Source organism: Saimiri boliviensis, chromosome 16 (genome assembly GCF_048565385.1).
Source record: "Saimiri boliviensis isolate mSaiBol1 chromosome 16, mSaiBol1.pri, whole genome shotgun sequence".
In the NCBI taxonomy this organism is placed as follows: domain Eukaryota; kingdom Metazoa; phylum Chordata; class Mammalia; order Primates; family Cebidae; genus Saimiri; species Saimiri boliviensis.
The window spans coordinates 68,593,115-68,727,921 of NC_133464.1; the positions used below are offsets into that span (position 1 = coordinate 68,593,115).

General features: G+C 41.5%; 2 protein-coding genes and 3 pseudogenes across 3 annotated transcripts; 2 read left to right on the forward strand and 3 right to left on the reverse strand.

The window, feature by feature from the left end:
* The first annotated feature begins 4,393 nt into the window (after positions 1-4,393).
* On the forward strand, positions 4,394-78,269 carry LOC101029698 (phosphatidylinositol 3,4,5-trisphosphate 3-phosphatase TPTE2-like). The gene is made up of 24 exons (XM_074387807.1): positions 4,394-9,287; positions 10,892-10,945; positions 12,295-12,348; positions 13,281-13,334; positions 16,916-16,969; positions 19,033-19,086; positions 19,974-20,030; positions 30,509-30,568; positions 32,318-32,368; positions 34,351-34,512; positions 41,163-41,282; positions 42,894-42,993; positions 43,140-43,203; positions 44,270-44,334; positions 53,132-53,192; positions 54,348-54,429; positions 54,524-54,612; positions 63,542-63,603; positions 65,699-65,779; positions 69,350-69,455; positions 70,137-70,228; positions 74,213-74,305; positions 76,044-76,114; positions 78,167-78,269. The coding sequence occupies exons 1-24, from the start codon at positions 9,142-9,144 to the stop codon at positions 78,267-78,269; spliced, it is 1,935 nt and encodes a 644-aa protein (XP_074243908.1). The 5' UTR covers positions 4,394-9,141.
* Positions 27,403-28,196, reverse strand: LOC104652391 (L-lactate dehydrogenase A chain pseudogene; annotated as a pseudogene).
* On the forward strand, positions 41,585-41,682 carry LOC120365873 (U2 spliceosomal RNA; annotated as a pseudogene).
* A 5,212-nt stretch (positions 78,270-83,481) lies between the features above and the next one.
* Positions 83,482-88,855, reverse strand: LOC101053022 (M-phase-specific PLK1-interacting protein pseudogene; annotated as a pseudogene).
* A 355-nt stretch (positions 88,856-89,210) lies between these two features.
* On the reverse strand, positions 89,211-112,414 carry SLC25A15 (solute carrier family 25 member 15). Of its 2 annotated transcripts, XM_039473291.2 has the most exons (7): positions 112,157-112,414; positions 108,928-109,052; positions 102,548-102,806; positions 96,126-96,263; positions 93,840-94,009; positions 92,718-92,876; positions 89,211-92,116 (listed from the first exon to the last, which is right to left on the reverse strand). In XM_039473291.2, the coding sequence occupies exons 2-7, from the start codon at positions 108,980-108,982 to the stop codon at positions 91,992-91,994; spliced, it is 906 nt and encodes a 301-aa protein (XP_039329225.1). In that variant the 5' UTR covers positions 108,983-109,052; positions 112,157-112,414; the 3' UTR covers positions 89,211-91,991. The 2 variants fall into 2 exon arrangements, with proteins under 2 accessions (XP_039329225.1, XP_074243909.1); XM_074387808.1 differs by lacking the exon at positions 96,126-96,263.
* Between the last annotated feature and the right edge of the window lie 22,393 nt (positions 112,415-134,807).

The window sequence follows — 134,807 nt, forward strand, 5'->3', positions numbered from 1 at the left end:
ATTCTATACACTTTATGAGATGCCAGCTTAACAATACCCTTAATATGGCCCAAGGATTCTACAAAAGGAAATGCTGGTATGTTTGTCAAAAGTGTTTCCTGTACAGTTTATCTATTCATCACTTGCAGATTTGAAGTTTACTAGTCATGGGTGATATCTATAAGTTCATTTGAAGAATAATTTTCAGTGGAAATAAAATGTTTAAAAGTGGGATGTAGGAAGATGATGCAAAGATGGAATCTCCAAACATTTCCGTTTTCATCAGGAGGACTTAATAGGTCTAACAGCTACTTTTAGATGTCTTAGAAATGTGAGAGGGGTGATTTAGTTAACAAAAAGTAGATTATGAGATTAAAAATGTCTATTCACTCTAAAATCTCAGCATTCACTGTCTTATTGTCAAGATTATTCATCAGACTCTTCAGAGACAACCTAAATTCAAGCTCTTAGAATATTACATCTTTTTTTTTTCTTTTTTTTTTTTTTTTTGAGACAGAGTTTGGCTCTTGTCACCCAGGCTGGAGTGCATGGCACGATCTCGGCTCACCGCAACCTCCGCCTCCTGGGTTCAAGCAATTCTCCTGCCTCAGCCTCCCGAGTAGCTGGGATTACAGGCACACGCCACCATGCCCAGCTAATTTTTTGTATTTTTAGTAGAGACGGGGTTTCACCATGTTGACCAGGATGGTCTTGATCTCTTGACCTCGTGATCCACCCACCTCGGCCTCCCAAAGTGCTGGGATTATAGGCGTGAGCCACCGCGCCCAGCCAATATTACATCTTTTATATAAGATGACAGAAAATAATTTCACGGCGTTTGAAAAGATAGAATACCACTTTCGGATCAAGTAACTCCCCTATTAAATATTATACTGTTTTATGATTAACATCTCTATTGTGGTTGAGAGATAATGCCAGATTTATTCATTGACAAGTTAATATTATTCAGTTTATAATTAATATCCAATTTGGGGGAGAGACTTTTCAGTCTATGTTAAAACTATCTGTAATGTTCAGAATCCTGTTGCACATAAAACTTTCATGCACTAGTTTTAGCATCCATTGATTTTTATATGAATCAGTTATAACTATGATGCTTACAAAATGGTGATTTTTTAAAAACTAGTTCTTGTCTGTTTAATAAGTATCATTCTATTATAAGGAAGAGCTATTCCTACCCCATTTATTTATTATTACCATTAACTTATAAATTCTTATTTTATTTCAGTGAATTACAATCTATTTTTATCATTATTTATTTTGATGTTTAAATGGCCCCATATTTGGCCAGTGGGACTCCCTAAATCTAGCTCCTGTGTCCACTTGACTTGACATGTCCCCGTCACATTTTGAGCATTTCCCCAGTCCTGGAATCAGCCATTTACCCAAAGGCCTTGATTCCTTTTAGAAACTGTTTGTACATTTGGTATGCTCATTGCTATTGGCTCATTGCCACATGTAGGCCTTTTTAGTATATAGATGAGAGTATAGATATACATATTAACACATATAGGTAGATACATATAGGCAACAATTTTAGTATGTTTACTATACAGTACATACATTTATATGTGTTCTGGTAAACTCCTTATTGTTGTTTTGCCTATATGTGTTTCTCTTTAAATTTACTTTAAATGATATTAAGTTGTAACTCATTTTGCTGGTTTTTGGCTCAGTAACATAAGATTCTTCTTCTTGTATATACCTTTAGTTGTTGCTTTTAACTTGCATGAAAAATTCAATAGCATGCCTCCCTAGTGAGGAACACATATGTTGCTTCCTACCATTTGACTTCATAAAGAGTGCTGTACAATGATTATCCTTATGCCAGACCGCTATATAGACCTATTCGAGTATTTCTGTAGGAATATGAAGCAGGATTTGATGGGCCATGGGATTGCATATTTTGAATTTGACTGAACACTGCCTATTGCACTCTCAATGGTTGCACCAGTCTGCATCTCTTCAACAGTGGATGGTGGTTCCCACACATACACATTCACAGCAACACTTGACATAATCAAACTTGTTAATTTGTTTCACTAGTCTAATAAATGGTAACATATTGCATTATGTTTTACTTTGAATTTATGTGATAAGTTGTGAGTTTGAGCCTCAGTTTATGTGCTTACAACATTTGGGATTTCTTCTGAAATGGTCCATTCATGAACTTAGCCCATTTTTCCACTAGTGTTCTTATCTTTGCCTTGTTAAGTTACATGTGTTCTTTTTGAATATTTTATATTTTGGGATAAGTTAATTAAATTTCTTTAAAAATTATGTTTATTTTTCAATATGATTATTTTACATTTGTAAACAATTTGGCAATAATTCAGTCTTTTTAGTAACATAAAAAACATGATGCTATAGTTTGGATGTTTGTACCCCCAAACCTCATGTTAAAATTTGATCCCTAATGTTGGAGGTGGGGCCTAATGGAAGGTGTTTGAGAGATGAATAGATTAATGCCCTCCCTGGGAGTGAGGTCATTGTTTTTCCTTGTTTATATAATCATCATCAATTACATATATCTACGTGGGTTTATCTCTGAGCTCAATTATTTACTCCATTGATACTTATGCCATCACTACACCTTTTTTTTATTACCACCGTAGAGCAAGATTAAATACATTATTCATGGAACCTTTATATGTTGACATAGATTTTGTAGTAAGTATATCAATATTCTAAAAAAATTTTGAAAAATACCTATGTGAATCCTGTGGTGTTTGGGAGAGGGGTGGGCTTTAAATACTAGGTTGATTTTTTTGTTACTTAATTGAGCATTCTATTTCTGTATAAGTATCTTTTCTTGCACTAATGTTAGTGTTTTATATTTGTCTAGGAATTTTTCCATTTCATCTAAGTTTTCATATTTATTAGCATATAATTGAATATAATCTCATGAAAAATTTTAGTTGTATTGTAGTTATGCTCCTTTCTTGTATATTTTATTTGAATATTCACTCTTTTTGTTCTTGATTATTATTGCCACAGGTCTATTGTAGTAATCTTTTAAAAGAGACATAGTTTTGTTTTGTTAATCTTCTCGATGTTTTTTTCTTCTCCAGTTCAGTGATTTATGCTTACCTCCTATGTTTTGCTTCCTCATTACTTCATAGAGTTTGCCCTCTGCTCCCTTTCCAACCTCTTTACTTGAATGTGTACTCTTTGCTTTTAACCATCTTAACTTCTTATTAATGTTTATATGTCTATACATTTTCTTCTAAATACTGCTTCACTGTGTTCTACAAACTTTGTCATGTTATTATCAGTTTTTTTTTTTTTTCTTTATTTTTGAGACAGAGTTTCGCTCTTGTTACCCAGGCTGGAGTGCAATGGCGCGATCTCGGCTCACCGCAACCTCCGCATCCTGGGTTCAGGCAATTCTCCTGCCTCAGCCTCCTGAGTAGCTGGGATTACAGGCACGTGCCACCATGCCCAGCTAATTTTTTGTATTTTTAGTAGAGACGGGGTCTCACTATGTTGACCGGGATGGTCTCGATCTCTTGACCTCGTGATCCACCTGCCTCGGCCTCCCAAAGTGCTGGGATTACAGGCTTGAGCCACCGCGCCCGGCGTTATTATCAGTTTTTAGTGTTTAAAATTTTTTATGATTTCCTTTTTAACGTAAGAGTTATTTAGTAATGTTCAATTTAGTTTCAAATGTGGGGGTTTTTAAAAAGCTAATCATATTACAGTATATTCAGAGAACACAAATATGATATTGATCCTGTGGACTCTATCCTGTGGAAGCTTTTTTTATGGCCAAACATGGGGTCTGTTTTCATCAGGTTCCCTGTTTGGTCCTCAAACAAAATGTATTTCTTTAGTATAGAGAACTATGATGTCAGTCTGTCCTTGTTCCCTCATAGGTTCTTTGATCTTTCTAGAAGCGGGTAGAATTTTCTGTTTATCTCCATTAGTTCCTTACAGTTGATTTATTTCTTCTTGAATTCTGGGAAATTTATCATCATAAATTTTCACTTTTTCTTTTGCGTTATTAGTTTTCATTTTTTCTTAGATCTCCATAATCTGAATGTTAAGATATCTGTTTTTATCCTCCATAACATTTGTCTTTTCTTTAGTATGTTCTATTTATTCTTCTCTACTATTTTCTGGGTTTCTCAATCTAATCTTCCAACTCTAAATTAATTAGCTTTTCACATGTAACCAAACTAATATTTATCCCTCAACGATTTATATATATATATATATATATATTTTTTTTTTTTCTTTTTTTTGAGGCGAAGTTTCGCTCTTGTTACCCAGGCTGGAGTGCAATGGCGCTATCTCAGCTCACCGCAACCTCCACCTCCTGGGTTCAAGCAATTCTCCTGCCTCAGCCTCCCGAGTAGCTGGGATTACAGGCACGTGCCACCATGCCCAGCTAATTTTTTGTATTTTTAGTAGAGACGGGGTTTCACCATGTTGACCAGGATGGTCTCGATCTCTTGAGCTTGTGATCCGCCCGCCTCGGCCTCCCAAAGTGCTGGGATTACAGGCGTGAGCCACCGCGCCCGGCCTAACAATTTATATTTTTGACAGCTATACTTTTACAGTTAATGTTTTCTCTTGTTTTTTCTTTTTATTCTTCTTTTGTATCCTTATATCCTTAAGAATATTTGTCATTCTTACTTTAAAATCTTGGTCAGTGTGTTCCAGTAGTTTTGCTGCAGTTGGTATGCTATTGTTCAGCTTGTTGTATTTCTTTTTCAGTCGTTGTATTCGTCAGGTGTCTAATCATGTTGGCTTGTGAAGTTACATTTTTTGTGGCTGTTGGCTACTCTGGTCATTTGTATTGGGGAAGGACTGAAGGACAATCTCAGTTTGCTGCTATTCTTGCAACATAATTATTAATAGCACCTACTTTTCACTTTCAGAAGTGTCCTGGTTTGGGAAAGGAATTAAATAGTCAATCTCATTGAAATCTAGGACTTAAGCTGTATAGTTCTCGGTAAGTTTAAAATTAAGGGAAGTGATGTGCCCCAGAGTAGAGAGTCTCAGGAACCATGAAATACTTACCAGGCTTGCCGTGGTGGCTCACGCCTGTAATCTCAGCACTTTGGGAGGCTGAGGCAGGTGGATCACAAGGTCAGGAGATCGGGACCAGCCTGACAAACTTGTGAAACTCTGTCTCAAAAAAAAGACATTGATTTAGTAAACTGATAAAAAATTAAAAAAAAAAAAAAAAAAAAAAAGAAATACTGACCCGGCAACTCCTCTGGGTTGCAAAAAGGAAAGAGTTTAGACAAAGTAAATTTAACAGAGTTTAATAGTGTAAGACTGAATTGTGAGTTAGGAAGCTTTTAGAACTAGAATAAGTTCTAAGAACTGCAAGCTGGCAGTGTGACCAGACAGCATTATGGACAGAAAATGGAAGTGAGGTGCAGAAACAGTATGATTGGTTACAGCTGGTTACATTTAGATGTTCTTGTCTTGTTTGAATCAATTGGCCACTTGCTGTTGACTGAAGCTCAGCTGCTGTAATTGACTGAGACACAGCTGTCTGTTACAATTTTTTATTTTTTTCAGATCAAATTGGATAAAAGAGAAACAAGTCAGTAAAGGGATGCTTCTTCCTATTAGTATATTTGTCACTCCAGGTTAGTAGTAGCCAATCTCTTAGGAACCTGTCAGGTTTCTCATTTATGAGACTCTACTACTGCTAGAGTGAGCCAAAGGGAAAGAAAATCCTATTTGGAGCAACGGAGAGGTAACAGGTGACAGGGAGGAGTAAAGCACTCAGCAAAAGGAACAGAGTTCATGAAACCTCAGTGTGTTCCTCACCCTCTAGAGCTCTACTACCATGCGAGGCTAGTGCCCCAAACCAAACCCAAACCCACAATCATTTTGTAGGGAGTTCCTGACGCAGGCCTACAGCTACATGATTGTATCTTCTGGGGAGGAAAGACAGCCGTGATGGGTGAAAGTAAGGAAGTGACAGAGGGACTTAGAAATCAAGAATTTAGGTTGGGGTAAGAGGCATGTTTCCTTGCAGACTGCAGTTAAATTTTAAATCAATGTCACTGGCTCACATCTGTAATCCCAGCACTCTGGGAGCCTGAGACAGGTGGATCACTTGAGGCCAGGAATTTGAGACCAGCCTGGCCAACATGGAAAAACCCTGTCTCTACTAAAAATACAAAAATTAACCAGGTGTGGTGGTGTATCCCTGTCATCCCAAATAGTCAGGTGGCTGAAGCGTGAGAATTGCTTGAGCCTGGGAGGCAGAGGTTGCAGCCAGCTGAGATCATGCCAGTGCACTCCAGCCTAGGTGACAGCGAGATGAGGGAGAGAGAGAAAGAAAGAGAGGAGAGAAGAGAAGAGGAGAAGAGAGGAAAGGAGAGGAGAGAAGAGAAAGGAGAGAGGGAAGGATGGAAGGGAGATAGAGAGGGAAGAAAGACCACCAAAAAAGTCATCATATGATTAGAATTACAGTAACTTCACTCTGAATGCATTACTATTTTCATAGGTCTGCAATGTCCATTACTGCCATATACAGCTGCATTTTTTAAAAAAGATATACCTAGTTCGAATTAGTGATATAAACATGAATATTTAAATATCAACCAGATCATATATTATAGAGTAATTGTAGCTGTTTGATCCAAAAAGTAAGTTGAGAATTACATATGTGTCCAAATATCTACTTGTGTATTCCTTTAGCCCATATGAAAATGAATTGACATCAATAACGTATGATGAAACCACCACCGAAATGTGAGTTATAAAATATAGGAACACAAGGCCAGGTGTAGTCGCTCACACTTGTAATCTCAGGACTTTGGGAGGCCGAGGCGGGCAGATCATTAGGTCAAAAGATAGAGACCATCCTGGCCAACATGGTGAAACCCCATCTCTACTAAAAATACAAAAATTAGCTGGGCATGGTGGCACAGCCTGTATTCCCAGCTACTCAGGAGGCTGAGGCAGGAGAATTGAACCGGGGAGGCAGAGGTTGCAGTGAGCCGAGATCACACCACTGCACTCCAGCCTGGTGACAGAACAAGACCCCAACTCAAAAAAAAAAATAGATATACAAATATATAAAGAAACATATATGCAGATATACGTCTTCTGTTTATGTAGATACACACACACACACACACACACACACACACACGGGGAGTGAGAGAGAGAGAGAGAGAGAGAGAGAGAGAGAGAGACAATAACAGAGAAAGAGAGAGATGGAGATAATTATGTGCTTTACTGTCAGGATTGTCCAGGGCTATACAGAATATCTTTGACACTGTTTCTAAATCTCTTCACTATAGGCTCTGCAGGTCTCTTATCCAACTTTTTTATTAAATTGGATAAAAAGGAACCTGTCAAAAGAGGGAAACTTCCTGTTACAATCTTGTTACCCTTAGTAGCAGACAAATACTTAGGGAAGTCAGATTTCCTGTGTATGAGACATAGTAGAGTGGGCCAAGGGAGGAGAGAATCCTATGTGAAGGAGGAAGTAGTGGCCAGGAAGCAGCAGAGCCCTTAGGAGGAAAGAAAATAGCTAATGGCCCTGGAAGGGTTCCTCACCCTCCAGAGCTCCACCACCATGTGAGGCTAACACTCCAAACCCACACCCATCATCACATTGAATGGAGCAGTTTCTTGACCCTGTGTGAGAGCAGAGATGACATCAATAATGGTGAAAAGAAGGCTTTGAGGAAGGGATTTTTAGTATCAGAAAATGAGCAGAGATGAAGGGTATTTGTACATAGAAACTGCAGCTGAATTGAAATAAAGTAAACCACCAAATGCTTATTTTGTGTTTTGTTCAGTTGTTAACAACAAAACATCACTTGTGAGTAATTCAAACTAGAAAGTGAAGTCTAGGAAGTCATAGTGATGTTGGACTATATGTATATGTCTTTAAATTTTGTAGCACTGCCGTGTCTAAATTCAAACCAGTACCCTGGAATGGAGATACCAGTGAACTGTGAGACAGAAATAACCCAATATAGATATAAGGGTATATGAACATAGGTGGAAACAATTATATACCGTTTATATGTACATATTAAATCAAGGCATGCACCCACAGGTACTGCAGAGAGACATAAAGGCTGAGGTTAGGGAAGTTCACATTCAAGAGCATTAATGGCAATACAAAGGGCTTTGACACTTGTTTCTAAGTGACCTCACTATAGGATAGGAAGGTGCCTTTCTGTCTTTTTTAATGAATTTAGATAAAAGACAGCCACATCATAAGAGGAATGATTTTTCCTGCTAATCTGTTCGATACTCTGAGTAACAACTAAAACCAATTTTCAGGGCCAGGCAGGGTTACTCACGCTTGTAATCCCAGGACTGGGAAGCTGAGGTGGGTGGATCAAAAGGTCAGGAGTTCAAGACCAGCCTGGCCAAGATGGTGAAACCCCATCTCTACTAAAAATATAAAAATTAGCCAGGTGTGGTGGTGGGCACCTATAATTCCAGCTACTCAGGAGGCTGAGGCAGGCGAATCACTTGAACCCAGGAGGCAGAGGTTGCTGTGAGCAGAGATCGCGCCACTGCACTCCAGCCTGGGTGACAGAGCAAGATTTCATCTCAAAAAAAAAAAAAAAAAATTCAGACTGCCTATATGTGAGACTTACTACATTGGCTAAGAGAGCAGAGAATCCTATTTGGAAATGGAAGGAATAACAGGGGACAGAGAGTAATGAAAACTTAAGGGGAAAAGAAAAAGAGTAACAGCCCTGGAAATGTTTCCCACCCTTCAGAACTCTGCCACAATGGAGGGTGATGTTCCAAACTCCAAATACCCTGTGATATTTGGAGTGCCCTTGATATCAGACTGTGCCCTTGACTCAGACCTGCAGTTACTTTATCCTGCTTGAGGAACAGAAGAGACGGTCAGGTAAGGAGGTGTTAGAGGGCCTTCGAAGCACGACACTGAGTAGAATATGAGGACTGACTACGTACAAACTGGAGCTGAGGTTGAAATAACTACCACAACAAAGGCTATCACTGGGGCTAAGGGCATAATACAGAGGTTTTACTTAAATCAGGAAGCATTCATATTATCCCCAGCCTAAGATGTTGGTTGCTACCATATAAATTCTCAGGTTTAACAAAAAAAAGTTACATTCTAGATTAAAATAGTTGTATACACATGAATAGTCAGAAATAAACTGGTTTATGTGTAGAGTAATGGAAGCAATGAAAGCTAGTTTTTCCAAAAAAGTAAATTTAGAATTATGTCTTCTAACTGTTCTTTTATCGTCCTCTAGTCCACACACAAATGAATTGAGAGGAGCAACCCAGGAGGCACCTATCAACGAAAGGTGAGTTATAAATAGATAAAGACACACATATGCATAAGTGTGCATAGAACTTTACACACACACAGGCACAGAAATAAATACATCCATCCATGCATCCATCCATACAGACTTCTTTCAATACACCTACACAAACAAGCCCATACACGCAATGGAAACATGAAACAAGGAGACAGATGGACATTTGTGGAATTGACTCTCAGGAGCCTGCATGGCCATACAGAGTGTTTTGTAACAGGATTTCCAATTCTTCTCATTGTAGCATTTGTAGATAACGTTGCATCTCTTTTTGGTGAAGTTATATTCGGAGAAGCAAGTCATAGGAGAACTGCTTCTTCCTGTTTGTGTATTTGTCACTCTTAGTTCTTTTATATCAATTTTAAAAGAAATTCACCCGCTAAAGGCTGTCATGTATTGGTCAGCTTCAGCGGTAGAGAATTTTAGTTAAATCTTGATTCAGCGAGTCATGACTAGGTCTAAAATGTATGCTACAATCCTATAAAGTATGATGTGCAGAGAAAATGGCATGGCAGATTCCAAATAACCAAATACACACATGGCTTGTATAAGGGTCAAGCTGTTTACAGGTTAAAAAGTAATTGGAACTATTTAGAACTGAAAACGTTCAGTCTACGAAGTTGCATATTGTCTTACTATGTATGTTTTAAATTCTTCGACCCTGCCCTCTGTGTGAATTGAAAGAGGATTTTCTGGTAGACTGGCCAATGTAACATGTGATATAAAGGAATAAAATGATGCATATATATGCATATATGAACACACACATACATGCGTCATACACAGCAAGATTGAGATCCGGCTATCGACTGCCATGAACATACATAGGAACTAATAGCTCCCTTGAAACTATGTCAAGAGTCCTCTCAGGATCAGCTTCTGTACAAAATAGTCTTTTGTCTTTTGGATGGAGGTAGAAAAAAGGGGAAGAACTTGTAGAGGGAGGCTTGCTATGTTAGTGTTTGCCACCTGTTGTTTCTGTGGGAATGAGACTGTTCTAGGAGTGTGGACCAAAAAAGAAGCAAATCCTGCTTGGAGCCAGAGGACTTAGCAGTGGGCAATGAACAGAGAAGCTAGCAGCAGAAAAAAGAACAGAGCTAATAGCTTTGAAAGTATTTCTCAGCCTCCAGAGCCCTGCCGCTGCGAGGCTGACTCCTGGGCCTGTGCCCATCATGACATTGGATAGAGCCCTTGCTTGAGGCCGGCAGCCACTGGGCCCTGACTTTTGGGCAGGAAAGACAACTAAATGGGTGATTGAGAATGAGGAATTCAGATGGGATTATACGAAGGGCACTTAGAAACTAAAGTTGAACTGGAATTAACTGTACTTGAAAAAGGGCGTGACACATTGAGGTGATGATACATCACTTAATCTGAACACATTACTATGTACAAAACCTAAGATATTCACTGTTGACATGTCCTCATTTCTAATTGAAAAAAATGCCATATCCGGTGAATTTAGCGATATACATACATGTGAATATTTAAAGTGTAACGAGGGAATAACTCATAGAGTAACTAGCTATTTGATGCAAAACGTTTCGAATTACACATAGTATCTGACTCTGACCATATTTGTTCTTTAGTCCCCATCCGAAGGAGCTGGCAGGAGTCATCGTTGATAGTGCCACTGAAGACATGTAAGTTATAAAAGATGTACACACAAAAACACACACAAAACAATGACAGAGAAAGAGATTGAGATTAATGGAATTGACTCTGAAGAGGGTCCATGGCAGTACAGACTGTCTTTGACACAGTTTCTTTATCTTCTCACTGTAGCATGTATAGGTAAATGTCCACATTTTTATAGTTGTTTTGGAAAAAAGAGAAACAGAGTAAACAGGGAGGCTTCCATCTGTTACTGTCGTGTCACCGTGAGTAGCAGGTAAGTGCCTTGGAAACTCAGATTTTCTGTGTAGGAGACATACAGGAGTGCGGCATAGTATTCCACGGTGTATATGTGCCACATTTTCTTTATCCAGTCTATTTTTGATGCGCATTTGGGTTGGTTCCAAGTCTTTGCTATTGTGAACAGTGCTGCAGTAAACATACATGTGCATGTGTCTTTATAGTTGAATGTTTTACAATCTTTTGGGTATATACACAGTAATGGGATTGCTGGGTCAAATGGTATTTCTATTTCTAGATCCTTGAGGAATTGCCACACTGTCTTCCACACTGGTTGAACTAATTTACACTCTCACCCTCCCACCAACAGTGTAGAAACTATCATTACAGTGAACTGGCAACCAACAGAATGGGAAAAAATTTTTGTAATCTACCCATCTGACAAAGGGCTTAATAACCAGAATATACAAAGAACTGAAACAAATTTACAAGAAGAAAACAAATAACCCCATCAAAAACTAGACAAAGGACATGAACAGACACTATTCAAAGGAAGACTTTTTTTTTTTTTTTTTTTTTTTTTTTTGAGACGGAGTTTCGCTCTTGTTACCCAGGCTGGTCTTGTTACCCAGGCTGGAGTGCAATGGCGCGATCTCGGCTCACCGCAACCTCTGCCTCCTGGGTTCAGGCAATTCTCCTGCCTCAGCTTCCTGAGTAGCTGGGATTACAGGCACGCGCCACCATGCCCAGCTAATTTTTTGTATTTTTAGTAGAGACAGGCTTTCACCATGTTGACCAGGATGGTCTCAATCTCTTGACCTCGTGATCCACCCGCCTTGGCCTCCCAAAGTGCTGGGATTACAGGCTTGAGCCACCGCACCTGGCCAAAAGAAGACATTTATGCAGCCAACAAACCTATGAAAGAAAGCTCAGCATCACTGGTCATTAGAGAAATGCAAATCAAAAGCACGTTGAGATACCATCTCACACCAGTTAGAATGGTGATCATTAAAAAATTAGGAGATATGTGAACACTTAAAGTATAACCATGGAATAACTCATAGAGTAACTTAGCTTTTTGATGTAAAACATTTAGAATTACACATCGTGTCTGACTCTGAGCATGTTTGTCCTTTAGTCCCCATTCGGATGAGCTGGCAGAAGACATCATCGATAGAGCCGCTGAAGACAGGTGAGTTATAAAAGATGTACACACAAACACGCACACAAACAAAACAGTGACAGAGAGATTGAGATTCGTGGGACTTAACTCTGAGGAGTGTCCATGGCCATACAGAGTGTCTTTGACACAGTTTCTTTATCTTCTCACTGTGGCAGGTACAGGCAAACTACCACATTTTTACAGTTGTTAAAAAAAAAAAAAAAGGAGGGAGAGAAACAGGCTATAGAGAGAGGCCTCCCTGTGTTACTATCTTGTCACCCTTAGTTAGGAGTAGGCAAATGCCTGGAAACTCAAGAGATTTTCTGTGTATGAGATATACCAGAGTGGGCAGAGGGAGGAGAGAATCCTATTTGAAATGAGGGGGCGGTATGAGTCGTCATAGTACTGCGAAGCCCTCAGCAGAAAGGAGCAGAGCTAAGAGCCTTGGAGGTGTTCCCCACTCTCCACAGCTCTGCCACCATCAGGCTGGTGCTGCAGACCTCAAATCCCCGTCATACTGGATTGTACCCCTGTGTGAGACCTCTAGTAACCTGACCCTTTTGGAGGGGCAAGAGGGACCACCATGCTGGCTGTAATTAAGGAGCTAATGGAAGGTCTTTGAAGCAGGACATTCATTGGAATAAGAGAGCTGACTACAAACTGGAGTTGACTTTGAAATAACTGCCACCACAAAGGGTGTCACACATTGGGACTGGGGTCTAATAAAGAGGTTCAGTTAAATCGGGAAGCATTACTATTTTCCGTAGCTTGAGTTGTTGGTATCCATCATGTATATCCTCATTTCTAATTAAAACAAATTGACATTTCAGATCCAAATAGTGCTATATACATGAATAGTCAGAAATTATCTGGTTTATATGTAGAGTAATGAAAGGTAGTTTTGCCAGAAAAGTAAATTTAGAGTTGTGTCTCCTGTTTGACTATCCTTTTATTGTCCCTAGTTCACACACAAATGAATTGGCAGGAGCAAGTCAGGAGGCACCTATCAATGAAAGGTGAGTTATAATTAGAAGAATAAAGGCACACATTTGCATAAGAGTTGCTTCTTCCTGTTAGTTTATTTGTTACCTTTAGTTGACAGTAAGCAGTTTCTTCAGGGACTCAGATTTTCTGAGTTCAAGAGCCTAACAGAGTGGCCCTACCAGGGAGAGAATCCTGTTTGCAACATGGGGATAGCGGCTGACAAGGAGCAGAGAAGCCCTTGGCAGAAAAGAACAGAGCTAATGGAACGTGGACTTGTCCCTCACCCTCCAGAGCTCTGTCCACATGTGAGGCTGGAGCCCAGAGCCAACGCCCAGCCCACCACCTCATTGGATGCAGCCTTTCCTTAAGCCACAGCCACTCGCCTGTGTCTCATGGACAGGACAGACTAGCATGATGGGAGAAAGGAAGGAGGCGATGGGGGCATCCAGGAAGTGGTCCTCAGATGGGATTGGCGAGCTGACCGCCTGCACAGTGGAGCTGAATTTAAAAGACATTCACCCTCAAAAGGCTGCCAAGCATTGGTCAGCTGCAGTGGTAGGGAATTCAGTTAAATCTTGAGTCATTGAGGCTCAGATAAGTGTAAAATGTGTGCTACAGTTATGTAAAGTATGGTGTAAATTATGTAAAGAACTGTAAGGATCAAGCAGTTCACAGATTGAAAAGTAATTGGAACTATTTTTAACTGAAAATGTTAAGGCTGGGACGTTACGTGTTGTCTTACTATGTATGTTTTAAGTTCTTTGGCACTGCCCTGTGTGTGAATTGAAAGGGTACCTTCTGGTTGACTGGACAGTGCAACATATGAACTAAAGGAATACAACTATACATGTGTACATGCATATATGAACACATACATACATGCATTCATACATACAGCATGCAGAGAGATTGAGACTCAGGCTGTTCACTGTCACGAGCATCCATGGGAACAAGGAGTTCCCTTGAAACTATTTTAAGAGTCTTCTCAGGATGAGCTTTGTGAAGAATATTCTTTTGTTTTTTTGGAATAAGGTAGGGAAATGTGGAAGAACTCATCGAGGGAGGCTTTAGTGATTATCACCTTCTTTTGTGTGGGAATGAGACTCTACTAGTCGTGTGAATCAAGAGAGAAGTGAATCCTGCTTGGAACCAGAAGGGATAGCAGTGGACAAAGGGCACACAGAACCCCCAGCAAAAGAAAAGAAAAACCAGCACAAATTACAGATAATATAGCCCTGGAAGTATTCCCTCACCCTCCAGAACCCTGGCACTATGTGAGGCTGACTGCTTGAGCTCATACCCATCATCACATGGGATGGAGCCCTTGCTTGAGGCCTGTGTCTACTTAACCCCAACTCTTGGGCAGGAAAGACTGCTAGGATTGGTGAAATAGGAGGAGGTGGTTGGAGGTGACTGAGAATGAGGAATTCAGATGGGATTATAAGAAGAGGGACTTACAAATGAAAGTTGAACTGGAATTAAATGTCCTTGATAAAGTCTGTTACAAATTTTGGTGAAGTTACAGTCACTTAATCTGGATGTGCTGTTATGTTCACAGCCTAAGATATTCACTCTTGGCAAATCAAACCTCATATCTAAAGTAAAAAATTCCCATGCCGGGTCAATTTAGTGATTTACACATGAACTTTTACTTTATTTTAGTTTAGTTTTATTCCAAAGTATTGAAAGGGTACCTTCTGGTTGACTGGTCAATGCAGCATGTGAACTAAAGGAACACAATTATCCAAGTAAAGATGTGTATATGAATACACACATACATGCATTCATATACACGATGTGTAGCGAGATTGAGATTTGGGCTATTTACTGTCACGAGCATCCGTGGGAACAGTGACTCCCTTGAAACTATTTTTAGCGTCCTCTCAGGGTCAGCTTTGTGAAAAATACTCTCTGTTTTTAGAAAGAGGTAAGAAATTTGGACAGACTCATAGAGGGAGGCTTTTTATGTTGGTGTTGACTACCTTTCTTTTCTGTGGGAATCAGACTGTACTAGTACTAGCAGTGTGGATCAAGGGAGAGGCGAATCCTGCTTGTAGCCAGATGGAGACAGCAGCAGTAGACAAAGGGCACAGAACCCCCAGAAAAAAAAAAAAGAGGAGAGAGATAATAGCCCTGGAAGTATTCCCTCACTCTCCAGAACTCTGGCACTATGTGAGGCTGACCGCCTGAGCCCGTACCCATCATCACATGGGATGGAGCCCTTGCTTGAGGCCTGTGGCTACTTGACCCTAACTCTTGGGAAGGAAAGACTAACTAGGATTGCTGAAAAGTGAGGAGGTGTTTTGAGGTGATTGAGAATGAGGAATTTAGATGGGATTATAAGAAGGGGGACTTTACAAATGAAAGTTGAACTGGAATTCAGTGCCCTCGCAAAAGGCTGCTACACATTTTGGTGAAGATACAGTCACTTGATCTGGATGCATTGCTATGCTCACTGCCTAAACTATTTACTGTTGGCGTATGAAGCCTCATTTCTAATTTTAAAAATGCCATACCAGGTCAATGTGATGATATATGTACATGTGACTATTTAAAGTGTAACCAGGGATAACTCATAGCATAGCTGTAACTGTTTGATGCAAAATATTTAGAAATACACATTGTGTCTGATTCTGAACATGTTTTTCATTTAGTCCCTATCCAAATGAGCTGACATCCGTCATCATTGATAGAGCCACCGAAGACATGTGAGTTATAAAAGATGTACACACAAACAAAACAATGACAGAGAGGGAGATTGAGATTAGTGGGACTTACTCTGAGGAGTGTCCATGGCAATACAGAGTGTTTTTGTCACAGTTTTTTTGTCTTATCACTGTAGCAGGTATAGGTAAACGTCCTCATTTTTGTAGTTGTTTTGGAAAAAAGAGAACCAAAATATAGAGGGAGGGCTCCATCTGTTACTCTCGTGTCACTCTTAGTTAGTAACAGGCAAATGGCTTGGAAATTTAGATTTTCTGTGTATTAGACATTCCGGAGTGGGCCAAGAGAAGACAGAATCCTGTTTGGAGTGAGGAGGAGGTAGGAGTAGTAATAGATGGATACTGTGAAGCCCTCAGCAGAAAGGAGCAGAGCTAAGAGCCTTGGGGGTGGAACTCTGCCACTATGGAGGCTGGTGCTCCAAACCTCAAATCGCCAACATGTTGGATTGTGCCTTATGTCATACCTCTAGTTATCTTACTCTTTTTGTGGGCAGGAAGGACCACTATGGTGGGTGAACATAAGGAGCTAATGGAGGGTCTTTGAAGCAGAACATTCAATGGAATAAGAAGGCTGACTACCTACAAACTGGAGTTGACTTTGAAATAACTGCCACCACAAAGGCTGTCACACATTGGGACTGGGGTCTAATAAAGAGGTTTAGTTAAATCAGGAAGCATTACTATTTTTTCCAGCTTAAGATGTTGGTTGCCATCATATAAATCCTTGTTTCTAAATAATTTTAAAAGGCATTTTAGGTTTCAGTAGTGCTATACACATGAATAGTCATAAATTAAGCGGTTTCTTTCTAGAGTAATGAAAGGTAATTTTTCCAAAATGTAAATTCAGAATTATGTCTTCTATCTGGCTATATTATTTTATCATTTGCTAGTCCACAGACAAATGAATTTACAGGAGCAAACCAGGAGGCACCTGTGAGTGAAAGGTGAGTTATAAATAGTTAAATAATGACACCTGTATGCATAAGTGTGCATAGAAAACTATACACACAGTCGCATAAGCAAATATATCCATCTATCCATTCATACACACTGCTCTTCAACATGCATACACAGATTCATGCACACAGTGGAATCACAGAACAAGGAGACAGATAGACATTTGTGGATTTTACCTTCTAGAGCCTGCATGGCCTTACAGATTTTTTTTTTAATTAAGAAGGTTTTCAATTCTTCTTATTGTAGCATTTGTAGGTAACTTTGCATCCTTCTTTAATGGAGTTGTATAAAGAGGAGCAGGTAATAGGAGAATTGCTTCTTCTTGTCAGTGTGTTTGTCACCCTTAGTTCCTAGTAAGCAGTTTTTTATGGGACTCAGATTTCCTGAGTTTGAAACCCTACCAGATTGGCCCAGGGCAGGAGAGAATCCTATTTGCAACATGGAGGAGATAGTGGCCAAAAAAGAGAAGGGAAACCCTGGGCAGAAAAGAATGGAGCTAAGGGAACATGGACTTGTCCCTCACCCTTCAGAGCTCTGTCCACCTGTGCGGTTGGTGCCCAGATCCAACCCCAAACCCACCATCTCACTGGATGCCGCCCTGCCTTAGGCCCACGGCTACTTGCCTTTGTCTCATGGACAGGACAGACTAGCATGATGGGAGGAAGGAAGGTGATGGGGGCATCCAGGAAGTGGTCTTCAGATGGGATTAGCGGGCTGCCCACCTGCACAGTGGAGCTGAATTTAAAAGACATTCAACCTCAAAAGGCTGCCACACATTGGTCAGCTGCAGTGGTAAAAAATTGTAGTTGAGTCAGTGAGTCTTGGATAGGTGTGAAATGTGTGCTACAATAATATAAATTATCATATGTAGAGAAAAATGGCATGGCAGATTCCAGTTAACCAAATACGCACATGAACTCTGTAAGGATCAAGCAGTTTACATGTTGAAATGTAATTGGAACTATTTTGAACTAAAACATTAATCTAGGGAGTTACTTCTTGTCTTACTATATGTGTTTTAAATTCCTCAGCACTGCCCTGTGTGTCAATTTAAAGAGTGTCTTCTGGTCAGCTGGCCAATGCAACATGTGATATGAAGGAATACAATTATACAATACATGTATGGGTGTATATATGAACACACACACACATATATGCATTCATCCATACAGTGTCTGCAGAGTGATTGAGATTTGGGCTATTTATTGTCACAGGCATCCATGGAAACAGGGAGTCCCCTTGAAACTATTTCTAGAGTCCTCTCTGGATGAGATTCTCTATGGAATATTCTTTTGTCTTTTGGATGGAGATAGGAAAATGGCAAAGAACTCATAGAGGGAGGCTTTTTATGTGAGTGTTGGTCACCTTTCATTTCTGTGGGAATGAGACTGTATCAGTAGTATGGACCAAGGGAGAAACGAATCCTTCTTGGAATGAGGAGGAGATAACAGTGGACAATTAGCAGAGACACCCCTGGCAAAAAAAAAAAAAAAAAAGAAAAAGAAAAAAAGAAACCCATACAGAGCTAATAACCCTGTAAGTATTTTTCACCCTCCAGAACTCTGCCACTATGTGAGGCTAACTCTCTGAGCCAATATCCATCATCATATTGCGTGGAGGCCTTGCTTGAGGCCTGGAGCTACTTGGCTGTAAGTCTTGGGCAGGAAAGACAACTAGGATTGGTGAAAAGTGAGAGGTGACTGGAGGTGATTGAAAATGAGGAATTTAGTTGGGATTATAAGAAAGAGGACTTACAAACTAAAGTTGAACTATAATTAAATGCCCTCTAAAAAGGCTGTTAAACATTGAGGTGAGGATACAGTCACTTAATCTGGATGCACTGCTAAGTTCATAGCCTGAGATACTTACTGTTGGCATACAAAACCTCATTTCTAATTTAAAATGCCATATCAGGTTCAATTAGTGATATACAGCCATGTAAATGTTTAAAGTGTAACCAGGGAGTAACTCATAGAGTAATTGTAGCTATTTGACACAAAACATTTAGAATTCCTCATGGTGTCTGGCGCTGACCATATTTGTTTTTTAGGCCGGATCCACACGACCTGGAAGGAGCCACCACGGATACAGTCACTGATGAAATGTGAGTTATAAAAGATACACACACAAACGCGCACTCAAACAAAACAATGACAGAGACAGAGATTGAGATTTGTGGGATCTACCCTCAGGAGTGTCCATGGCAATATAGAGTATCTTAGATACAGTTTCTTAATCTTCTCACTGTAGAAGGTTTAGGAAGACTTACACATTTTTACAGTTGTTTTTGGACTAAAGAGGAACAGACTATAGAGACAGCTTCTGCCTGTTACTCTGTTGTAACCCTTAGTTAGTAGCAGGCATATCAGATTTGTCCAAGGGAGGAGAGAATCCTATTTGGAGAAAGAGGAGGTAGAAGCAGTCAGGGTACTGTGAAGCCCTTAGCAGAAAGGATCAGAGCAAAGAGCCGTGGAGGTGTTCTCCAGTCTCCAGAACTCTGCTGTCATGAAGGCTGGTGCACCAAACCACAAGTCACTGTCATATTCGATTTTGCCCCCCCTGTCAGACCTCTACTTACTTGACCCTTTTTGTGGGGCAAGAGAGACTACCATGGTAGGTGAAAGTAAGGGCCTTTGAAGCAGGACATTCAATGGAATAAGAGGGCTGACTACCTACAAACTGGAGTTGACTTTGAAATAACTGCCACCATCAAGACTGTCACACATTGGGACTGAGGTCATAATAAAGAGGTTTGGTTAAATCTGGAAGTATTACTATTTTTTCCAGTCTAAGATGTTGACTGCCATCATATAAATCCTCATTTCTGATAAAAAAAAAGAAGCCATTCCAGCTTCCAATAGTTGTATGCATGTAAATATTCAGAAATTAATCAGTTTCTGTCTAGAGTAATAAAAGCTAATTTTTTTTTTAAAAAAAAGTAAATTTAAAATTGTGTCCCCTGGCTGACTGTATTCTCTTATCATCCTCTAGTCCACACACAAGTAAATGGACAGTAGCAACCCAGGAGCATCCAGTTACCAGGAAAAGGTGAGTTACAAATGGATAAAGACACATGTATGCCTAAGTGTGCATAGAACTATATATGCACACAGACAGGCACATAAACAAATGTATCCATCCATCTGTCTTCTCCATCCATCCATCCATACTTCTCTCAACACACGTACACAAACAAACCCATCACACAATGGAACCATAAAGCAAGGAGACAGATGGACATTTGTGGAATTTACCCTCAGGAGCCTGCATGGCCATACAGAGTGTTTTTGAACAGGGTTTCCAATTCTTTTCGTTGTAGCATTTGTAGGTAACTTTGCATCCTTTTTTGATGGAGTTGCTTTGGTCAGGTCATAGGAGAGCTGCTTCTTCCTGTTGGTATATTTGTCACCCTTAGTTCCTAGTAAAAATGACAAAATATACATTTTTCCTGGCAAAATTTATATAAATTCAACTTCAGTTTGTAAATACCCACCTTGCTTGTCCTTGTAATTTTCTACCTTCTCACGTTCAAATACCACCAATAACTCTTCACCAATCATGGATGTCTTTCCTGCCCCTCAGATAGGGTTGAGTAACTACACACCTAAGGCAGGGGCTCTATCCCATCTGATGGTGGGTTTGCCTTTGGGGCAGTAGTTTTTTTTTTAACAGACAGAGTTTTTTTAAGGGACTCAGGTTTCCTGAGTTTGAGACCCTACCAGAGAGTTCCAAGGGAGGAGAGAATCCTATTTGCAATGTGAAGGAGATAGGGCCCACAAGGAGCAGTGAAGCCCTGGGCAGAAAAGAACAGAGCTAATGGAACATGGACTTGTCCCACAGCCTTGAGAGCTCTGTCCACATATAAGTTGGTGCCCAGACTCAACCCAAACCCACCACCTCATTGGATGCTGCTCTTTCTTAGGTGTGCAGGTGCTTTTCACTGTTTCTCATGGGCGGGAAAGACCAACATGATCAGTGAAAGGAAGGAGGTCATGGAGGGTTTTCCCAGTCATGTGAAAACCTCTCCTGGAAATAAATCATAAAGGTATAAGTAATATGGAAAACCTGATATGCTCAAGAAAATTTGCAAAATAAATGAGATTTTACAGAAGTTATAAAAGGATTGTGTTTAATCAGTGGCTGATTAAGGAAACATCAAGGTGAGAATTCTGGTCGTTGCTTGTTAAGTAGTAGTATGTGAGTTTTATATGTAGAATTGATTTTTTAAGCCAGCAAATAAATTTTTTTTTTTTAAATTTATTGTATAGGACATTGGATACATGGGTAAATTAAAATGTATTTCTAATATGTACATGGGTTTAATTTTTATATATGTAGTTTATTCTCTGATTAGTTAGCCATTGATAAATGAGTCTTTGTTAATTGTTGGACTTTACTTGCTGGACTATATGGTAGGATTTACATATCCTGACTTGTATGTATATGTATTTAATATTTATGGAAAACATACTCTTTTTGGTGCAAAAAAAGTGTATTTGCTAATAGTGTCAAAGAAGAGAAATTCATTATATGTCTATGTACCTTTTTATTCCATCAGCACTGTTTTCAGTGAAATGATAACAGTAACTCATGAAGGGACCTTCAACAAAATGTGAGGTTTAAGTAAATAAAAAGCTAGATGTAAAATACATATGTAATACACACATAGGCAGACACATACAAAAGCATACATACATTCAGATTTGGTAAGTGCATGTCTTCTGTATTGTTATGGAGCACCCATAATGATATAGAGTCTTAGACACTGTTTTCTAAAGTCTTATTACTGTAGTATCTACAGTTACCTTTCTGTCTTTCTTCGATCTAGTTGGATAAAAGAGGAACAGTTCTTAAGAGGAATGCTTCTTGTTCCTATTCCATTGGTCACTCTTATTTAGCAGCACCCAAAAACGTTAGGAAAATATAAGAATGTATGTATTGTATGACACCCTACTAGAGTGAGTCAAGAGAGGTGACAGTCCTATTTGTAGCAAGGAGGAGGTAACAGTGGGCAGGGAGCTAAGGAGCTCTCAGCAGAAAAGAACAAAGCTAATAGACCCCTGGTCTCTCCCTCTGTTACCACATGAGGTTACTGCCCCAAAGGCAAACCCATCATCAGATGGGATGTAGCCCCTGCCTTAGGTGTGTAGTTACTTAACCCTATCTGAGGGGCAGGAAAGACATCCATGATTGGTGAAGAGTTATTGGTGGTATTTGAATGTGAGAAGGCAGAAAATTACAAGGGCAAGCAAGGTGGGTGGGTATTTATAAACTGAAGTTGAATTTATATAAATTTTGCCAGAAATGGTAACTTGGAGATTAGGTTTAGAAGTAAAGAAATGTATATAAACTTGATTCATTAAGTTTTTTTTTTTACAGGCCAAAAAATTCATTATAAAAACCTCATTTTTAGAGAAAAATTAAATACCAGGTTTCAAATAAATAACTAATGTCAATTTTTTAGGGTAACTAGATTATAAATTGTAGAGTAATTATTGCTAATTTGTCTCAGAAAATTAAGTCTAGGATGACATGTGGAGTCTTGCTATGCTCATTTTTAATCCCATAGCTATTACACTATTGAATTAAAAAGAGTAATCTGTGGTAGGGTCATCGATGATGGGTGAGATTTCAACATATGTAGAGAAAGAAGAGAGGGATATATTAAGTTTGGTAAAATTCACTCACAAATGAAATCATAAAGAACTGCACTTAAATTTTGATTCATTAGGCTGTTTGTTAAGGCCCAAGAGTGTCTTTACATAATATAAGGTTTTCTTCTAGGAAAAATGATATATTAATATTAGATTCCAAACAATTGACATATACATTTTCAGAGTTCAACCAGTTTATAAATGTAGAGCAGTTGTACATAACTTCAACCAGAAAAGTATGTCTCTGAAGTCACTTGATCTGACATGTACATTTTTAATCCTTGGCATTGGCCTGGATAAAATGACCTCAGTAGTCTTTCACTACTTTGATATATCTTTGATATAACTCACCTTTCTACGGTGGTGTCATTGAAAACTAGGGACGTTATTAATTTGTGTCAGTTCTAAAGGATATATCTACCCCCCCACACATATATAACTCACACACACACACACACACGTCTGTGTATATATATATATATATATATATATATACACACACACACAGATATATCCTTTAGCTATATATATTTAGTATATATAATATATAGATATGTATGTGTATATATACACATATTTATATACATATATATGCATATCTATGTATGTATAGATATTCTTTAGCACTGACCCAAAATAATAACATCAGTAGTCATATATATATCCTTTAACATATATATGAGCATGTGTATATAAACACATATGTGTATATCCTTTAGCACATATATGTGTATATATACACATACAGTTTATATACATATGTGTATACACAGGTATATCTTATTTTATTATGCTTTACTTTATTGCCCTTCAGATATTACTTTTTTATAAACTGAAGGTTTGTAGCAACCCTGCATTGAGCAAGTCTCCCGGTTTTATTTTTCTAACAGCATGTGCTGACTTTGTGTCTCTGTGTCCCATTTTGGTAATTCTTGCAATATTTCAGACTTTTTTATTGTTATCCTATCTGTGATGGTGATCTGTGATCAGTGATCTTTGATGTTACTGTTGTAATTGTTTTGGGGCAACACGAACCATGCCCATCTTAAGACAACAAACTTAATCAGTGCCATGTCTGTTCTGACTGCTGCACTGACTAGCCATTCTCCCACCTCCCTCCCTCTCCTTGGGCCTCCCTATTCCCTGAGGCACAGCAGTACTGAAAGCAGGCCATTTAATAAGCCTATGATGGTCTCTAAGTGTCCTAGTGAAAGGAAGAGTCACCTGTCTCTCATTTTAAACCAAAAGCTAGAAATGATTGTGAGGAAGGCTAGACTTCTTACACCAGTCAGTCAAGTTGTGAATGTAAAACAAAAACAAAACACAACAAGCCAAAAAACTTATTGAAGAAAATTAAGACTGCTACTCCAGTGAACATACAAATGATGAGAAAGCCAAACCGTCTGATTGCTAATATGGAGAATGTTTTAGTGGTCTGGATAGAAGATCAAATCAGCCACAGGATTCCCTTAAGCCAAAGCCTAATCCAGGACAAGGCCCTCACTCTGTTCAATTCAGTGATGGCTGAGACAGGTCAGGGAGCTGCAGAAGGAAAGCTTGAAGCTAACAGGTTGGTTCATGAGGTTTAAGGAAAGAAGCCATCTCCATAACATGAAAGTAGAAGGTGAAACAGCAAGTGCTGATGCAGAAGCAGCAGCAGGTTACCCAGAAGATCTAGCTGAGATAACTGATGAAGCTGGCCACACCAAACAACAGATTTTCAATGTAGACAAGATAACCTTCTACTGGAAGGAGATGCCATCTAGGACTTTTATATTTAGAGAGGAGAAGTCAATGCATGGTTTCAAAGCTTCAAAGCACAGGCCGATTTTCTTGTTAGGGTCTAACGAAGCTGGTGACTTTAAGTTGAAGCCAATGGTCATGGACTATTCTGCAAATCCTAGGATCCTTACGAATTATGCTCAGTTAAGCAAGATGGGTGACTAGAGATGCCTGGTGCTCATCTCCCCTTCAAGAATGAACCTAGGCAACCAATACACATCTAAGATTTGTTTAGAGTATCAAACGGATAGTCCTGGAGTGCAGCAAAGGAGTGGAGACACACCTGTGGTTACTGGAAGTCCCCACAGCATGGAAGCACTCAGCCTCTGCAGCCCCTTCTCCTCCACCTGGATTGAATTGGCCCAGAGACAGGAGGGACTTCTTATTGCAGGGTAAAGGTAAGCAGAAGATCCCCACCAGCCCCATTGCCATCACAAACACAAAGTCTTGACAACAGGAGAATCTCACAGTCTTTGCAAACCCTGAGGCTGATTTGGAGTACTGCCAAGAATTTATACAGCTGCATGTCCTGGACTAGCAGTACAAGGTGAAGACATTCTACATGTAGGTATCTAAGCTGCAGCACAGCTTAGAGACCAGAGTCATTTCTTGAGTGTGCCCTCCTCTGGGGGCCAGTAGCCACAGCACCTCTCCAGCACTGGAGCTTTATCTTCAGTACACCAAGCCGACATGTGTGGGTTAAAGCCACAAACCCGGCTGTGTGGAGCTTGGTCCCAGGATTGGCTGTAGCTCAAGTCCTGCAGAGCAGGAAAATCAACCCCACCAACACACTTCGAAACAGTAATAGTCTGCAGTCCCACCCTTGAGCCAGCCAAACCACTACATACCGTCTCCCAAATGAGAGAGGCCCCTAAGCCTCTGAGCAGCTGATACACCCCCAGGTCAACAGAGTGACTGTGAATCCATGTTCAGGACCTGAGAGACAGACTTGCACGCCCCATCCACCACAGACATGCTCCTGGCCTGCCCAGCAGCCCTCTGCCTTTAATAAGTGCTTGAGAAACAGTCCCACAGGTTGCCCCCAGCAGGCATACCACTGAGTGGGCCTCACACCTGTGTCTCAGACCTGAGAAACAAGCAGCTGTGTGTGCCCAAGCCTCAGGGCCAAGAAACAACCCTGGGAGCTTACTCTGGCCAGCATACCCTCAGGCCAACTAAGCAGTCACATACCTATGTCCCAGCTTGAGGAACAGCCCTGTAGGCTGAAAGATTGCATGAGCTTGAGAAACAGTCCTGTACCCATTCCCAACAGAGGCACCTCCAGACAAGCTAATCAGCCATGAATACCCATGTTCTGGACTTGAGGAGACCCATGGGCTACTCCCAAAAGGCCTGCCCCTAGGCCAGCCAAGCAGCATTGTGCCCAGATCCTGGGTCATAGAAGCAGTCCCCTGGGTTTCCTTTAGCAGGCACCAGCTGAGCAGCAGTGTGCCTACATCCTGAACTAGAAGAGCCCTATGGACTACCCCCAGCAGACACACACCCAGGGTGGCTGAGAAGTCATTTGACTGTATCCCAGGCCTGAGAAACACCCCCTCTTGGCCAGCCCTGGCAAAGATACCTGCAGTCCAGCTTAGCAACCATGTAGCTATATATTTGGCCCATGAGTTTCCCCTACCAGACTGGCTCCAGGCCAGTTGAGCAGCTTTGTACCCACATACCAGGCATGGGAAACAGCCCGTCAGGCCACTCCTGGAGTGCATATTTCCAAGCCAGGCAAACAGCCATATGTCTGCATCCTGGGCCTGAGAAACTACCTTCAGGCCACATCTGGCAGGCATGGCCTGGTCGAGCAATGTATTCCCATGCTTCTAGCCAGAGTAACAGTACCATGGCCAGCCCCATGAAGCTGACCAAGTTTTCTGACCCACTCTATGCCTGCACACATCCCTACCGTGAGAAACAGCCCAGTGAGCCCACCTGGCAAAGCTGTACCACCATCACCACCAACTTCCTTGTCTTAGGCCACTGAAAAACTTGCAAATGTTACTAGTGTGGACCACAGCTGAATAAACTACATGGAGACTACACTTACTACATCCATGTAGAACCAAAGTCAATATACCCCAATGAACTGACACGCAAGACCCATTCATACAAATAAATTCATACAAGTAAACCTACTCCATAAAATTGGAAAAGGTGACTTTTTCACCAGATGCATAGAAATCAACATAGAAACACATCAATCATGAAAATGCAAGAAAACATGTCACCCTCAAATGGAAATAGCAATTTTTTTTCACTCTTCAAGGTTTATTGGGGGTTTTAGTTGGTGGCATTGTTTATTGGATAGTTGGTTGCATTGTTTATATGTAGATCTTTTTACATTATATGGTAATGTGCACTACTATATATAATTCACAAAACAAGATCCTTTGGAACAATTATGCAGAGGACATGCAATACTGGATTTGTACACTAGATCCCAGGATGTAACTGAGTGGGAAAAAATGTTGGACTAGGCATGTTCAGTGAAGGAGCCAGGAAGTTATATAACACACAGTAAACATCCATCTGGCTCAAGGGGCAACTGCAGCATCTGCAGCATTCGCAATGGTGCCTCAGAGGTAACCAGTTTAGGACTACACAAGATTAGTACCATCCAGCATCAGGATGTAGCTGTAGGATTTCACAAACCATTCCTATTTTTAACTTCAGGAATTGATGTTTTTCCCAGTCCATCGTAAAATATGACTGCTTTAATCACAGACCAGATAAAAAGGACAACATGCACAACCTCCAGCTAAAATCCTGTTGTAGCCTCGACAGCAAAATGGTATGACATCAGAAGACTTTACAATTGCAGTTCTTTTTGGATCTCCCAAAGTGTATTTGCAGTCTTCTTCAAACAGGCCTCTTCCTGTTTGAGTCACCTTCACAAGGTCTCAGATTCCATTCTGTCCCAAAATGCAAAGAACACTAAGGAAGACATCATTCTTTATTCTATATAGACCCTTAATCATGGTGGAAATTGGGTGCATCTGCCTAAGATTCTTCATTATACTCTCTGCCAAATTGCCACAGAGAGTCTAGTGGCCCCAGATGTGTAGCCTTTGAGTTTGATCACCTTGTAAGCACTCTGAACCACCTGCTTGTGAACTGCTTTCCACTGTTCCTTACCTGTATCAGTCCCTAAATCTGGATGTAGAGTCTTCAGGAGACACCAGCAACATTCACTGCACCCATATAGGCACACTGGAATCTCCATGTTCCCCAAGGACCCACCCATGACAGCTTAGTGGGTGAACTCTGGGCTGAATCTAGATTGCAACCACTTCCAATAACATGGTTTTTGGGAAAGACACTTATATTCCAAGCCACACAGGTCAAGGTATTCACTGGATTTGAAACAATAAGCAACTTGTAGTTTTGGCTGTATTTTACAATGTCAGGAATGATGAAATTAAAGATGTTCACATTACACTAGACCAAATTAAGATGGCTTTCTCCCTCTTGTTGATGTGTCCCAGCCGTGATAATGACCAGCTTAGAGTTTGCAGTTACATTATAGTCCTTCCCAGAGACAATCTTTGGTGTTCTAAGGAAAAGGCTGCCATGTTGGAGATCCATCATCTCTCCCTTCAATTTGTCTTCCATGACATCAACAAGAGCAAGTTTGTCTGCCAAGTCCTTCATTAAGATACTGATGGCACGGGCCATTCAACAGCACTAACCTCAACAACTGTAATCTTATTCTTGGGGTCTGTCTTTCCCTTAGAAGTTAATGAATCAGCTGATGTTTGAGACTTGCCATTTTGGACTGGGAACCAAAAAGAATCAGGAATGCATGTCGGGCAGGCATCCGGAGTGCAATCTGAAAGTAATAGTTATCCAGTAATAGACCCCAATCTTAAACATATAAAATACCAGAAAAAGAATTCAAAAGAATAATCTTAAGGAAACTCAGTGAGGTATAAGGTTAATACAGATAAACAAGTAAGTGAAATCAGAAAAACATTATTTGAATGAGAAATTCAGTAAAGATACAGATATCACAAAAAGAGCCAGACAGAAGTCCTAAGAGCTAAACAGTTAATGGATGAAATGAAAAATATAATCATTGGCTTTACAGACAAAAACAAGCAGAAGAAATGATGTCTGGACTTCAAGACAAGTCTTTGAAATAACAAGCAGACAAAAAAGAGTGAAAAAAGCCTACAGGATTTATGGGATATCATTAATTTAACAAATATTATGGGCATTCCAGAAGGACAATTGAAGAAAAAATGTGAGGAAAATATATTTAATAAAATGATAGCATAAAACTTTGTAACTCTGGAGAGAGAGCTAGACATCTAGTTCCAGGAAGATCAAAGAACCCAAAATATATTCAACCCAAACAGTGTAGTCAAATTGTGAAAAAGACAAAGATTTTGTAAAATAGTAAGAGAAAACATCAAGACACTTATAATGGAATCCTTGTTAGACTAACAGCTGATTTCCCAGCAGAAGCCTTAAGCTGGAAGAAAATGGGATGATATATTAAAAGTTCTGAAAGAAAAAAAAAGTTTCCACCAAGAATATTATACCCAGCACAGCTATCCTTTACAAATGAAGAAGACATAAAATCTGTCACAGATAAACAAAAACAAAGATAATTCATCACCCCTAGTCCAGCCTTACAAGAAATGCCCAAGGGAGTCTTACATCTGGAAGTAAAAAGATGATACCATCATAAAAACATGTAAAATTTTAAAAGTCACTCTTGAAGTCAGTACATAAAGGAGAAAGAGAAAGGGATGAAACCTTGTCACTGCAGAAAACTACCCAACTACAACTTCAAAAGTAAAGAGAGAGGAAGAAAAGAAAAAAATGTATGCAAAACAACCAGAAAATAGTAAAATGTTGGAAGTAACTCCTCACCTACCAATAATAACTTTGAATGTTAATAGATTAAATACCCCATGAAAGATATAGACTTGCTGAGTGGATTAAAAAATAAGATCCAACTATATTTTATCTAAAACAAACTCACCTTACTTGTAAAGAAACACATAGACTGATAGTGAAGGGATGGAAAAAGATATCCATGCAAACAGAAGCCCAAAGTGAAAAGAAATAGCTATACTTATATCAGACAAAACAGACTTCAAGTTAAAAACCATAAAAAGTGACAAACAAGATTATTATGCAATAATAAAGGGTACAATTTAGTGAGAAATATAATTGTAATATGTATATAATTGTAAATTTGTATGCACTCAACACCAGAACACCCAGATATATAAAGTAAATATTACTAGAATTTGCCTCAGGCACCCCAACCATTGGCAACCACCATTTTGATCAGTCAGCAGCCATCAACATGGAAGCAGAGCCCCCCACCAGCAAAAAGATTATGACTCACTAAAGGCTCAGATGATCATTAGCATTTTTAAAACCAATAAAGTAGTTTTTTTTTTTTTTTTTGAGACAGAGTTTCGCTCTTGTTACCCAGGCTGGAGTGCAATGGCGCGATCTCAGCTCACCACAACCTCCGCCTCCTGGGTTCAGGCAATTCTCCTGCCTCAGCCTCCTTAGTAGAAGGCACACACCATCATGCCCAGCTAATTTTTTGTATTTTTAGTAGAGACGGGGTTTCACCATGTTGACCAGGATGGTCTCGATCTCTTGAACTCCTGATCCACCCGCCTCGGCCTCCTAAAGGGCTGGGATTACAGGCTTGAGCCATAAAGTAGTTTTAAATTAAGGTGTGTATGTAATTTTTAAAGATATAATGCCATTACACACTTAACAGACTACAGTGTAGTATAAATATAACTTTCATATGTATAAGGAAACCAAAACATTTGTATGAGTCACTTAATGCAGTTTTTACTTTATTGCAGCGGTCTGGAATGAAACCTACAAAGTCTTTAAGATATGTCTATACACATATTATTTATATATTCTCTATCTGTATATATATTATAGTTTTCTTTCTTAAATGTTAGGTCTTCCAGTGAGCTAAGTTATGTTTACTGTATCCTTAGATTCAGATTCTTGTTATTCAAATAAATTTTTCATCACTGTTTTGTGTAGCAAATATCTAATAATATATTTTTGCTTTTTTTTTTTTGGCTAAAGTATGTCAGAACGACTTTCCAGGTTTGAAGATGAAGAAGGTGCTGATGTTGCTGCATATGAGTAAGTCACTTTGAAGTCTGAAAGGAGGGAGCCATTGATGGATCTCTTATCTTTAGTTAAACAGGACTTAGGCTGGGTGCAGTGGCTCACGCCTGTAATCCCAGCACTTTGGGAGGCTGGGGTGGGCAGATCACAAAGTCAGGAGATCAAGACTATCCTGGCCAACATGGTGAAACCTCATCTTTACTAAAAATAAAAAAAAAATTAGCCAGGTATGGTGGTGTGCGGCTGTAGTCCCAGCTACTCAGGAGGCTGAGGCAGGGGAATCTGGATCCCTTTCTTATACCTTTTTCAAAAATTAACTCCAGATGGATTAAAGATGTAAACATAAGAACCAACATCATAAAAACCCTAGAAGAAAACCTAGGCAGCACCATTCAGGATATAGGCATGGGCAAGGACTTCACAACTGAAACACCAAAAGCAATGGCAACGAAAGCCAAAACAGACAAATGGGATCTAATTGAACTAAAGAGCTTCTGCACAGTAAAAGAAACTATCATCAGAGTAAACAGGCAACCAACAGAATGGGAAAAATTTTTTGCAGTCTATCCATTTGACAAAGGGCTAATATCCAGAATCTACAAAGAACTTAAACAAATTTACAAGAAAAAATCAACCCCATCAAAAAGCAGGCAAAGGATATGGACAGACACTTCTCAAAAGAAGACATGCAGCCAAGAAGCATATGAAAAAAAGCTCATCATCACTGGTCATTAGAGAAATGCAAATCAAAACCACAGTGAGATACCATCTCATGCCAGTTAGAATGGCAGTCATCATAAAGTCAGGAAACAACAGATGCTGGAGAGGAAGTGGAGAAATAGGAACACTTTTACACTGTTGGTGGGGGTGTAAATTAATTCAACCATTGTGGAAGACAGTGTGGCAATTCCTCAAGGACCTAGAAATAGAAATACCATTTGACCCAGCAATTCCATTACTGGGTATATACCCAAAGGATTATAAATCATTCTGCTATAAAGACACATGCACATGTATGTTTATTGCAGCCCTGTTCACAATAGCAAAGACTTGGAACCAACACAAATGCCCATCAATGATAGACTGGATCAAGAAAATGTGGCACATATACACCACAGAATACTATGCAGCCATAAAATAGGATGAGTTCATGTCCTTTGCAGGGACATGGATGAAGCTGGAAACCATCATTCTCAGCAAACTAACATAATAACAGAAAACCAAACACCACATGTTCTCACTCATAAGTGGGAGTTGAACGATGAGAACACATGGACACAGGGAGGGGAACATCACACACCAGGGCACGTCAGCAGATGCAGGGCAAGGAGAGGGATAGCATTAAGAGAAGTACCTAATGTAGATGACAGGTTGATGTGTGCAGCAAACCACCATGGTGCAGGTATACCTACAAGATTTGTTAACCTGCATGTTGTACACATGAACTCCAGAGCTGAAAGTATAATAATAATTTAAAAAGCATTTTGTTACATAACTTTTGAATAATTTTCTTTTAAAATTGTATTTATAAAGGCCTTTGTGCTGGGCGCTGTGGCTCACACCTGTAATCCCAGCTCTTAGGGAGGCAGAGGTGGAAGAATAGCTTGAGCCCAGGAGTTTGAGACCTGCCTGGGCAATATAGCAAGACGCCGTTCTCCACAAAAAGGAAAAAAACAAAACGACAAAAGGACTTTGTTTTTTGGTTAAATTTGTAATATATGTTAGAAGAGATCTGATTGTTTTTATTTTTACTTCTTTTTGCAGCAGCAAGATTAAGAAAATAGCACGCTCGGTTGTATCATCCTTTGCATTTGGGTATGTGAGACATAAAAAAACACCTTGCATTAAATATATCTGAGATTTAATACATAAAAAATACCATGTATTAAATATATTTGAGCTAGATGCAGTGGCTCACGCCTATCGTCCCAGCACTCTGAGGGGCCAAGGCAGGTGGATCACCTGAGGTCAGGAGTTCAAGACCAGCCCTGAAACCCCAACTCTACTAAAAATATAAAAATTAGCCAAATATGATGGTGGTGTCTGTAATCCCAGCTACTCAGGAGGCTGAGGCAGAAGAATTGCTTGAACCTGGGAAATGGAGATTGCAGTGAGCTGAGAGCACACCATTGCACTGCAGCCTGGGTGGCAGAGCAAAACTCCATCTCCTATATATATATATATGTGTGTGTGTGTGTGTGTGTGTGTGTGTGTGTGAATACACACATATATATGTATATACATTTTCTGTATATATACACATGTATATACATATTACATATATATACATATGCACACATATATGTGTATATATTACATTAGATTACATTAGATAAAGCACATAGCTACTTAGCAGTCAGTAGATATGGAAATGCTTTTTGGTTTTTTTATTTCTGTCACTTACTGAAATATTAAGTCTCTGAAACCAAAAAGCATTTCCATGTTCACCAATTGCTAAGTAGCCATGTGCCCTATCTAATGTAATCTAGTTTATCATGGAATTTTGGTTTAAGCTAGACATTAAGACTTGCAAAGAAATGGCTTTTGCCTAAGATTAATATTAACATATTAATACTGTTTTTCTTCCATCTGCAAAGGTAATGTTAGTGAAAATCCAATGTTAAAATTCTATAAGTAAAGTGTTTTATTAAGTACCTTATATATCTAGAATTATTCTTTAATTCTCAAACAATTTACTTAGACTCTTCTCTACATAAGAGTAAGATTTCATACTATGATACAGATTTATGCAATAGAACTGTTTCCTTTTGAATTAATAATATTGTAATATTTTTCAAAAGTACCTTGAAGACTAATTAATCTTCATAGATTAGGCAAATAGTATAATCAATTTGTGGGGAATGTATTTAGAATATGTAACAGCAAATGTCAGGAAGTACTTTAGGGTTCAATACTATAAATATTTATGGAATTGAATTCTTTCTTGTGTATCCATCACTGTGCTAGAAGCACCCATAAATATGTGATTATATGCTTGTTGAAAATGTCACTGACAAAAAAATCTTGGTCTTTTAAGAGTTTGTTACTCATGCTTTCATTTGGTTTTTATTAATAAATTCTTAAGCATTATCCAAATTAATGAGATTTTTTTTTTTTTTTTTTTTTTTTTTGAGAGAGAGTTTCGCTCTTGTTACCCAGGCTGGAGTGCAATGGCGTGGTCTCGGCTCACCACAACCTCCACCTCCCGGGTTCAAGCAATTCTCCTGCCTCAGCCTCCTGAGTAGCTGGGACTACAGGCATGCGCCACCATGCCCAGCTAATTTTTGTATTTTTAGTAGAGACGGGGTTTCACCATGTTGACCAGGATGGTCTCGATCTCTTGACCTCGTGATCCACCCGTCTCGGCCTCCCAAAGTGTTGGGATTACAGGCTTGAGCCACTGCGCCCGGCCGAGATTTTGTTTTTTTTGAGAAATTCATATAAACTTCTTATAAAATTCTCAAATTGTAAGAAGAATTTATAAACAGACAGGTAATTTTAGTTCAGTTTTATTTTTCTCTTTTGAAGTATTAGTCTGATGTGTCTGCTGTAAAAGAGCATGATAACATCTTGTGAAGTAGTTTGGTGGGAATTTTATTAAGAACTGCTTCTATTGGGTGAAAACTGATTTTTCCTGAGGTTTTAAGGCATTATAGTTTTTTCTGGCACTGGGCAGTTTAATACTAAATAATATCATTTTGGTACCCAATCATTGGCCTAAATATAGTATAACTATCAGGACAAAAGCCCCTTTATCTTTACTTTTATTTACTTCCTTGCTTATGCATTTATTATAGAATATTTGGAGTTTGCCTGCTCTTATTGAATGTTGGTCTCATCTTTGCCGACCTAATTTTTGCTGAAAAGAAAGTTTATATCCCTTTGGAGTATCGTTGTATTTCTCTATCTATTGCCTTATTTTTTCTCATGGATATTCTTCTTCGAGTATTTGTAGATGGGTAAGTTTGATTATTTGTATACTGCATAAAGTTATTTTGTACTTTTTAAAGAAACACTTTGGGAGGCTGAGGCGGGAGGATCAAAAGGTCAGGAGCTTGAGACCATCTTGGACAACACGGTGAAACCTCGTCTCTACTAAAAATCCAAAAATTACCTGGGTATGGTGGCAGGTGCCTGTAATCCCAGCTATTTGGGAGGCTGAGGCAGGAGAATTGTTTGAACCTGGGAGGTGGAGTTTGCTGTGAGCTGAGATCGTGCCATTGCTCTCCAGCTGGGTGACAGGCCAAGACTCCATCCCTTCTCCCCCCCAAAAAAGGCATTTTAAAATAATTTACAGGAGCACCCACCACAAACCGACTTAAGAGCCTTTGGGCCTTATGAGAACATTGGCAATAGTTTGGCAATACCCACCATGGCTCTGTGTTTGAGGTGGTCTTCGATTGATGCTCCTCTGCCTTTGGAGAGGGGTGGAAAGAATGGAAGGGACTGTATCTTGTGGTTTGAGTGACAGCTCGGCTAGCACAATAAAACTCCAGGTAGACTTTTAAAGTTTTTGATATAGGCCCTGATTCCCAGACAGCACCTTTGGACCCACCCATAGCCTGGAAGAACTTGCCATCCTGAAGGGAATGACAGAGGCCTGGCTGGTTTTTACCGCATGATTGCAGAGCCCCAGGGCCTTAAGCACATTTATGCAATAGCTAGGGTGTGGTTCCAGCAGGTCTTGGGCAATACCCAGTGCTGTGCTGGCTTCAGGTCTGACCCAGTGTAGTCATTATAGTGCTGGTCACAGGGGTGCTTGTGTCACTCAACCCCAAGCTTTAGGTGGCTCAGAACAGAGAGAGACTCTGTGTGGGAGAAACTAAGGGAAGAGAACAGGAGGCTCTTTTTGGTAATCCAGAGAATTATCCTGGATCTTGTCCAAGACCATTAAGGCAGTACCACTATGGGTCTGCAAGAACCACCGAGTTTAGGAGGCTTGGGGTGCCTCCTAAAGCAGATACAGCTTAGATCACAATATCCAAGTTCTTTCCAATATCCGGAAAGCCTTCTCAATAAAGATGGTTACAAACAAGCCCTGGGAAGCGTGCCTACAGGATCTAGAATATAACCTTGAATGGGCAAATCTAAGCGATATTGGCCTTAAAGAGGAGGTAGAGAGAGAGGGGTGTAGAAAGTTTATTCAAAGGGTTAGTAACAGAACTTCCCAAACCTACAGAAAGATACCAATATCCAAGTACAAGAAAGTTATAAAACATCAAGCCGATTTAACTCAAAGAAGACTACCTCAAGGCATTGAATAATCACATTCCCAAAAATCAAGGATAAAGAAATGATTTTAAAAGCAGCAAGACAAAAGAAACCAATAATATACAGTGGAGGTACAATACGTCTGGCAGCAGACTTTTTAGTAGAAAGGTTTCAGGCCAGGAAGAGTGGCATGACATATTGAAAGTCCTGAAGGAAAAAAAACATTTACTCTAGGACAATATATCCAGTGAAAATATCCTTCAAAGTGAAGAATAAATAAAGACTTTTCCACACAAACAAAAGCTGAGGGATTTCATCAACACCAGACCTATCCTTGAAGAAATGCTAAAGGGAGTTCTTCAGTCAGAAAGACAAGGACATTAATGAGCAATAAGTAACCATCTGAAGGTATAAAAGTCACTGGTAATAGTAAATACACAGAAAAATGCAGAATGTTATAACACTGTAGCTATGATGTATAAACTACTCTTATTCTAAATAGACTGAACTAGGAGCCAATCAAATATATCAACTACAACAACTTTTCAAGACATAGTATAAGATATAAATAGAAATAACAAAAAGTTAAAAAGTAGATAGACAAAGTTAATTTGTTGAGTTTTTATTAATTTTCTTTTTGCTTGTTTGTTTATGCAAACAGTGTTATAATAAGCTTAAAATAATGGGTTATAAGATAGTATTTGCAAACTTCATAGTAACCTCAAACCAAAAAACGCACAATGGGTACACAAAAAATAAAAAACAAAAAACTCATATCACCAGAGAAAATTACTTTCACTAATGGAAGACAGGAAGGAAAGAAGGAAGAGAGGACCACAAAACAACCAGAAAACAAATAACAAAATGGCCGGAGTAAGTTATAATAATAACACAGAATGTCAGTGGACTAAACTTTTTAATTAAGTGCCAGAGTGGCTAGATGGATGAAAAAACAATCCCCGACAGGCGCGGTGGCTCATGCATGTAATCTCAGCACTTTGGAAGACCGAGGCAGGCAGATCACGAGGTCAAGATATAGAGACCATCCTGGCCAACATGGTGAAACCTTGTCTCTACTAAAAATACAAAAATTAGCTGGGTGTGGTGGTTCGCACCTGTAGTCCCAGCTACTCAGAAGGCTGAAGCAGGAGAATCGCTTGAACCCAGGAGGCAGAGATTGCAGTGAGCCAAGATTGCACCACTGCACTCCAGCCTGGTAACAGAACACAACTCCATCTCAAAACAAACAAACAAAAACAAGACCCATGATCTGTTGCCTACAAGAAATACTCTATTCTCATAAAGATACACATAGACTGAAAATAAAGGGATGCAAAGATGTAGTTCATTCCAGGAGAAACCAAAAAAGAGCAGGAGTAGCTATCCTTATATCAGATAAAATAGATTTCAAGACAAAAACGGTAAGCAGAGACAAAGAATGTCACTATTTAATGATAAAGGGATCAGTTCAGCAAGAGGCTATCACAATTTTAAGTGTATATGTACCCAGCATATATACTTATACCCAACATATACACTGAGACCCAATGGCTTCCCTGCTGAATCCTACCAAACATTTAAAGAAGAATGAACACCAATCCTGCTTAAGCTGTTCCAGAAAGCAGAAGAGGAGGGAATACTTCCAAACTAAATCCACAAGGTCAGTATTACCCTGATACCAAAAGCAGACAAAGATGCATCAGAAAAGGAAGACAGGCCAGGTGCAGTGGCTCACACTTGTAATCCCAACAGTTTGGCAGGCCAAGGCAGGTGGATTACCTGAAGTCAGGAGTTCAAGAGCAACTTGGCCAATATGGTGAAATCCTTTCTCTACTAAAAATACAAAATTAGCTAGGTGTGGTGGTGTGTGCCTGTAATCCCTGCTACTTGGGAGGCTGAGACAGGATAATCACTTGAACCTGGTAGGCAGAGGTTGCAGTGAGCCAAGATCACGTCACTGCACTCCAGCCTGGGTGACAGAGTGAGGCTCAGTCTCAAGAAACAAAAAAGGCCAATATGTTTGATAAATATTGATGCAAGAATCCTCAACAACATACTAGAAAACTGAATTCAACAATATTTGGGAAAGTTTCATCATGACAAGTGGGATTTATCCCTGGGAAGCAAGGATTGTTCAACATAAGCAAATCAATGAGTGCGATACATCATATCAACACAATAAAGGATAAAAACCATAGGATCATTTCAGTTGATGCTGAAAGTGTCTGATAAAATTCAACATCCCTTCATGATAAACAATCTAAAAAAACTGGGTATAGAAGTAACACACCTCAACATAATAAAAGCCATTTATACAGTCAGATTCCCACAGTCAGTATCAAACTGAATGGGGAAAAACTGAAAAGCTTTCCTCTGAGATTTAGAACACAATGAGTTCACCACTGTTATTCAACATATTACCAGCAGTCCTCACTAGAGTCATCATAGAAGAGAAAGAAATAAAGGGAACAGAAATCCAAATTGATGTGGAAGAAGAAAAATTGTCCTTATGTTTGCAGATATGTTTTATTTGGAAAAAACTAAAGACTCAACAAAAAAACTTTTAGAATTGGTAAATTCAGTAAAGTTGCAGGATACAAAATCAACATACAAAAATCAGTAGCATTTCTGTATTCCAACAGCAAACCATTTGAAAAGGACATTTAAAAAGTGGTCCTATATACAATAGCCACAAATAAAATTAAATACCTAGGAATTAACCTAACCAAAGAGGTGTAAGATCTTTATAATGAAAACAATAAAACACTGTTGAAAGAAATTGAAGAGGACACCAAAAAATGGAAGGAGATTCCATATTCATAGATTGGAAGAATCAATATTGTTAAAACGTTCATACTATCCAAAGCAATTTACAGATTCAATGCATTCCCTGTCAAAATACGAATGACATTCTTCACAAAAATAGAAAAAATAATTCTGAAATTTATATGGAGCCACAAAAGACCCAGGATAGCCAAAGCCATTCTAAGCAAAAAGAACAAAACTGGAGGAATCACATTACCTGACTTCAAATTATACTACAGAACTATAGTAAGCAAAACAGCATGGCACTGGCATAAAAACAGACACGTAGACCAATGGAACAGAAGAGAGAACCCAGAAACAAATCCACACACTTGCAGTGAATTCATTTTCAAATGTGACAAGAACATACATTGAGGAAAAGACAGTCTCTTCAACAAATGGTTCTGGGAAAACTGAGTATACACATGCAGAAGACTACAACTAGACCCCTACCTCTCACCATATGCAACAATCAAATCAACATGGATTAAAGACTTAAATCTAAGACCTCAATGAACCTACTGCAAGAGAACACTGGAAGGAATCTCCAGGACATTGGTCTGAGCAAAAATTACTTGGGCAATACCCCACAAGCACAGGCAACCAAAGCAAAAATGGACAAATGAGATCACATCAAATTAAAAAGCTTCAAAGCAAAGGAAACAATTAACAAAGTGAAGAGACAGCCCACAGAATGGTAGAAGATATTTGCAAACAACCCACCTGACAAGGAGTTAACCTGAATATATAAGGAGGTCAAACAACTCTATAGGAAAAAAATCTAATTAATTTTTTAAATGAGCAGAAGATTTGAATAGGCATTTCTCAAAAGAAAACATACAGATGGTAAACAGGCATGTGAAGAGGTGCTTAACATTATTGATCATTATAGAAATTAACAATGTAGAAAACTACCGTGAGATATCATCGCACCCCAGCTAAAATGGTTTATATCCAAAAGTCAGGCAATAGCAAATGTCGGCAAAGATGTGAAGATAAGAGACCCCTCATACACTGTTTGTGGAAATGTAAATTAGTGGAACCACTATGGAGAACTGTTTGGAGGGTCCTCAAAAAAGTAAAAATAGAGCTATCATATGTCTCGCAATCCCACTGCTGGGTGTATACCCACAAGAAAGGAAACCAGTATATAGAAGAGATGGCCAGATGCAGTGGCTCATGCCTGTAATCCCAGCATTTTGGGAGGCCGAGGCTGGCAGATCACCTGAGGTTGGGAGTTCGAGACCAGCCTGACCAACATGAAGAAACTCCACCTCTATTAAAAATACAAAATTAGCTGTGCATGGTAGCATATGCCTGTAATCCCAGCTACTCAGGAGGCTGAGGCAGGAGAATCGCTTGAACCCAGGAGGTACAGAGGTTGCAGTGAGCCAAGATCGTGCCATTGTATTCCAGCCTGGGCAACAAGAGCAAAACTCCATCTCAAAAAAAAAAAAAAAAAAAAATAGATATCTGCATTCCCATGTTTGTTGCAGCACTGTTCATAATAGCTAAGATTTATTTTTATTTACTTATTTATTTATTTATGAGACAGAATCTCTCTCTGTCACCCAGGCTGGAGTGCAGTGGCACGATCTTGGCTCACTGCAACCTCTGCCTTTCAGGTTCAAGTGGTTCTCCTGCCTCAGCCTTCTGAGTAGATGGGACCGCAGGCACATACCATCAAGCCTAGCTAATTTTTGTCTTTTTAGTAGGGACAGGGTTTCACCGTGTTAGCCAGAATGGTCTCAATCTCCTGACCTCATGATCCACCCACCTCGACCACCCGAAGTTCTGGGATTACTGGTCTGAGCCACCATGCCCAGCCAATAGCTAAGATTTAAAAGCAACGTAAGTGTCCATCAACAGACAAATGGATAAAGAAAATATAGTACATATACACAAGAGAGTATTATTTAGCCATAAAAAAGAAAGAGATCCTGTCATTTGCAACAACATGGATGGAACTAGAGATCACTATGTTAAGTGAAATAAACCAGGCACAGAAGGACAAATATCACATGTTCTCACTTATTTGTGAACTCTTAAAAAAAAAAATTGAACTCGTAGAGAGTAGAAGGATGATCATCAGAGGGGCTGGGAATAGTAGGGTTTTGGGGGTGGGGAAGTGGGGATGGTCAATGGGTAAAAAAAAAAATGGAAAGAATGAATAACATCTAGTATTTGATAGCACAACAGATTGACCATAGTCAAGAATAACTTAATTGTACATTTTTAAATGACTGAAAGAGTATAATTGAATTGTTTGTAACATGAACGATAAATGCTTGAAGGGATAGGTACCCCATTGTCCACAATAAGTGTGATTAGTATACATTTAGTTATACCTCTTACTGTATTTAAATTGCCATATTGGTGCTTTAGTCATATATATGTGTCAAATGATTAATATAAATTTATTGTTTGTAAATTTCCAATGAATTTTATATTTTCCCCTTAGTCTTAACATTTTAAATAACTCATGAAAGTAGAATTCTTAATGGGGATGAGTCAATAGTTTGTGGTCTTTAAATATTCCTGTCTCTTCTTGCAGGAGGAATTAACTTACATATTTTTTTGTTTTATATTACAGGAGACAGCATTATTTTTCTGACTTATTTAACATTTTAGATATTGCCATTATTGTGATTACTCTGCTGGTTGATGTCATTTACATTTTTTTTGACATTGAGTTTCTTAGTGATATTCCCAGGTATGAAACATAAGACTTACCTCTCTTAATTAACTTTTTGCATTTTCCATGGCTTTTATACTACGTAATCTTTTCAACTTCAAATGTTCTCGTTCTATACCAAACACATTGCTTTAAAAAAAAGGCATAGTCCCACATACTTTGAAACAAAAAGATTGTGATATTTAGGGACCAGTGAAGAGTATACACACTAAGTACAATTAATTGAATAAAGAAGATGGAGTACCCAAAGAAGGACTTTTACCTCTTGTACTACCTTTAACTTCTCTACATTTTGAATTTCTCATTATATTCCCATTTTTATCACTTTTCAGCCTTTTGGCTAAGATCAAGTGTGATATTCTTATCAGTTTAATAACTGGTACATCAAAAAATTTTATATTAAAAACAATTCCCCTCTGTGCTTCAACTACAAATCCCTTACACATAATGTTCTCTCTAGATTTTTCCTACAGCCAAGCAGAAATTTATTTGAGCATATGCTAAATTTGAGTGACTTCAATCATGAGTTTCTAAAAAAAATAGCAAACAGAACAGAAAACTAGGAGATGACACGTATAGCAACACAATGGTAGAGTTTTGCAGTATAGTTGTGGTAGAAACAAAGAAAGCTAACACAAAGTTAGAACTGTTAGGGATTAGGAAACTAAAGAGTGTTTGAGGACCTGGTGACTTTTTTCTTCTTTTTTTACTGTGACAGTGAGGAAAATGGAAGAGCAAATGTGTACTGGAATGTAGGTGGTGGCTTCCTAAGCTTGTTCATGGGTCAAATAGCTGGTTTCTTTCTGTACCCTAGCTTCCCTAGACTACAACTCAGGCCCTAACTAAGCATGTTAAGTAATAGGGTTTTGGAGTTATTTGAAAATAACTTCAGCTAATATGATCCTCTGACGAGAAACCTCAGCATCTCTTGAGAGCTTACTAGAAATACAAGAAAAATACCTTAGGGCCCACTTTGGACCCGCTGAATCAATATTTCTGGGACCCTGCAATCTGTAGCTTAACAGGCTTTTTCAGATGGCTCTTATTTATGTGTGCCCAAATTAAAGAAGCACTAGTCCAGACCATCATTCTCTGCTTTGGTGTTTCTGATGGTAGGAGAGATGCCAGCTAGTACACTTGGGAAGTATCTCAATCTGTTTCCTGCCTGATGTGCATTAGCAGCTGTAGTGAACCCCTGTTACTTATGGGAGTAACAGAGATGAACAAGAATTCTCAATTTGTTTTTCTGTGGAAAAATTGAAAATGCTAGTCTTAAATCCCAAAATTAAATTGACAAATTCTAAGTCTATTGACTTAGACCAGAATTTTTCAAATTCAGCATTACGGACATTTTAGGCCAGATCATTGTCATAAGAGGATGGTGAGCAGTTATATTAATTACAGGATGTTTAGCAGAATTCCTGGCCTCTATCCACTAGATGTAACACACATATACCCCAGTTGTGAAAACCAAAAATGCCTCAAGGCATTGCCAAGTATCCCCCAGCTGGGTAATTGAGGAGAGGAGGGAAAATTGTCCCTGCTTAGCAACTGCTGCTCTAGACATAGTTTATATTGATAAAATTTTGTTTTTGAAGCAAAAAATTGATCTTTTAAATTTATCATTAGATGGACACCTGTAGTTCGACTTCTACGACTTATTATTCTGATAAGAATTGTTCATCTGGCTCATCAAAAAAGACAGCTTGAAAAGCTGATCAGAAGGCTGGTAAGTGGGCAAAACATGCTTGTGATTTCGTAAAATATTTTGTGTTTTGGGACCTATTGGCAAGGGTCGATATCTATACTGTATAATGTTCTTTATTTTTATGTTGATAAATGTTTCACAAACTAATGATGGTTTTAAACTCTCAGGTTTCAGAAAACAAAAGGCGATACATAAGGGATGGATTTGACCTAGACCTCACTTATGTTACTGGTTTGTAACACTTAACTGTTGATTTACTTGTATTACTTCACTTTTTCTTGTAATCATATTTTTATTTTGTTTTTGCCTTGTCTAAGCCACATTCATTCAAAGTATTCTTTTTTTTTTTTTTTTTTTTTTTAATTTTTTTTTTTTTGAGACGGAGTTTCGCTCTCGTTGCTCAGGCTGGAGTGCAATGGCGCGATCTCGGCTCACCGCAACCTCCGCCTCCTGGGTTCAGGCAATTCTCCTGCCTCAGCCTCCTGAGTAGCTGGGATTACAGGCACGCGCCACCATGCCCAGCTAATTTTTGTATTTTTAGTAGAGACGGGGTTTCACCATGTTGACCAGGATGGTCTCGATCTCTTGACCTCGTGATCCACCCGCCTCGGCCTCCCAAAGTGCTGGGATTACAGGCTTGAGCCACCGCGCCCGGCCAAAGTATTCTTTATTCATGAGGATATATGCCACTGTGATAGTGTGACATGTTTGTGGTTCAGTCCTGGCAATGGAAGATTTCCACGTCATTTCAATTCACAACTACTTGGTTGCACCACAGGAACTTGAATAGATTTTCAGGTGTCTCCATTCGAGTTTCAATTTATTGAGCTCTAGTAGTTACTCTAAGTCCCAAGGATCCCAGAGAAACCTCTTCTCTTCCTAGAACCCCAGAGAATGTGGTCACTGCTTTGTAGATCTCAGGTTTTCTGAGTCAGAGGGCTGCAGAGCACTTTGGGAATTCCCACCCTCACTGGTACCCAGAACTCTTGGATCTTCTCTGATATTTAAGACAAAAAATAAATTTTAAGAATAAGAGGATCTTCAGAATGAGGTCAACATAAGTACACGGGATATGGTTAGAACCAGTAGAGTCTTAAGAACACCATGCCAGTTTAATGGTCATTATGTTGTACAATTTAATATGTTATTTTATTATCCTGAGTATTAGCTCTTTTCTGTCAACCTCAATCTTAAAAGTTTTTTTTTTTCTGTGAAAATGGAGTCTGATTACATATAAATTAATTTTTTGTATGTTATCTATAATAATGTTTGTAATAGTGATGATTTTGACTTTCAGAACGTATTATTGCTATGTCATTTCCATCTTCTGGAAGGCAGTCTTTCTATAGGAACCCAATTGAGGTAAGGATATTTCTCTGACAAATACTCATTTCTCAGTGAGGTGTAGACTGTGTAGTCATAAGTTTAATATTGACCCAGAAATGGCAGTATTCTTTTTCAAGTAAAAAAATTCATAATGGATTGATTCCAGTTACAACTGTACCAGTGGTTACAAAACACCCCAAAACTTACTGGCTTATAACAGCAACTATTTATTTGGCTCATGATACTATGGTTTGTGAATTTGGGATGGGCTTAACTGTCCAATTTGGGTGCTCACAGAAAGGATTTCCTATCTCAACTAAGCTCATTCATGTATCTGTGGGCAGCTACTGGGTCATCTGAGGACTGGCTAGTCTAAAATGCCTTGGCTACTCTCAATGGACAGAGCTATTGCATGCCACATGCACCCCCCCCAAGGCCCAAGGCCCATCCCATCTGGCACCCACTGCTGCAAACAGCCCCACCCCCTTCACCAGTAGAGCCACCATATGCTGCATGCACTTCTAAGACCCTGAGGACTGGCCTACCTGGTGTCCACCCTGCTGATGGCAACACCCCACAACTAGCAAAGCCACTGCACCTAACATGCCTATGCCTAGGGCCTAAGAACTAATCTGAATGATGGCTCCCACTCCAAGAAAAACCATACCACTGTCTGTACAAACTCTCACCATCAGGCCACTGAGGCACCCACAGACACCACTGAATGCTGATTACAGCCAAAGAAGTTACATGAAGACTATATGGCCAAGCACAGTGGCTCACGCCTGTAATCCCAGCATTTTGGGAGTTCAAGGTGGGCGGATCATGAAGTCAAAAGATCAAGACCATCTTGGCCAACATGGTGAAACCCTGTCTCTACTAAAAATACAAAAATTAGCTGGGTGTGGTGACACACACCTGTAGTCTCAACTACTTGGGAGGCTGAGGCAAGAGAATTGCTTGAACCCAGGAGGCGGAGGTTGCAGTGAACTGAGATTGCACCACTGCAGTCTAGCTCGGCAACAGAGTGAGACTCCACCTCAAAAAAAAAAAAACAAAAAAAACAAAAAAACAAGAAGACTGTATCACTGTAGCCACCCAAAACCAAAGTCAAAGTACCCTACTCAATGAACACTATAGGAGACAACTATTGGAAAAAGCATTTCTCTATGAAAGCTCCCTAATATTGGAAGAGGCATCTGTTTCCCTAGATGTGCAAAAATCAACTTAGGGCCACAAGAAACGTAAAATGCAGGAACATTACACCTCCAAAGAAACACAATAATTCCCCATTAACAGATCCTGTATTTTAAGAATATATCAAATGACTAAGAAGAAATTCAAAATAATAACCTTAAGAAAACTCTATGAGATTCAAGAGAATACAGATAGACATATGGATGAAATTAGAAAAAAAATTTATGATCTTCTGAGAAATTCAACAAAGATATATATGTCATTAAAAACCAGACAGAGATCTTGGAGCTGAATAATTTAAGGAATAAAATAAAAAATACAATCAAGAGTCCAGGTGCAGTGGCTCACATCTGTTATCCCAGCGCTTTGGGAGGCCAAGATAGTGGATCACTTGAGGCCAGGCATTCAAGATAAGCCTCATTAACGTGGTAAAATCCTGTCTCTAAAAAATACAAAAATTAGTTGGGTTTGGTGGCACATGCCTGTAATTCCAGCTGCTTGGGAGCCTGAAGCATGAGAATTGCTTGAACCCAGGAGGTGGAGGTTGCAATGAGCCAAGACTGTGCCACTGAACTCCAGCATGGGTGACAGAGCAAGTCCCTGTCTCAAAAAAAAAAAAAAAATCAAGGGCTTTAAAAACAGACATGGGAGAGATATGGCCAAAATCTAGGAAGCTCAAAGGTTCTCAAGTAGATTAAATCCAAAAAGATCTTCTCTGAGATGCATAATAGTCAAACTGTCAAAAGTCAAAAAGAGGGAATATTGTTTGAGTGCAGTGGTTCATACCTATAATCCCAGCCAGCACTTCAGGAGGCTGAGGTGGGTGGGTAACTTGAGGCCAGGAGTTCAAGACCACCATGGACATTATAAAGAGACTCCATTTCTACTACTAATAAAAATTAACTGAGTGTGGTGGCATGCACCTGTAGTTCCAGCTACTTGGGAGGCTGAATCATGAAAATTGCTTAAACCCAGGAGGTGGATGTTATAGCGAGTTAAGATCACACCACTGCGCTACAGCCTGGGTGACAGAGTGAGACTGTCTCAAAAAAAAAAAAAAAAAGGAAAAAGAAAAAATATTAAAAATGACAGTAAAATGGTCACATATAAGAGAACCTCCATTTGATTAACAGTGGGTTTCCCAGTGGAAACTTTACAGATCAGTAGACAATGAGATGGGATGATATATTCAAAGTATTGAAAGGAAAAAGAAGAAGAAGAAAAAAAACACCTGTCGACTAAGAATACTATACCCAGCAGAGCTATCTCCTAGAAATGAGAGAGAAATAAAATATTTCCCAGACAAGCAAAAACTGAGGAAATTCATCACCACTAGACTGGCCTTACAAGGTCTGCTTAAGGTGGTGCTACATCTGGAAGCAAGAGAATGATTACCATTGTGAAAACACACAAAAATATAAAACTCACTGGTAGAGCAGATACACACATGAAAAAGAGAAAGGAATCAGACTTCATCACTACAGAAAAATACAAAGCCACAAAGATTTTTTTAAAAATATGGGAAGAAAAGAACAAAGGATATACAAAACAACCAGAAAAAAATGAACAAAATGAAAAAATAAAGCCTTATCTATTTATAATAACTTTGAATGTAATGTAAACAGATCAAATTCCCAATTAAAAGATATAGAGTTGGTTGCCAAGATTAAAAAAAAAAAAAAGACCCAACTATATACTGCCAACAAGAAACTAACTTCACCTGTAAAGGTACACAGACTGAAACTGAAGGGATAGAAAAAAATATTTTAGGCAAACAGAAACCAAAAGTGAGCAGGAGCAGTTATGTAAGATAAAACAGACTTTAAGTCAAACTGCATGAAGAGATAAAGAAGGTCATTTTATAATGATAAAGGGATCATTATAAGATCATAATAAGATATAATAATTATAAACATATATGTACCCAACACTAGAGCACTCAGATAAACAAGAAAAATATTATTAGATCTAAAGGGAAAGATAGATTCCAATGCAGTCATAGTTGGGACCTTTAATATCCCACACTTAGCACTGGAAAGGTCATCTAGACAGTAAATCAGCAAAGAAATATCCGATTTAAGCTTACATATAGGTATAAGTTCTGGAGTTCTATAGTGCTTTAGGGTAACTACAGTTAACAATAATTTATTATATATTTTTAAATAGAGAGGAGGTTGAGTATTCCCAACACAAATATTTGAGGTGATAGATATGCTGATTGTCCTGATTTTATCATTATACATTGTATATAGGTATTGAGATATCACTCTCTACCTTATAAATATGAACAAGTATCATGTGTCAATTAAAAATATTTTTAAAGAATGAAGGAAAAAGATTTTTTTTAATGAAAGGAAAGAAAATAACGTGACTTGGCCTAATGGCCCCATGTGGTCTCTCATTCTCCAGTAGGCTGCTTCAGGCCTGTTCACATGATGGCAGAGACAAGAGTCCCAGGAGCAGCAAGCAAAACAATGTGAATCCTCTTAAGGCCCAGGCTCAAAATTAGTATATTACTTCTACCCCACTTTATTAGACAATGCAAATTACACTACCAGTCTGGATTCAAGAAGTAGAAAATAAACTCCAATACTTGATGGAAGGAATTTTAAAGAAATGTGGCCGTTTTTGATAGTCTACCATAGGGAAGAAGGATGGGGATGCTATAACCAAAATGTGTGTTCTTAGGTTGAGATCCTAAATTATATTCAGGGCATACTGCTTTAGGCTCTGTGGATGACTAAATTAATTTCAAATGTACAATGCTGTTTACTGTGAAATGCTAGCTGAAAGGATCATTGTTTAATTTTATGTAATTTGTAATACTTATACCTCAAGAAAAATATAATTATTGAAGACTGACATCAGTTGCTGAGAGGTGGAAGGAATACCTCTCTGCAGCGTGTTAGCTCAGGTCGGAACAGGACAGGGCCGCAAGTTGAGATACTTCCCAGAAAATGGCCTGAATCACCAACCTGAGTCATCATCCCATGACTGGAGAATGTGGACACATTATTTTATCAAGAAACTGGTGATAAACCAAGGGCTATGGGAATTAAGAACTAGGGCTGAAAAAGAAATGTTTAGAGTGATCCAACATGGCCAATTAGAAGCAGCTGCAGTCCACACTATTCAGGAAGAGGAATGAAAAAGGGCAAGTAAATTCAGCACTTTCAACTGAGATATCCAGATTCTCACATTGGGACTGACTCAATGAACAGCTCAGCCTATGGAGAACAAAGAAAAGTGGAGAGAGGGTGCAACGGCCCAGCAGGGAGCAGCATGGAGCCAAAGGAACCCCCACTCCCAGCCAAAGGAAGCAGTGAGTGATTGTGCAGTCCTGCCCAGGAAACTCTGCTTCTTCCATGGATCTTTGCAACCTGTGGATCAGGAGATCCCCTTGTGAGCCCACGCCACCAGGGCCTTGGGTCTGATACACAGAGCTGTGTGGAGTCTCGGCACATTAGTTGTTCAGGCACACACAGAAATCCAGGAGTTTTGCATACTCCAGCCCCTGGGATCTTCAGCACAGTAGGAAATCTGTCCATACATATCTCTGGGAAGATGGCTGAATCCAGGGAGCAGGCAGTGTCATTCTGCAGGCCCCATTTCCATGGCACCTCACAGGTTAAAACCCACTGGCTTGGAATCCTAGCCAGCCAACAGCAGCGGGTTAGAGTCTGCCTCAGATGAGTCTGAGTTACCGGGGAGTTGGGGAGGCACAGCCAGAATCACTGTGGTTCATAGACTTAGCCACTCCAGCCTGCCAGCTATGAGAATACAGACCGTCTGGACAAAAAAAGAGATCCCCACAGCGCAGCTAATTGTGACCAGACTGCTTCTTTAAGCAGGACCCCAGTTCATTCCTCCTCACTGGGCAGGACTCCCTACAGGGGCTTTAACTATTCCAGCAATGGCTCTATGGACAGAGATTTCATCTCTCCCTGAAATGGAGCTCCTGGCAGGAGGAGCAGCTGCCATCTCTGCAGTTTGGCCAACTCAGCCACTCCAGCCTGCTAGTTTTGGAGAATATAGGTGGTCTAGAGAGGGAAATGTCCCCAGAATGTAGCACACCTGCTCCACCCAAAAGCAGCCAGATTGCTTCTTTGGATGGGTTCCTGATCCCATGCCTCCTGACTGAATGAGAATGCCCAACAGGGGTCTCCAGCCACCTCCTGCAGGTACGTGCAAGTTGGCTACCAGTCAGTATACTCCTGGGATAGAGCTTCCAAAGGAAGGAGCTGGCTGCCATCTTTGCTGTTTTGCAGTCTTCACTGGTAATAGCTCCAGGTGCTGGAGAAACTTAGGTGACTGGGGTATGGAATGGACCCTCAGCAAACTGCAGAAGCACTATAGTAGAGTGGCCTGTTAAAGAAAAAACAAACAGAAAATAACAACAACTGCTCAAAGAAATCAGAGAATACATACAAAAAAATGGAAAAACATTTCATGCTCATGCATAGAAAGAATAAATATTGTGAAAATGGTCATACTGCCCAAAGCAGTTTATAGATTCAATGCCATTCCCATTAAACTATCACTGAAATTCTTGACAGAATTAGAAAAAAAAAAAAAAAAAACTATTTTAAAATTGATATGGAACAACAACAAAAAGAGCCCGAATAGCTAAGACAATCCCAAGCAAAAAGAACAAAGCTGAAGCCATCCTGCTACCTGACTTCAAACTATACTACAAGGCTACAGTATCCAAAAACAGCATGGTACTGGTACAAGAACAGACATATAGACCAATGGAACAGAATAGAGAACTCAGAAATAAGACCGCACACCTACAACCATCTGATCTTCAAAAACTTGACAAAAACTAGCAATGGGGAAAGGACGCCCTATTCAATAAATGGTGCTGGAGTGCTGGTTAGCCATATGCAGAAAATTGAAACTGGACTTCTTCCTTACACCATCTTAAAAAATTAACTCAAGACTTAAATGTAAAACCCCAAACTGTAAAAACTCTAGAATAAAATCTAGGCCATGCCATTCAGGACATAGGCATGATCATAATGAAAATGCCAAAAGCAATTGCAACAAAAGCAAAAATTGGCAAATGAGATCTCTGATATTCAGAATCTACGAGGAACTTAAATTTATGAGAAAAATACACAACACCATTAAGAAGTGGACAAAGGATATGAACAGACACTTCACAAAAGAGACATACATGCAGTCAACAAAAATATGAAAAAAAGCCGGGCGCGGTGGCTCAAGCCTGTGATCCCAGTACTTTGGGAGGCCAAGGCGGGTGGATCACAAGGTCAAGAGATCGAGACCATCCTGTTCAACATGGTGAAACCCCGTCTCTACTAAAAATACAAAAAATTAGCTGGGCATGGTGGCACGTGCCTGTAATCCCAGCTACTCAGGAGGCTGAGGCAGGAGAATAGCCTGAACCCAGCAGGCGGAGGTTGCGGTGAGCCGAGATCGCGCCATTGCACTCCAGCCTGGGTAACAAGAGTGAAACTCCGTCTCAAAAAAAAAAAAAAAAAAAGCTCAACCTCACTGATCATTAAAGAAATGCAAACAAAACCACAATGAGATACCATCTTATGCTAGTCAGAATGGCCATTATTAAAAAGCCAAAAAAACAACATATGCTGGCAAGGTTGCGGAGGAAAAGGAATGCTTTTATACTGTTGGTGGGTGTGTAAATTAGTTCAACCCTTGTGGAAGACAGTGTGTCAAATCCTGAAAGACCTAGAGGCAGAAATACCATTTGACCTAGCAATCCCATCACAGGGCATATACCCAAAGGAATATAAATCATTGTCTTCTAAAGATACATGCATGTACACATATGTTCATTGCAGCAGTATTCACAATAGCAAAGACGTGGTATCAACCTAAATGCCCATCAAAGATAGATGGGATAAAGAAAATGTAGTACATAGCGAGAGTGGGACATCTGGTTTCCAAGCGGGAACCTTTATTTACCTGTGTAATAAACCTGCATATCCTGCACATGTACCCCTGAACCTAAAATAAAAGTTGAAGTAAAAAGATGTATAAAATTATCTATATGTACGTATGCCCTGATGTAAGTACACATATGTATATGCATGCATATCTAATCACGTTTTTATTGAGGTATAACACATATGGTTAAGTTGCACTCATCAAGTGTATATCTTGATATTATACATAAGTATATATGCATGTAACTAGCACCTCTGTCAATATATTGATCTATGACTGATCTCCAATTGTTGTAAATATATAAAGTATGAAGGTTCATGTTTCTCATAGAGCTATCAATCCCTCCTGTACCATTTATTGTAAAGAGCATAATTGCCCCCGATGAACTGCAGAGGTATGTTTATTGCAAATCAAATGAACTATATGTGTAGGTCTGTTTCTGGGCTTTTGTCCTTTCATTATGACTTGTCTGTCTTAAGTCCAGACCACAGTTTTAATCTTTTTGACTTATTATATTCTCCTAACAGAAAACAAGTTTAATAAATGGATGACTTTGATACCTTAATTTTATTTTTCTCAATATTAAGCCTGTAAACATTGCTCTGAGGTTACCATACTAATCAGTTTTAAAATTTTGTGTCATTTTTGTTGTTGCACAGAGATATATATGTTTATGTGTGTATGTTTCAGAAAGATATATTTCCTGAAAATAATGGGACTCATATACTGGTATTAACTGTATTTTAAATAATAACTACTATTTGTTTTTCATTTTAAAGGTTATACACATATATATACACACGTGTGTGTGTGTATATATATATACACACACTCATAAGTACACATATATCTTCATTAAAAAAAAATAAGAGAACAGATGAGCCAAAAAAGTCTCAATAGTGTTACCAGTTATTTAAAATTTGATATAATGTTTATCTTTTTCTGTCATGCATACACACGATCATACTATATACTTTTTGCATTTATTTGTTTACATAGTGCTTAGGTAGACTGTAACATGCAGATCACTATCTTAAGACGCATCTATTCAGAATTAAATTTAAATAAGAACCAGTATGAATCAGATTTAAATAAGAACCACATTAACTGTGAATTAGTGATTTGGAACAAATTTACTTAAAGTTAGTTAACCAGCTAATTTACTTATCTGATCGCTTTAAACAGTGTGTATTTACACTAGAGACTAATCTGAATAGCCAAACATACTTTGTGGACTACGTGAAAAAAACACAGTGGATTAACACTTGAAATTTGCATACCCTGGTATTCCCTGAATCTCCCCTAGAAGACGCTAGTGAGAGACAAATTAATAGAAAGTAGTAACCACTGGGCTGGGCACAGTGGCTCACGCCTGTAATCGCAGCACTTTGGGAGGCCGAGGCAGGTGGATCACTAGGTCAGGAGTTCAAGACCAGCCTGGCCAAGGCCAAGATGGTGAAACCCCGTTTCTACTAAAAATACAAAAAATTAGCCAGGCATGGTGGCACACAACTGTAATCCCAGCTACTCAGGAGGCTGAGGCAGAGAATTGCTTAAACCTGGAAGGCAGAGGTTGCAGTATGCAGAAACTGCGCCACTGCACTCCAGCCTCGGCGACAGAGTGAGACTCCATCTCAAAAAAAAAAAAAAAAAAAAAAAAAAGGTGCCATGTGGATATGTAAGGTGTGTGTGTGTTTTTTTTTAGGAAGTTGTACGGTTTCTAGACAAGAAGCACCCAAACCACTATCGTGTCTACAATCTCTGCAGTATGTACATTACTCTATATGTTGCTACTGTATCTAGAAAGTAGATTACTGCATATAAGAAGATGATTTTGTTTTTTATATTGCATTTAATCATAAGTATTTCATAGTGGTGAGGAATGAATTTTAAAATCCCCGCCTTGGACTGGCCCCGTTTGGTAGGAGTTAGCCTAGCAGCACAAAGTACTCTATGAAGGAGGCAGTTCTGGCAGGACCAATGAGGCTGGCATGGAAGCAAACCATTTTAGGGAAGATCTGTTCTGGCAATACTAGGTTTAGGAGAATCTTTCTGTTTCTCCTGCCAGATTGTGTTATGAGGACATAGACAATTTAACAAATGAGTCCTCTGATCCATCAGCAGTGGGTTGTGATGAGAGCAGGGCCGTAGATGGGAAAAAAGCAAAAAAAACAAAAACAAAAACAAACAAACAAAAAAACTCTGTAGAAAATAGGTTGTAACCCAGCTTACCACTCTGTCTCTCTTGATTTTTCCCTCTACCTGTATACTAAATAGACATTTTCAGAAGGCAGTCTTTTTGGTCAGCTGCATTTGCCTCTTGTGTGGTTTCTAACTACTCTGCAATAATATAATGAGTAGTCTGTTAGAAAGTTAAAAATTACACCTATTAAACAAAAGTAAGTTGAGTTTAGGGTACATGAGATGGGTAAACCACTACTATTCTTACATTTTTGAGACCTTTACATTTATTTTAGAGCAGCAGGAGCAACTTGGAAAGCTCTTTTTGAAGATGGATAAGGAATTTCTAATAAGATATGTTGCCGGGCGCGGTGGCTAAAGCCTGTAATCCCAGCACTTTGGGAGGCCGAGGCGGGTGGATCACAAGGTCGAGAGATCGAGACCATCCTGGTCAACATGGTGAAACCCCGTCTCTACTAAAAATACAAAAAATTAGCTGGGCATGGTGGCACATGCCTGTAATGCCAGCTACTCAGGAGGCTGAGGCAGGAGAATTGCCTGAACCCAGGAGGCGGAGGTTGCGGTGAGCCGAGATCGCGCCATTGCACTCCAGCCTGGGTAACAAGAGCGAAACTCCGTCTCAAAAAAAAAAAAAAAAAAGATATGTTAACCTATTAATAACTTCATCATTTACTATGGTATTACCTATAGAGATATGACATACATATTATTTATTTTAGGTGAAAGAGCTTATGATCCTAAGCACTTCCATAATAGGGTCAGTAGAATCATGATTGATGACCATAATGTCCCCACTTTACGGTAAGTTTTATGCTAAGTTGACTATCAGAAAGAGGGCTAAATATATTGGGCTTAATTTTTTAAAAATAACTGAAAATCTTAAACTTGGAATCAGTGAGATGGTGGTATTCTCAAAGGAAGCAAGTGAGTGGATGACTCAAGATCCCGAAAACATCATAGCGATTCACTGTAAAGGAGGCAAAGGTAAAACATTTTCCTTTTTATTTCTCCCTTTCTAAAGACATGTAACTATAGATACAGTACAAGAGCAAGATACATATTGCTATTAATAAGTATTAATAATTGTTAGCATTTAAAAATATTAGCTCCAAGACTGAAAGAAGGGAAGGAGAAAGGAAGGAGGGCAGGAGGAAAGGTAAGAGACAAGGAGAGGATAAGAAAGGGAAGAAAGTAGGAAAAAAAAAACTCAGGTTGAGCATATTTTTTCTTTTTTTTCCTACTATTTGGATTTCTTTATTTTTGGTTTTCCAGTTTATATCTCTCAAAATATAAATAGTCTTTAATTTTAGAATGTGAGAGTACTTTCATTTTATTTAAGGTGGCTTTTTATTTGTAAATTAACAAATAAAAATCAGTATATTTATGGTATACAACATGATGTTTTGATATATGTAAACATTGTGAAACGGCTAAATCCAGCTAATGAACATGTGCATCACTCCACATACTTTTTTTGTGGTGAGAACGTTTAAAATCTACTCTCTTAGCAATTTTCAAGTATACATTATTATTAACTGTGGTCACTATGTTGTACAATAAATTTCCTGAACTTACTCTTCCTATCTAACTGAAATTCTGCATCGTTTAACCAACATCTCAGGCCGTGTGCAGTGGCTCATGCCTGTAATCCCAGCACTTTGGGAGGCCGAGGTGGATGGATCACCTGAGGTCAGGAGTTCAAGACCAGCCTGGCCAACATTGTGAAATCCTGTCTCTACTAAAAGTACAAAAAATTAGCTGGGTATGGTGGTGTATGCCTGTAATACCAGCTACTTGAGAGCCTAAGGCAGGAGAATTGCTTGATTACCAGAGGTGGAGTTTGCAGTGAGCCGAGATCGCACCATTACACTCCAGTCTGGGCAACAAGAACAAAATTCCATCTCAAGAAACAATAATAAAATAAAAACCCACATCTCCACAATCCCCTCACTTTTGTCCCCCCAGTCCCTGGTAACCACCCTTCTACTCTCTGCTTCTATGAATTTGACTTTCTTAGATTCCACAAATAAGTGAGACATGCAGTATTTGTCTTTCTATGCCTGGCTTATTTCACTGAGCATAACATTCTCCAGGTTCATCCATATTATCTCAAGTGACAGGATATCTTCTAAGGCTGAATAGTATGCCCTTATGTGTATATACCACATATTCTTTATCCATTCATCCATTGATGACATTTAGATTGACTCCATAGCTTGGCTATTGTAAATAATGCTGCAGTGAACATGGGAGTGCAGATTTCATTTCCTTTGGATATATACACAAATATACACGAAAGTGGAATCTCCAAATTTTATGGTAGTTATATTTTTTTTGTTTTTGTTTTTGTTTTTTTTTTTGTGGAATCTCTGTGCTGTTTTTCATAATAACTACTAATTTACATTCATACCAACAGTGTGCAAGGGTGTTCTCTTTTCTCTACATCCTCACCAACTCTTCTTTTGTCTTTTTGTTTATGACCATCCTAACAGGTATGAAAATATCTCTTTGTGATTTTAATTTGCTTTTCCCTGATGATTAATGATGTTTAACATTTTTTCATATACCTCTTGGCCATTTGTATGTCTTCTTTAGGAAAATATCTTTTCAGGTTCTTTGCCCAATTTCTAGAGAAGTAACTTGTTCTCTTGCTATTGTGTTGAGTTCCTTTTTTCAAAAAAAAAAAATTAACCTGTTGTCTAATGTAAGCTTTGCAGATATTTTCTCCCATTCTGTAGGTTGCCTCTTTATAATTGTTTCCTTTGCTGTGCAAATGCTTTTTAGTTTGATACAATATCATTTGTCTATTTTTCCTTTTGTTGCGTATGCTTTTCAGTCATATCCAAAAAAATCTTGGCCCAGACCAATGTCAAGAAGATTTTTCCCTATGTTTTATTCTAGTAGTTTTCCAATTTCAGGTTTCACAGTTAAGCGTTTACTTTGAGTTGATTTTTGTATATGGGGTGAGATAGTGTACAATTTCACTCTTCCAAAAGTAAATATCCAGTTTCCCCAGTATCGTTTATTGAAGAGACTGTCCTTTCCCCATCATGGATTCTTGGCACCTTTGTCGAAGATCAGCTGACTATAAATGCATGGATTTATTCTGGGCTTTCCATTCTGTTCCATTGGTCTGTAATGTCTGTTTTTGTTTCAGTAATATTTAAGGTTGTTGTTATATTTTGTGAGAATCTTTTAGATTCAGGGAGCCAATAGAGATGCTATTTCAAAAATTATACTGGAATTTTGATAGTGTAATGATAAAAAGAAATTGACATTATTGGTGGGGTTAAAATGGGGGGAAAAAGCCATTTGTAAATCCAACCAATTTAAGTTCAGTTAGATTTTCTCTCATTCAGGTGTAGGCTTTAAATAATCATCTAAGCATATTTCACAATTTTTAACAAACATAAAGAATTACATTTTTAGTGGACTCTGAATCAATTTTTATATCAAATTCTAGGAAAATATAACACTGTAAACTAATTATATAACTCAGTAAAATCAAGTTTTAGTCTTATTGACTAGTTTCAAGCCCATTAGTTAATATACACATTCTGTGTTTAGTTATAGATTAGGCTCTGGCCTGCCTTGCTAAGTTGGGGAAGTTCTCCTGGATACTATTCTGAAGAGCGTTTTCCAACTTGGTTTTATTCTCCCCGTCACTTTCAGGTACACCAATCAGATGTAGATTTGGTCTTTTCGTATAATTCCATATTTCTTGGAAGCTTTGTTCATTTATTTTTACTCTCTTTTCTCTAATCTTGCCTTCTTTACTTCATTTAGTTGATCTTCAATCTCTGATATCATTTCTTCCACTTGATTGATTTGGCTATTGAAACTTGTGTATGCAGCTGGGCATGGTGGCTCATGCCTGTAATCCCAGCACTTTGGGAGGCCGAGGTGGGCAGATCACAAGGTTAGGAACTTGAGACCAGCCTGGCCAACATAATGAAACCCCGTCTCTATTAAAAATACAAAAAATTAGCCAGGTGTGGTGGTGGGCACCTGTAATCTCAGCTACTTGGGAGGCTAAGGCAGGAGAATTGCTTGAACCTGGAAGGCCGAGGTTGCAGTGAGCCAAGATTGTGTCATTGCACTCCAGCCCAGGAGACAGTGAGAGACTCTGTCTCAAAACAAAACAAAACAAAACAAGAAACTTGTGTATGCTTCATGAAGTTCTCATGCTGTGTTTTTCAGCTGCATCAGGTCATTTATGTTTTTCTCTGTGTTGGCTATTCTAGTTAGCATTTTGTCTAACCTTTTTTTCAAGGTTCTTAGCCTCCTTGCGTTGGTTTAGAACATGCTCCTTTAGCTCGGAGAAGTTTATTATTACCCACCTACTGAAGCCCGATTCTGTCAATTCATCAAACTCATTCTCCATCCAATTTTGTTCCCTTGCTGGTGAGGAGTTGTGATCCCTTGGAGGAGAAGAGGCATTATTGTTTTTGGAGATTTCAGCCCTTTTGCACTGGTTTCTTCCCATCTTCATGGATTCATCTACCTTTGGTCTTTGAAGTTGGTGACCTTTTGGTGGGGTCTCTGGGTGGATCTCCTTTCTGTTGATTTTAAAACTATTTCTTTCTGTTTATTAGTTTCCCTTCTAACGGTCAGGCCCCTTGGCTGCAGGTCTGCTGGAGTTTACTGGAGGTCCACTCCATACCCTGCTTGCCTGGGAATCACCATGGGGAGCTGCCAAACAGCAAAGATTGCTGTCAGTTCCTTCCTCTGGTAGCTTCATTTCAGAAGGGTACCTGCCAGATGCCAATCAGAGCTCCTCTGTATGAGGTGTCTGTTGGCCCCTGCTGGGAGTTGTCTCCCAGTCAGGATACACAGGGTCAGGGAGCCACTTGAGGATGTGGTTTGTCCCTTGTCAGAGCTCAAGTGCTGTGCTGGGAGATCTATTGCTCCCTTCAGAGCTGCTGGGCAGGGATGTTTAAGACTGCTGAAGCTGAACACACAGCTGCCCCTTTTTCCCAGGTGCTCTGTCCCAGGAAGGTGGGGGCTTTATTTATAAGTCCCTGACAGGCTGCTGCCTTTTTTCAGAGATGCCCTGCCCAGCAAGAAGGGAGACAAGTGACAGTCTGTCTGAAGAGGCCTTTCTGAGCTGCTGCAGGCTCTGCCCAGTTGCTTTGTAAACTTCCTGGTGACTTTGTTTACACAGTCGAGGTTAAAACCACCTACCTGAGCCTCAGCAATGGCAGATGCCCCTCCCCTCACCGAACTCGTAGAAGGGCTTTTTTCATTCATAGGTTTTTTGTTTGTTTTTGAGACAGCATCTTGCTCTGTTGCCCAGGCTGGAGTGCAGTGGCATGAACTTGGCTCGTTACAACCTCCACCTCCTAGGTTCAAGCAGTTCTCCTGCCTCAGCCTCCTGAGTAGTTAGGATTACAGGCGCCTGCCACCATGCCCAGCTAATTTTTGTATTTCTAGTAGAGGCGGGGTTTCACCATATTGGCCAGGCTGGTCTTGAATTCCTGACCTAGTGATCTGACCACCTTGGACTCCCAAAGTGCTGGGATTACAGACATGAGCCACCACACCCAACCAATTCATAAGTTTTTAAATTATGGATTCAATTTTGGAGTTTGGTATTGGTCTGGTCAGGGTTTCACTTTTTTTTTTTTTTTTATTCAATCTTGGGAGGTTCTGTGTTTCCAGGAATTTATTTATTTCCTCTAGATCATCTAGTGTATATGCATAGAGGTGTTCATAATAGTCTCAGAGGACCTTTTTTATTTCTGTGAGATTGGTTGTAATGTCACCTTTGTCATTTCTCATTGTGCTTATTTGGATCTTCTTTCTTTTTGTTAATTGAGCTAGCAGTCTATTGATTTTGTTTGTCTTTTCAAAGAATCAATTTTTGGTTTCGATTCTTTTTTTTTTATTGCATTTTAGGTTTTGGGGTACATGTGAAGAACATGTGAGATTGTTGCATAGGTACACACATGGCAGTGTGATTTGCTGCCTTCCTCCCCATCACCTGTATCTGGCATTTCTCCCCATGTTATCCCTCCCCAACACCCCATCCTTCACTGTCCCTCCTCTATTTCCCCCCCACAGACCCCAGTGTGTGATGCTCCTCTCCCTGTGTGGTTTCTTTGATTCTTTGTTTTGATTTAGGGGTCTCAGTTTTGTTCCGTTTCCTCAGATTTTCGTTATTTTTTTCTTCTGCTAGGTTTGGGGTTCTTGTTTTTCTGATTTCTCTAGGTGTGATATTTACACCATTAATTTGAGATTTTAATAGCTTTTTAAAGTACACATTTAGCACTATGAACTTTCCTGTTACACTTCTTTTGCTGCATCTCAGAGATTTTATGTTGTGTTTCCGTTTTCATTTATTTCAAATAATTTTTTTATTTCTGCCTTAATTTTGTCATTTACCCAAAAGTCATACAGGAGCAAGTTGCTTAATTTCCATGAATTGTGTGGTTTTTTAGAGATCTTCCTGGTATTGGTTTTTATTTTTATTCAACTCTGGTCCAAAAGAATGGTTGATATGATTTCGATTTTTAAAAATTTATTGGGGCTTGCTTCATGGTAGAACATGTGGTTGATTTTCGAATGTGTTTGGTGTGCAAATGAGAATAATGTATATTCTGTGGTTGATGGGTGGAGTGTTCTTTAGGTTTCTATTAGGTCCAATTGGCCAAGTGTTGAATTTTAATGCAGAATTTCTTTGTTAGTTTTCTATCTTAATGATCTGTGTCATGTTATCAGTGGGTGTTTAAGTTCCCTGACTATTGTTGTGTGGCTAAGCCTTTTCATAGGTCTAGAAGTATCTGTTTTATTAACCTGGGTGAGCCAATGTTGGGTGCATATATATTTAGGATAGTTAAGCCTTCTTGGTGAATTGAACTCCTTGTCATTATGTAATACCCTTCTTTGTCCTTTTTTACTATTGTTGGTTTAAAGCCTGTTTTATCTGTTTTACGAAGAGTAGCCCCTGCTCTTTTTTGTGTTTTGTTTGTATGATAGATCTTTCTTCAACTCTTTACTTTGAACCTGTTGGTGTTGTTACATGTGAGATGGGTCTCTTAAAGACAGCAGACAGATGGGTTTTGTTTTTTTAATCCAACTTGCCACTCTATGACTTTTCAGTGGTGTGTTTAAACAATTTATATTCAAGGTTAATATTGACATGTGAGCTTTTCACCCTATCATGAGATTGTTTGCTGGTTGCTTTGTACTTTCTATTGTATGGTTGTTTTATAGGGTCTGTGAGCTATGTACTTGTGTGTTTCTATGAAAGCAAGTATCATTGTTTCATTTACATGTTTAGAGCTCCTGTAGGTATCTCTTGTAAGACTGGTCTAGTGGTAATGAATTTTCTTGGCACTTGCTTCTCTGGAAAAATGTTTTTATTTCTCCTTCACTCAGGAAGTAGCTTGGCAGGATATGAATCTCTTGATTATAATTTATTTTATTTAAGATTCTGAAAACAGACCCTCTAATCTCCTCTGACTTGTAAGGTTTCTGCAGAGAGGTCTGCTGTCATCCGGATGGGGCTCCCTTTGTATGTGATCTGGCCTTTTTCTCTAGTACCTTTAGGGTTTTTTTCTTTGTCAGTGACCTTGGACAGTCTGGTAAGTATATGCCTTGATAATGTTCATTTTTAATAGCATCTTGCAGGTGCTCTCTGGCTTTATTGTAGCTAGATGTCTACCTTTCTAACAACACTGAGGAACTTTTCTTGAATTATTCTATCAAATATGCTTTTCAGGTTGTTCTCTTTTTCTCCTTCTCTCGAGGGAATGCCAGTAATTCGTAGGGTTGGTCCCTACATGATCTCATATTTCTTCACTTTTTAAAATTCATTTTCCTTTATTTTTGTCTGACGGGATTAGCTGAAAAGACCAGTTTTCAAGCTCTGAAATTATGTTTTCTACTTGGTCTAGTCTATTGATAAAGCTTTCAATCGTATTTTGAAATTCCTTAAGTGAGTTTTTTTAATTTCAGAAGTTCTGATTGATTTCTTATTAAGATGTTTGTCTCTTCCTTCATTTCCTGGATTGATTTAGAAGTTTCTTTTTGTTGATTTCAACCTTGAATCTCATTGAGCTTCCTTGCAACCCCTGCTTTGAATTCTTTATTATCCTTTCTGAGTTTTCATTTTGGTAGAAAGCATTGCCAGAGAGCCAGTGTGATATTTCGGTGGTGTCACTACATTCAGATTTCTCATGGTGCCAGAATTCTTGTACTGGTCCTTCTCGTCTGGAGATACTAGCATTCTTTCTTTTTCTTTCCTTTCCTATGATATTATTTTTGTTGTTGTTGTTTGTTTGTTTGTTTTCTTCTTTCCCTTTTCCTCCCCCCTAGGGGGGTGTGACTATAGAGCATGCTAGGTAGGGTCTTTTGGCTTTGCTTCTGTAGTCCTATGCACTTCTGTCAGCAGGTTTTATATATACCTACAAGCCAGTACGTGGTGCCATGGGTAAGAGCTGGCTGTGGCCAGTGCTGCTGGCTGTATACTTGATCCTTGTCTATTGGGAGGAACTCTCTGTTGCCTCAGGCAATAGGCTGATTCCTCGAGTTCGCATTAATCTAAGCTCCTTCCTCAGCCCTAGGGGTAGAGGGGTTGTGGGGACAAGATGGGTGGAGCCAGATTGGGAAGGTCCCCCAAAGTTATCCTGCTTTCAGTCCTGATTTGGAAAAATGCCTGCAACTTTTTCCTGTGTCTTTCCCTCACAAAGTCTCCAAGTCTCTCCTCAAATTAGCCCCAGGACTTGGGAGAAACAGTGCTCTTCCTCTGCCTGGGTTGCTTGGATCTCCAGTGGAAAGGTAAGACAGAGGGATACTGTCTGCCTCTCTCACATACTGAGGCTTCACTCACTTTTATCCGTCGAATGCTGTTATGTGGGCTGTTGGCCTGCATTGCCCTCCCCAGCATCTGGGGTGTCCTTCATAATTCCAGGGAATTGCCATTTTCTTTCTTGAATTAAAGCTCACAGAGTTGATCTTTATGTACTCGCTTGCTATATCCAAATGACGGAGGCATGCTAAAAGCCTGTAATCTGCCATCTTGGAAAAAACATTCTTGCATTCTTAAGAGAAATGGCACTTGATATTGATATATGGTATTTCTACATTGCTGAATTTACATTGAAAAATATGTGTGTGTGTGTGTGTGTGTGTGTATATATATATATATATATATATATATATATATATATATTTTTTTTTTTTTTTTTTTTTTTTTTTTTTTTTTGAGACGGAGTTTCACTCTTGTTACCCAGGCTGGAGTGCAATGGTGCGATCTCTGCTCACCGCAACCTCCGCCTCCTGGGTTCAGGCAATTCTTCTGCCTCAGCCTCCTGAGTAGCTGGGATTACAGGCACGCGCCACCATGCCCAGCTAATTTTTTGTATTTTTAGTAGAGACGGGGTTTCACCATGTTGGCCAGGATGGTCTCGATCTCTTGACTTCGTGATCCACCCGCCTCAGCCTCCCAAAGTGCTGGGATTACAGGCTTGAGCCACCACGCCCGGCCATATATGTATATTTTTAAATCTACATTTATATGTGGTATAAAGTTATCTTTTCTTCTACTGTATTTGTGCAATTTTGGAATCAGTTATATTAGTGTAATAAATGGGAATTTTTCTGTTTAACTATTATCCAAAAAAGGTTATAAAAGACATGAATTATTGCTTTCTTACAGATTTAGTAAATACTTCATCATGTCCTTTTGTAGAGAGGCAGTGAGAAATATTTACTGTAAATGTTATTTGTGTATTTTTCACCTGTGAGGAGGAGGTTACAGTGAGCCAAGATTGTGCCACTGCACTCCAGCTTAGACGACACAGCAAGACTCTGTCTCAAAAAAAAAAAGAAAGAAAATCAACTTAAAATGAACTCCTTGAATATTTCTGAGTGTATTTTTTTATATCTTGAACTAACTTTTCTTTTCTAGGAAGAACTGGAACAATGGTTTGTGCCTGTCTTATTGCTTCTGAAATATTTTTAACTGCAGAGGTATGAAAGATGTTACTACAAACTTTGTCTTATGATGATTGAGTTTGCTAGTTCTGAAACATCACTGGTAAGAATTTTAGTCATGGTGCTGAGTGAAATTGTAATTGGAGAAGCAGTTTTTAGAAAGTGTGTTTTTGATACTTTCTTGTTTAACATACACTGGTTAGTAGATGACTTAAGAATCTCTTTGCCAGGACTAGAGTGAAGTCAATGAGGTGCAAAATTTAATGGAATGCTAACAATTGCAAGAATTATAATAAATAATTTTAATGCAATATTTTAACAGTAAAAATTAATGCACAAAATCTATGATATATGCAATATCAACATTTTAAATAAAGACAAGACCTGATGGGGCTGGATTAAGGTGAGGGGAGTAAAGCTATATTACACAGATACAAAAAACATTCAGTAACCAAGATGCTTCTCTCACCTCACCTGACCCTGCTTTTACTCCTACTGGTATCACACGTCTTCCTTCCTCCTGAGAATAATATCAAGCTTAATTAGATAAATTCTCCAAAGAGTCTTGACCATCCTCACAACTCTTAGATAGATAAAGGGCAACTGAACACAAAGCCTCTCCTCAATGTAAATATCTTTGCTTAGTCAATACATGTGGAGTCTGACATCTAGAAATTTCTGGTAAGACAAGGTGGGTTGTTTCTACTTAAAGCAGAGTTCTCAGTTGTTTTTCTTTGTGCCATTTTCTTGCTGAAATGCTACCATTTCCAGCAGCTCTGCTTGAGTTGTTTGGCCTATAGTCTAGGGAAGAAGTGGTGGTTATCCCCAGTGCCCAGCACTCCAATTCCACCACTTTTGGTATTTCTTTTTTTTTTGTTTGTTTTTGTTTGTTTTTTTTTGAGACGGAGTTTCGCTCTTGTTACCCAGGCTGGAGTGCAATGGCACGATCTCGGCTCACCGCAACCTCCGCCTCCTGGGTTCAGGCAATTCTCCCGACTCAGCCTCCTGAGTAGCTGGGATTACAGGCATGCACTACCATGCCCAGCTAATTTTTTGTATTTTTAGTTGAGACGGGGTTTCTCCATGTTCACCAGGATGGTCTCAATCTCTTGACCTTGTGATCCGCCCGCCTCGGCCTCCCAAAGTGCTGGGATTACAGGCTTGAGCCACCGCGCCCGGCCGACTTTGTTTTTTCTAATTTAAGACACACATTTTGAAAATGGATGTGCTGGGATGGTGTTTTCAAGCTATGGATCATGATTTATCAGGGAGTTGTAAAATAAAGTTACTGGGTTGTGACTAACATCTTTTAAAAATAAAATGGAGTAAAGCAGAATAGAAAATATCAAAAAGTTTAAGTATTGGGGTGTGTGTATGTATGTGTGTGTGTGTGTATCTCCTAGGCTATTAATGTGATTTGCAGCTTTAAAAACAAAAGGTTTGAAAGTCATTGACAGTCATTGATCCAGAGCCCTAGACTGAGAACCAGGGACTTGTATTCCAGGCCTGTGTTGCCGCTAACTGGCTGCAGCATCTCATGGCAGATTGCTTGGTTTTCTTTTGGTCTCAGTGTTCTTATTTGTAATATGGAAAGAAGAGTTGGACCATATGATTTCTAAGGTCTTTCCAGCTCTAAAATTTTATAAATTTACGAATCCTTGAATGAGAGAAGTCCTTGATGTGGCTTTGTTAATTTTGTTATTTTGGGTAGCCTCTGCCCAAAGATCACTGTGCCAGGCACTGTGGCTCATGCCTGTAATCCCAGCACTTTGGGAGGCTGAGGCAGGCGGATCTCTTGAGGTCAGGAGTTCAAAAGCAGCCTGGCCAACATGGCAAAACCCCTATCTCTACTAAAAATATAAAAAATTAGCTGGGTGTGGTGGCACACACTTACAGTCCCAGCTACTCAGGAGGCTGAGGCAGTAGAATCTCTTGAACCCAGGAGGTAGAGGTTGCAGTGAGCTGAGATCCTGCCACTGCACTCCAGCCTGGGTGACAGAGCAAGACTCCACCTCCCCAAAAAAATCACTGACTTTAGGAAAGAAGGTAGCCATAGAAACACTAAGGGTGCCTAATACAGGAAAGGAAAGAGTGCAGATGGACCATGGTTGGATTATACCCTTTTTTGTAGGAAAGCCTGTTTTACTTTGGAGAAAGGCGAACAGATAAAACGAACAGCACTAAATTTCAGGGAGTAGAAACGCCTTCTCAGGTAAGTTTTCTTTTCAAAAGGGGGAGTTTTTCTGGGGGAGTGGGTTAAGATTGCCCCCTGTTACCTGCTTTTATTTTAGACTCTTTTCCTTTGGCGATCCGGCAGCAGTCGGGCACCCTGCATGGCCTTGGTCCCTCCCTGAGGCTGAGGGTCATGCTTCAGGAGCTGCCCACGTGTTGGGGGCTCTGACTTCCCCTCAGAGCACCCTGCTTTCTATTCCATACTGGTTATTGTTTATGGAGCTCAGGAATTGATTATTCTCCCAAAGCAGGAAGGTCCAGTACCTAAGGCTCCAGGACCCTGAAGTTTATCTAAAATCACCAGCCTTTGATTTCAATGTAAAAAAGATGCAAGTCTTTCACAAACCCTTACTAAGCCAATTCAACCCTTGCAGAATATCACAAAGACTGTTTCTGGATAACTCCCCTTTGTATGTGTGTGTGTGTGTGTGTGTGTGTGTGTGTGTGTGTGTGTCTTTTCTGTGTGTTTTGGGGGAGGTGTATTTTAAAACAGAAAATAAGGGGAAATAAACTTTCCAAAAACCCTTTTATATACCAGACAGTATTGCACTTTTACATATCTCATTTAATACCCACAACACTTATATAAAATATACACCGTCACTCCATTTTTTCTTTTAAAAACATTTTATTATGGAGAACTTTAATCATATACAGAAGTCCAGAGAATCATACCATATATCCCCATATAGTCGTGACATTGTGGCAACAGTCATTTCAGCCTGCAACCAGCCACGTTTCATCCATTCTTTTCCCGCTCCACTCACACCCCCAACCCCACTCTCCATTCTTGCTTTCTCTAAACCTGGGTTATTTTAAAGGAAATTTCAGTCATCAGATCATTTTATCCCACGAGTATTTTAGTATGACATTTAAGTACTCTTCACCACCAAAAATCCTTAATATTTTTTAATCATATCTAAAAATATTACACCTTAAAAATCCTTAATATCAAATTTGTAGTCCATGTTTGTTTCCAAAATTGTCTTAAAATCTTTGAAAATTTCGTTTGTTTCAATCAGAAAATTCAAACAAAGTCCACACATTTCACTTGGTTTCTGTGTCTCCTAAGTCTCTTTTAAGAATCTAAGTTCATAGATTTCTCACCATTTTTTTTAATTACTTGTACATTGTTTATTGCAGAAACCAGGATGTTTATCCTATAGCATTTATAACGTTCTAGACTTTGCTGAAGTATTCTAGGAGTTGCACATTCACTATCTTATTTAATATTCTCAGTAACTTTATGAGTAGGCACTGCTATGATGCTCGTCTTATACATTAGAAAACTGAGGTCCAGAGAAAGTAACTTTTGGACTAAAGATTGAAATCTAGATGTCAGACTCCGAAGCCCATGCTATGCACAGCTTCTCATTTTTATTGTCTTTCTATATTGTCCCTCAAACTGAAGTGAGACTGGGTTGGGAATTCTTAAACAGATTTGGATATGGCTGTAAATGAGTTTTTCTTTAAGTGGTAGGAGCTGAGTAAGTACTCTTGGCCCTGTTAGAACACCGTAACTACTGATCCTCAGCCTTTAGTTTGGGCCAAAAGAACTCAGCCTTATCCACTGATACTTTTTTCCCACACCTAAGCCAAAAACAAAACAAAACAAAGATAGTCATAGATATAAGCTAAAAGTAATAGGTGAATTTACCGAAGTGCAGCCCTAATCATGCCATTTCCGTGCTCAAAATCCATCCTATGTCCCTGCTGCCAACGGCAATAAACTGAATGTTTCAACCTGGCACTCGAGAGCCACAGTTTGACTTTTCTGCTGTGTGCATGCACACATCCCACGCTCGAACGCATTCCGACTGTGTGCTGTTTTCCAGCCTGTGGACCCTTGATACCCTCATGCCACTGCTCATGCCCCTTTTCCTGGAGTCCCTTTCCCTTCTCAGCCTGAAGTAGTCTCTTGCTTTTTCAGTTCTTAAAGCCTTTTGTGTTTCTCTTCAGGACTACGTCACTTTGCGTTATTCTCTAGCTATTTGAAGTGGTGACTTCTGTATCCCCTTTAAAGGCAAGGCCCATGGCTTATCCATCTTTCCCCGCTTTTCTCACAGTATCTTCTTTGTTTTTAGTGAGTGCCCCCTACGGGTTGGTTGTCTTAATTTCTACTATATGTTCATGTTGTTTTAAGTTATAGGGGAAGGAAACATGGGAGCAAAAGCCATTTAGGGGAAGATTGAGAATCTGGTGGCAGGAGCCGAGGGGATGCTAGATGGAGCGCCTTCAACAGCTCTATCTACGCATCTCCTTGTCCCCAGTGGTTTTACACTTGTGCGTAGGTTCCCTAACTGTAGTCCAGAACTAGCACACCAGAGGCTGCAACTGAATCTCTTCCGATTCACTGAGAAAGCAACACAGGGACCCAGCTGCAGGTTGAGAGCCGTGTTGGCAAGACCTCAGGAGAGAGTACCCTCTGTATCTGGTGGGGATTCTCAGACACCATCACGTTCTGATCCTGCATTGTGGGCCATTCTGCTGACTACATCTACTCCTAGGTTAAGAACTTTCATGAGCCTTCCTCCTGACTGGCCCTTTCTAAAGGAAAGTATGGCAGTTAGTTACTGTAGTGAACATTTCCCAATGGATAAGGAACAGTCTGTGAACCTGAGTCCTTTGTTTTTTTGAGACAGAGTCTCACTTTGTCACCCAGACTGGAGTACAGTGGTGCAATCTCAGCTCACTGCAACCTCAACCTCTTGGGTTCAAGCGATTCTCCTGCCTCAGCTTCCTGAGTAGCTGGGATTACAGGTGCCCACCACCACGCATGGCTAATTTTTATATTTTTAGTAGAGACAGGGTCACCCTGTTGGTCAGGCTGATCTCAAACTCCTGACCTCAAATGATCCGCTCACCTCGGCCTCCCAAAGTGCTGGGATTACAGGCATGAGCCACCGCGCCTGGCAGACTTTTAAATTTTGAACCAGTTGATTCAGTACCAAAGCTCTTCAACAACTTTGAGAAAAATTCAAGGAGAGCCATTGGGAACAGCTTACCCCAGGGAAAGGACAAGGCTAAGAGAATCCCAGGGCTTCCTTGTGAAAACAGAACTGGGGAAATGGAAAGTGAAGAAATTCTAGCTGTCAGAAATGAGAAGAATGACATGAAATCTGCTACTGAGGTATGGAGGTATTCCTCTTGAGTTTTCACATATACCATTCTCTCATGCCAGGAAGCTGCTCTTCACTAAACCACGAACCTTCCTCTAACTCAGTCACAACTAAGCTGCTATCTGTGCACTGATGCTGATGTAACTGTTTTGTTGTTGGTTCTGATTAGTTGCCCTCTCAACCATAAGCAGCCTATAAACCAGACCTGGCTTCACCCTTGTTACTTCCCTATGGCATTTAATTCAGTATTTTCCCCCCAAGGTATATAGTTGTGAGGCAATATCCCTAAAAGTGTCTAGTTATATAATGGCATCAGTAAACACTTCCTTAATTACTTACTCCCCTTAACAAGCTTTATGCAAAAAAAAAAAAAGAATGTTGACTTTAGACTTTTCATCTCCACTTAAAGTGAGGTGTCTGTTGCTTTTCAGAATAGATATGTTGGATATTTTGCACAAGTGAAACACCAGTACAACTGGAATCTCCCTCCAGTAAGGATACTCTTTATTAAAAGATTCATTATTTATTCGATCCATGGTAAGCGCTTTATGTATAATTGAAGAATTGGGCAGGAGGGCCACTCTGGGAGGGTTTTGCTCATAGCTATATATACAGATGATCCTAACTCATACCTGTCTTTGAAGTCTTGCTCTGTCGCCCAGGCTGGAGTGCCAGTGGTGCGATCTTGGCTCACTGCAGCCTCTGCCTCAGCCTCCTGGGTAGCTGGGATTACAGGCACACGCCACCCTGCCCGGCTAATTTTTGTATTTTTAGTAGAGACAGGGTTTCACCATGTTGGCCAGGCTGGTCTCGAACTCCTGACCTCAGCTAATCTGCCCACCTCTGCCTCCCAAAGTGCTGGGATTACAGGCTTGAGCCACCATGTCTGGTCCACCTGCCCTAAATATTTTTTCTGGAAAGATGAAGTGATGGGATTCCAAGTCTTTGAAGCTGATTGTGTGTGTGTGTGTGTGTGTGTGTGTGTGTGTGTGTGTGTGTGTGTGTGTGTTTTAATCCCCTCTCTTAGAAAATGCTGTAGGAGACAGAACTGGGCTTGAAGCCTTGTCTTTCAAAGACAAAAATCCATGCAAGACCAAATAAGTAGCTACTGATACATTGTTAACTTGGATAATTTTTTTCTCTTTTTAATCCATGATGTTAATTGGTGAGACATTTTGATCTTTGTGCTAACCAACCTAACTTTTAAATTTTATTTAGGTATTGGATCAGGCGATGAAAATGATCTAAAAGTCCAAATAGTAATGGAGAAAAGGGTTGTCTTTTCCTGTACTTCTTTAAAAAATTGTGTGGTAAGAGAAAACATGTGAATTGAAAAAATCTGATGTTTGTTTTAAGGCTGAATGTCAAACCAGCAATGTTCACCTCCCTAAACTATCATTCACCATAAAGAGATTACGTAATGCTTTCTGGTTAATATCCAGCTTGGTATCACTGGATTTGGATGCAAACCAAGATAAATTAACCTGTTTGTTCAAAACAGTTTTTTCAGGTTACTTTCCAGAATTTATTTCTGTTCAGCATTGCTTTGTCTTTCACTTTTCCACAAACGCTGAGCATGTTCCCAGGACTGTATTAAAGATTTTAATTTACATATCTGGTTATTTTTAGCCATATTCTTTTCTTCTTGGTCATTTTATCTTTTATTATAGAGCAGTGATTCTAAAATTTTAGTGTACATGAAAACCACTGAGGAGCTTGTAAAGGTTTACATTCCTGGTTTGTACCCCCAATGTATGATTTGGGAATTCTGGAATGCAGCCCAGGAATCGATCAACTTAGCAATGTCCCAAGTGATTCTAAGTCAGAGGTTCTGTGGGATAACCCTATGAGAAACAGTGCAGACTGAAGGAACTAGGGAGGAATCTCAAGGAGCTTATAGTCAAAGTTTTGCTACAATGAAGAAATGCCTAAAACTATAAACCTTTTCTGAACCAGTAAGAAAGCTTCCTTCATGGGTCTAATAACCATAAACTTAGAATTCCTACTCAGGCCTTTGTCTCAAATTCTCCTATTACTAATCGCATTCCTCCCCTCTCTGCCTCCCCCCACCCCTTTTTTTGGCCTCTCCCAACTGAGGGCATTCACCTAGGCCTGACCCTTGGCTTTCTGTTCTTAGCAAATGCTTCATTCTTGGTTAAGGAATGACCCATCCCCTTTAGTTAAACTATTATTTATTAGTTTATATAACAGACATTTATGAGCACCCACTGAGTTGTAGATGCAGGAGCTACAACATGAACAGTCTCCACTCCAACTGAAATGCCTTAGCCTGTCTGAATTATCAGTGAGCTTTCTCTCTGCTTCTGCAAATGGCACCAGCTTTCTCCCACTCAGGCTTTGGGCTTTGATTCTCTTTGCCTCGGTCCCCTAAATCCAGTTAGTTATCAATCCCTGTTGATTATGCCTTTGAAATTTTTCTGTGCTCTCCTGCCTTTCTGTTCTCACTGCCACTAACTGTCCAGAACCTCGTTTGCTCATGCCTAGATTTCTACAGTGGTCACCTTACCTTTTCTTTCTCCTTGTATAATGGAATGTATAGAACCCTGAAATACGCATCCTGAAATATGGCTCTCATTGTGAAAAGTTGTAGGTAGAGCAGAAGACACACTGTGTGGCCATGGTCAAAACCAGTTGACACCTTTGGCTCAACATACTTATCTGTAAAATAAATATCACATCTCAAGTGTTGTGGGAATTAAATTAAATAATATATACATATACATACATATATATATGTGTGTGTATATATATATGTGTGTGTGTATATATATATATATATATATATATATAAAGTTTCTTTGTAAACTATAAATCACTAAATAAGTGTTACATGTGATAATTATCAGGCCTCTTTGTCACATAGGAAATGCCCCACCATATTCTTCAGCAACCTCACTCTTATTGCCTTGGCTCTTGAGCTCTTAAGATATCATAGCCCTAACATAACACCTGAGCTTACAGACTTCATTCCAAATAAACTGGGTCATTCCTTTTGGCTCTTGGAACACAACTGTAATTTTGTTCATTAGTTAGTTGGTTCTTTCTTTCCTTCCTTTCTTCCTTTCCCATTTTTTTGCCTTGAGTCAGGGTCTCATTCTGTCACCCAGGCTGTAGCTCAGCGGCGTAGTCATGGCTCACCACAGCCTCAACCTCCTGAGCTCAAGCAATCCCCCAATTTGTTTATTGTTTGTAGAGACTGGGTCTTGCTGTACTACCTAGGCTGTTCTCAACCCCCCTGGGCTCGAGCAACCTTTCCCTCAGCACAACGTGCTGGGATTATAGGCATGAACCACATGGCCTGACCTTTTTTGTTGTTGTTTTTCTAATTTCTTTTTTTTCTTTCTTTTTTTTTTTTTGACATGAAGTTTGGCTCTCGAGATTGTCCAGGCTGGAGTGCAATGGTGAGATCTTGGCTCACTGCAACCTCTGCCTCCCAGGTTCAAGCGATTCTCTTGCCTCAGCCTCCCGAGAAGCTGGGATTACAGGCATGTACCACCACACCTGGCTAATTTTTTATTTTTTGTAGAAAAGGGATTTCTCCATGTTGGTCAGGCTGGTCTTGAACTCCTGACTTCAGGTGATCTGTCCACCTTGACCTCCCAAAGTGCTGGGATTATAGGCATGAGCCACTGCACCCGGCCTATTTTTCTAATTTCTACTTTGTGTTATTGCTGGTCTTTTTCCCTCTGAATAGACTAGATTCTATTTTCAGAGCTTTTCTTCCTTTATTTAAACCAGGCGTCCCCAAACTACGGCCCGCAGGCCGCATGCGGCCCCCTGAGGCCATTTATCCGGCCCCCCGCACCTCAGGAAGGGGCACCTCTTTCATTGGTGGTCAGTGAGAGGAGCACAGTATGTGGCAGCCCTCCAACGGTCTGAGGGACAGTGAACTGGCCCCCTGTGTAAAAAGTTTGGGGACACCTGCTGTTTCATGCCCAATTCAGTTTCTACCTCCTCAATGAAATGTTCGCATTCTGCACCTCCTGTTAACTAGCACCCAATAGTGCATAAGAGCACACCCAGGCTTCATCATACAGGTTGAGTTATATACCATTCTACTATTATTTCTTATATGTACAGCTTCCTTAAGGAACCAACTGAGTCTGTACCTCCTTTTGTGTTTTTCACAGGGCCTTAACATAGACTTTTCTTATTTTAGGTGCCATCATTTATATGAGAGTAAGCCAAAGAAATAGTATAGCTTCAAAGTAATTCATTACAAAACTTGACCTATCTTTGGTCACTCCATCCAGCAGCCTGCGGTGGTCAAGTCCAAAGATCCCATTGACAAACACAAGAGTTCTGATAAAACATCAAGTGTTATGAACCCCTGTTGTTATTTGTTAAATTTAGAAAATAAAAAGCCATGATGAGTTATGCATTACTTTTTGAATGTCAATGCTAGCTTTAAAATTGAGCGTCTTAATGTATTCTCAAAAGAGGCCCTAATGCATGAAAAACAAATGACACACATTAAATAATATTTAATTGATTAAAGTCTAGTAGAAAATTCAACACTTTTTTGAAGTGAGGCACTTAAAAAAAGTAAGGCACTTTTAGTAGAGACGGCCAACCCCGTCTCTACTAAAAATACAAAAATTAGCTGGGCGTGGTGGTGCACGCTTGTAGACCCAGCTTCTTAGGAGGCTGAGGTAGGAGAATCACTTGAACCTGGGAGGCAGAGGTTGCAGTGAGCAGAGATCACGCCACTATAGCCTGGCAACAGAGCAAAACTCCGTCACAAAAAAAGAAGAAAAAGAAAAGTGCCTCATGATAACCCTCAAACATGTTGGCCTTTAAAAAATATAAACAACAGGCAGGACATGGTGGCTCATGTCTGTAATCCCAGCACTTTGGGAGGCCCAGGTGGGCAGATCCCTTGAGGCCAGGAGTTCAAGACCAGCCTGGCCAATATAGTAAAACCCCATCTCTACTAAAAATACAAAAATTAGCTGGGCGTGATGGCATGCACCTATAGTCCCAGCTACTCAGGAGGCTGAGGCACAAGAATTACTTGAATCTGGGAGTCAGAGGTTGCAGTGAGCTGAGATCATGCCACTGCACTTCAGCCTGGGTGACAGTGAGACTCTGTCTCGAAAAAAAAAAAAAAAAAAACACACACATATAAACAATAGTATTGCAACTAGAAAAGATTATTAATAATTATTTACATATGTAGTGATTGGTTTATGGACCAAAAGTACTATGAAAAGGAACTTCATCATTATCATTAGCTAGGTTTATAGTTCTAAATTCCATGTGTTCATTCCCAGGTAATTCATGATGCTGAAACAGACAGAGTAATAATTGATGTATTCAACTGTCCACCTCTGTATGAAGATGTGAAAGTGCAGTTTTTCTCTTCGGTGAGTAATCAAGAAACAGCCTCTGCCATTGTTCTTGTCTGGTCTTTTGAATGATTTTATTTAGGATTTGCTTTACTACAATTCCCAACAAGGGAAATGATCAATGTCATTGCATAGAGGGAGGGGGAGAAAAACAATAAATCAGGTCTATAACAAAAATTTTTAAAAGAACATATGTAATTTGAATAATTTTGTTCATTTTTTCTAAATTGTAAATTTTCTAAATTTTTCTAAATTTACATGTATTAATTCTCATACAAAAAATACAAAATAAACACACAAAAAATGTAAAAGCCAAGGTGCTAAAAAACCAAAGGTATGTTTTACTGCATAGCAATGATTACATCTTGTTTCGCATCTTTTTTTTTTAATTAAAAAATTGAGGCCAGGCCTCGTGGCTCATGCTTGTAATCTCAGCACTTTGGGAGGCTGAAGCAGGTGGATCTTGAGGCCAGGAGTTCCAGACCATCCTGGCCAAAATGGTGAAACCCCATCTCTACTAAAAATACAAAAATTACCTGGGTATGGGGGTGCATGCCTGTAGTCCCAGCTATTTGGGAGGCTGAGGCAGGAGAATCACTTGAACGTGGGAGGCAGAGGTTGCAGTGAGCCGAGATCACACCATTGCACTCCAGCCTGGCAACAGAGTGAGACTCCATCTAAAATTTAAAAATTGAGACAGGGTCACACTTTGTCACCCAGGCTGGAGTGCAGTGGTGTGATCATAGCTAACTGCAGCTTCAGCCTCCTGAGCTCAAGCAATCCTCCCACTTCAGCCTTCCAAGTAGCTGGGAGCATCTACTGGAAAAAGAGTTAGGTTTGGGTGACTCAGCTGGGTGAAACACAAAGAAGGCAGCACAATACAACACATGAAATAGCCAAAGCAGTCTGTTATTAATTCCAGAGAGAAGAGGGCAGCACACTTCGCAGGGCCAACTGTAGGGGGGAGCCATTCAGGAGACCTGTGCTCAACTGATGGGTAGAGAGCAATAGCGAGAGAGAAGGAGGGACCTGAGAGTGGAAGCCTTTATTAGGATGTAAGGCGCCACCTGAGAAGGTTTCCTGCAGGGAAGTCTAATTTGGTTTAACGCAAGCAGGCATGTGTTCCTTGAAGTCATGCTATGACTGAGAGGTGTCACTGATATATCCACACGGTCCATGTAGAGTATGGGGATCTGTGGGGTGAGTCAAGTATGTTATATCTAGCTGTCCCATAATGAAGTAGTCACCAGGAGAAGGTTGTATAAGGCAGATATTGGGATCAGACATTGAGAAACTGGGAGGAGATAAACTGGAAACTGCTGAGGGTAACTGAACCCCACTTCTGATATCAGAAAGTCCAATTTATATTTAAAAGGGATGCTGAGGTAACAGCAACAAAAAAATTGTTAAGAATTCACTACAATATACTTGGGTATACATAGGCATAGGTCCTTAGTAGATTCTGTTTAGCACTATCTAAACAGAATTTAAATCTGCATTTAAATAAAATATCTATCATGGGAAAAATACTATTCCCTGAAAATTTTGATAGAAACGGCAAGAGAAAGCAATGGCATTTTCTTAAAGCCTCCTCCTGTGTGTCTGGATTGTGTTGTCATAGACTGCAGAGTGCTGCATATTTAGTTATAACTGTTTGATAAATATATAAAGGATTAAAGGAAGGAAATTTATTTCTTTGGAATGATTAGTTCTTGGTATCAGTTTTACTTTGAAAATAATTTATTTTCTTTTTTAGGAGCTTCCTAAATACTATGACAATTGTCCTTTTTACTTCTGGTTTCACACATCTTTTATACAAGATAACAGGTATGGATATAATATAAACCCATAGAAACAGCCTGATCTTCAGTGTCTAAGGTGTAATGGCAATTCTTTTGCTGGTTGTCGTAAACTTAATTTATAGGAAGCAAAAACTCCTCGAGCCACCTTACTCCTCTTACTTTGGTTATTTAAAAAACACAGTTGTTCTTGAGACCCACTGTTACAGTATCCTCAAGGTCTATGCCATAGTACTGTGTTATTTGTTTTTGTTTTTGTTTTTCTGAGACGGAGTTTCGCTCTTGTTACCCAGGCTGGAGTGCAATGGCGCGATCTCGGCTCACCACAACCTCCGCCTCCTGGGTTCAGGCAATTCTCCTGCCTCAGCCTCCTGAGTAGCTGGGATTACAGGCACGTGCCACCATGCCCAGCTAATGTTTTGTATTTTTAGTAGACACGGGGTTTCACCATGTTGACCAGGATGGTCTCGATCTCTTGACCTCGTGATCCACCCGCCTCGGCCTCCCAAAGTGCTGGGATTACAGGCTTGAGCCACCGCGCCCGGCCTAGTACTGTGTTATGAGTTCAAAAGTATTATAATTAGATCTCCAGCGTGGCAGTAAATTCCTCCCAGAGAAGTTCAATATGAGTCTGCTCGGTACCTTCATCATGTCAGGTCTTCAGTAGGTGCTGATTTACCAATGACGAACCACCACCAAATTTTGTGCTAAAGTAAGGCAGGACCTAGGGAGGCTTCAGCCAGCTGAAAAGCTGACTGATACACTTGTATCTAGAAGTTACAAGGCACAGTGAGTATTAAGGAACACACCTAAAAATACTAGTAAGTAATAGTCTCCCATTTAAATGTGGCTTTCTAATAACTGAACTGGGAAAACTTTCTGAATAATTATTAATTGGATTTAGAGATTATTGTTCCAAAAAACCTTCTGCCATATTTGGAAACTCATTTCTCAGTCTAGAAGTTCTCCACTATATGTAGCATTCGTTCTATGGTGGTGAAAATTTTGAGTTTTTTGGTATCAACCATACCCTCAATACAAAAGGATAAAATATTTTTTAAATGATATAGGTCAGAGCTGTAGAAATGGCTATGATTACATGGCATGAATTGATAGTTACTGTTATATCCAGTCCTAATCTTTTCTTCAAATGTGAACTGGAGCTGATAACTCCTTATGTCCAGCAAGGCAACGTTAAATTAAACCTCTGGTCTACACACTTGTAATGCATACACATTTAATAGATTTTGATAGAGTGAACTTTGGATTTGATGGAAAGTTTTTACAATTTTTTTTCTTGGATGCATATAAACAGTAAGCTTTTTCTTATGACATGAGCAGAGTCCCTCAAATAGTGAGAGCTGGGTAGAGTTTCATTTGACGCTATTTCTCAAAAGTGATTCTTGCTAAAGGATACAGTTTTTTTTTTTTTTCCTTTAAAACACCATGTTCATTTGGAGAAGCAATAAGGTCACTTTTATCCTCACTTGTATTCAAATTTCTAAAGATTTCTGTAATATTTAAATTTGCATACTAGTTGGTAAAGCTGTTTTTGTTTAGCCAAAAATGCCAACTTCTATCATTTAGAACACTAGACATAAAGGGGTTAACCAATTTATTCCTAGTGTTCCATTATTGGAACACTAAGCATGTGGGAGTTAGATCCTACTGCTCCAGGTCATCTCCAAGGTCTGATTGTAAAAATTCAAAAAATTGCAACCTCACACATGAATTAAAAGAGATATAGTATTTTATTACTGGGTTTTCATTCATGTCTAGCCTGATTGATTTCTGTAACATATAGAAATTTAGATATTTTATTAAACCTGGATGTCACTAATTCCATTAAAAGCAATGTTAAAAGAATCAGCATGCGTTGCTGATGTGTTGCTGAAGATAGTATTTTTAAGTCTCACTAAAATGGTGGAAGGAGACAATTGAGACATAAAAAGGGGCTGAGGTTCTGTTCACAGTGAGGTTCGTTTTTTGTTTCTTCAAGCTCTAACAAGGGCGCCCAACTGCATGGCTTTTCAGTTAGCCCCAATATCAAATGCAGTTTGTTTTTTTTTTCTATTCTTAGGCTTTATCTACCAAGAAACGAGGTGGATAATCCACATAAACAAAAAACATGGAAAATTTACCCACCGGAATTTGCAGTGGAGATAATTTTTGAGGAGAAATGAATTACAGTTAAGTTGTAGCTGATTAAGAATAGTTCCCCCTTCCCCTTCTGGGAAAGAATTATGTTTTTTCCAACCCCCGCCACATATTTTTATGTTCTAAGTCTTCCCTACTGATATATCTATGTTTATATGTGTTTACATATGTTCTTGATAAATCTATTAAATATATATAGGTAAAACGTCAGTGTTTTTTTTTTTCTTTTTTGAAGGCATATACTTCAGTTTCCATCTTGTATTTACATAAATTCGGAACACAGTACACAGAAACGTTAGGCATCATTTTGAAGAACTTTGAAATGGAACTTTCATATCAAAATAATTGAGATATTTAAACACTGTGATTCCCCAACACCCACTTACTTACATATTTTTGATCAAGTATTTATTCCCTGCTTTGTTTCACATTTGTAGTTTGAGATTTTTTAGAAAGCAAATTTACATTTTTTTCTTCTACTTCATTTACAAACTGTCTGTTAACAGATTGGTGGCAAAGACTTTAAATCCAGAAGGCAGAAATGTTTCACAGAAGCAGTCCTCTAGCTCCCAACACATACTCTTCTCTCAATCCAAGTACTCAATGGTTAGCTTACTTCACAAGTTTCTTTTAATTCCACACAGACATGGGGGTTGGGATAAGAAGATTGTAGTAAATATGAAGGATAGGTAATCTTCAGTAACTTCTGCTTTTGTATAAAATTGTAAATGAAATCAAAAGAAAGCTTTGTTCTTAGAGTAATCTAGGCGTACTGTTATTTTGAAATCCACCAGTCCTGCTCACAACCAACTTCACCTAACCTTGGGGAACTCTGAAGGGAGGTAATCTTCTAATTATTAACACTAGTTAGCAACATGTCTACAGGAAATCATTATTATTTCCTCTTTGATGCCAGGTGCTACTTTTTTTTTTAACAAAATTTTTTTTTTTTTTGAGACAGGGTCTCACTCTGGTTGTCAAGACTGGAGTGCAGTGGTGAGATCTTGGCTCACTACAACCTCAACCTCCCAGGCTCAGGTGATTCTCCCACCTCAGCCTCCCGAGTAACTTGGATTATAGGCACATGCCACCACACCCAGCTAATTTTTTGCATTTTTAGTAGAGATGAGGTTTTGCCATGTTGCCCAGGCTGGTCTCAAATTCCTGAACTCAAGCAGTCTGCCTGCCCCAGTCTCCCAAAGTGCTGGGATTACAGGCCTGAGCCACCACGCCCAGCCTGTAGGTGTTATTCAAAGTACCTTCATTGCCACTGTATCCTCAGGCTGTGATTGTCCTTGAAAAAGTTCTGTTTTGGCTTTATTGAAATTATTTGAATGATTTTCCTTCTATTAGCAAGGCTCTCAACAATCTAGACCAAGATGAATTCATCAGAAAATGAAAGGTAGCAACTAATAAGTCAAATGTCACTGCTATAACATGGTATGTCATTTCTGAAAAACCTTGCATTCTACAGAAAACACTAAAAAAAAGAAGCAGTTCATGAAAATATAGGGCTTGAGAGATCAAGGCAAACCACTCCAGCACAGCAGCTTTGTAACCAACACGCTAACCACTTGGACCACCCATGTCAGCACCTCAGTGTTTGGAGTTTGCCATAGGAGCTTTTTTATTTTGAGTAGAAATGGAACAATATATAAGGGCTGTGGGTACCAGAGTGGCACAGATGAGAGTAGAGCCTTGAGCCATGGTGGGCATGGAAGGCAGCAACCTGCCAGGAGCTGAAAGCCCCACGAGGCTGGTGAGTGGCCTAGCTGCAGGTGATTTTTTTTCTCCTCTAAATATTCCAGAAAAAGGTTCCAACTGCCTGTGCAGCAGCCCAACTAAAGCCTTTTTTGTTTACTCCCCCTAATCTGGCTCCCCCTTTGAGGAAAAGAACATGCTTTCACATTCCTTTCATGTTAATATTATACCCTTCCATTCACATTACAGAAACACGTGTAGGCACAACATAGGTTGTACTATTTCATTTAAAATTCACACAGCAATAATCTACAGAGGGTAGATGATGTCCTGGGTTAGGTGAATAGGGAGGAAAATACTTAGCTGGCTCAGTGGAGTAAGATCTGTCTTTTTCAATACTAGCAATACAGGAAGGAAGGAACCCCCCTTTTTTATTTTAAGAATTTCAATTTTTGAAATAAAGAGGTTACCATTAAGGTTTCTCTTCCCCAAACCTCCAAGACCCACCAAAATTTGGAAATTGTGAGTTGTTACACTGTTCTGCTTTTGCTTATTCAAAGAAAACTTGTTTAAGGCCTCTTTGGGTATTGCTTTCTTAGAATGCAGAATGAATGATTCTTTGAACATCCCAAGAAACTTATATCAGAATTGTTAAGTGTGCTCTGAATGAAGAGACCCTCCAAACAGGCTTTGTATGAGCAACATGGCTGTTTATTCACCCGGGTATGGGAGGGCTGAGTCTGAAAAGAGAGTCAGTGAAGGGTGAAGGGATAGGAGTTGGTTTTATAGGTTTGGGGTAGGCAGTGGAAAGTTACAGAAGTTATAGTTCAGGGCAGTTTTTGCAAGCTGGGAGGGGGTTGTAGGGTCTGGAGTCATGAGGTTGACCTGTCAGTTGAGCAAGGTTGGTTACAAAGTCCAGTTGCCTTATCATTTGAGGTCTTACATTTAAATCTTAAACTATCTCCAGTTAATTTTTGTATGTGATGAAAGGTATGGGTCCAGAATCATTATTCTGCATATAGTTAGCCAGTTGCCCCCACACCATTTATTGAATTCTTGAATAGGGAGTCTTCCCCCATTGCTTGTTTTTGTCAGCCTTGTCAGAGATCAGATGGTTGTAAGTGTAAGGCTTTATTCTGAGTTTTCTTTTCTGTTCCATTGGTCTGTTTGTCTGCTTTTGTTCCATGCTGTTTTGGCTACTTTATCGTTTGAAGCCTCTGGCTTTGCCCTTTTTGCTTAGATCTGCTTTGGCTATGTAGGCTCTTTTGTGGTTTCATATGAATTTTAGAATAGTTTTTCCTAATTCTGTGAAGAATGACATTGGCAGTTTCATTGCAATAGCACTGAATTTGTAAATTGCTTTGAGCAGTAAGGCCATTTGAACAATATTGATTCTTCAATCCATGAGCATGGAATGTTTTTCCATTTAATTGTTACCTCTAATTTCTTTCAGCAGTGTTTTGTAGTTCTTGTAGAGATCTTTCACATCCTTTGTTAGCTGTATTCCTAGGTATTTCATTTTCTTTGTGGCTACTGTAAATGGAATTCTGTTCTTGGTTTGACTTTCAGCCTGGACATTATTGGTGTATAGATATGCTGTTGACTTTTGTACATTGATTTTTTTATCCTTAAACTTTACTGAAATTGTTTATCAGTTCTAGTAGCGTTTTGGCAGAGTCTTTAGGGTTTTCTGGGTATAGAATCGTATCACCAGCAAAGAGAGAGAGTTTGACTTCACTTCCTATTTGCATGCCTTTTCTTTCGTTCTTCTGTCTGAGGGCTCTGGGTAGAACTTCCAGTACTATGTTGAATAGGAGTGGTAAGACTGGACTGGGCATCATTGTCTCGTTCCATTTCTCATGGGGATTGGTTCCAGCCTTTGCCCACTCAGTAGGTTGGGGCTATGGGTTTATCATAGATGGCTTTTATTATTTTGAGGTATGTTCCTTTGATGCCTAGTCTGTTGAGGTTTTTAATGTGAAAGGATGTCAGCTTTTATCAAAAGCTGTTTCTACATCTATTGAGGTGATCATATAGTTTTTGCTTTTAGTTCTGTTTATGTGGTAAATCACATTTATTGATTTGCATATGTTGAACCAGCCTTGCATCCGTGGACTGAAGCCTTCTTGATTGTGGTGTATGAACTTATTGATGTGCTGCTGGATTCTGTTTCCTAGTATTTTGTTAAGAATTTTTGTGTCTGTGTTCATCAGAGTAATTGGCCTGAAGTTTTCTTTTTGTGTTCATCTCTGCCAGATTTTGGTATTAGGCTGATGTTGACTTCATAGAATGAGTTAGAAAGGAGCCCCTCATCCTTTAATTTTTTTTAAATTTTTTATTTTTTTTAAGATGGGGTTTCACCATGTTGGTCAGGCTGGTCCTGAACTCCCGACCTCAGGTGATCTACCAGCCTTGGCGTCCAAAGTGCTTGGATTACAGGCGTGAGCCACCCATCCTCAATTCTTTGGAATAGTTTTCAATAGAACTAGTACCAGTTGTTTGTACATCTGGTAGAATTCAGCTGTGGCTCCATTTGGTACAGGGCTTTTCCTTGTTGGTAGATTTTTTATTAATTATTTGATTTCAGAACTCAATATTTGTCTATTTAAGGTTTCAATCTCTTTCTGATTCAATCTGGAGAGATTATATGTTTCCAGGAATTTATCCATTTCCTCTAGATTATCTAATTTGTGTGCATAGAGTTGTTTATCGCATTCTCTGAGAATCTTTTGTATTTCCGTGGGATTGGTTGTAATGTCATCCTTGTTATTTCTGATTGTATGTATTTGGCTCTTCTGTTTTTTTCTTTCTTTAGCTAGCAGTCTATCAATTTTTTTTTAAACTAATTATTGGTTTCATTGATCTTTTGTGTGGATTTTTGCACCTAGACTCAAAAACAAGAACAACAACAACAACAACAACAGCATTTCAAAAAGCACTTCATTCAGGGCTTCTCGAGTTTTAGTTATTTCTCTTCTGCCAGCTTTGGGGTTGGTTTATTCTTTTTTTTTCCTGTTTCCATAATTGCAAAGTAGGAATGTTAATTTGAGATATTTGTAATTTCTTGATGAAGGCATTTAGTGCTAGAAACTTTTAACACTGCTTTAGCTGCATCCTGGAGATTTTGGTATGTTGTGTCCCTATTTTCATTAATTTCAAAGAGTTTTTTTATTCCTGCCTTTATTGTATTTTATTTTTCTTTTTTCTTTTTTTTTTTTTTTAGCTATAAGACAAAATATTTTAAAACATTGAAAAAACATTAAAAGACAAATGTCCATTATATAACCAGGAATGTTAAATATATGGAAGCTGTAAATCTCTAAAATGTGGTATTTCCAAGGCTAAATGTTGCAAATTATCCTACTCTTTTTCTCTAATATCAACAGAACAGTACCCGATATGATGAAAAATAACAAAAAGACCTTACTAATTATCCAATCAAAGCCATCATCTTTGGGTAAACTTATATCAACACGAGTTAAAATTTTGTCCACGATGTTCCTGACACACGAAGCTTCCAGCTGAATTTCATTAACGTTAACAAAAGTATCTTCCTTTTTTTGCCTGTGAATGTTTGAGTATTTCTGTATTGTTGGCTTATCTAAACTACAAATAGTGGTTCTAGGCCTGCCCAAGAATGTTCAAGCATTGAAGGCTTGAAATAATTTTCCAACTCATTAGGCATTCTGTTTTCTCTAACACGTGGTGATCCAAATGGCACAGATTTCATTGGAGAACCCTGGGGGTGGGTCTTCTGCTGCCCTGGGGAGTAGCCGAATTGCTGCTGGGATCCCGAGGGGGACATGGAGTAGGCTCCAGGGTAGCCGCCAGGGTACGAAGACCCGAACCAGGTCCCCGGGAAGCTGCCATCATGTGGCAGAGTGGCTGCTCCCCGTAGGGGCCTAGACTGGGACCCCTTCGGCGGCCTATGGTGCGGACTCCCGTATCCGTCTGGAGGAGAGGGCGGCCGTGGTCCGCCCCCACCTGGGATACCCTGCAAGCTGCTTCCGCTACCTCAGCCTCCTCCACCTGGACCAGGGTAAGGATTCGGGGCTGAAAATTCTGTTGCTGCTTGTCGGGAGACGGATCCGAAGTCCTGGCAGCGGCCTTCTCCTCTGCCTTAATTTAAATGTTCACCCAAGCCGGGCGCGGTGGCTCAAGCCTGTAATCCCAGCACTTTGGGAGGCCGAGGCGGGTGGATCACGAGGTCAAGAGATCGAGACCATCCTGGTCAACATGGTGAAAGCCCGTCTCTACTAAAAATACAAAAATTAGCTGGGCGTGGTGGCGCACGCCTGTAGTCCCAGCTACTAGGGAGGCTGAGGCAGGAGAATTGCTTGAACCCAGGGAGCGGAGGTTGCGGTGAGCCGAGATCGTGCCATTGCACTCCAGCCTGGGTAACAAGAGCGAAACCCCGTCTCAAGGAAAAAAAAAAAAAAAAAAAAAAAAAAAAATGTTCATCCAGGAGTTATTCAGGAGCAAATTATTTAATTTCCATGTATTATTGTAGTTTTGAAAGATTTTCTTGATACTGATTTCTGTTTTTGTCACACTATGGTCAGAGTGTATACTTGGTATGATTTCAAACTTTTTGAATTTATTGAGGCTTGCTTTATGGCCAGCCATGTGGTTGATCTTAGAATATGTTGTGTGCACACATGAGGATATATCTTCTGTGCTTGCTGGGTAAAGTGTTCTGTAGATGTCTATCAGGTCCATTTGGTCAACTGTCAAGTGTAAGTACAGTTTGTTAGTTTTTTACATAAGTGATCTGTCTATTGCTGTCAGTGGGGTGTTGAAGTCTCCTGCTATTATTGGGTGGTTGTCTAAATCTTTTTGTAGGCCAGGAAAAACTTATGAATTTAGGTGCTCCAATGCTGGGTGTGTGCATATTTAGGCTAAGTCTTCTGGTTGGATTGTGTCCTTTACCATTCTATAATGCCCTTCTTTGTCCTTAATTTTTATTGGTTAAAAAATGTTTTATCGCTGGTGGCTCACACTTGTAATCCCAGCACTTTGGGAGGCTGAGGCAGGCAGATCACAAGGTCAGGCATTTGAGACCAGCCTGGACAACATAGTGAAACCCCATCTCTACTAAAAATACAAAAATTAGCCAGGCATGGTGGTGGGCTCCTATAGTCCCAGCTACTTAGGAGGCTGAGGCAGAAGAATTATTTGAACCCGGGAGGTAGAGGTTGCAGTTGAGTCGAGATGGTGCCACTACACTCCAGCCTGGGTGACAGAGCAAGACTCCATCTCAGAATATATATATATGTTTTATCTAACATAAGAATAATGACTCCTGCTCTTTTTTGTTTTCCATTTGCATGATAGATCTTTCTCCATCCCTTTACTTTCAGCCTGTGGATGTCGTTGGGAATGAGGTAGGTTTCTTGAAAACAGCAGATGGTTGAGTCTTGTCTTTTGACCCCGTCTGTCACTTTTTAAGTGGGGTGTTTAGCCTGTTTACATTCAGTATTAGTATTGACGTGAGATTTTTATCCTGTCATTATTAGTTGGTTGTTGTATAGACTTCTGTGGTTGCTCTGTATTGCCTATGGGCTGTGTGCTTAAGTGTATTTTTGTGGTAACAGGTTCTTTCAGTTCCATGTTTAGTACTTTCTAAAGGATCTTGTATATGTCTGGTCCAGTTGAAATGAATTCCCTCAGTGTGTTTCTCTGAGGATTTTACTTATCCATCACTTAAGAAGCTTTTTGGTGGGATATGAAATTCTTTTTTTTTTTTTGAGACGGAGTTTCACTCTTGTTACCCAGGCTGGAGTGCAATGGCGCGATCTTGGCTCACCGAAACCTCTGCCTCCTGGGTTCAGGCAATTCTCCTGCCTCAGCCTCCTGAGTAGCTGGGATTACAGGCACGTGCCACCATGCCCAGCTAATTTTTTGTATTTTTAGTAGAGACGGGGTTTCACCATGTTGACCAGGATGGTCTCGATCTCTCGACCTCGTGATCCACCCGCCTCGGCCTCCCAAAGTGCTGGGATTACAGGCTTGAGCCACCGCGCCCGGCCTGGATATGAAATTCTTAATTGAAATTTGTTTTCTTTAAGGACACTGACAACAGATCCCCAGTCTCTTCTGGCTTGTAAGGTTTCTGCTGAAAGGTCTGTTGCTAGGCTGATGGGGTTTCCCATATGTATAACCTGGCCCCTTGTCTTCTGCTTCAAGATTTTTTCCTTTTGCATTGACCTTGGTGAATCTGATGACTATGTGCCTTGAGGATGATCATCTTATATAGTATCTACCTTGGGTTCTCTGCATTGCTTGGATTCACATGTCAACCTTTCTTGCAAGATTAGGGAAAGTTACATGAACTGCATCCTCAAATGTATTTTCCAAGCTGTTTATTCTCTCTCCTTTTCGCTCAGGAATGCCAATGAGTCATATGCTTGGTCTCTTTACATAATCCCATATTTCTCTGAAGTTTTGCTCATTTTTAAAAATTCTTTTTTGTAGGGCCGGGCACGGTGGCTCAAGCCTGTAATCCCAGCACTTTGGGAGGCCGAGGTGGGTGGATCACAAGGTCAAGGGATCGAGAGCATCCTGGTCAACAAGGTGAAACCCCATCTCTACTAAAAATACAAAAAAATTAGCTGGGCATGGTGGCGCGTGCCTGTAATCCCAGCTACTCAGGAGGCTGAGGCAGGAGAATTGCCTGAACCCAGGAGGCGGAGGTTGCGGTGAGCTGAGATCGCGCCATTGCCCTCCAGCCTGGGTAACAAGAGCGAACGAAACTCCGTCTCAAAAAAAAAAATTCTTTTTTGTCTGAGTTGGTTAGAACTCTGAGATTCTTTCCTCAGCTTAGTCTATTCTGCTGTTAATACTTGCAATTGTATTATAAAATTCTTCTAGTAAATTTTTCAGCTATAGAAGTTGTTTGGTTTAAAATGGCTATTTCATCTTTCAGCTCTTGGATTACTTTGCTGGAATCCTTGGATTAGTTTCCAACTTTCTTCTGAATCTTGATGAGCTTCCTTGCCGTCCAGATTCTGTTTTCTACATCTGTCACTTCGGACATTTCCAACTGGCTTAGAACCATTGCTAGGGAGCTAGTGGAGTAAGTAACATCTGGAGGTAAGGAGACACTCTGGCTTTTTGAATGGCCAGAGTTCTTGTGCTCATTTCTTCTCATCTGAGTGTTTGTATTCCTTTAACCATGGTGTATGTTGAATATAGTCAATTGGCTGCATTTCTTCATGTTTTCTGAGGGCCAAGGCTCTGTGCAGGGTCTTTGTGGTTGAATTCTTACCTCAGTTTTACAGGAAGGTCTTAGTAAACTATTTTTGTAGTTTGGGCTGAATTCCAGTAGATGGCGCTTAAGAGTAATGGTCAGTACACGGATCTTAGCCACATAGCTCCTTTGTATTTCCTGGTGTTTGTGGCTGTGCTTTGCGGTACAGTGGGAAGAACGGTGACCACCTCATCAGGTCCGCTCCTGGGCCCTGGGGGAGTCCCTTCCAACCAATGGCACGGTGCCCATGTCTCTTGTGTCAAGGCTGTGGTAGGGAGATAGGCCACCCGTTTTCCAGCCAGCTGGCCCTGCAGAGGGAGGCCCGCCCACTTCTGTGGTAGCCCACAAGTTCATGTAACTCAGTCCTCTCAGTACTGAGTGTGGGCTCTTCTCCGGGTCTAGTGCCTGCTACAGATCTCGCCTTGGCACTCCCAAGCTGCAATCTTGCAGGCTTAGGCTTTTTGTTCCCTCCTCAGTTTAGGGAGAGCAGGGGTGGGACCCCGGCAGCGGCAATGGCAGAGGGCCTATCAGTTGCCTCTGGAGACTCTACCCCAGACAAGTGCAAAACCACAGCCAATTGGAGTGAGCAGCCAGGGTTGGGGCAATGTGCTGCCGGCCCTGAGCTGGGGGTCCTGCCTGAAGAGCAGGTGGTCAAGCAACCTGATCCAGAAGACAGTCTGACCTCCTCTCTGTAGGATGCTGTGAGAAAGTGATCGTTATTCCCTCCTTAGCCTGGAGGAAACAAGGGTGGGTACTGTGGTGGCAGCAATGGTTGAGGCCTGTCAATTGTCTCTGGAGCTCTATCCCAGAGAAACACAGAGCCACCACCAACTGAAGTGATCAGGCAGGACCTGTGCTGGGCCCAAGCCAGGAGGCACCGTGCCCAGTGAGGAGCAGCAGGGCCAGGGAATCGTGTGGAAAACAGTCTGGCTGCCTTTCCATGTGGCAGCTGTGGCGTGCTGGAGGCCTGTAACAGCTGTTGGGCTTTTTGCTCCCTCTCCAGCCTGAGGGCAGCAGCCGCACAGGCTGCAGCAGTGCAGAGGGCCTGTTGGTTACCCCTGGGAGCTCCATCCCAGAGAAATGAAGGCTGTGACCAGCTGCAGTGTCAGGTGGTGGGTAGGATGGCTGCGATGGAGGCCCAGGCCAGTGGGCCTTGCCTGGCAAGGTGCAGCAGAGGTGAGGCCTGCAGTCTGTCCACTCCCCAGCACCATGGATATGGCCCCTATCCTAGGGCACACAAGAGACCCGGGCCTACCTTGCTGGCTAGGCTATGGCAGCTGGTGCTGGGCTTCTCAGGGATCCACACTGGCTTGAGCAGTGGCTCTGCCCAGACTCCCAAGTAGCTCTCTGTGGGGGGCGGGTGGAGTCAAGGAGGACCTCCTGTGCCAGGGGATTGCAAAGGTCCATGGCAGAAGTGTTGGTCCTCAGAAGCCTTCGCTCACTCACCCTTTCCCTGCTGCAGGGAGCCTCCCCTTGCTCTGCACCAATCCCAGGTGGGTAGCTGTCTTGCCTTCCTGCCCTCTGCTGGCCATGAGTCACCACTGCTTCCTTGATGAATCCCAACACAGCCTGTGGGACGATCAATCTGAAGAGCTCGTGTTCATTCACCACTCCATCTCCTCTTGGGAGAGCTGCGCACACCAGCTGCTTCTGGTCAGCCATCTTGGCGCTTCACATGCTTGTTTTCTTAAGTAGAATTTACTAACTTGGAATAGAATCATCTAAAACTTAAGAGTAGAGAGTTTATTTTTATAAATAGAGGGATAGAAAGAGGTAGAGGGAGAAAGTAATTCTAGTGGGCCAAGTTCTGTAACTGCGGTGCACAGAAATCTTTTTGTTACCTTATCTACAGTGAAATTATTTTACATCGGGTGTCTTGCTGACAAAAAGCAATGCTTATTGCAATATAAAACCACTGCCTTGACACACTACTATACAGAACTCTGTGTAACATTCCTGACAGTTGGTTACCAGCATGGATGTAAAGAACTTAAATGAAATTCATCAGACTCAAATATTAAGTAAATAATTTAATGATGATAGAACACTGAAATTTCTTTAGATACAGTATTTTCAAGTTATATTTTTGCCTGGAGTACAGATACAAAATGGCACAAACTGTACCCTGAATTAAGCAAACAGAATGAAAAAAAAAATTCTCCCAACCCAGGCTTCCATTCCCCACTCCCACTTGCCTCAGACTATTTCTATTGAAGATATCTAGTGAAATCTCTAATGGACGGCCTGTGGGAAGATTTCCTGACAACAGGCTAGTTTCCGGGCACTGAGCATGGGACTGTGAGCTCTGAAGCAGTTTAACTCCTGTGGAAAGCCAGTCCCATTTCTATTTTGCTTCAGTCCAGGCCTGGTCAGATAAAAGCACCACTCAGTAGCTACTGACCATTTAAGTATGGGGAGAAAAGCAAAGTAGAAAAATGGTTTTCTCTTAAAGAAAAAGCAAATAGAAGACCAGCCATAATAGCTCTGCAGCACAAGAAACATGACAGGACAGAGGTCTCCTCCCCAGATGTTCCCCAGCATTTGTCAGCCTCTCATATCCCTGACCCTTTGGCTTCTGGCTTTGTGACTACAGTTGCCATAGAAGAGTCATGGACAGCAAAAACCTTAAGGAACCTGGAGGTTTTACACAACATGTACATTCTGCTGACAGAAACACATGGTATGGACTATTATTAAAATTGTTAGCCTGCTTGCACTCAGTTTACAGGCTGCTAAGGAATATTTTTTATTGGGAGAGACCCTATTGGTCTTAGAGCAGCACAAAAGGATGAAACTAACTTTAGTAGTGACAAGAATGACCCTCTTATACCATACGGCCAAAGAATAGCTGCCCATCCCCAAGTCTATGGGGGACCAGATGAAGTATGGGGTTTGGTTGGTCAGTGAATTTTTGGTCAGTGAATACATACATATGGCTTTTCTTATGTTCCATTGCTTTATAAAATCACATCCCATATACAGTCATTATTAAAACTGACTGCCAGTACCAAATGCAGAAGCTTCCAACACTGTAAAACCATGGCAAGATGGGCTTCAGGATGAGTCAGCTCTACCATTAAGCACTGAGTTCTTTCTAGTTCTGTCAGAGAGGATTTCACCCACTGTCACTCAATCACCAAATAGGGAACAAGGCTTCTCTTGGCTTTGGCTCTCACTGTTCCTTGGAAGGCGTTCTGATTGGTGGAGGCAGAGCAGACAGTGAGTGGTCCAAAGTGGATTGATGGCCCCAAATGAGCCAACAGAACACCCGGGAATCCTACCCAGGCCAGGACCCAGAGACAAAAGGTAAGCGCTGTTGCTAGCCACATGGGTCTTTCATCAAAGCACAGTGGTACCGCCTACCACTCTTCAGTCTAAAGCCCTTCCTCAATCTAAAGCCCAAGAGGGGAAGTTCTTTGGGAGAGAAGGGAAGCTGGTAAGGCGGTGCTGCTTCCCAAAGGCCTGATCCTCCAGGCCACCCCTAGCAATACAGTCAGTGTAGAATACGATCCCACCTAGAAAATGAATGGCACTATTTTAAGAGTAGAGCATCTTGGGGAAATCTAGGATGCCTACTCTGAAACTTTTACTCAAGTGTGGAAGCCACACTAGCATGCAGGTAGACTGTCTTACAAATCTAGATAGATATTTTCATTTTCAAGCACCCCATGAACTTTTTAAAAAATTCAACCACTGGCTGGGCACGGTGGCTCACACTAGTAATCGCAACACTTTGAGAGGCCGAGGCAGGTGGATCACTTGAGGTCAGGAGTTCAAGACCAGCCTGGCCAACATGGTGAAACCCCATCTCTACAAAAAATAACAAAAAAAAAGACTGGGTGCATTGGCTTATGCCTGTAATCCCAGCACTTTGGGAGGCCGAGGCGGGCAGATCGCCAGGTCCGGAGTTCAAGACCAGCCTGGCCAACATAGTGAAACCCTCCTGTCTCTACTAAAAATACAAAAAATTAGCTGGTCGTGGTGGTGGGCCCCCGTAATCCCAGCTACTTGAGAGGCTGAGGCAGGAGAATCGCTTGAACCTAGAAGGGGGAGGTTGCAGCGAGCCCAGATCGCACCATTGCACTCCAGCCCGGGTGACAGTGTGAGACTCTCTGTTTCCAAAAAAAAAAAGAAAAAAAAAAGAAAATTTTAGCTGGGCATGGTGGCACATACCTGTAATCCCAGATACTCGGGAGGCTGAGAGAATTACGTGAACCTCGGAGATGAAGGTTGCAGTGAACTGAGATCATGCCGTTGCACTCCAGCCTGAGCAACTGAGCAAGACTCCATATCCAAAAAAAAAAAAATCAACCACTTAGAATAGTACACACATTAAGTAGACCCTACATCTAGAATGGGTTAAACAACCATTTACAAGCATCTTCATAAGAAATATCACCTCTGGGTTTTTCTGATAATATTTGAAATAATAAACATGGAACCAAACTGTATTTCCCTCAACACATAACTGTCCAGATTGCATGTACAAGTAGAGGTCTACGTAAAAGCCCTGACAGAACTATATTCAGCCTTTTGAATTAGGTGCATAAGGTTACTGCTCTATTTTACCAAGGGCAAGAGCAGTGACTTTTCTATTTCAGTACAATTTTGGGCAGAAACGGTATGATGCAAAATAGAGGTTCTTCCATAAAGTTTAAGATGTAGGGTCTAAGGGAAGACAAAAAGCAAAATTCTCAAGAAATCAGAATAACTTCATGCTGGTCTTGTACTCCAAGAAACCCTGAGATGAACTGTAGTCCTCAGACACCTGCGCCTGGCTCAGGCCCACCAGGACACTTCAGTATGCTTCCACCTGGCTCATCATTAACTTCCTGCTATATTCGTAGGCCAAAAAGAGTGCTCCATTAGCAGGGAATGCGCGAATCATAGTAGGCTTTAGTCCGGAATATAAGGCCATTATTCCTAGAAGATAAAAGGGCAATCAAAAAGACTGCAACAATCCCTCCTTTGGGGATCCCAATGCAGCTGCACAGCACAGGGTATTTACACATGCAAATCCAGACAACAGCGCTAAAACCCATGTCATAGAAGGACACATTTCCAGCTTTCCCTAAATAGACTAACAAGGACAAGCATCAGGTCTCCTGGGAAAACTGACTGATGCTCAGGTAACACACCAATTCCATGCTTGATTAACTCTTGGTACATGGATGGGGCAGAGTTGAGGCTGAGATGGCCAGACAGAGGTGGCAGCAGCTCTGCAGCTTCATCCGGGCAGTGACAAGAGCACCAACCTTGAAGTTGGAGACCTGTTTATACTATTAGTACTGCCCAGGGTGGTTATGAAGATTGAATTAGATGAGGGAGGTGTAAGTCCTTTGTAAAACTTTACATGTTATACAAATATAAGGGAGTCTATTACAATGAGTAATAGACAAGGTATCTGTGCTCTATTTGAGACACAAAGTTTCTGTGTTACTGTCCTCTTTTTACAATCAAAACAAGTTCGTATCTGAGATGTTAAGATGTATACTAGATGCTGGCAAAACAGGTGTTTACTCACCTTCGTTCTTCACAACATTTATAAAGGTTCCGATAAATCCTGCCTGTCTTCCAGACATGGAAAGGACTTGAATTCTGGATTTGATACAATCCACTGGGTATACCGCAAGCCAGAGGCAAATCCCACCAACTCCACCACTTAACATTAAAGGCACAGGGCCTAGAGAAAAAAAAAATAGCAAATGGTATTTTGTCTCAAGAACAGCTGATGTGACACTTCCAGAGGTCTATGTAGTAATGGCTGCAGGTAGGTGAAAACAAAAATGCTAATGCTGCAGAATACAATTCTCTGAGGAAACTGTCAAAGCTCTTGTTACCAAGCTCTAAGAATACAAGGTTTTGTTTGGTAGCCCAGGTCTACCCCTGGGTCTTGCCAAGTACAAGAAATCCTAGTGAGGATTATATTTAGTTTGGTCACTGAGGTGTTGAGGGCTGGCCCATGGAAACCAGCAGGCCTCCAGCTGGGTGGCAACCCCTTCCAGTAGGGAGAAGACAGGCCAAACACAATCTATGGCTTTTTTCAACTTTCTCACTCTTAAGTATTTTAATAGCCCTGATTCTTCCTTTAGTATTAAAAGCCAAAGTTGTTTTTATTAACACAGCAGTTAAGTCTGGGAGCTTGACTAATCCCAGAACAGACTCAACACACTGAGGGAGATAAGAAAAACTCACTCACTTATGTGATCCCAACATTGCATGTAGTTGTACCAACCAGCTAAACATGGTAAGCTACAAAGAACTATGGTTTTCACTGCTCTCAAAACACTATTAAGATGGTCAAGTATTAAGCTTATTTCAGGATTATTTATAGGTGATTCCCCAATTGGGAAAGTAATTTCTGGACTACTTCTCCCATAAAATAGATCCAGAAAAATTAAACTTGCAGTAAGGAAATTTGGGATGTACTGCTACAACCCCTGTCCGAAGGAAATTATGAAACCTGGAGGGTGGGTGCTATCAACTGCCTGCCACCACGTTATCTTCTGGCATCCAGAAGCTTCCCTGTGCCAGATGGAGCCACCAATGTGGGGAGGAGAGCGTAACGAGCAGAGAGTGCACAGAAACCACACCTTCAGGGAGCAGATGCCATCATACTCCACTGCAGTCGTGCAGACACATTTACCTAGTTCATCTTTTGATCTCCCTGATGCAAAAAATGACCGGCTCAGTTCATAGCCACCGAAGAAGAAGAAATAGCCCGGTACTTCTCGAAGTAAAGTGCTTGAGAGTCCATGGTAGAAGCCCAAGGGGCCATCCTTCCTAAGGATACTCTTGATGACAGACCACACGGTACTAGGAGGGGACACAGAGAGACAGACTCAGTTATAGCAGGTGGGAAGGAAGAACGGACAAGGGCATTTAACAACCAATTCACAAATCTGATCAACCACTAGTAAGGAAGAAGCTGATTTCATAAATGAAGAGCCAGGAATTGAGACTAAAAGGCATCTTCTGTGGGAACGACATGTCTCAGGCATAATTATAACAAGTTTTGTCACCTAAATTATTGGTAAAGAAATTTTATTAAAATAGAGGCAGCGTTTCTACAAGTCAGATTATCAAAGATATAAAAGCTAATACACATTTTTTCAGTAGTGGATAAATGAAAACTACAATTTATTTATAATAAGGAGTTGTATGAACTCAGCAAGCATAAAATGGCATTGTATTGCCTGGTCCCTTATAACCGTGATTCCTATTTCCTCAATCTCTGATGTGTTTTTGGGAAATCTGTTCAGGTATTTATAGGGTTTGTTTTAGTGCAGAGAAATGAATGAAGCAGTCAATGTTATTTGAAGGTAAGACAAATTCTGAGAACAAGTTATAGCACCTGTCATGCAGAAGCATCAATAATTTAGTTCTCAGAGGAGCAGGGATGCAGGAGAATTCTAAGCAGATCACAGCCCTGCTCCTGTAGTGGCCGGAACATAGGACACTTTGGGGGGCTCCCGGGGCAGCTTTATCCCTGCTAAGAAGAGGCCAAGAAATCACAGTCTGTGCAACTTAATGAATCCCCCTCTCCCCACTTTGTCCTCAGACAGCAGGGGACTTGGCTCAGATAGATGAAGGATCAAGTCCCAAGGTAATAAAGGCTACAGATGTTTAATAACTATTTTCCTTCTGAGAGCTTCAGAAGGCGCGGTCAGGTATTCTCCATTAGCCAGCCCTTTCTGTAGCATGGCTACATGGAATGTAACAAAGTAATCCAGTTCAACACAATTAACCTCCCTTCCAATCCAAGTCTTAGCCCCAAGCTATCATACTATGTCTTGTGTGAACACTGCTAGACCTCAAATACAAAGTCAACTGATAATTCAAGGCATCCATCTGCCTAAGTCCTTTGGATACAACTATTACTATCTTTGAATTACCTTCCAAGGTAATTACTTTCAAGGGACATGAGGGCAGCTTTCTGGGTGCCGTTAATACTCTATTTGTTAATCTAGACACAGGTTACAAAGGCACATAAATTGTGTCACTATTTATAGAACTGCATACTTGTGACTTACATGTGCATTCATGATACTATGTGTATATTTCAATAAGTTTTAAAGACTTACACTCTTGGACTTGTAGGCAATGAATGTTAGATTCAAGTTGGCTGTAATGAATCTCAAGGGTGCAGAAAACAGGGCACTCTTCCAAATCCCATTCTCACTGAGTGCGGACTGATCCCTGAAAATGGTCAATTTATCTACTGATTTTTTCCAGCAGATTTATAGGCTTTGAGTTAACCACAGCAATATCCCTGCTCAGAACTCAGCCAGATGTCAAGATAAATATGCAAGTTTTGCAATTAATAAAGATAATACTTTCCAATTCAAGTAAATCAAATTGTGTATGACACAGCACTCTCAGAGGATGAGAATCTGTTTTCAAGACTGAGCTAGACAGTGATTTAATCATTGAAGAGTAGCTCTGCTTATAAAGGTACTGATTAATGTTCTCAGAACTTTGCAGGTGCACTTGAAGGACTAAGGGTAAGCGGGGCAAGGAAAGTTACCTCCAGGATCTGGGGCAATCAGCCTGAATACCCATGTAAAACCTGGGAGTGAGCATCAAATACTCATCTCAGAATCCAAATTGGCACTTACAGAGGCTCAGGTCTCAGGCCAAGTTCAAAAGCCACCCACCATGTACCTCCAAAAATGGTTGAAGATCATGCCTTATGTTTCCAAGAGGCCAAAAGGGTGTTAAGCTCCTGGCTTCTCCAGTTCTAGGAGATGGGTGGTGGGTCCAGTCACAGACAATCCTTTCAGAAAATCTCTGACTGATATGGGAAAGCATTCTATAAACAGTATTTTGGAGTAGGTAAATCGGCTTCCACATCTACCACAATATAAAATGAAAAAACACCCAATACATTAGGGCAATAGAGACCTGATGTTTTTGCTCAAGTGGCACTTACTTCTGGCTTTTAGCTATCTTTCCTGATGTCTCCATCTCGTACATGGTCTGCAGCCTGCACTTCACGAGCTCTGTGGGGCAGAGCACCAGTGCAGCAAAGGCAGAGGCAAAGGAACCAGCAGCTGCGTTCTGCAGATCACTGAAAGCACACAAGCAGACAGCTACCCCTCAGTTTCTTCATTCCTTTAGCACTCACCACATGGATGGCCCTTTTGTGATAATGCAAGGTAAGGAGCCAGGCGTTAGGGCATGAACCTGTGAATTCAGCTACTCAGGAGGCTGAGGTGGGAGGATCACTTGAGCCCAGGTGTTTTAGACTGCAGTGCTATGATTGTTATCTGTGAATAGCCACTGCATTCCAGCTTGGACAACACAGAGAGACCTCCGTGTCTAAAAAAAATGATGAAAGGAAGAAAACTTGCATGTGCTATTTTATCTGTGGATCCCACAACCCTGTGAAGCAGACAGCAGTACCCCAATTCCCTATGGGAAGTGACGCTTAGAGGTGACACACAATGTGGCCAGTCACACAGCTACTAAGTGGCAGTGCTAGGATGTGAAATCAGGTCTTCCTGACTGCAACATCCATATTCTTATTACACATGGTGCTATGGACTGACTTTTGTCCCCCCAAGATGATGGTGTCAGGAGATGGGGCCTTTGGAAGTAATGAGTTATAGATGAGGTCATATGGGTAGGGCCATTGTGATGGGATTAGTGCCCTTAGAAGAAGCAGCCAGAGAGCTGGCTCACTCTCTGCCATGTGAGGACACAGTGAGAAGATGGCTACATTCAAATTAAGAACAAGCCCTTGGCTGGGCGCGGTGGCTCAAGCCTGTAATCCCAGCACTTTGGGAGGCCAAGGTGGGTGGATGACGAGGTCAAGAGATCAAGACCAACCTGGTCAACATGGTGAAACCCAGTCTCTACTAAAAATACAAAAAATTAGCTGGGCATGGTGGTACGTGCCTGTAATCCCAGCTACTCAGGAGGCTGAGGCAGGAGAATTGCCTGAACCCAGGAGGCGGAGGTTGCGGTGAGCCGAGATCGCACCATTGTACTCCAGCCTGGGTAACAAGAGCAAAACTCCGCCTCAAAAAAAAAAAAAAAAAAAAAAAAAGAACAAGCCCTCACCAGACAGCAGATTTGCTGGAACCCTGATCTTAGACTTTTCAGGCCCTAGAACTGTGAGAAGGGTTTGTTTAAGCCACTGTCTGTAGTATTCTCTTACAGCAGCCAAAGCCAAGATATATCGTGACATGACAAAATAAAACTCCACAAAAAAACCTAAAGGAAAGGAGGAAAGTATTACCCATAGCCCCCCATTGAAAAACATGCACTATTAATACTTCAGTGCATTTGCTCTAAGTTTTAAATAAAACTAGGTCCTAAGGCCATCCCTACGTGCCCACAGTCCAACCTGGAGCAACCAGATGTGCAATATAACTGTCACAGATGAAAACCCAGAGTAAGCTTTTAACCAAAAGTTGCTGCATCACAAAAAGATTTTCCAGTTCAGCTGATGACCCACCACCTCTGCAGCACAGAAGAGGGTAAAATGGTGCCACAGGACTGGGTGAAGCTGGTACAAGTCTGCAAGCTCGACGGTATTAGGTGAAATGGCTAAACTGGAAATCTACACTAGGCAGAGGGATAAATGCACACAAATACAAAAATAGAAGCATTCACCTCACATATGGATTTAGTACCAGCAGCCAAAGGTCACCAGCAGGGCTGTGAAACTGGAATCCAGTAAGAGTTCAGGAATATGGGGAGGCCAGGCATGATGGCTCATATCTGTAATCCCAGCATTTTGGGAGGCCGAGGCGAGCAGAACACTTGAGGCCTGGCCAACATGGCAAAACCCTATCTCCAGTAAAAATACAAAGTTAGCGTATTTTTGGTGGTGCATGCCTGTAATCCCAGTTACTCAGGTGGCTGAGGCACAAGTAGTACCTGAACCGGGGAGGCGGAGGTTGCAGTGAGCTGAGATGGTGCTACTACACTCCTGGGTGACACAGTGAGACTACTTCAGAAAAAACAATAAAGAATATGGGGAAAGGTCTGAGAAGCTTTTCAGAAGAAAGACTTCTCTGGGAGTTCATGGTTCATGGGAGTCAAGAAAGATCCCTTCCAGCCCCAGAAGAGTTTTGTGTCACAGGATCATGACTGGCATTTGGGCTGGGACAATCCTTCATTGGGCAGGAAGGACTGAATTGGCTCCCTGACACCCATTCAATGCCAGCATCGTGCTCTCACTCAACAGCCAAGATCACTCTCACAGGGTTCCAAAAACCTCCAAGGGTAGGTGGGAATCTCCTCGGCTAACTACCTAGGTAGAGATATAATCCCCTAACAATTTTTCTCTAAACTGTGAGCAAAAGTATAGACAGTGCTACCATATTCAGGAGTACTAAAGTTTTACCAGTGTTACAGATTAGTATAAAATCAAGGTAGTCCCCAGTCTTGGCCCTGGTCTGCTAGTCCCTGGTGGTCCAGCTGCTGTGCCATGGCCAACTGCAAGGCGGGGGTTCCCAGAAGCTAAGCTGGCCTCAGATACACCCAAGTCTTTCAGAAGACTTGGCTTAGAGTGGGGGTTTCTTTCAGGATGAAGGCATTGCTTGCAGTATGGACTTCCTATTGATGTTAGAGAACTAAGACTAAAACCATTGGCCGGGCGCAGTGGCTCAAGACTGTAATCCCAGCACCTTGGGAGGCCGAGGTGGGTGGATCACAAGGTCGAGAGATCGAGACCAACCTGGTCAACATGGTGAAACCCCGTCTCTACTAAAAATACAAAAAATTAGCTGGGCATGGTGGCGCGTGCCTATAATCGCAGCTACTCAGGAGGCTGAGGCAGGAGAATTGCCTGAACCCAGGAGGTGGAGGTTGTGGTGAGCCGAGATCGCGCCATTGCACTCCAGCCTGGGTAACAAGAGTGAAACTCCGTCTCAAAAAAAAAAAAAAAAAAAAAAAAAAGACTAAAACCATTAAGAAAGAACCAGGTACACAAATGTACTTGCACACACTCCTATGGGGTGTAGAAACCATCCAGTGCCGTCCAGACCACTCCTTTCCCCCACTTCACTCCTTAGCAGCCTGTTAGAACCAAAGCTTAAAATGGTTTCTGCTGTCTTTCAGCCAGCCTCAGATCCACAGTTGGCCTCCCTCAGGGACACTCTGTTAACCTGCTGACAGGCAATAGTCTATTAAGGGTATTAATCAGGGTCTGCCAGGTTTTCCAGGACAAAGGTGGCAGTCAATAAATGTAGAAGTCTATTGAGTTTAAGATATAATAATGCTTAGACATCTGAACAAACACCAAGCACATTATTATAGTGCAAGGACATGGCCAAATCAGATATGCAGTGGACTTTGGCTTTCTAATGAATACTTTCATCAACTGGTACACAGAATGAGGTGCATGGGCCCCTGGTTCTGTATGTAGTATAAATGTGTAGAACTGGAATTGCAATGGTTATAGGTATAGGACGGGATTTTTTTTCTAAGAATTAACCGTTCGTCATCTATTCAACAAACATGTACCTGAGCAATCCTGCTGTGTAAGACCCTGTCCAGCCAAACATCTAAGTAGAACAACACTTTGGGACATGTTGAAACCGGGAACAGACAAATATTTACAATGCGATTGCAGAAATTCACCACAGGCTCTCACAAGCAGCTCTTTCCTTTCACTGCCCCCAATTCATTTTCTCTCTAAAACTGACCCTTACAAAATATTCCAGACCCCCAACTCGGGTCTGATGGAAAGGAGACTGGGCAGGGGCTCGGAGGACATGAGTTCAAGTCCTTAGCGGGGTGACTATGAGCATGTCAATAGCAGCACCTCAGTTCCTCCATCCATAAGAGAGAGGTAACATCTGCCTTGCTGCTCTCACAGGATCACGGTGAGGGCTATGGAGACACAATATACACGTCAGAGCTTTGTAGACTCTAAGGGAGCATTTCCCCAACAGGTAAGAGGCAAACACTTCCTCAGGATGGAAAAAAAAAAAAAAAAAAAAAGGCCCCAAGCTCAAAAAACATGAGTGCTGGATTAGATAAGGTTAATCAGGATGGTTTCTTTACTGCAAAACATCCAAGTATCTTTTTTCTTTAAGAGACAGAGTCTTCCTCTGTTGCCCAGGCTAGAGTGCAATGGCATCATCTCATTGCAACCTCCACCTCCTAAGCTCAGGCAATCCTCCCATCTTAGCCTCCCCAGTAGCTGGGACCACAGACATGTGCTACCACGCTCAGGTAAGTTTTGTAGTTTTTGTAGAGATGGGCTTTTGCCATGTTGCCCAGGTTGGTCTCAAACTCCTGGGCTCAAGTAATCTGCTCACCTCAGTCTCTCAAAAGTGCTGACACTACAGGCGTGAGCCACTGTGCCCAGTCTTAGGCATCGTTAATGAACTAAATAACACATACATTACATGAAATAAATGTACCCAGAGTGATTCTTCATGAGAGAGACACTGTGACGTATTTCCCAACCCTTTCTTAAGGACCGTAGCAATTCAGTGTTCTGAAAGCAGTGTGGGGAAATGCAGCTATAAGGTATTAGATTGTTCTCAGCAGAAAAACAGTATGCTCTTACCTGTCCTTCACTTTGTTCACAGGATAAGGAAACAAGAAAGTGGAGGGGCAGGCAGGGCCAGATCCCCAGTGGTTTCACTCATGCAAGACAGAAGTCACTGTCTATCCTGTGGGGGGAGAGGCTGCTTTGCTCAGAGGACAGAGGTCTTCTCCAGAATCTCACGTGGCTGCTCACTGCTTCCCTGTCTTCTCTCCCCATTTTGTCCTTTGCAAGAAAACTGAACTCAAGTCCAGGCCTTCTCTAATAGAGTATCTCTTCTTCAACAAGGAAAAAACTACAGTCACCTGTGGTTTTGCTTCTGTTCAGTCTCCATCATGACATGCCACACTCTCCAGGTTTGTGCCCTGCTCATTTCTTTACTGCCTTCCTGCCTACCCTTTCTGTGCTGGAGGGTCATCCCATCCACGCTCAGCCCTCCTCGCTATCTACACTGTCTTTGTGGGCAATCATATCCAGTCCCAAGCCTTTAAAAAAAAACAAGCTCTACCCATCATGGTGGAATTCCTGCTTATAAAAGGCTACACCCTCAGACCTCCAGGCACCTCCAGAGAACACTGCTGCACACAAGGAACCGAATTCAGTTGCTTGGGTCCTGCAGCTGCAATCGGGTTTCGAACTCCTACTGAAATAACTGAGACTGTCCTTTGCAACCTTGAAACTTATGTCATAATTTTACGTGATTTAAAATAAATCAATGTTCAAAGGAGGGAGAGCTAAGCATTCCAGTGGTTTCCAAATTCTCTTCAGTCTCTATATAATAAACACCCAAGGCAAGACCAAGCACGAACCAAAGTCTCACGTTTTTGGGAGATCTGGACAGAGAAAAGTGGATTCCCTGGCGTCTACTCAGACATTTCCAACCCTTCCTAAAACTCCTCAAATCTGTCTGGCTCAGACAACCTCTTCCAATGCTCTCCGCATTTTGCTAATGAAAGAAAACCTAAAATGTGGATCACAAGCAGCATCTATGGTTTTAGTGCAGCATGCTTGCTGACTAGAGGTAGCACCGCCAGCAGCATTTGAACGGCATTCTCCTGAAGAAAATGGAAACAGAAGGGCAGTTCGTTCTCAGTGCTGGATTACGAGCAGGTCTCCTTCGTGGAGTGCATGTGTGGTTTCCAAGTTTTATATGATGGCAATGTGTAACTTCATAAATAAAAGGAAAGCAGTTATATTTTTAAAAAGGAAATGTTCTGAGAACGTTAAAAAAATAAAAAATTAAAAAACAACAAAAAAAGAAAAAAAACTAAAAAAGGAAATGTTCCTCCACATAAGGCATCAGTAAAATTGTCACCATACAAAAGATTAAAAAAATTTTTTTTTGGTTATTATTATTATTATTTTTTTGAGACAGTGTCTTGCTCTGTTTCCCAGGCTGGAGTACAATGGCAGGATCTCGGCTCATTGCAACCTCCGCCTCCCCGGTTCAAGCGATTGTCCTGTCTCCGTCTCCTAAGTAGCTGGGATTACAGGCACATGCCTCCATGCCTGGCTAATTTTTTTGTATTTTTAGTAGAGATGGGGTTTCACTGTTTTCCCCAGGCTGGTCTCAAACTCCTGAGCTCAGGCAATCCACCCGCCTCAGCCTCCCAAGTGCTAAGATTACAGGCGTGAGCCACCGTGCCTGGCCTGATTTTAATTTCTAATTTTTATAGAGATAGGGATCTTGCTATGTTGCCCACGCTGGTTTTGAACTCCCAGCCTCAAGCCATTCTCTTGCCTTTGCCTCCCAAGGTGCTGGGATTACAAGCATGAGCCACCATGCCTAGCCAGTTTTGTGTTTTTTAAAAAACAAACAAAAAAAGTGTCTGTCCTTGATTCACCTCAGCTTTGCCTGCTTGTCCAATCCAGCCACCTTCCGTACCACCTGCTGGCAGAAGCCGTAGCACATGAAGAGGACGGAGTTCTCAGCGATGTTGGCGATGAGTGCTGGGCTGGTCCCCTTGTAGAAGCCGCGGAAGCCCACCTGCGAATAAGTCTTCAGGCAGCAGTCGGTGAGGCCTCGGTACAGCTCAGGGAACGTCTGCATCTTTACTTTCATTGTGTCGAAGGGCTGCCCAGTCAGTACACATGCTGTGCCCCCTGGAATCAGGACAGAAGACTGCTCTAATATGAGGCTCTGATTCTATTATCCATGGAAAGAAGGCACAGGCAGCCTACCCCAAAACTTACCTCTGCTTCACTTCTTTTCAACCTCTTTTCCTCTAAAACCTTCCAGCCATGTCCAGTAAACAATGTATAGCAGGTCCTTAATGTGCCCGGCACCTAAATCCCACCCTGAAGGAGCTCCTGCCAGGCAGGGGAGAGAGGCAGGCCTGGGATGCAACAGTGCAGTAAGCATGCAGGAGCCTGGGCAAGAGGGTCAGAGGAACTACGGCTTTGCTGCGAGATCCTGACAAGCCGTGTAACTTCTGGCCTCAGTTCCTCATCCATGCCACCTCACAGGGTTAGCACGAGGATTAAATAAAAATGGAGAAGACAGGCTTAGCACAGCGCCAGCTACATAAGTGGTTAATAACCAACAGCTACTGTGTGCGCAAGAGATGGAAGCCACAGAAAGGGAGGGGAAACCTGGGAAGTCTTCATCACTCACTTTGCCTAATGCCCAGTGGGACTGATCAGACCCGGCGCCATGGAAAGGAAACAAGGAGTCTGGCTATTTAATCCCCGAAGAGCGAAATATTTCACTCCATAGAAAAATCTCTTTCATTTGAACTCTACCAATTAATAACATGTATTTAGATAGAGAATGGACTCAAATTTATTTAGTTTAAATCCTTTATTTATATACTTTTATAAGAATATTAAGGCCAGGCGCAGACAGAGAGAGAGAGAGAGAGAGAGAGAGAATGAATATTAAATACAGCAAAGTCTACATTGCACGAAACCATTTCTTTTTCTTTTTTTTTTTTTGAGATGGAGTCTCACTCTGTTGCCCAGGCTGGAGTACAGTGGTGCAATCTCAGCTCACTGCAACCTCAGCCTCCCAGGTTCAAGCAATTCCTGTGACTTAGCTTCCCAAGTAGCTGGAATTATAGGCACCCACCACCACACCTGGCTAATTTTTATACTTTTCACAGAGATGGGGTTTCACCATGTTGGCCAGGCTGGTCTTCAACTCCTAACCTCAAATGATCCTCCTGCCTCGGCCTCCCAAAATGCTGGGTTTACAGGCATGAGACACCATGGCCAGCCACATGAAATCATTTCAATAAAAATTCTAAAGGGAAGAAAAGGAATGAACTGTAACCACCCTACAATATCCCCAGACCCTGCAGTAGGGTCAGCATCGTGGAAAGTGCCAGTGGTTAGTGCTTACCATCTCCCCCTGAACCGGAGAGGAGCTCTTAACGCTTCATCAAAATGCAAAAGAAGGCTTACAGAAAATATTTCAGAAATCAACTTCCTGACTTTGACATTATACATAGTTATTCCATCTAAACTCTGGAAAGTGGAGTTGGGGAAGGGACATTAAGAATAATTCTCAATTATTTATTTGCAAACAAGCCAATACTTCCAAAGATTCTGAAAACTGCTTGATTCGTTTTTAAGCAACAAGCAATATGATCTCCGTGATCCCATCATTACTGTTCTTCCAGGAGAGGAATGACACACTTCTGCCTTTAACTGCGAAATGATCCCCAATTCTAAGTTAGTGAAATATAATTTAATATAATTTTACTATGATTAATTCAGAGTCATTCTCTTCCAGGTGCTGCTGGGCTAGGATAAAATGAGATCTGAATTACATTAAAATAATTTAATTATTTCAAGAGAAGTGACAGAATGTTTTAAGTGGGTATGTCATTTAGATAACCTAGATGCAGATAAGCTGAATAAAGCATTTAATTCAGCACATTAATATTTTAACTGGATGATCCCGAACAGTTCAGGCATCACAGGTTACTACGATACACATTTGCTGTCTATCTGGGACAGTTATAATTCCAACAGGGAGAAGGCAGGAGGCTAATGAATATACCAAATGTTACGGGGTAAGCTAACTTAAGCTAACTTCCCATGTAATTTTACCACAAACGACATGGTCGTGGCACTCGCTGTGCCCTCAAGTGAGAGAAGACTGTTCTGAACACCAGTATCAACCATGGAGCCTGACACCCAGGATCTATCAAGTCCATAAAGCCATGAATAAATGACAGAGATAATATTTCTCCACTTGCCTAGAAGTCAGACTTCCAATCTTATTCTCCTTAAAAGACAAGTAAAAACACTCTTTAGGTGGAGTGGTGGCCAGCCAAGCATCTTATTCTGCAGGAGAAGCACTCAGACTATGTCATACCTGACACTTTACCAAGGGTGGTGGTTTGGATTTTCAGTCCTTGACAGAGTCAGCAAATTACGAGATATAGAGGAAATCTATCAGGGCAAGGACAGTGTCTCAGGGAAGAGACAGCTCTAAAGAGGCCAGACAGGTGAGAAGAGAAAAGCAGATGCACACCACAGAACTGGCCCACCTAGGCAGAGGTGAAGTCCTCACACCCCTCTGGAGGCCATCCATAAAGGTTCAGTTTAACAGGGAAGGGAAGCACATCGTTTTCAAGAAACTGCAAGCAAAAAAGGTTTGGGGTTGTTTTTAATTTTGGCATTTGAGGGGATAAACTTCAATGATCTGAAATGCCACATTCTTCAACTATGCTAAACAAGGTACACTGCAACAGTAGTCAAAGTAGTGACTGCATCACTTTAGAGTTGTGGAATGACTAACTCTTAAGGTGGTACCAAGTTCCTCTTTAAGACTATCTAACTTTTGGAATCCACGCATCCCCATTTCAATAATTATCTAATTACCTAACTAAGTTCTTCAAATCCTCCTTCATCCTGGCTGTCTAGGGCTCTAGATCTCTTACAACCACTGCAGATAGGGATCCCTGAGAACTTCCCAGCACTTTAGAGTAGACGACCTGGCTGAAAACCTATGTGGTGGGGGGAACTTTGTTTAAAAAAAAAAAAGAGACACACAGAACAACACAGACTCCATCGACATCACCTCGGGCGGCAGCTGGCTCTGTGCTTAGAGTCAGATCACTTCTGTGGGTGGCCTCTGCCGCAAAACACTACAGGTCCTCTGCTCCTATCAATAGCTGACAGAAAAATCCCAAAGTCCAGCAAGTTCCACATCCAGAGAGCCAGGGCGGCAGAGTCTGCAAACCAACCCTCACCACCAGAGCGCTGTAGACACAGTACGGAGTATTAAAGCAGAGACAGAAACAACACCAGACAAGGGACCCAGGGACCACGGTCCTGCCCTGTCTTCACACCATCTTGCTGTGGAACCTTGAACAAATCTACTGCCCCTCTCTGGGCCTTTTTCTACGTATTCAATGAACATTCGAGCCATCGACATCTAAAGCCCTCTCTAGCTCCAGCATTCAAAGACTCCAAGATCCTCAAAAGTGGGAATCTACTTTCATTTGCATTCTGTGAGGCTCACAGTAGAACAGAGGTTTTGGTGTCTGTCACTAATAGGCACCCCCTCTCCCCAGCCCCAACCTATAGATCGCGTCTTGCTCCCCCTCCCCAACATACCCGCCCAGGAATGGCCTTTGTTGTCTTCAGAGGTTGTACTACCCATAGCAGCTCTATCTCAGTGAGGGGCGTCCCTGTGTTGCTGCCAGCACAGGGAGAAACACCAGTCCAACAGTGATGGGGACAGTAAGTGTCAGTACATATAAGGGCCCAATACATGTTCAAAACATGCCCACCAGCAAATACCAGGCCCACAGCCATACTGTTGCAATTTCTGTCTTTCAAACTAAGTGTAAATTCTAAATGTGGTACCAAATACCAGTATGCACATAAATAGGAAAAGAGAAACTTTTTTGTTTTTCCCTGGTGGATTCTTGCTCTGTTACCCAGGCCAGAATGCAGTGGTGCAATCCTGGCTCACTTCAACCTCTGCCTTCTGAGTTCATGCAATTCTTCTGCCTCAGACTCCAGAGTAGCTGGGGTTACAGGCATCTGCCACCATACCTAGCTAATTTTTGTATTTTTAGTAGAGACGGGGTTTCACCATGTTGGCCAGGCTGGTTTTGAACTCCTGACCTCAAGGGATCCACCTGCGTCAGCCTCCCAAAGTGTTGAGATTATAGGCATGAGCCACCATTGCCCAGCCAAAGGTAAAATTTTTAGTTCTATCACAATAGGTTCTAGATCTTCAACAGACTGACTAAAAGACATAAAATGTCAAAAAGTGAGACTCTCTCATGTGGCTAAACACCCTCCTACCGCAGAGATAGAACTGAGCTCAAAGAGCATTCATGTGCTGGTGAGAAGCAGCCAAGGGCAGGCAGATGGTTGCACCATTCTGAGGGTCAGCGTCCTCCCCAGTCTGGTGTGGCGGGAGGCGGGGGTAGGGGGGTGGGGTGGGGGCGGCCTGGGACGCTGTAGCCTAAAGGCATGCAGTGGACAAGAGACTACTGGGCGGACCCCTGCCAGCCTTCAGTTCCCTGAGTGTCTGGGGTCTGCCCTGGGAGAAGTGCTCTTGCCCAGGGCTCCTTATCAGCGACTACGATGCGTTCTCTCCAGTCCTCCTCATTAGCATACCTTGGCTGACCTTTGGCTCATGGAAAAACACTTGGCACTTCTCCGAACAATTTCTTTTTCACAATTGAGCAAATGACTGATTAGGTGACTACACTCATGACCATACGCATCTGCTGGTGGTCGGTGGAGAGCTGTGCTGGATAATGAGAGCACTGGGCAATGACTCCTCTTGCCTCCCCAGTCCAGGGAACTGCAACTACTATGAGATCTAGGAGGCCAGGGTAGTCCAGGGTTTCCCTCTGGGCAATCAGCATTCCAGCCACTCTTCCTGCTTCTGGACTCTGGAGAACTAAATTACCACCATGCACTTCCCATTCCACCACACGCCTCAGCCTGAGGGTCTTGCTCTTCCTGCATGTTCAAGCTGATCTTTTTTTTCGAATTTTTTTTTTTTTTTTTGAGACAGAGTCTGACTCTGTTGCCCAGGCTGCAGTGCAGTGGTGTAATCTCGGCTCACTGCAATCTGTCAAGTGAGTTCAAGTGATTCTCCTGCCTCCGCCTCCCAAGTAGCTGGGATTACAGACACCTGCCACCGCGCCCAACTAATTTTTGCATTTTTAGTAGAAGTGGAGTTTCACCATCTTGACCAGGCTGGTCTTGAACTCTTGACCTCATGATCCACCCACCTCGGCCTCCCAAAGTGCAGGGATTACAGGTGTGAGCCACTGCACCCAGCCTTAAGCTGATCGAAGGAGTAGCCTGCACAGTGCCAGCACTACCCCCTTGTCACAGGCAGCACCTCCCTGTGCCAGGGGAGCCTCAGCCTGCCCTTGGGCTCAGGCCCCTAGGCTCAGGTTAGCTGACATTCCCAGCAAATCCTACAACTTCTCCTCTCCTTTCATGGCTCTAAGACACAGTCCATTATCAGTCTCATTTTTAAAGACGTTTCTAAAGAGTGTCCTTTCTTTCCCAACACTAGCAGTGACAGTAAGTGATGTTTCCAGGAGACGCTACAGTGTTATTTTTGCACTACAAGGGCTCTGAATACTGCCAGGCTTGAAGTGAAGAACCATGCCACCTGCATATCCCAGCCAGGTGACAGTGGACAAGGGGTGTTTTCCAGCTGTAGTGGCACATTCCACCCCTCACCCTGACTCAGAAGGTATTTACAATAATGGACACTCCTCCACCTTCTGCCACGCTCTGAACAATACTACACTTCCATCAAATGCATTCATCCCAAAGTAAAGCACATCGCTTCTGGAGGGAGAAAGGTAATATTTTCATACCACTTTCATTTGATCTCATTTAGAAGGTGCCTGAGGAATGGAGAAGACGGGGTTTTCTCTGGGATTATAGTTAGCCGTTGCTTAATGATCGGGACATGTTCTGAAAACTGTGTCATTGCACAATTTTGTCATTGTGCTATCACAGACCATACACACCGACCCTAGATGGCATAGCCTACTCCACACCTAGGCTGAACGGTGTGGCCTGCCGCTTCTAGGCTATACACCTGCACAGCATGTTACTGTACTGGATACTGTAAGCAACTGTAGCACAATGGCATTTGTATATCTAAAAGTTTCTAAACACGGAAAAGGTACAGTAAAAATATACTGGTATCATCTCATGGGACCACCGTCAGATATGCCGTCCATCACTGACAGAAACATGGTTAGGTGGCACATGACTGTACCTGCAGCCCCCGCTGTGAGGTCAATGGCAGCCTGGATAGCAGGATTGGACTTCATGTTTGCCCACTCTTCTGCTGGTTTCCGTGGAAGGCAGCTCTCTAGAGCTTATGACAGGCACCACATATCCCTGGGAGAAGACAAGAGTTCACCATTAGTCCAAGTCTGCGGCTTCCTGTTCTCTAGGACTGCAGCCAAATTACTGAACCTAAACTTCTGGGAGCCATGAACTGGGCTCTACATTGTTCCAAAGGAAAGGGGCACAGGGTATCAGTGCAGCTTAGCAATTGCCCTCTAGAAAGCTCACAGATCAAAAAGCTTCCCTGCGTATCAATGCAACAGCCACCCGCAGCACTTCAACCAACCTTTCTGAAGACTGAAAAAATGAACACCAAATAACTAAACCAATCACGGATGTACCAAACCACATCAGACTTGTATTTTAAGAGGCCTACATTAAGCCATCAATTGAACAGGCTCAGTTCTAAGTTCAGACAGCAGCCTGTGCTGGGTGCCTCAGGGGATGTCACAAGACATTAGGACTGGAAAGGAGTGCTCAGGCAGCCAAGGATGGGAGCTTCACCCGGGATGACACACGCCTTGGTGAATGCCTGCTCTACCTGTAGCGTGGCCCCTTTGGCCTCTACAGCTGGGAGTCCTCATCTGTACAAAGTGAATAATAAAAACATTATCAAATATGTCACAAAAAGCCACAGGGGACCAGTGGGATGCGCCACTGTGCATAGCATCAGGTGTTCTTAGAACAAGGCCCTACAGAGAGCACCAAACATGTTCCTATCACCATACTCCACCAGCCCTTCAACTGTAAATGTGCCTGACAGTTGCCTGGGAGCCTTGCTAAATAAAATGCAGCTTCTAATTCAACAGCCTTGGATGGGACCAGAGATTCTGCCCGTCTTGATGAGCTCCCAAGTGAGGTGGCAACTGCCAGTCCACAAACTCACACTTAGAGATACAACACCTGAGCCATTGAGTCCAAATTGCTTGATAACCTAGAGCACTTCTTAAATATCCAAACTGCCAGGACTTTCTTCTGGAAATCTTGATTCAGTATGTTTCGGTCGGAGCCTTGGATGTGGGGAAAACTAGAATTTCTTTCTCTCCCTTTTGACAAAAGTCAACTACTGCTGAGGCAGGGGCTTAATAAATGTTGACTAAAATGTCCAACTCAACAACTAATCTGTATAATTTTCAAAAGGTGTCACTTATTTGTGAATAATAAGGAATAATTATTCTTCATCACACTGAGGAGCCCAGTGACCCGTTGTGCTGGATGAGAGATGAACACCAAGTACCTAGTACCTTCCTAACACCAATGTCATCCTGACTGTCAACAGAAGACATTGTCCACGGAGAAGTTTTTTCAACTTCTTGAAGCATTTTGCCAATGATCAGACTTCAGTATCTTCCTTTATTTACAAAAAACTTAAGGCCAGTGGCAACAAAGGCACAGTACTTAATAAAACAACTAAGTTAGAAGTGCAAGACACCGATTTATATGCTGTTGATAGATTTGGAGAGACAGGGCCATTTACTAGGCTGAAAAGGTCATGGCCATCTGGTGTCTTCCTAAAAAAGTTTATCAGGGTCCTAATCCCTTTCCAGAAGGCAAGGGGCCTGGACTGAAACAAGGTCTTACCCAAGGCCACACAGCTAGTCAGTGACAGATGATTCAGTTCAAAGTCCTGTCCTTTCAGGTCTGTGCCTCCTAACCAACACTTAATCTGACTATTTCAACCTGGCCAGAAGCAACATAAAACACCCAACCCTGCATTTTAGGGGAAGAAAAAAAAGGAGGCAACTAAGACGACAGATGGGCAAGTCCAGTGAGGTCTCCCAGATAAACCTCAATGCGCTTATTTCTTTTGGCACAGACACTTCCTTCTTCACTTTGAAGGAAATTCACATCACATTGCACTCCATCTGTCCATGTGAATTCAACCCCCTTAGGTGAGCCAAACTTAAGCACATTAAATTCTACAAATAGGCCGTGCATGGTAGCTCACACCTGTAATCCCAGCACTTTGAGAGACCGAGGTGGGCATATCACCAGAGGTTGGGAGTTCAAGACCTGCCTGACCAACATTGAGAAACTTTCTACCAAAAATACAAAATTAGCCAGGCGTGATAGTGCATGCCTGTAATCCCAGCTACTCAAGATGCTGAGACAGGAGTATCGCTTGAACCCAGGAGGTGGAGGCTGCGGTGAGCCGAGATGGCGCCATTGCACTCCAGCCTGGGCAACCAGAGCGAAGCTCTGTCTCAAAAAATAATTAATTAATTCTACAAATAGCCACTAGTAGAATTATTAGGATAGAAAACGACGATGGGTACTAACAGATTCGCTCAGAAGGAGTAGGCAACTAATTCACATTGTGTGTAGCTCTGGCTCGGAGAAGACATAGGGCTTGGAGGAGGCAAGACTGTTCGGCATGAATTAATTTATGAGCTTGCTGTAGCACTTGGAATAGAAAAAAGAATCTTTTCAGTGCCTTTGACCCCTCTCTCAAATTACACCACGGTGCGACTGAGGAACAAGAGTGCCGACCACCCATCCTTCTCGATCCTTGGGGAAATTAACTTTTTTGGAGCTGAGTCAGTAGATGAGGCTGCATTTTCCACCAGGGAACACAAACTGCTGCGGGAAGATCCCAGCTTCTGGCTAAAGCTGGGCGGTAGCAGGCGCCTGCCAGCTCGCCATCCAGTCCCCAGAGCCCGGGCTGTAATGCGCCGGGATGCAAACCAGTTTTGCCGCCAAGGACCCGGCTAGGCGCGTCTCCTCCCGGGCCAAGCAAGGACAGGTTAAAAAGACGACTTCCAACTTTCTCTGCCCGGCGCTGAACGCTCTCCGCCCCGGCCCAGCCGCCCACTCTCGGACAGCCCGCGAGTCTCCATTCAGAAGCCGCTCCGTGCTGCCTAGCGCCGGCGCCCCGGCAGCCAAACGACACGACCTGGGGGCAAAGGCGGACCAAAGTTCCCACCAGGTGGGGACACTGCGGGAAGAAGGCCCACGACGCCGAGATCCTCCGGCGACCCCGGCGGGGCACCCCGGGACAGGGAGGGGGTGCAGGGGCACGTGCGCGGCGGCGCTGGCCGCTTCCCCAGCCGCCAGGGAAGGTCACGCCGCCCGGACGCCGCGGCCCGCCCGGAGCCCCGCTCCCTCCGCCCCGCGCGCTCCCCGCAGCTGCAGGCGCCGGGCCGGGCTGCGCTCACCTTCGTGCCGGCGTGGCCGCGTCCCGCTCAGGTTCCGCCGCCAGCTCTCGGCTCCAGGTCGCCGGCCCGGGGGGCCACTTAACACCCACGTCGGCCGCGGCCGGCCCTCCGCCCCGCCCCCCGCGCAGGCAGCCCCGGCGGCCGCCCCGCCAAGCTCAGGAGCGCCCCTGCGGCCGGGGGGGCGGGCTGCGCAGGGCCGCGCCCGGGCCGGGACCCGGAGCCGCCGCCGCCGCCCACCGGCCCTGCCGCCGCCCCCCGCACGGGAAGCGGAAGTGGGCGCGGGGCCGCTGCGCGCCCAGCCCAGCCCGCCGGCCGGCGTGGCGCTGCCGCTGGCCGGAGTGAAGCCGGAGGGCAGGGCCTGCGGTTCCGGGAACGGTCCCGCCTCCGGGCTCCCCGAGACCCTCCGTGAGACCGGACCCTAGTTAGCCCGCAGGGCTGCGGCTGGGAATGTCAGTGCTTGAGAGGACTAATTTTTTAGTTAGTTTGACCTTGTTGGGCGGCTAAGACCTTATTTATAAATTATATTTGAGTACAAAATTATACTCGGGATTCAAGGCCCTAATACAAAATCCAATTGAGTATGAAAATACAGGAATTCGCCGGGCGCGATGACTCACACCTGCAATCCCAGCACTTTGGGAGGCCGAGGCGGGCAGATCACTTAAGGTCAGGAGTTCCAGACCAGCCTGGCCTACATGGCGAAACCCCATCTCTACTAAAAATACAAAAACTAGCCAGGCGTGGTGGCGTACCTGTAATCCCAACTACTCGGAAGCTAAGGCAGGAGAATCGCTTGAACCCGAGAGGTTGTGCCACTGCACTCCAGCCTGGGCGACAGAGCAAGACTCAAAAAAAAGCTATTTCCCAATCCCCCTCTCCCGAGGAAATCCATCTGATGCCATTTCTGCAGGTGCACTGATCTTGTGGTCCCTAACGAACTATAGGTTATACCTGTGATTCTCTGGCGTTTTGTTAAACAAGTGAAAGTATTCAAAGAAGCTGTTGTTTGCCCAGAGTAATTTTCTTTAATGCTCTAAGACAAAGGGTCAGAAGGGTTTTGATCTACTTTAGACAGCCACTCAACTTAACATTCAGCCAACACCTTCCCGTTGCCTTGGTTCAGCCTTCGTGTATAGATTTTCATTTTCAACCCTATTTCCTTCCTTAAAAAGGGTGTGAGCCGGGCATGGTGGCTCACACCTGCAATCCCAGCACTGTGGGAGGCCGAGGTGGGCGGATCACCTGAGGTCAAGAGTTCAAGACCAGCCTGGCCAACATGGTGAAACCCAATCTCTACTAAAATTACAAAAATTAGCCCATCGTGGTGGCGTGTGCCTGTAATCCCAGCTACTCAGGAGGCTGAGGCAGGAGAATCGCTTGAACCTAGGAGGTGGAGGTTGCAGTGAGCCGAGATCGCCCCACTACACTCCAACCTGGGTGACAGAGCAAAATAAACAAACAACAACAACAACAACAAAAAAAAACCAGCGTGTGGTGACACAGGTCTCTTGTCTCAGCTACTTGGGAGGCCAAGGCAGGAGGATTGCTTGAGGCCAGGAATTGGAGGCCACAGTGAGCTATGATGGCACCATTGCACTTCCGCCTAGGTGACAGAGAGACCTCATCTCTAAAACACACACACACACACACACACACACATCTTCCACATGGTGTAATTTTCTTTTACAACTTCCACTTTGTTTGGATGTGCTGTTGGATTCTTTTTCTTTTTTTCTTTCTTTTTCTGAGACAGAGTTTAACTCTTGTTGCCCGGGCTGGAGTGCAATGGCATGGCCTCAGCTCACTGCAACCTCTGCCTCCTGGGTTCAAGCGATTCTCTTGCCTCAGCCTCCTGAGTAGCTGGAATTACAGGCATGCACCACTATGGCCAGCTAATTTTGTATTTTTTAGAAGAGACAGGGTTCCACCACATTGACCAGGCTGGTCTTGAACTCCTGGCCTCAGGTAATCCACCTGCCTCGGCCTCCCAAAGTGCGGGGATTACAGGTGTAAGACATCTCACCCAGCTGTGCTGTTGGATTATTACCTATGTTATTTAAGTGATTTGATTGGCGTTAGTGCTTAACAAGAATGCACACCTGAAGAGACTCCCAGGCTGTAGTAGATGCTATGATGGGATCAGAATGCCTGGTAAATGGGCACTCATCAGAATCAGCACTTTAGAACTCGGGCTTCTGGGCCATAATCAAGTCACAGTAACAAGCCAGGGAGTTGGGATGACTTGTTCAAAGTGATGGGGAATGTAACTAATTGGAAGCAGATCCAGGAGCTGAAATTACAGTTACAGCAGCCTAAAGGGGTTGAAAATATCACCTGGTCCAGTGGCTTTTACAGCTTAGGAGAATGAGACCCAAAAAACCCTGATTAAGGACAGACTTGGCTGAGTGCAGTGCTCACGCCTGTAATCCCCCCAGGTTGGGAGGCTGAGGCAGGAGGATTGCTTCAGTCCAGGAGTTCCAGTCCAACCTGGGCAGCATAGTGATTCGACTGAGCCAATTTGTCAAGATGGGGGAATTGCAATAAAATAGTTTAATTCACACAGAGCCAGTGGTACAGGAGACCAGAGTTTTATTATTACTCAAATCAATATCCCCAAGAATTTGGGGACTGGAGTTTTTAGGGATAATTTGGTGGGTAAAGGGCCAGTGAGTGAAGGGCTGACTGGTCAGGTTGGAGATGAAATCTTAGGAGTCTAAACTGTCCTTTTGCACTGACTCGATTCCTGGGTGGGGGCCACAAAACCGGATGAGCCAGTTTATCGATCTGGGTAATGCCAGCTGATCAATCCATCAAGTACAGGGTCTGCAAAATATCTGAAGCACTCATCTTAGGGTTTACAATAGTGACGTCATCCTGAAGAGCAATTTGGGGAGGTTTAGAATCTTGCAGCCTCCAGCTGCATGACTCCTAAACCACAATTTGTAATCTTGTGGCTAATTTGTTAGTCCTACCAAGGCAGTCTAGTCTCCAGGCAGGAAGGGGGTTTGATTTGGGAAAGGACTGTTGTCGTCTGTTTCAGAACTGAACCATAAACTAAGCTCCCAATGTTAGTTCAGCCTACACCCAGAACAAGGACAGTTTGGAGTTTAGAAGCAAGATGTAGACAGTTAGGTCAGATCTCTTTCACCATTATAATTTTCTTGGTTATAATTTTTAATTTATCTTGGCCAGGCGCTGTGGCTCATGCCTGTAATCCCATCACTTTGGGAGGCCAAGGTGGGCAGATCATGAGGTCAGGGGTTTGAGACCAGCCTGGCCAACATTCCAAAACCCTGTCTCTACTAAAAATACAAAAATTAGCTGGGTGTGGTGGTGCATGCCTGTAATCCCAGCTACTCAAGAGGCTGAGGCAGGCGAATTACTTGAACCCGGGAGGTGGAGGTTGCAGTGAGCCGAGATCTCACCATTGCACTCCAGCCTGGGCAACAGAGTGAGACCCTGTCTCAAAAAAAAAAAAAAAAAATTTTTTTTGCAAAGGCAGTTTCAGTGAGCCCGTCTCTACTAAAAAATAAAAATAAAAATAAAATAATAATTTTAACCTGGTGTGGTGGTGCGTGCCTGTAGTCCCAACTACTAGGGAGGTTATAGCAGGAAGATCGCTTGAGCCTGGGAGGTTGAAGCAGCAGTGAGCCATGTTCATGCCACTGCAGTCCAGCATGGGCGTCTGAGCAAGACCCTGTCTCAAAAAAAGAAAAAAAAAAGGAAGGATCCTGTTATAGATTAGATAGATTAGAAAGAGCACTGGACTTGGGGCCAGGATGTTTGTGGAAGTGTCCCTGTGTAACTTTTAGTGAGTCACTTAGCCTTTTGTAAACCCCAGCCACAGCATAACTGCATCACCGGTTCCTCTGAACCGCCTGCACCCCATCAGCCTACTGGAACAGTCCACCACGCAGGGCGCTTGATACTCTCCTCCAGCCATTGGCCCCCAGCCGATTTGTCTTATCTTCCTCAAGCCCCTTTCTCTCCTGTCCTCACAAGGGCTGTTCCAAACTCTCATGACTCCCAAGCTTTCCACATTTCTCCTCTCCACGCCTCCCCTGTGCAAACATCAGCCTGAATTTGTTCTATAAGAAACCATCGGAATTTTGCTCTGATTTTTAATCCCTAATCTACCTTTCTTGAGGTTTTTTTTGGACAAACTCTCATTCATTTGTCTTCTGTCCAACTTACTTGCTGTGTTCCCTTGCCTAGCCCATCGACCAGTAAGAATGAGGTTGGGGAAGAAACCAACGCTTAGAGAAGCCAGGTTACACAGGTGCTAAGAGCCGGGAGTCAGCAAAGTTCTGTCCAACTCCGAAGGTCAGGTGCTCAGCAGCTACGCTGGGCAATGCTCCCTCCCAGAGGCTTCTTATTAAAAGCAAGAAGGCTGCGGGAACTGAAGTTCTTTCTTTCGGAATAGATCTCCTTCCATAATATTTTAGAAAAATCACCTCAACAACTTAAAATCCCCCACAACAGTGACTCTTTCTGCTATCTTTATTTTAGGAATAGAGAAATACACATATAGATGTTAAAATACTTCCTATCTTGTTTCCTATGATCCACGTAAAAAATTAAATATATAAAATAAAATAAAATAAATGCTTCCTATCTCTCAGATGCTCAGAGAAGTGATTGTAAAATCATCTGCTTGGCACTAAATCAACAAAGTGTCCCTGCAAACTTTGTTCTAAGTGTAATTTCCTAGGAATCCTGGCCGGGCTCGGTGGCTCACACCTGTAATCACAGCACTTTAAGAGGCCAAGTGGGGCGGATCACCTGAGGTCAGGAGTTTGAGACCAGCTTGACCAACGTGGTGAAACCCTGTCTCTACTAAAAATATAAAAATTAGCCGGGTCTGGTGGCACATGCCTGTAACCTCAACTACTCAGGAGCCTGAGGCAGGAGAATCGCTTGAACTCGGGAGTTGGAGATTGCAGTGAGCCGAGATTGCACCACTCTGGTTGACAGAGTGAGTCTCTGTCTCAAAACAACAACAAAAAATTTCTAGGAATTCTGAGGTCTCTTGAGAACAGCATTTTAGAGACATGGATCACTGCTCTCTATAGAGGTAGGTAGCTCAACTCAATAGTATTTCAGACCTAGGTTCCAAACAGGAAACACGTCAACACATTGACCTCTCTGCTCCAGGTAACTGTTTGCTGCACTTGGGATTGCACGATTCAGAGATTTCAATGCAGCTGGCTTTGTGATGGGTGCAGGTGTGACGCAGGTCACAGGTGAAAGGACAGACATGGAATGTCTACATGGAAAAGCAAGCATTTGCTATTTCAACGGAATTTCACAATGCACTGGTTAATGACACTAAAAGGAGAAATAATTTCACAAAATGTATCCCTGGTTCTGATACCACATGGGGCATGTTTTAACAAGGTGAGTTTAATTGAAGTTGCAAACAGATCAACAGCATAAAACATCTCTTACTCAAATGTATTTATAGTTAATAAGAAAGAAGAGGGCCGGGTGCGGTGGCTCAAGCCTGTAATCCCAGCACTTTTGGAGGCCGAGGCGGGTGGATCACGAGGTCAAGAGATTGAGACCATCCTGGTGAACATGGTGAAACCCCATCTCTACTAAAAAAATACAAAAAATTAGCTGGGCATGGTGGCATGTGCCTGTAATCCCAGCCACTCAGGAGGCTGAGGCAGGAGAATTGCTTGAACCCAGGAGGCGGAGGTTGCGGTGAGCCGAGATCGCGCCATTGCACTCCAGCCTGGGTAACAAGAGTGAAACTCCATCTCAAAAAAAAAAAAAAAAAAGAAGATGGGAGGCTGAGGTGGACAGATTACCTGAGGTCAGGAGTTTGAGACCAGCCTGGCCAACATGGAGAAACCCCGTCTCTACTAAAAATACAAAAATTAGCATGCTGTGGTGGCGGGTACCTGTAATCCCAGCTACTCAGGAGACTGAGGCAGGAGAATTGCTTGAACCCGGGTGGAGGAGATTGCAGTGAGCTGAGATTGCACCATTGTACTCTAGCCGGGGTACAAGAGCGAAACTCCCATTTCAAAAAAAAAAAAAAAAAAAAAGAAGGAAGCACGCTCATGTATCTCCCTCTCATCAAAGAAAACAATCTTTGCCAGCAACCCTCTGTCAGACTTCCTTTTGCGTTTCATTGGCCCAGAAATGGTTCTCATGCTCCTCCCAAAAATCAACACTGGGAGGAGATTAGCATTAGCGTGATTGCTTGAGAACAGGGTCAGCAAACCTTCTGAAGAGGACCAGCCAGTAAATTATGTCAGGTTTTGCAGGGCGAGCAGTCCCTGTCACATCTATTGAGCTCTGCTGTTGTAGAGCCAAAGCAGCTAGAGACACCAGAAACAAATACGCATGCCTGTGTTCCGCTGTTTCTGTGGAAGCTGAAACTTGAATTTTATGGATTTTTTATCTCTCACAAAGAGTTTTTTTCCCAACCATTTAAAACTGTAAAAAGCATTTTGTGTGGTGTGAGGCCATACAAACACAGGTGGCAGGCCAGATTTGGCTAGCAGGCTGCAGTTTGTCAACCCCTGGTTTAGAGCAAGGAGGACTCATTCCCTTAGGGATGTGGGAGGGTCCACCTTCCTGGAGACATCACCACCCACACCTGAAGAAAAGAAGGGCAAGGGAAGGGTTTTTGGACAACTGAGAATGTCCCCGACAGCATATTAAGGATACAGGAAAATGCTGGGGGATATAATAATTTTTAAAAAGCAGATTACATGTCATATGGGCAGGATGATCCCCACCTGTCCAGGTCCCTGCCATTCACTCAGATCTATGTTAGGCACAGCCAACTCATAGCACCCATTTCTGATTACTGCTTCTCTGACAGCAAATCCGAGTATGCCTTCCTATCAATAACAAACTTCCCTTTAGCACCTCTCCTGTGCTAGACTCTGTCAACCCAAACTAACTGCTGGGAATACAGAAGTGAAAGAGCCAGTGGCTAGCCTCAAAGAAATCACGGTCCAAGCAGAAGAGGAAGAAACAGCAATTATAATCCAGGGGGTGGGGGTGGGGTATGTGGCAAGAGGCACGTGGGTAGGGGGGCATTCCAGAAGGGCATGAATGAGAGATGGAAGAGAAGGTTTCAGGGGAGGCCCACAGGAGCCCTCCATGCCAACATGAACTTTGCAAAGCAAGTGGCCTTTCATTAAGAGGATTAATTAGGTTGGCGTATCACCTACCACAGGGGCCGGAAGAGTTGCAGCTAAGCCAGCGTCTTAGTTGTAGTCAACAAAATCACAAAAGGGATTGATTAAAAGGATTAAAAGGATATAGGGTAACTCTTCTGCTTCCTGGATGGGGAGGTAAAGTGCCATGAAGAGCTTCCTGAAACAAGGCCCTATGAGCACGGCAGACCTGGCCTGCAGTGGAAACCACAGCTGCTACCCATCTCGAGCTCTGGATGTGCTGGTTTGTGACACTGCCCCTTCTTATGCCAGGGCCACAGCCTGGTGACTGCTGCTCCTCCAAAGCCTGGCACCTGTGTTACCAGCATTGCCTGATACGTCACTTTCACATCGTGTCCTCTGTCTTGTATTGCTCATCTCTAAGCTGGTATCTTGTGTAGATGCAGCTGATGGAGAGAGGCTGGTTCATGTGCCTGTACCCTGCTCTGCAAAGAACCCTGGCCAAGTGCGATCTCTGACATCTGCCTTGGAGAGGCAGGACTCATTCTCGTGTTAGGAAATTCTCAGAATGTAGGCAGTTTTTCAAATCCTGCTAAGCAGCCAGAAAACATGACACATGTCCACTCTGCACGGACCGAGCATTCCAGTCCAAAGAAGCACGCAAAGGCACAGTAGTGTGTACCAGCAGAGCACATTTGGGGAACGGTAAGCAGTCTGGTTCTGCAGGAGAATAGAGCAGCAAGTGTTGGGAGAGTGGCTTGGAGCAGCAGGCAGGAGTCCCTGCTGAACTCATGGCCCCTGTGGCTCCAAACACAAGGACAAGTACCTTTTTTTCTGGGTGGGGAAACAGGGTCTTGCTCTGTCACCCAGGTTGCAGTGCAGTGGCATGATCACAGTTCACTGCAGCCTTGAACTCCTGGGCTCAGGGGATCCTCCCACCTCAGTCTCCTGAGTGCTATAGGTACGTGCCGCCACCCCCAGCTAATTTTGGTATTTTTCTGTAGAGATGGGGTTTTGCCATGTTGCCCAGGCTGGCCTTAAACTCCTGGTCTCAAGTGATCCTCCTGCCTTGGCCTCCCAAAGTGCTAGGATTACAGGTGTGAGCTACTGTACCCAGCAAGGGCAACTACTTGTATCTTAGTGTTCCCTGCTGAGGCCCAGGAGCTGTGACTTACTCCTTGCCTGGCCCAGGGCCCTGCCCCTGGTGAGTTTTAGTAGTATCTGTCTAAAGGAATCATTGTCATAAATCTGTCCAATTGCACCATTGTGAAGTAGCCAGTGTACACAGCTTCTCTCTCTTTCTCGTGTATACATATCCGCAGTGTACTATTTTATAATTACATGAATAATGGCTCCCCCAGTAAAACTAATCTGAAAATTTAGACCCTTTGTAGCTAAATACTTACATGGCAGCACCCATTGCTAGATATTCAGCCATTTATAAACATTTTTAAAGTGCTTTCATTAAATTAATTGTTCTGGTCAAACACAGGCAGATACAACCATTGAGAGGGCACACAAATAAAGGCCCAGCACAGTTGAGATGCCATTACCTTAGGAACTAGCATGCAGGCTCTGGGTCAGACACCTGATGGGGAAATCCTAGCCTCTCTGCTTCCAGCTGGATGAGTCAGAAAAGTCTCTTCGGATGGGAATGAGAGGCAAGAACAGGTGCTGCCAAGTGATGCTCTATGTATCCCCTGCTCCATGCCACTGCTTCTCAGCTTCATGCGGTTGCACCTTTGAGGACGTCCATGGGCCACATTCTAACCCTCTTATTTTATTTAATTAATTAATTTATTTATAGCGACAAGGTCTCACTCTCTTGCCCAGGCTGGAGTGCAGTGGCTTGATCATAGTTCACTGCAGCCCTGAGCTCTCGGGTTCAAACGATCCTCCTGCCTCAGCCTTCTAAGTAGCTGAAACTATAGGCACGTGTTACCACGTCTGGCTAATTTTTAAATTATTTTGTTGGTATGTTTGTTTGTAGAGAAGTGGGGGTGGGGAGGTCTCATTATGTTGACCAGGCTGGTCTCCACTGCGCCCAACTCTAACCCTCTTATTTACAATATTATCATTTTCCGCACTGTGCCTAAAATTGTAAAACATAGCCAATTCCCAAATGCTCTACCATTCAGAGTATTTTCCCAACCTCGTTGTCTGAATTAAGCACTGGAAATTTGGAGATGAAAAGCCACACCTCGTTCCGTTCACTAAGAGTCACAGAACCAGGCACAGGGAGCTGGGAGCGGCAGTGCAGAGGCACAGAACCCAGCCCAGAGCACCAGGAAAGGGTCTAGAGGAGGTCAGAGCTGAGCCTTGAAGCAGGAGTAGGAGTTAGGCCAGGAAGAAGGAGAGAACACATCACACATCATAGGACTGCAAGGGTGGTGGGGGGTAGGCATGACCGTGTCCAGGAGCTACAGGGCATCTGGTCAGGGTAGGAGGAGAGGTCATGGGAAGGAGGCTAGCAAAGGAGGCAGGGCTGATCTTGAGAGGTCTCACAGGCCCTGCAAAGAGAGGGTAGAGTCTCTTTAGAGGATGGTAGAGGGAGCTGCTGAGTAATGCAGGCATCGCGATGTGAACGTGGCTGTATGGAGGAGGCTGACAGCATAGATTCTGGATCCGCTGTCCCGTCCCCCAAAGCTGGTTCGCCCACCTGATGACTTTGTGTTGGTGAGAAGCTCCTGTAAGCCTCAAATTTCTCATCTTAAAAAGGGAAGAATGGACCCGGCGTGGTGGCTCACGCCTGTAATCCGAGCACTTTGGGAGGCCAAGGCAGGCAGATCATGAGGTCGGGAGTTCGAGATCAGCCTAGCTAATATGGTGAAACTGTGTCTCTACTAAAAATACAAAAAAGTTAGCTGGGCATGGTGGTGCACACCTGTATTCCCAGCTACTCCAGAGGCTGAGGCGGAAAAATCACCCTCTGGAGGCAGAGGTTGCAGTGAGCTGAGATCACACCACTGCACTCCAGCCTGGGTGACAAAGCAAGACTTCATCTCAAAAAAAAAAAAAAAAAAAAAGGTAGGGTGGGGGGGAAGAATGGTGTTAATTGCCTCAGAAAAATTTGTGAAGATGAGATGATACATATAAAGCACTTATTATAGCCTTTAGTACTTAGTAAGTGGTCAAAAAATGCTATTATTGTTATTGATCACTTGAATAATAATGAGGTGTATAGTTTGCCTCATGTTTTATAGTTGTAATAATGGAACGAATTAATTTTGTCACGGCAAAAAGAGTTTAAAATGCTAGTTGTCTCCACACTGCAGAAGGCCTGAAAAAAAGAAAAAAAAAATGCTAGTTATATATCCTGATAGAAAATGTAAACTTAAAAAATAGAAACGATGGTCTTGCCATATTGCTCAGGCTGGTATCGAACTCCTGGCATCAAGCTATCCTTTCGCTTCAACCATTGTGACTGGCTAATATAAACATTTGTTTATTCATTCCACATTGACCATGAAGGATGTACCAGGTGCAGTTCTAGGTTCTCGGTATAAGGTAGTGAACAAGGTTGACAGAGGTCTCCGCTCTCCTAAAGCTTACATTCTAGCCAGGAGGCTGATAATGAAAAAAGAAACAATGCAATTCACCAGGCCTGTAAATTCCACCAGGGTAGAAAACCTGTTGCATTTGTACCTTGATCTATCCCAAGTGCGTAAGACAGGGCATATGATCAGGCACTCAATGAACGTGTTGAATGAATGAAAGGAGATAATTTCGGAAAGTGCTGCGTGCAGAAAGACAAGGAAACAGCGCCACAGGACGGAGAGGGAAGGTGGGCTTAGCTAGATGCAGTGCACCACTGAGAAAGCGCTGCTGAGCTGAAGTGGGTGGTGTGAAGGAACCAATCGTGGGACAGTCATTGGGACGACGGTTATTCCAGGCCAAAGAAGATTCCGTGCCTAAGCTGAAGGCCCCGAGTCAGGGTTGTGCTGGACCTGCACAAAAATAGATGGAAAGGAATGAATGGGCCCTACAGTACAGGAACCAATCATCTGAGGGTCATTGGCAGACCCGTCTTTTCTCTAACAGGAGACTGTTTTTGCCTCCAGAGGGCGCTTGAACATAACAAATGCATCTAAGGGCCAGCTTGGGTTAGCAGTTAAGAGAAGCAGTTTCCCGAAGGCCTGACTTGAGAGGGCCAGGAATGCAGAAAAGAAAATAATCTCAGCGGAAGCCTTCGCTTACTGAAATTTGAAAGCACCTCTTTTAAAAATTAAACTTTCTTGAGTGAGTTAGTACAATAAGCTAGTTAGTTAGTACTGTAAGTTAGTACAATAAACTAACACTTTCATACATTAGTGTTAGTTTAATAATATAGCCCTCCCCCTGGTGGATAGGTAAGAGAGCAGTTTGACAGGTAGGAGAGGGGACGAAAGGCTGATTCAGAGAGGTCTTGGCAAGGATGGCAGGCCTGGGTGAGACCCAAAGCAAGGAGGCTCTGAGAAGCTAGAAAGCAACATGGGACAGGGACAGGAGAGAATGAGTACAAGAAGTCAAGAGGACGGGCTAGGAGAACCAGAGTACTTTCATGTGCTTTAGAAATTGACCTGCGGTCAGTTCTGCCTGGTCATATCTGTCATCTCCAAAAAGTATGTGCTAAGCACCATTTCAACAGAGTTCTATGTCATATGCTGTGCAGTACACATTAGTGTGACATGATTCTGGTCTTCTATGCACTGGCTAGTTGGATTTTTAAATATTGACCATCCCTGAACTCCGTGGTACAGGGTTTCATACATCTGCTGTGACACATGACTGCTGTTATTGGATAATCTTCATTGAGAAAATTAAATGAGATAAGAATGTAAATTATTTAGTACGTAATGAAGGCAGTTAGTGGTGTTATTATTCTCATTACCATATTGTAGGTGTTTATGCTGCCTCCTGATTTTATTGGAAAAAGTCTTACCTACTTTTTTACACAGAGGCATTGAAAGTTAATTCAGAGTTGATTTTAGGGAAAAGAATTACTTTGGACATAAAATACACAGATTTATAGACATATTCGTTGGGAAATGAAGTTACATATATGGGTAATTCTAGTGACTAAAAAGCAATTAAAATACATTACATCTGGTTGCCAATGAAATGCATAGACAAAGTATGATGGAAAATGGCATTAAACAAATAGCAGAATATGATACATTTTACCGCACAAGCTAAGTAGCTACAGAGCCTGTAAACCTCGCCTGTGCTACGACATTTGTGTTCTGCCTCCTGCCACTTGGGAGAAGTGGCTTCACTGTTTTCCTTTTTTGTGATCCACTAGCAGGAACCAGCGATTAGTTCATGCAGATTGATAGAATATTCTAAATCTTTCTGAATCTTTCCAGATGTATTATTTATTCACTTAGATCTTTCCAAGATATATTATTTACTAGATCTAAAGCGTTTCTAAGAATTAGTATGATCATTAAGTAATGCTAGAAATGAATCTGGGAAACATTCAGTATTATGGGAAAGAAGTTCATTACAATGAAGTGAAATTGCTTGTACCATGAACTAACCTGCTACTTTAATGTCTTCACTGTGATTTTATAACTTCATAAGAGTTTGCCTGCTTTCAGTATTTCTACACTATTATGAACACTAGGCATAATACAGTTTCTCAGCTTTATGAACCACTAGTCATTGACTCCCACCTCTATCTCATTAGCCATCAACTTCCAAGTGATCATTTATTCAGAGTCATTTGGAATCAGGCTAGTATTCATAAAACATGAGTGAGCATTTTTGGGTTATATGGCAGTAAACTCAACCATTGTACTGGACTCTAGATATTGGTCAGCAAGGGTTTCAAATATTTCATCTGGGCAGCCAGACCGACCCCTTCCCAGCGGGACTTCTGCACTCATGCAACCCCCGGGGCAAATCAGATTCTTGGCACTGGTCCCTCCTATCTGCTCATCCCACTGCAGAAAACTGAGAATGCCTATCTGTGTCTCAGGATAGAACCGATCCTAAGGTCTCAGGCTGGCCTCATCCAAAGGTATGTTATACTTTGGAATACAGAAAAACTCTTCATAACATCCAGTGCTAAGTATACTTACTGCTTTATAATACAATTGAATGCAAGAGCAACACTATTTTCACTTAGATTTATGCCTTTTGATAATAGATTCAAGATTCTGCAGCATCATGAATTATTAAGAGCTGGAAACAATATTTTCATTTCTTAACATTATTTCATTTTCTTCAGCACCTGCATGTAGCAGAATATTAATGTTCTTCACCACAATATATTCTCCTGGACTGTTAGATAAGGTCAACTAATGAGAGTTCACGCTTACGTCCAGAAGGAGTAATTGCAGCCAGGCTCAGTGGCTCATGCCTGTAATCCCAGCACTTTGGGACGCCAAGGCAGGCGGATCACAAGGTGAGGTGTTTGAGGCCAATCTGGCCAATATGGTGAAACCCCATCTCTACTAAAAATACAAAAATTAGCCGGGTGTGGTGGTGGGTGCCTGCAGTCTCAGCTACTCATGGGGCTGAGGCAGGAACTCAGGAGGTGGAGGTTGCAGTGAGCCAAGATCACGCCACTGCACTCCAGCCTGGGTGATGGAGCAAAAAACTCCGTCTCAAAAGAAAAAAAAAATTGGCTTTGGTGTTCTCTAGGAGTGGCTACATTCAAAATCAGAAGACATCCTTATAAAGAACCGTGTTTACTAACCTTCTAGATAATTTAACAACCTCACCCAAAATTGTTTTTTTTAATATAGCTTCCTTGATTTTAAATCGACCTTTTTTTTTTTTTTTTTTTTTTTGAGATGGAGTCTCTCTCTGTTACCTGAGTTGGAGTGTAGTGGTGCGATCTCGGCTCACTGCAACCTCTGTCTCCCAGCTTCAAGCAGTTCTTCTACCTTAGCCACCTGAGTAGCTGGGACTACAGGCATCTGCCACCACGCCCGGTTAGTTTTCATATTTTTAGTAGAGACAGGGCTTCTCCATGTTGGTCAGGCTGATCTTGAACACCTGACCTCAGGTGATCCACCTGCCTTGGCCTCTCAAAGTGCTGGGATTACAGGTGTGAGCCACTGCACCCAGACTTTCAAAGTATATTTCTGTTTTGACTATAACAGCTGCAAACACTTATGTAGTGCATACTGTGTGATAGACACTGGTATAAGCACTATTCCATATTTTAACTCATTTAATCCTTAGACAACCCTTCAAGGTAGGTGCTAACATTATTCCATTTTCCACACATAAGGCAACTGAGACACAGAGAGGGTGCAAAAACTTGCCCAGAGTCCACAGAGAGAGGCAGAGCCTGGCTGCCTGATTGTGCCATCCTGCAGCATGGCAGTATGCCATTGCATCTACTCAACACCTGAGCAGTGGAGGCTTAGTGTGATGGCTTCATTCTCTTGCTTTTTCTTTCATGGGAGAAAGTTTCAAGTCATTTAAAAACACATATTAGAATTTTCTTTTTCTAATGATGAGCATTTTGTCAGCAGTCTATAACACATGGCACCTTTTAAATAGCTTAGTCCACAAACTGTACCAGGCCCCTCTTTTGCCTCTTCACCTGAGAACTGTCTTCATGGATTAAAGAGTTAAGGAGGCAGGGTGACAGTGACTCACGCCTGTAATCCCAGCACTTTGGGAGGCCGAGGTGGGCAGATCACTTGAGATCAGGAGTTTGAGACCAGCCTGGCCAACATGGCGAAACCCGCCTCTACTAAAAATAAAAAAGTTACCCAGATGTGGTGGCACATGACTGTAATCTCAACTACTTAGGAGGCTGAGGCACAAGAATCACTTGAACCTGGGAGGTGGAGGTTGCAGTGAGCTGAGATGGCACCACTGCACTCTAGCCCGGGTGACAGAGTGAGACTCTGTCTCAAAAAAAAAAAAAAAAAAAAAAAAAAAAAAAAAAAGCCGGGCGCGGTGGCTCAAGCCTTTAATCCCAGCACTTTGGGAGGTTGAGGCGGGTGGATCACGAGGTCGAGAGATCGAGACCATCCTAGTCAACATGGTGAAACCCCATCTTTACTAAAAATACAAAAAAATTAGCTGGGCATGGTGGCGCGTGCCTGTAATCCCAGCTACTCAGGAGGCTGAGGCAGGAGAATTGCCTGAACCCAGGAGGCGGAGGTTGCGGTGAGCCGAGATCGCACCATTGCACTCCAGCCTGGGTAACAAGAGCGAAAACTCCGCCTCAAAAAAAAAAAAAATTATTGTCCTGCCTACCTTGATTGTTATGATGATAAGTGTGTGGCAGTTCTTTATAAAATTGAATATGAAGCAAAATTTGAAGTTGTTGAAGTTATTGAAAGATCATCAAGATGGTTGGAAATTAAACCAAAAAACAAAGCCATCAGTACAGACTGATGAGGAAAAACCTAAAGAATACACAAGAAAACTATTAGGACTGATAAATAAAGTAAAGTCGCAGGATTCAAAATTAGCATACAAAAAGTCAGTAGCATTTCTACGTGTCAACAGTGAAGAATGTGAAAAAGAAATTTAAAAAGTAATCCCATTTACTATAGCCACACATAAAATTAAATACCTAGGAATTAATCAAAGATGTGAAAGGTCTCTATAATGAAAGTCATAAAACATCAATGAAGGAAATTGAAGAGAACACCAAAAAATGGAAAGATATTCCATATTTGTGGATTGAAAGAATGGATATTGTTAAAATATCTACTCTAGCCAAAGCAATCTACAGATTCAATGCAATCCCTATCAAAATACCAATGACATCCTTCACAGAAATAGAAGAAAACAATCCTAAAATTTACATGGAACCACGAAAGACTCAGAATAGCCAAAGCCATCCTAAGCAAAAAGAACAAAATTGGAACAAATTATAATACTATAATGTGATTCCTCCAATCTCTAGTATAATCAAATTATACTAGAAAGTGATAGTAGCCAAAACAGCATGGTACTGGCATACAAACACATAGATCAATGAAACAGAATAGAGAACACAGAAACAAATCCACACACCACAGTGAACTCACTTTCAACCAAGATGCCAAGACATGCATTGGGGAAAAAAACAGTCTCTTCAATAAATGCTGCTGAGAAAACTGGATATCCATATGCAAATGAATAAAACTAGACCACGATCTCTCCCCATATACAAAAATCAAATCAAAATGGATGAAAGACAAGACCTCAAACTATAAAACTACTACAAAAAACATTGAGAAAAATCTCCAAGACATTGGTTTGGGCAAAAATTTCTTGAGCAATACTCCACAAGCACAGGCAACCAAAGCAAAAATGGGCGAATGGGATCACATCAAATTAAAAAGCTTCTACACAGCCAAAGATACAATCAACAAAGTGAAGAGACAACCCACAGAATGGAAGAAAAGATTTGCAAACCACCCATCTGACAAGGGATTAATAACCGGAATATATAAGGAGCTCAAACAACTCTATAGGGAAAAAATCTAGTAATCTGATCAAAAAATTAGCAAAAGATTTGAATAGGCATTTCTCAAAAGAAAACCAACAAATGGCAAACAGACCTATGAAAAGGCGCTCAACATCATAGATCATTAGATATGCACAAATCAAAACTGCAATGTGATATCATTTCACCCAGTTAAAATGGCTTATATCTGGACGACAGGTATTAACAGATGCTGGTGAAGATGTGGAGAAAAGGGAATCCTTGTACATGGTTGGAGGGAATGTAAATTAGTACAGTCACTGCTGAGAACAGTTTGAAGTTTCCTCAAAATAGTAAAAATTGAGCTACCATATCATCCAACAATCCCACTGCTGGGTGTATACCCAAAAGACAGGAAATCAGAATTAGAAGAGATAGCCACACTCCTGTGTTCGTTGCAGCACTTTTTACAATAGCGATTATTTGGAAACAACCTAAGTGCTCATCGACAAATGAATGGATAAATAAAATGTGGTATGTCTACACAATGGAGCACTATTCAGCCATAAAAAAGAATGAGTTCCAGTCCTGTGCAACAATATGGATGGAACTGGAGGTCATTATGCTAAATGAAATAAGCTCAGAACAAACATCTCACATTTGCACTTTTCTCTACCTCCTCACCTGTGTCTGTTATTACCTGTCTTTTCAATCTAAAAATCAAAACAATTGAACTCATGGTCATAGAGAGTAGAAGGATGGTTACCAGAGGCTGAGAAGGGTGGTGGAGAGTTGGAGGGAAGAGGGGAGTAGTAGTGGGTACAAAAAATAGAAAGAATGAATAAGACCTACTATTTAACAGCATGATAGAGTGTCTATAGTCAATAACTTAATTGCATATTTTTAAATACCTTAAATAATGTAATTGGAGAACTTACGAGTGGGAGAGATCCAAGATGGCTGATCACTAGCAGCTTGGGATTATAGCTCCCAGTGAAAGCGCAGAGAACAAGAAGACGTCACACTTTCAGATGAATTCTTGTTGCTCACACACTAGGAGATTCCCAGTGGAGGAGCCCCACAGGTCCCCAGTGTGACTCTTGTGGCCAGTGAAGCGGTTTTGCCACTGCCTCAGAGCGGTTCTTGGTGTAGAGTCAGAAAAGCAACATCAATCTTAACGCTGCTGATTTAGTCGGCACAGTGGGTTCCTCAGATTCCGGCGCTGGGAATCAACAAGTTGGATGTCCACTCAGAAACCCAATTACAAAGATGGTAGTTACAAAGACCACAGATGGATAAATCTATAATGAAAGGAAGAAACCAGCCTAAAAAGGCTGAGAATACCCAAAATCAGAACGCCTCTCCCTCTACAGGGGATCACAGTTCCTCATCAGCAATGGAACAAGGCCTGATGGAGAAAGAGTGGGTTCCATTATCAGAAGGAGGCTTTAAAAGGTGGATGATAAGAAACTTCTGTGAATTAAAAGAACTTGTTCTAACCCAATGCAAAGAAACTAAGAACTTTGAAAAAAGGTTTGACGAAATGTTAACAAGAATACACAATTTAGAGAGGAATATAAGTGAATTGATGGAGCTGAAAAACACAACATGAGAACTTTGCAAAGTATGCACAAGTTTTAACAGCTGAATTGATCAAGCAGAAGAAAGGATATCAGAGGTCAAAGACCAACTTAACAAAATGAAGCGAGAAGACAAGATTAGAGAAAAAAGGATAAAAAGGAACAAGCAAAGTCTCCAAGATATATGGGACTATGTAAAAAGACCTAATCTACGTTTGATGGGTGTACCTGAATGTGATGAAGAGAATGAATCCAAGTTGGAAAATATGCTTCAGGATATTATTCAGGAAAAATTTTCCAATCTATCAAGGCAGGACAATATTCAACTTCAGGTAATACAGAGAACACCACAAAAATATTCCTCAAGAAGACCAACCTCAAGGCACATAATCATCAGATTCACCAGGGTTGAAATGAGGAGAAAATACTAAGGGAAGCCAGAGAGAAAGGTCAGGTTACTCACAAAGGGAAGCCTATTAGACTCACAGCAGATCTCTCAGCAGAAACTCTACAAGCCAGAAGAGAGTGGGGACCAATATTCAACATCCTTAAAGAAAAGAAGTTTCAACCCAGAATTTTACATCCAGCCAAACTAAGCTTCATAAGCGAAGGAAAAATAAATTTTTTTGTGAACAAGGAAGCACTCAGAGATTTCATCACCACCAGGCCTGCTTTACAAGAGCTTCTGAAAGAACCACTACACATAGAAAGGAACAACCAGTATTAGCCTTTCTAAAAAATACCAAAAAGTAAAGAGCATCAACATAATGAAGAATTTAAATCAACTAATGGGCAAGACAGCCAGCCAACATTAAATGGTAGTATTAAACTCACATATATTATTATTAATTCTAAATTTAAATCGACTAAATCCCCCAATCCAAAGACATAGACAGGCAAATTAGATAAAAAGCCAAAACCCATCAGTATGCTGCATCTAGACCCAGCTCACATGCAAGGATACACAAAGACTCAAAACAAAGGGATGGAGGGGGATTTGCCAACCAAATGGAGAGCAAAAATAAATAAATAAACAAAAAGCAGGAGTTTCAATTTTTGCCTCTGATAAAATAGTCTTTAAAGCAACAAAGATCAAAAGAAGCAAAGAAGGATATTACATAATGATAAAAGGATCAATGCAACAAGAAGAGCTAAAGATCGTAAATATATATGCACCCAATACAGGAACACCCAGATATATAAGACTTATAAAGAGACTTAGACTCCCACACAATAATAGTGGGAGACTTCAACATTAATATTAGACAGATCAATGAGACAGAAAATTAACAACGATATCCAGGACTTGAACTCAGATCTGGAACAAGTAAACTTAATTAATAGTTACAGAACTCTCCACTTTAAATACACAAAATATACACTCTTATCAGTACCACACCAATATTTATAAGTTTAAATGAAATACTGGTTGGTGGCTTGTTTGTTATTTTCTTCCCTCATTTTTTTTTTTCACGTCTCCATTTTTAAGCACAGTTATAGGCATACTCATTTTTAGACTGCATTCTAGCCCGGGCAATAAAGCAACACCCCCGTTCTCTATCCCTCTTTCTCTTTCTCTTTCTTCCTCTTCTTTATCATTTTATTTTATTTTATTATTCTTTTTCTTTCCTTCTTAAAAAAAATTAAAAAAGACTCCATCTCAGGAAAACAAACAAACAAACAACAACAACAACAACAACAAAACCCAGAAAGTTAATAATGAGCACTTTGGGATTTTTCTCATGTACGTTTTAAGTTAAACATTCTTCTCAGGCCATAATAAACTTACAAAGGGCATAATAAGGAATATAGGAAAAACGGACTTAACAAGAAGTCATTTATTGAGCACTACAGGCACTGAGTGAAGCATGTTATTGTACATGATCTACCACATGCAAAAAAAAAAAAAAAAAAAAAAAGAATGTAATTGGATTGCTTGAGTACTCCATTCTCCATGATGTGATTAATATGCATTGCATGCCTATTCAAAACATCTCAAGTACTCCATAAATATATACACCTACTATATACCCACAAAAAAAATTTAAACACAAATGCTTGAAAAAAGAGTACACGGATGAAATGAATGGAATTAATTAAGTTTCCTAGGATACGGTAGTAAGTCTCTGAAAATGGTCCTCCAGTGAGCCACTGCAGCTGGTACCCGAAGGGAAGTGTAGTTCCTTCCCTTTGAATCTGGACTGGCCCTGTTACTCACTTTGCACCAATAGAATGTGATGAAAGTGATGCTGTGTGGCTTTCAATGCTGTGCATCTATAGCCTGATGTGAATGCTCACTCTAAGGCAAGCCAGCTGCTCTGTAAGGAGTCCAAATATGCTGAGATGCCATGCTGTGAGGAAGCCCAACCTAGCCAGGTACTAAGGTCATGGGGCAAAGGTGTGGAGAGAGGCCAGTCAGCTCCTGTTTCTTCCAGCCATTCCAGCTGAGGCATCAGATGTGTGGGTGAAGAAACCATCCTGGACATTCAGTCTTATCTGATGGCAGCCACATGAGAGATCAAAGTAGGGACTGCCCAGCTGAGCTCCATCCACCACAGAACCAGGACAGATAATAAACTGTTGTTTTAAGATACTAAGGGTTAGGGTGGTTTGTTGTGCAGCAAAGGATAACTGAAATATAGGGTGATTTTGTTTCTTCATTTTCTTGTAAGGCCTGTTGAGTCAATTAATACAGAATTTTGAGATATCTAGGACAAAGTCACTGATCTATATCAGGAGCAATTTCAGTTGATTTTCTATTTCTTGCCAAAGGTGCCTTGTTTCTAAAAAGTGCATTTCCAGGGGTCCATAGGGAGAAAATGACTGGGAAACAAATACCATAATAGAAAGTTAGAGGAGGAAAACATTTTCCACTTTCCAGCTTTATTTTTTGTCACTCCTATAAGTGATTGCTCTGGAAAAAAAATTACACAAGTCACATTAGTTTTTCAAAGAACAGACTTTTGAAATTTGGGGGGAATTTATTGAAATTCTCTTTATTGTTTAATTTATGGACAACTAGAACTATTCTATGAATTTTCTTATTTATTAAAGTCAAATTTATTCGTTTATTTAGAGATAGGGTTTCACCATGTCATCTAGGCTGGAGTGCAGTGGCTCAGTCTCTGCTCACTGTAGCCTCCACCCTCTGGGCTCAAGCAATCCTCCCACCTTAGCCTCCCAAGTAGCTGGGACCACAGGTGCACCACACCCAGGTAATTTTTTAATTTTTTTTTCAGTGACAGGGTCTCCCTGCATTGCCCAGCCTGGTCTTGAACTCTTGGGCTCAAGTGATCTTCCTGCCTTAGCCTCACAAAGTACTGGGATTACAGGCATAAGTCACCACATTCAGCCTAAAAGTCAGGTTTATTGAGGTATAATTTATATGTAGTAAAATTCACACTTCATAAGTGTACAGATTTATGAGTTTTGACAAATGTGAAAGGTCATATAAGCCCAGTGTTTTAATAACCCCCAGAAGTTCCCTCCTGCCCCTCTGTCATCAATTCCTTCCTTCCATCTTTTTTTCCTGGTAACCAGTGATCAGATTTGTGTCCCTGTAGCTTTGTCCTCCCGATATCATGTAAATGGAATCATACAGGATTGGTCATCTTGTGTCTGGCTTCTTTCACTTAGCATAATGCCTTTGAGATCCATCCATGTTGTTTCAGATTTTTACCTTTAGTACCGTACCAGTTCTATTAACTTCTTTATGTATATTCTAAGGGCATGCAGAGTTTTGAATAGCTAAATAAGCCAGAGAGCCGTGGCAATGTTTCTCAAAGCTCCGTCAGAGGAACATCTGCAGAATCACCAGGGGTGCTTGTTAGATTCTCAGACTGAAATCTACTGAGTCAGTGTTTCTGAGCTACTACTCAGTACTATGTGTTAAGAAACACCCACATGTGACTTTCACACATGGCTAACATAAGAGACCCTCAGCTAGTCCAGAATTAACAAGAATATTAGAGTCAGATGGTCCTGAGTTAGAATGTGGCTCTGCCACATATTAGCTGTATGAAGTTGGGCAAATTACTAAAGATCTCTCTGCACCTGTCTCTTCCTTTTTACTTGGAAACAGTTAATTTACTCACCAAATACTTTTAAGCACCTATTTTTATTTCCAGGTACAGTTCTAAGAATTAAGATTGCAGCAGGTGATAAAACAAAGTCTATGCCTTCATGAAGCACATATTATATCACAGCAAGATAGACAAGCATTTTAGCACATGAACTATGAGAAAATTTCAGATCATCGATAAATACTCTGTAGAAAATGAAACAATGTTTTGACATGGAGGGTACCTTAGTTAAGGTACAGCTTAGGCTACTTTTGTAACAATGAGACTAGAAAATACATTTAAACAAGATGGAAGTGGGTTCCTCCTCTTTCCTCCGTAACTGTCTGAAGGAAGTGGTGAAAGACACATGCAGAATGCTTTTGTCACCCTCATCTCTGCCACCTTTCATCTTTCTGTTGTCTAGTTGCTTCAACTCCTGTCATCTGGTCTATATTGCAACTAGGAGAAAGGAGAAAAAGATTGTGGGGAATATGTGCCTATTTT

Excerpts from the sequence above, each read along its gene's own strand:
- LOC101029698 (XM_074387807.1), top strand. The coding sequence starts at position 9,142 with ATGTGTAGAGTAATGGAAGCAATGAAAGCTAGTTTTTCCAAAAAAGTA. Across the intron at positions 44,335-53,131 it reads TCTATAGGAACCCAATTGAG|GAAGTTGTACGGTTTCTAGA; the intron begins GTAAGGATATTT and ends GTTTTTTTTTAG. Across the intron at positions 54,613-63,541 it reads TCACTGTAAAGGAGGCAAAG|GAAGAACTGGAACAATGGTT; the intron begins GTAAAACATTTT and ends TTTCTTTTCTAG.
- SLC25A15 (XM_039473291.2), bottom strand. The coding sequence starts at position 108,982 with ATGAAGTCCAATCCTGCTATCCAGGCTGCCATTGACCTCACAGCGGGG. Across the intron at positions 92,877-93,839 it reads GAGATCAAAAGATGAACTAG|GCCCTGTGCCTTTAATGTTA; the intron begins GTAAATGTGTCT and ends TTTTTTCTCTAG. Across the intron at positions 92,117-92,717 it reads AAATGTTGTGAAGAACGAAG|GAATAATGGCCTTATATTCC; the intron begins GTGAGTAAACAC and ends TTTATCTTCTAG.